Consider the following 144179-nt stretch of genomic DNA (forward strand, 5'->3'; position numbering starts at 1 on the left):
ACATATCGATTCTACATTTCGATTTATTGCCATTGCTTAGTTTCGATAGCAGTTGGTATATTAAACACGTTCTCGCTGTACTGTACTGAATTTACGCTTCAAAATTCCACTGCATTATGAATGATTACAACAAGTACAGTGCAAAATATTGACATTTATTTTCTGGAACTCTATAGTTTTTATCAATCTTATGAGAAGGAGGCAATATACACTGGCCTTTCACCACATTTAATTTGAACTAAGTTTCCAAAAGCACATCAAGCCGTTAATCAAAACTGGATATCACAGAACTTGCTTCGTACAGGATATCTGTCATTGACGTTGGCAACTATTCTTTTTATCTTCAGTGATTGTTTTGAAAACTGTAGCTTTCTTATTATGATACTCGAATTCATGTTTTTATAGAAAAATAATTTACTAGTTTAAAATGATCATTGTCTTTCTTCAATCAACAAGAATGCGAGACTTTCCGCACATAGTTGTCCTTTTACCAGTGATTTATGGGAGCGAATGCGTATGGAACATGTTTGGCTCTTCATATCATTAGGAAGTGCCAGGTACGTGCTTGTGATTTTCATGTTTTAATGTTCATGAACTTGTAAATTATTATGAACTTCGGAAGATATTGGTTAGATCCAAAATACTGTCTTCAGGAAACTGTTCTCCTGTCATTATAAACTAAAATGATGATAAGAAATTAAGAAATAATCAATATGCTGGTGTATTGTACCGTTTCTTGACGTATGAGGACTTATGCATTTACATGAACATTGGAAGTATCTCTTAGATGAGTGAAATTAGCGTTCCCTATAAAGAAAACAGCCTATAAAATTTCACTGTTCAGTCTGAATGGCTGTGATTGGATACATTTATTTAAATAATGTAATTCCCCTTTGTGCAAAAAAAGAAATTAAATTAAGTTAACTTATTAATGACAGAATTAATGTATAAGAAATCGAAATCTTCACTGGGAAGTGGCTGGCTCTTGTAAGCTCTCCTGTTCGAATATGAAAGTGGATATCAGGAGTTCTCTCGTTATTAACAAAGAAACAAGCTATGTGCAGCACGATAGCTGGCATGATCCATCAGGATATATACATCCTCTGCAAAGATACAGTATATCGTCGTTGCCGGGACAAAACCTCCTATGTGATAATATTTTTGTAGATATACTGACCCGCAGCACATAAATTATGAAGAGCGAGAATGCCTTGACAATATTCACACAATATTGCACCTTAGATGACAGAATCTTACCGGCCAAAGTTCTAAGCTAAAATATTTCACATAGGAGGTTTTGTCCCGGCAACGACGATATGCTGAAAGCAATTTGGATTTGTCACATCTGTTTCATAATGAAGTTTGAACATTATATATTATCTCCCCGAACTCTGGATTTTTAAAATTAAAGCTTGCTATATGAATGACTAAAATTTCAAAACAAAGCGTAATTTTGCTTAATTTTTTGATCACCACATATGCATAGAAATTATTTTTACTTTACAGGAATGTATCATTGATTTAATATACTCATTGGAATGCAAACTTTAACTCAAGCAGCTAATAATAATAATAATAATAATAATAATAATAATAATAATAATAATAATAATAATAATAATAATAATAATAATAATAGTTAAAGTTGTTGTCGTTGTCTTCTTGATGAATATAGGACTATTATATTCATCCATCTTATGAAATGACTGAATATATTCAGTTGTTGTAATGCATGTTGGTATGATGCCTGTGGGACACAATTCTATTGGATACGCACTGTTGCATTGAAAAATATATGAAACATATCTTATAGCAGTGGTACAACACCATGAAATAATTCGTATCTAATACGCTTTATCACATAAGACATACATTTTACCCTGCATTGCAAAGGAACTGTCGATCCACATCCCCAAGTAAGGCACTGTTCGGCTGTAATTTACTCAAATATTTATATAGAATGCTCTGCATAAATGCCGGCTAATTTTTTCGCTGGATACGAGATCACGAATATCATATGCATCTTTCTCAGTTTACGCCATAAGGAGGTCATATTTCTCTATGCCCTGAATTGCAAGTTACTTTAATCAGGGTTTCAAAAAATCTGTCAGTTGAGGGATTTTTAAAACATTACATTATTATGTTAGAGAAGAGTCCGATGAAGTTCATGGACAATTGGACTCTCTCAGCTGAAGACGCGCCACAAGAAAATATGGGTATTCCACTCCAAAAGTTTATTTCAGTGAACGATATTTGAAGATATATTTTGTTGAATTTATGTTAGATTAGACTGTAAATGGATCTTTCTTTTCATTTTGTTATATTTCGCAAGTGGATACAGACGATGATGTAAGGAGTTATTGTGAATGAACAGCGCTGAAACTCCTCTACCTTCCTCATTCATAGCACGAAGTTGGATTTCCTCCATGTAGTACTATCCTAACGGGTACTGACAATCAATAGTGAATGTTTCTCACTTCATTTGTTAAAATGCTTGTCTTCTAAAATAGAATTGAGGAATAAATTTTAAGAGTGACACAACACCATGACTTTCTCTTTCAAGACGAAAATTTTACCTGGGAATTTGAAATTTCTTTAACAAAATGTATCTCCTTTACTCTTAAATGTGAGTTGAAATACGAAGGAAATGCCCATGGACCTGAGAAAAGTATATTCCACCAGCATCGAACTTGATGAGTTTTCTGCACTTGATATAGAAGTGCATTTCTCACGTTGATGTTCTGAAGAAACTAGAGTTACATAGGCGATTCGAGGTCATACCATGACATTTTGTACGCCCAACTATATATACACAGGATTCTTGACAGTCATCTCAACTACATACAGTATTTGAAGCGAAATGTCAAAACGTATATTGTCGTCTTAGATATATACACTGGATAGAATTATTGAACTTTGCAGTTCCGCGTAATTTCTACAGTCTGGGAAAAATGTTTTCATATACAGTACTTACAAGCATTCAAGCACGTAGTGACGTCGATTTGCAGGAGAAGAGACAGGGTTCAATATGCAAACATCTTTAACACATTGCTTAACGGATTGAAAGTGTGATATCATCATTGCGCCTCGAAAAACCACTATGTGATAATATTTCAGCTTAGAACTCTGACCAGAAACTTATGTCATGTCGCTACATCAACTAATTTTCGTTCTTAGTGATATATGTGTTGCGGGTCAGTATTACTCCCCTTAACGTTGTCACATATCGGTATTTAGAGGCCCAGCGACGGTATAATATCAAAGATTTTTGATGCTCCAGTGCAAAAAAATTTAATTCATCTGATTATAACCATTGTGCTTGTGTACGTGAAACCAGTCCGAAATATTATTTCCATCTTGTGAAAGTAGTACTTCTAGTGAGGCAGTATGCGAGATACAAAAAATATTCTCAATAAGTAGAAATTATATTTCATCTTTTATTATTATTATTATTATTATTATTATTATTATTATTATTATTATTATTATTATTATTATTATTATTATTGTTATTATTACCCATAATCCATAAGTCATTATGAAGAGGACAATATTAGAAAGAAATTGAGATTTCTGGTAATATCCCTGAATGAATTAAAATTTTGTAATGAAACACAACGGTTAAAGATTTAAAAATTTGCAACACTTTTTCTGTAACTGAATGACAATCATTTTCCTATGTAATTGAATCCTTTTCAATTTGATCTTCATATTACCGTTAACTTCATTTCTGATTTAGATTAATAAATTGTGAATATTTGCGTATTTAAATTATTACTTGCAAAAGCAAGCAATATTACGTAATTTGCATATCCTCTTAAATGGTTTAAGGTCATAATTACATGGATTTTAATAATATGGCTGTGCTGATGAAATTTATTATGGAACGAACCTAAATGACACTGGTGGTGCCGGAGATAATTCGTCGCTGTTCGGGCAGAAGGTCATATCTCCCAATGTTCTTTCTATACATTAGTTTCCTCGAGGCTGGTCACGCCTCCCAGCAACATATGGATATTTATTCCATCAGAACAATATTCGTTGTGTTAATTTTCCTATGATTACGTGTAAAGCAAAATGAACCTTACCGTACTGCACTCCAGGAATGTATGTTTTCATGAGTATAACATACTTAAGGTTCATTTTCCCCTAATCGCTAGCATATGAAAATGAACCCAACGAAAATTGTTCTGATGGATTGCATACCCATATTTGGCTGCGAAGCGTGACCAGTCTTAAGGACTGGAAGAGCATTGTGTGTTATGACATTACAGCTACGAATTTACCACAGTTAATCACTTTTACAATAAGAGATATAGCACACGTTCCACTGTGGTTCGTCAATTTTCCTAAAACAGTGCTAAGTAGTTTTCGACTCAGCCATTTAACAAACTATCCAAAGACGAAAATGTAGATTATAAGATTTTTCTACATTTCATTCTTACAATTTCATCTGCCTCCAAATTTTAACTAAAACAGTAATATCCACATATTTCAAAACTTATTCAATGACTTTAATTATATTTTTCCCGGTATACGTGGTCTGTATTCTTTCGTAAAATCTGTTCAATTTTGTTAATTATTTCCCTGTACGTAGTCAGTTCTTTGTTCCGTACTTATTGTGGTATTTTGGTATCACAATAGAAACCCGCTTATGCTGCTCTGTTACCGACGTAACTCGGTTTATATACGTTTAAAATTCTATTCATAGTACAAATAAAAAGCTGTGACTAAATATAGCAGTACATTCAAACTGAGTATCAACTGCATAAACTGTGTAGTTCTTACATCATTTCGAAATAAAACAGTGAGGAAGAGGATATCTTACGTACGATAATATAACAAACACTCTGCTAGGAATTTCTTTTATTCAGAAGGGTTTATTCGGAAAAGAAACTACTTTTCATTTTCAAAGTAAATTACTGTTCATGTACCGACGACTGTTTCTTCAAAGTAAATTCGTGGTCATGTATCGACGACTATTTCTTCAAAGTAAATTCGTGGTCATGTATCGACGACTGTTTCTTCAAAGTAAATTCGTGGTAATGTATCGACGACTATTTCTTCAAAGTAAATTCGTGATCATGTATCGACGACTGTTTCTTCAAAGTAAATTCGTGGTAATGTATCGGCGACTATTTCTTCAAAGTAAATTCGTGGTCATGTATCGACGACTGTTTCTTCGAAGTAAATTTGTGGTCATGTATCGACGACTGTTTCTTCAAAGTAAATTCGTGATCATGTATCGGCGACTATTTCTTCAAAGTAAATTCGTGATCATTTATCGACGACTGTTTCTTCAAATTAAATTCGTGGTAATGTATCGGCGACTATTTCTTCAAAGTAAATTCGTGGTCATGTATCGACGACTGTTTCTTCAAAGTAAATTCGTGGTCATGTATCGACGACTGTTTCTTCAAAGTAAATTCGTGGTAATGTATCGGCGACTATTTCTTCAAAGTAAATTCGTGATCATGTATCGACGACTGTTTCTTCAAAGTAAATTCGTGATCATGTATCGGCGACTATTTCTTCAAAGTAAATTCGTGATCATGTATCGGCGACTATTTCTTCAAAGTAAATTCATGATCATGTATCGACGACTGTTTCATCAAAGTAAATTCGTGGTCATGTATCGACGACTGTTTCTTCAAAGTAAATTCGTGGTCATGTATCGACGACTATTTCTTCAAAGTAAATTCGTGGTCATGTATCGACGACTGTTTCTTCAAAGAAAATTCGTGGTCATGTATCGACGACTATTTCTCATAGACACGCATAACAAAGTAACACTCTTAAAACTATTGTTAAATATCAAGAGGATTTCATCGACTAAAGTGATTCATTTCAGGTACTCAAATTATAACACCATTTCAGAACATTTCAGAGTATTTTAGAGCAATCATTTTGGAACCAACCACCAAGCGAGCGGGCTGTGCTGGTAGGATCGCGTAGCTTCTTAAAACACTAAAGAAAAGGAAATTTGCATTAACATTTTCCTTTTTTAAAATGAAATCCTCTTTAATTGGAAACATTATTCGTCTTATACTTAAAGCATTTTTAAAGAGTGAGTGTAATGTACGAACGATATCTACAAAACCAGTTCAGATAAACATGACATCCAAAATAACGGAATCCTCGTAAGCGGGTTTCAACATTTCTGTTCATATTCTTTGAATAAAATAATATCAGTATTGAAGAATATGTTATAAACTAACTGAAATATTCATCATTATGGGAAGGAACATATTTCTACACAACATAGCTGAAATGGATATAAATTTAGAGCATCTCATGTAGGTGCTGAAGTGAGGAAGACTCCCCGATGGATGGACTCTTACGATGGTTAAAGTACTACCTATCGCCCTCATTGAGTGTTTCGTTCATGAAAACTCATGAGTGCCCTTTTGAACATCGTTCTTATTTCGTATATAGCGAATGACATTCCAGAGAACCTTGCGGCCCGTGTTCTCTGTGTCTTTTAACAAAGCTAGAAAGCTTTGTTGAATAATACTTTTCTGCCAGTTTATGGCTAAATACCTTATCAATGTCGGTGATGGAGAGTATATTATTCTAGAGCCGTAACAGTATAAGCAAACCACGCAACTGCCACTCAAACGAGGACATAAAATTATGTATTCGTCCAAATATTTTTCTTTTGGTTATTAACTCGATTAGCGCTTTCAATTCCAAGTGAAATACACGTTGCATAACGTCATGACGATCATTAGGTTACTAAACACTTTAAATGGCATTTACTTCCACTTTCAGTGATTGTATTTGTAATCGAAATACCTCAATAGGAATATTTACACATGCAACATATTGCGGTGTTCATTCATGTATTCATGTATAGGTCATCGGGAGCTCTTAGCTCTTTTGTTGAGTTCTTATGTAGACTCACCATTTAGTCTCTATATTTGCAAATATGAAATAATTAGGGTACAAACCAAATTATCACATATTAACATATTTCCAAAGTAAGAACCATGTAACGAAAATTTAAACTTATTTAAGTGTTATATACATCTGTATTTTACTGTGTATTGCATTGTAAATTTGGCGTACACCGGTACACAACAAAAGATTAGTCTGTTAAATATAAATGTTCCACTTTTCAACGAACATGATAACCTTAGTTCTATTTAATATATCAGTTAATGTGTTCTTAGAGGCAGTGTTTTTGTACATATGAAACGTTAGACTATATAATGTTTGAATTGTTTTGGATATAATGTCTCTATTCAGTAAGTGATTCTGTTTGTTATCGAGGATTATAATTGTATACTAACTGCCCCTATAACCTTTCCTGCACTGCATTTTATGACAGTAATCGAGATTTATTGTTAAATGTGACTTCTATCGACAATAATGAATTCCTGCGGATTACCTCAGTTATATTCGCCTTCAGATACGTTATTTTTAATTTCAGAAATAGTTCTGCTGTAGTAGATTATTATAAGATCCGTGGAAATTATCTTAGTCATTCCTAAACCAACTAATTACAATGACACATGATAGTCCAAACGTCTCTTACGCACGTGCCAGAGGTATATAACACAAAAATATTTGGGGGTGGTTATGTGTTAAATCTACCATCCATTAAATTCACCACAAGTAAATTTCGTCATTACTGTCGAGACACTAATTAGTAACTGATCATATATCGTCGCTTCTATGGTAAAACTACGAACGTGACAATGCTCTTCCTATCCAACGTTTCCGTTAAGACTGATCACGCCTACCAACCACATATTCATATGCAGTCCATCAGAACAAATTTCTTTGAGTATATCTTCTTATGCTGACGTATAAATGAAAATGAACCTCAGTATACCGTACTGTAGGAATGCATGTTTAATGACATATTTACCCGCTCCTAGAGTATGATGTGTGATGTACGATGAACTTAACGAAAATTGTTCTGATGGACAATATATCAATATGTGGCTGGGAGGCGTGACCAGTCTTAAGGGAAATACTGGATAAGAAGAGCATTGTCACATTCGAGGTTTTTGCAATGGAGTGACGACATATTCCATCCGACAAGTTGCCATTGCACCTATAGTCTAATATTTCTTTCAGAGGAAGACATTTATATTTTTAGTATATTTTGAAATGAGAAGTATATCACATTTATGAAAAGTAACGTGTGACTGTGGAGAGAAGAGAAACGAACTTTGTTGATAACGTATTTGACATGAATTGTTAATTGTAGAATATACGGTATTATTCGTTATGTACAGAATGGTGCAACATTTACTTACAATTTGTTTAGATACAGAACCCCTCCAATACTTTTAGTCCTTAAGGTCGACATCGATCTTCTCGCTACCTTCGTACGAGCAACGTAAAACAAGCTGACCTTGTAAAGGACGAACAACTACACGCAATTTTTGTGCGAAGTTGAAAGGGATATTCTACGCACATACTGTTTATTGTGGCTTTTAAAATACAGTTATCGTTACTACAATGAAGTAGGTAGATTGTATAAAGTGATCAGTTTTGACATAATCTACATGAACGCTACAAAACATGTAAAAGGTTATTTTAATTCTACATGTACAAACAGGTGGGAACAATGGCAGGATGGTACTCGGAATGAGGAGATAAAGGCTAATTTAGGAATGAACTCGATGGATGAAGCTGTACGCATAAACCGGCTTCGGTGGCGGAGTCATGTGAGGCGAATGGAGGAGGATAGATTACCTAGGAGAATAATGGACTCTGCTATGGAGGGTAAGAGAAGTGGAGGTAGACCAAGACGACGATGGTTAGACTCGGTTTCTAACGATTTAAAGATAAGAGGTATAGAACTAAATGAAGCCACAACACTAGTTGAAAATCGAGGATTGTGGCGACGTTTAGTAAATTCACAGAGGCTTGCAGACTGAACGCTGAAAGGCATAACAGTCTATAATGATAATGTATGTATGTAATGTATGTAAATTTTAAATATAAATATAGAGGAGAAAGGGTCATCCACAAATAGCGCGCTTTCTGCAGGCAATAAATATGACGCCATTGTAGATGATTCGGTTAGATATCGGTAAGGTCCTTGAGATCTGATTTTTGATCCACGGTTCAAATACTACCATATGCATATTTTGTTTGAATCCCTTACTGTTTTGTATCTATGCACGGCAGAATGTTTCCTTTGAGACTATAACACAGTGTTAAATGTGTTAAGCAAGTTGCTGCTTGAAGTTCACAACCATTAAAAATATTCTTAACACAAAGCTTATTCACTGAGTCGTGTAGCTGAATTTCCATTGAAAGAGGAAACGATAGTTTTTGGTTGTTTGTAAACTGTGGGTTGCATAAAATTAAATTTATGGAACTGGTTCATAACTCTGTATATCAGTTATAGCTAACGAACCCTCATTTTGTACCATTCTTTTAGATTGTGCAACTCATTTAACATTACTGATATTGTTTTCTTTATTTCAGAAAGACGACGGAGGACTGATCAGTTTATGAAGAAAAAACGTACATCATTATTCCGGTAAAGCTGTATTAAAATCAAGAACAGGGTTAGTACATGCATAAGTTATTTAATGAAAAGGGAAAACCGTAATTGTATGAGGTCTGCTTACTTAAACATTATCATTATAAATCGCTGTAGAATAATCTTGATTGATATTCTCAATCCATACAATTATTTTATGCAGTTCCTCATGCTACCCTATTCCGTGCTAACATCTCATACAATCTATACCGCAATCTGCTTGTAATATTTATATCATATTGTTCTTCCTTCCTTCATTCTTATGGCGTAGGACAAATGACCAAGATGTTAGGTGCCGTATGAAAACGTGCATTCTTCTTCTTCTTCTCTTTATTTTCCTTTTTTCTTTGCTATATTTCCGTGTTGCAGCAAGCTGGATCAATGAGCAGTTATACTAACAAGGTGAGCCTCCGGACCTTCCGAGAAAAACTAAATTCCATCGATTGACAGCTGAGTTTCTTTGAAATTTGTGATATTCTTTTACCGGAGTTTCATCATTAGTACTAAATCAATATCGCATCACACCAAGTTCCATTTAAGTATTATCCTTAATATCTCGAACATTTCCCTGTACATTTTCTTGGGTTTTCGTTTTAAAACTTAATTTGAACTTCAGGAAACTTTCATGTCCATGAAAACTACATATATCGCTTCGGATAAATATATATAACTGGGTGAAACAAACGCTTACACTTGCTGTCTTCTGCTGAGCTCCAGTTTTGAAATCCCCCTTACCCATACTGGCCCTCACGGAGAATGGTGGTAATTTTAGAATTTTCTAGGGATCCTGAGGTTTTTAGCTTCTCTGGTACCAATTTGTAAGATTCTAAAGTCTCTGGAGGTGTCTTGTTAATTCATGTCTATGTTCATTTGTATACTTCTCTACAGAAAGCTTCACATAGGTTTGAATTTATTATTATCCTTAAATTGTGACTAGCAGTAGCCAAGGGGCCCTATAATTATAATGAGAACTCCCCAGCAGGCTTGTGATTGGCAGTAGGCAAGAAGGTCTGCAATTATAATGAAAGCACCCCAATTCGATAATGACTGGGAGCAGAAATGGTGCCCTGCCAATATAATGAAAACTTCCCAACTACATTGTGACGTTATAATCAATACACCCTAACTCGACTTTGACAGGTAGTATTCAATGGAGCCTGTCATTATAAAGAAAATTCCCCTACTCGCTTGTGACTGGCAATAGGCAAGGGCGCTTGCGATTATAACCAAAACTCCTCAACTCGAATTGGGCTGGCATTAGGTAAGGACGCCTTGCGTTATAAAGAAAACAGCACAGCTCGATTTTGGGTAGCATTGGGGAAAGTGGCCAATCATTATAACGAAAAATCCCCAACTGGAACGTGAATGGAAGGAGGAAAGGGGGCTGTAATTGTAATGAACACTCCCCAAATTGATGGTGAGTAGACAAGGGGGCCTGCCATGATAATAAAGTATAAGCATTAGTCGATTTTGAATGGCAATAGGGAAGGGGCCTTTTACTTTAACGGAAATTCCCCAACTGGAATGTGACTGGAGGTAATAAAGAGGGCCTGCCATTGTAATAAAACTTCCTAAATAGATTGTTATTGGCAGTAGGCACTGTCATATGCCATTGTATTGAATGCTCTCCAACTCGATTGTGAATGGCAGCAGGCAAGGTGGCTTACCATTATACTCTACTGTGAATGTCAGTAGGCAAGGGGCCTGGGGCAATGACCTAAACTCCCAAACTCGACTGCTACTGGCAGTAGGAATGGTAGTCTGTTACTCATATTTCGAGCAATGTTTCCGGAAATTGGCAATGTTTTCAGTGTTTCTGATCCCATCTCACTAACATCCATTACTGCATGATGCAACTATTTGACGGCCTTGCTTGTGTTTTCTCCAGTTATAGTCCTTAAAGGATAATTTATCCGTATAAAACAAAACAGCTGTAGTTTTATCATACCTATAATCACAAGAAAAATGTTGAATGAGAACGTATTATTCATCGAGAATGTTTGAAATATGAATAAAATAGAGGTTCATTATATGAAGCGTATTACAACATATGTTTAGGTTAGCATTAAAAAAAATCAAAATTTTAAATAATAATAATAATAATAATAATAATAATAATAATAATAATAATAATAATAATAATAATAATAATAATAATAATAATAATAATAATAATAATAATGATGTTAATAATAATAATAATAATAATAGCAGCACAAATAATATTGGTTTCAAGCGGAATAACTCGGTATAGAAGCAGAAATGCAGTGGAATTTGTCACTTGTTTTCAAAGTCATATAGCTTCAATGTACTCCTTTCTTTACTTCTTAATCATTCAATAATTGTATCCTCGGTACCATAGAACCAACGTCTGCCCTTAGCACTATGACAAACGCAGATGCCTCCAACACAAAACGTTAAAGAATCTTTGTCGCTGCTGCATCTTAATCTTGTGACCTGTAACCTTATCGTGCGACGAAGATCTTCAATATTTCGACTTCTTTCATTAAACATTGGGCCGATGACCTTCGATGTTAGTCCCCTTAAAACAACAAGCATCATCATCATCATCATCATCATCATCATCATCATCATCATCATCATCATCATTAAACATTTGGCACATCTCCACACACTGAAGTCCTTGTTGTGGTGATTTACAATTTAGTAGTTGTCCAAAGTATCTCGCTAAGATCTCACAGTTTTCTTGATCAGTTATACCTTTTCTACCTTCCGGGTCTTTGAAGCTAGGCGACGGCGACTCATATTTATGTGTGCATCTTTTGAATGTTTTGTGGAAATTTCTTGTATTGTTCTTCTTGAAGACATTTTCGGTGGATTCAAGGGTACCTTTATCCTTTTCGTATTTTGGATGACTTTGATAGTTTGCTTTCTTATTTTAAGGAAGTAGTGCCAATATCATTGACGTTTGGTTTTGTTCCACCTTTCCCACGCTTCTTGTCTCCACTTTTAGCGTCCTCAGATTCTTGGTTCCACCATGTATGATTATATTTCTCCTTAAGAGAGATTGTTTCCTGTGCGGTTGAGATTACTGCTTCTTTCAGCTGTTCCCAGGTTTCAGGAGGTAAATTTTCGGTGCCTTGGCTTAAGTGTTCTTTGAAAGTTGTGTGGTCTTTGACTTTTACTGTATCATATTTTGGGATGGATTTCTGTGATTTGCTCTGGTTTAATTTGATGGTTTCTGGGGTTAAAGTTTAGTTTCACTTTGGAGATGTAGTGATCAGAGTCTACTGTCGCGTTTCTGAGTGCCTTTACGTTCAAAATCTCTTTATCAGATTTGTATGAAATGGCTATGTCATCAATTTGGTATTCTTCTTAACGTGAAACTTGTGTCTTCCATGGCTTCAGTTTCCTTGGAAGGTATTTGAACCATGTGGATTTCATTCTCAACAAAATTCTGCAAGTATATATCAGACGCTTACCATTGACTTTAGTTCTCTTATGGAATGGGTACTGGCTAAATATATCAGAATACTTTTTCTCTGCCTATTTGTGCGTTAAAGTCGCCCATTAAAATGAGAACATGGTGATAGGGAATTCTATTTTTGATTGAAGGTCTTCCCAAAATTGTTCCACATCCTCAGGATTTCTGTAATTATCTTGATTTACTGGGACATGGGCACTGGTGATAGTGTATCCTTTGTTGGTACTTCGGAAGGACAGAGATGAGATTCTGCTTGAGGTCGAGGATAATCCTGTGATTGAGTTGATTATCTTCCTTGATACAATAAATCCTGTTCCTAGCATCTTGGTGCCTTTGATAAGTTTCTTCCGTGGTTTGCCTTATAATATTCGGTATCCCTCTGACTCAAAGGAATCCTCGTCTCCAAACCAAGTCTCTTGAACCTCCAATCTTAATATCTGCAGTTGTGTCATCAGGTCGGTGATCTCCTTCAACTTCCCTATACTTCTGAGTGAATTGGTGTTGAAAGTCGCTATGTAACTTATTTTCTTTAGTCTTAATTGAGATACTGAGCATGACTGTGGGGAATCCCCAGACTCCGATGGCCCTCTTATACCACCTTGGTTGGTGGCAGTGGATTGAAGGCTATCCTTAATACCACCCGGGGTTATTCTCCTTTGATTTGTTTCCTCCACGCTCTACCATTTTGATTAAAATGGGTTTGATGTGCCTGTATTTCCTCAGGACTTCTGATACTGCTTAGGTTTCTAGCCTAAGAGATAAAAACTGTCGCCCCTAATATGGGGAACACACACCGACCAGTTCACTGCCCGATACGGTACGGACACGAACGGATTTGTTGACTGAAGACAGTTCCTCCGCTTTATCAGCCGTTTGGACAGTTTATCCTCCTACGCCTTCAAACCCGTTGGCCATCTTCATTGTCTCAGTTAATCCACGGGTGTATTATTTGGCAATGACTTATTCACACCTGTCCTCTATATCTACAGGAACATCCCCTATCAGCCATATGGGACGCGCCGTGTCGAGGTTGAAGCCCCGCGCCCAGTGTCTCACACGGGGTTATGTCCAGCTCCTACTCAGTTCAGAACCAGACTCCCGTGTGAGCTGACTGGCCACGGTATTATTATTATTATTATTATTATTATTATTATTATTATTATTATTATTATTATTATTATTATTATTATTATTTCTAAAAAACTGCCAGATCAAATGGTGAATAGACCTGCCACTTGGATGCTAATACAGAAATAATTTATTGGTCTAAATTCTAACATTGTAGGTTCATGTGTTACGTTTCTCTTATCATCAACTTTGATGATTGATTGATTGATTGATTGATTGATTGATTGATTGATTGATTGATTGATTGATTTCAGACAAGCGAGTACTGTTATGAAAATGTTAGGGCAGGGAAGATTTGAGAGTAAGGAGATGAGCTGTTCTATTAAACGGTATGTTGTCAGTAGATAGATTGCGTGGAATGATATAAGTAGACGAATAAGCTTGAGTGTTGTTTTTTAAAAGCAGGAAACATCATTATATGAATTTAATTTTGAAAATATTGAGGACTAATTGGGGCAAGTGTTCGTCAATGGGAAGAGGAAATAGTGATTGAAATGATTCACCAAGGGTGCCGTTTAATAAATTTAATAAATTATAGACCGATATGCCTATCAGCGTTCATCTGCAAGTATCTGTGCATTTACTATACGTCGCCACAATCCTCCACTTGCAACTAGTGCTGAATCGTTAGAAACTGAGTCTAACCATCGTCGTCTTGCTCTCCCTCTACTTCTCTTACCCTCCATAACAGAGTCCATTGTTCTCCTGGGTAACCTATCCTCCTCCACTCGTCTCATATTATCCCACCACAGAAGCCGGTTTATGCGTACAGCTTCATCCATCGAGTTCATTCCTAACATAGCCTGTCTCTCATCATTCCGAGTACCCTCCTGTCATTGTTCCCACTTATTTGTACCAGCAATCATTCTCGCTGCTTTCATGGCTCATACTTCTAACTTATGAATAAGATATCCTGAGTACACCCATAATTCGCTCCCGTAAAGCCAAGTTGGTCTGAAAACAGACCGATTTAAAGATAGCTGACTTCCTTTTTTACAGGAACTGCAACTGCGAGCTCACTGCATTAGCACTTTGATTGAATCTCACTATATTACCATCCTGGGAGAACACACATCCTAAACACTTGTAATTACTGTATCTACTAAATTTCCATCTTCGATTAATTTACTAAAGCCAAACTATTGATACGGCATCTGCCCTAAGGGTGACAGCCCTAAATGCAGATCAGATGCAATAAATAAATAAATAAATAAATAAATAAATAAATAAATAAATAAATAAATAAATAAATAAATAAATAAATAAATAAATAAATAAATCTTTACTATAGACTGTTATGCCTTTCAGCGTTCAGTCTGCAGGCCTCTGTGAATTTACCAACCGACGCCATAATCCTCTATTTGTAACTACAATAGCTCTGTGTCCTCGTTATGTTCCATACCTCTTATCTTTAAATCAATAGAAACTGATTCTAACCACTGTCGTCTTTTTCATCCCGTTATTCTCTTACACTCCATGACTAAGTAACCTGTTCTTCTCCACTCGCCTCACATGACACCACCATCGAAGCCGGTTTATGCGCAAAGTTTCATCAATCGCATAAAATTTTAATTTAGCTTTTTATCGCCTCATTCCATGTACAATCTTGCCACCGTTTCCATCTCTTTTTATCAGCTATCATTCTCACTGGTTCCATGTCTGTTACTTCTAACTTACAGATAAGATATCCTTATTCCAACCAGATTTCACTCCCGTAAAACAAGGTTGGCCTGAAAACATACCTATGTACGGTTAGTTCCGTAAGGGACTAACTTCCTTCTTACAGAATACTGTTGATCGTAACTGCCAGCCCACTGTACAGTATTAGATTTGCTGCACCTTGATTCAATATCACTTACTATACTACGATCCTGGGAGTATACACACCCAAACTACATCAAATGCTTTACCTCTTCGAGCTCTGTATTCCAAACCTGACATTCAATTCTCTTAGATTTCTTACTTGTTGACATCACTTTAGTCTTGGAAACCCTAATTTTCATATCATACTCATTGCACCTATTTTACCCGCCTGTTGGCCATGATCGTTAAGGCTGAAACCTATATGTTCTGACACCATGGTTTGCCTATTCAAGTCCCGTTGGTCTAGAGAATGTTCACCATCAGAATGTTGGCTGACAGGATATGAACGTTGGTGATATAACATTCCTAATCGAGGGATTACGTGCCAAAGGCCTGAATTAAATTCTAAATTTCTCCTCAGTACTCACATGGAGCCAATGCCGCTGTTGACGACGACACATCCATCGAATGAAGACATAAAGCCAATAGCAGACTGCAGTCTTTCTACACAATCTGCCATTAAGACTAAATCTTTGGCATAGTTCAAACTGTTTGAGTATATTTTCAACTAACTGTATCCCTCCCTGTCAATTTATACACCTCATTAGATGATTCATCTGAATTATAAACAACAAATATGATAGGTTAGAGGCTAGTTTAAGTCCTGTACTTACCTTGAACCAAGAACGTATTCTATCATAAGTTCTCACTGCAGCCCAATTTTCATCATAAATGTATTTGATTGATTGTATTTATCTACCCTTAGTAGCACAATCCCCGAAAGAAGCGAGCATATATTCCCTTTCTACTGTGTCATATGCCTTCTCAAGGACTACGAAATTAAACATAATTTTCTATACCTCACGTAAGACTTTTCAGTTACTGAAACAATGGTCCGAAACCACACTGATTTTTATCCGACTTAATCCCAACTACTTTTCAAACCCTTCCTTCCAAAATGCCAGTGAACCCCTTGTCAGGTATAGAGCGATATGTATAGAGATACCTCCATAGTTGTTGGAATCTTTCCTGCTCCTCTGCTTGTAGATATGTGCATTTACTGCAATCGTCCAATCAGAATTCTACGGATTCTATGAAATCAAATTATATGAAATTCCATGAAACCACTTAATCCATACCTTCCCATTACTTTTCACTATTTCTGGTCCCACATCACCTATTCCTTCTCTTTTACGAGAATGGAGTTTATCTACCACCTTTTACACTTTTTCAAGCGTAATTTCAGCAACATCATTGCCGTCCTCCCACTTTGCTTGATTATTCGTAATGTCATCAGAAAAATTCACTTTTACCCTGAGAATATTTTTAAAACATTCCTTCCATCTGTCCAGTGATTCCCTGGGATCTATTATTAGTTTACCTGTTTTAACAAAGCATTCATCGTTTCCTTTTACTCTCTCGTTCTATTTATTACTGTCCATAAACTTTTTACTGCCACTTAAGCTAGCATTCCAGTCCATTACCTAAATCGTCCCACGACTTGTTCAGTTCAACAATTATTTATTAGGACCTGATTCCTTCATCTACGTACAGTTCCCTGTCTGCATCAGTCCGTGTTTGGAGCCATTTCTGAGATTCCTACTGTTTACGTTTACAAGCTGCTCTCAGTTCATCATTTCACTAAGATGTTCACGGTGTCCTATCTTTACAAACAGTTCTTCCTATGCAACCTCTTCCACTGCAGCATCGCGGTATGCCACCCATTCTCTTTCTATACCATGAACCTGCTTACTGACTACTGATTGGAACTTTTCAGTAATCATGTCCACGTTCTTCTGTCTAATTTGCTCGTCCTGGAAATTGTCTATCCTTATTCACATGCAGACACATTTCACTTTTTCTATCCTAGGACTAGAGGTACTTAGTTCACTAGAGATGAGATATTGGTCTGTATCATAACAAACTTCCCTGAATATCAGCATATTCCGAACAGATTTCTTAAACTCAAAGTCGGTTTTAATATAATCTCTAATGGATCTTGTGCACTGCCCTCCAAGATTTATCGGCAAAGCGCATTATGCTTGAAGGATATATTAGTAACTGCTGATCCAATACTGACAGAGAAGCCTAGTAAAATAGCTTCCATATTTTCTCCACGTTTACCGATCACTATTTCGAATCCTTCCGTTCTATTTCCTACTCTCGCATTGAAATCGCGCATTAGTCATATGGTATCCTTGCTGTTGACTCTGACTAAGACAGTTCTTCATAAATCTTACCAACTTCATCCTCATTTGCACGCTCACATGCTGAGTAGGCTGAGATAATTCTCGTCCTAATTCCTCGAACAGCTTAATCTGCCTACATCATTAACACATTTACGTGGGTAACAGACACTGAAATAGTGTTGCTGATGAACAGTCCTACCCCACACTATGCCCTTGCCTCCTTACGTCCCTTACTGATAAGTTACTTTTCCATCTGCTCAGTCTTCATCGCCAACTCCCTTTACTCGAATATCATTAACTCGTCACACATACAGAAGCTCCTCATTGCCGACTATGCCAGTTCTATATTCTTTCTTCCATGAGACACATTCACATTCATTCCAACTCCATCCTGTTTACCCAAGTTGTTTCCAAGGAATCTTTTCCCTGTCAAATGGAAGTGGGACTCCGTTACTCCCATTGTTCCGAAGCTTTCTTAAAATGTTCTGAGCTCCGTTGGAAGGTATAAAATACTAGACATTCGTTACAGGTATTAGGCATGATAATTTATTCTGCATCAATTGCAGTGATTAGTTTTATAAATTATGGGAGGCAAAGTGCAACGAATGTAATAAGAAATATCTTTCATATAGTGATAGTGAACACATTTCAAGCGGATTTAACCCTCTGAAGGCCTAGAGGTGCATAGTTCACTAGATATCATATAGTGGTCTGTATCATCAAAGTCCCCGCTGTAAACCCGCAGAGATTCACATAAATTTACAGTGTTTTACTTTTCGAAGGAATTTCGTGGGTTACAATGAACTAGATCGACATTGCGGTTTTTAATGTGTTGAAATTACACAATACTCAAGTTTCATGCTATAAATACTGACCGCTGAACGCTGGCTTTAGCATGTTTTAACTCGAAGCAGCAACTTCACGCACGCAGAACTTTGCGGCTTAAGTGTTTGCTGCATCAGTATTTCGGTTTCTTGATCACTTCCAGTGCTGCTAAAGCTACACGTATCAAAATCATTGGAATGAAGTTCTTGCAGATCAGTTCACTGAGTGAAGAAGATTGTATTTCGTTTTCGGTAGACACAAGAAAATTACCAACTTTCAAAGCAGATAGTAAATATTTCTCCAAGTTGTATCTCGTATATGTCTTTTGTAACCTAGAAGCAGCACTTTTCTATTCACTTCTGTATTACACACAAAGGTGCTATGTAATGTGGAGTTCTTGTCGCACTCAAAAATTAGATCCATGACGGCAGAATTGCAGTTTGTAATGATCAGCTGGCTGTCGCGCAAAAATATTAGATCCTCGGGGATGAAATGGCAGTTTGTAGTGATCAGCTTGTCTTTGCAAGCATCACAGGTTACCTCGCCAGGATCATCTTCACCAAGAAACCTCCTTCGTATGCTAGAGAAGACAATTTTAAGGCAGTCTGCGTAGGAACTGAAACAAGTGGAATATTTCTACTAAATTTTCGAGCTAAACCTAAAGTAATGAAATGAAATTATAGCTATTATTTATTTATCTTGCAGGCAAGCCGAGATACATAGAGTGGAATTTGGTAAAGATGCTTCAGGAATCTCGGAAGCACTACCTTATGTCACTTGTTGGGTTCATATTGGTACTGCCTTTTCTGTGATTTCGACGCTTTTGGCAGAAGTCAGAGAAAAATACCTGTTTCTATAATTTTATTCATATTGAAAGGAGCAGTTCTGCTGTTCACCATGTCGTTTGCTCCTGAAATTTGTCTTAATCCATTGAGGAACAGTTCAATGGAATTAGAATGAAATTTCCTTGTTAAAACATAGTGAAAGCCGTTGAACAGATACCTTACAACGCTTACCTTTGATGACATCGTAACCATGACTGCTTCATATATTTCGGTACTTACCAATCGTATCTTTATATTGTTAAGGTATTCTATTAACTGGTTTCATAGCCATTGAAGCTTCTCGTCTCTAATGGAAGACAACGGCATAAGGCCTTCATTCCCCGCCCAACATGATGAGTATGACTACTTACATCATGAAGAGTGAACATTTATATTCCATTTATGTTGCGTTAGTCCCTCGTGTGGGAAATGAATTCGAGGACGAAGGCTGCCTGTCGTGTGAAAGCTTCAGAGCAGCTACATTTTTAGGGGAAAATGTTTCCTTAGCCCGAGTTCTTTTACTTGGCAGTTTAATGACATGGTCTGTTGCGAATTTATATCCTATCGGCGAGCAATAATGCCATAGCGCACATTGATTTTATGGAAGTTTATGACCATTTGGGGGTTAACTTTCTCAAATTCACTATCTCACCCAACAAAAATAAATATTTGAAACTTTTTCATAGTCTTCCAAGAGAAAGAACTCGACAGTTTTTTTTACTCATCTCTTCGAAATACATGATGTTCTTAGTTGATTTTTCATGCTTTCTTAAAACGTCTCTGAGCTTGTGGTTGGCCCGCCACAGCTTACATCTTTGAATACAGGTTTCCCTTTCTGATTTATACAATCTCGAAATAAAAGTTCCCTCTATTCGTACAGCAACTGAATTGAAGTTAGTTTGGACATTCCCTTATAGGAATACGACATACGCGTATTTTAGTGAAAGAGAGGCAGACCTATAATTATGTTATTCTTGGACAGGACTGAGCTTTAGTTCTTTAATTGCATCTTTTGTTTAATTATTTCCCGTCATGGTGTTACTACTGTAGTCGTTGTACGGGTTGGGAAGGTTGGGAAAATACTTGCCACACCACATGGTTTTAAAACTCGAATGTTAAGGTTTGGCTTGTTATCGTGTTCCGAAAAATGTTCTTCACAAACTGCAGATAAGTTAGACTTCCTGTTTGGCTCGAATGTATATCGTAAAATAATTTCTAGCAATTCACTTTCCAGTTCCGGATCCACAGAAAATTCTTGGTAGCTTATACCGGTATCGTTTGTTTTCGCCTTTTTATTTTCACTCAGTGGAATTCCAAAGTACACCGTCTGAAAAGAATGAGACTGTATGTCTTCAGTATGGCGTTTATAATGTACGGTAATCATCATGAGTACTGATAACTGTCTGAAAAATTCAATACGAATGATATAGAACATATCTGTTGAAAATTTATTAACTTACCTTCAAAAATACAGGGAAGCACAGATTTTAAAACAAAGGAACTCTCCAGTATAGATAATTCTGCTTCATGAACTCATGCATATCGCAGTAAATAGCGTACTACATTGGCCTGTGCTTCCACAAATGTACGGCTATCAGAGCTCCTAGCGACAAGAAGCAGAATAACTCTCATTCGCTACCTATCGTAAGTTCTGGAGAATTGCCGAGGCTTAAAGGACATCGCAGAGGGCTATGCTGCAACAAATAAAGCGAAAATTAACATAGTTGACTGGTGTGTATATAAATATATTCCACATTCAATATTACACAGTTTTCAGAACATAATGTCATAGATTCGGGAAGAAATTTTGATTTTATAATTTATCTCTTGGTGTTTGTGTTGGATTTTTAACAAACTCTAAATCTAACTCTGTGGCGGGAGTGATTACCGAGTGACTATCTCACGAAGGTGGCCGCGACGCGAATAAATGCAAGTGAAAATTATTCAAATTCCGCTTGAAACGGGAGCTCTGTAGTTATGATCACATCACCTGTATCATAAAATACAAATTTTGTTTGCTTTTTGATTCTATAGGTGTGAAATATACACAGAAATAGGATAATCCTCGTTGCTACCATTCGGTTGTTGATGATGATGATGATGTAAATGATGATTATGATGACAATACTGATGGTGGCTGTTGTTTTCTGTGGTATAACTTCTGAATAATTCGTTCTTTCTATTCGTATGGATGGGGCACGTGCTACATACGGTAACATTATTTACGGAATAGGGATAGCGTGATTAATAACATCAGATTTAAAGAAAAAATCTGAGAAACGTTCCTCCTAAAGGTAGGAAACACTTCAAAGTTGAAATACTTTTGTTCTCCTCCTGTATTTGAACTTTAGTCTCGTTAGATACGGAGTCTTTCTTCCTGTCACTTAACATCAATCGGCTGTGACTTTTGAATAAGCTATTTTGTAAAGTTTGTTATGTCACTTTGAGATGACGACTCTAACCTCATATTCAATACCTGTTCAGTGATCTAATAATTTCTTAGAATGTGTGCTTATGAATGTCTTAACTGGCTTATTCAGGTGCATGGTCTATTGAAACTGGTTTCTTTGCGGAATTCAGAATAAGCGTCAATCCTTTCTCGTAAATGGTTGAGCAGGTCATGCTGGGTCTTCAAAGGTTTCCTCAGACAGGTTTCATTATGCGCTCGAACAAGAAAATCAAGTCCACAAGGGAAATTCACAACCAAATATCAGTATAACACGTTGCAAGAGAGAAGTGACCTCAGAAGCGGTCAGTGTAAAGGTCGAATACAAACCGGAATTTTGGCCTTGTGACCTTCAGACTCATTTTTGATTCACTTGGAGGTTTGAGCGTCTGTTGTAGGTTTGTGTACAGATTCAGTGCCAGTGTTCACGAAGGGACTCGATATAAGAAATTTTTAAACCAGAGCTTACTTACATTACTCTTTTATACAGTGTTGTGTTTCGGTGACTTTATAAACTCTCTGGTGAAATGCTTCTAATTTCTCAGACGATCAGTGATATTAATTAATAATATTGAAGCGAATTCTTTTGTGAAAAATCAAGATGCAATTATCATTGCCTAAATTGTCACATAGCATTATATATAGATTTATCTTAAAATTCCGAATGACTAGAGGCGTCAATATGGTACTGTATTCAACAATAGTCTAAAAACATATTATCATAATACAGTTTATTTTTATATTTTTAACACTGCTTGGATTGATATTGATTATGAGCGAACCTTTTTGTGTGGAGATTACATTGGAATTACTTGAATTATGTGGAATATATGAAACGTTTGTAAAATATTAGCGTTGATAGTATTGGTTCACAAATCAAGCGATATGTACATTTCTTGCATTTCTTGACCTCAGACTTCGTCTCCTTTCAGATAAAATTCCGGTATAATTTGTGAAACTATAAAATGTCTATATATGTTCTTCCAGAGGTACATACTTAGTGTATTTTGTACAAATAGAGACTAATTGTGTTATGATTATTAGCATCTCTGGTGTGTGTGTGTGTGTGTGTGTGTGTGTGTGTGTGTGTGTGTGTGCATGTGTGTGTGAAAATGTTCATACTTGTGCTTCGATTAGTATTTTTAATACGATTATCTGTAATCATTTAGACCTTTGAGAGTCAAAGACTCCTGGTATATTGAGTATGTGAATGCGAAACATATTTTTAACATTGGTGGGACTGATTTATGAATGAAATGGTCTTGTGTGGAGATTACTTTGGAATATGTGAGATATCAAAAAAATAACCACGTATAAAATTGCTGCTTTTAACAATGGGATTAGAAATGCATATGGCCCAAAGTACTAATCTAAGTGATAAAATAGTGTAAAGAATACTGGTAGTTTTGGCAGGTTTGCAAGTCACTCTCAAACCTGATAAATATTGGTCTGTAAATAAATATATTATTATTTGACTTCAGTAATTTACGTGATTGTAATCCTAAAGAAGATTTATTTTAAAACCTAGGTATAAGCATTAGATTATTTCCAAATGACGAATTGTTTTACACATTACCCGATAAGTTAAATGTTTTTTGAGTATTAAAAATGATACTTTTGTTTTATAAATTCATTTATAGAACAACATTTTTAAAGAATATTTTAAAAAAGTAAGTTTTTATGAATATTGATGATATTATTATTCTCCTGAATACTCTTTTTGTGACATCTGAATTTGTCAAATAATGTTCATGGAATGAAGAATTCTAAGCTTGCGCCAGTTCATCAAATGAACATATCGAATTAGTATTGCATTTTAACGGAAATATCGATATTTATCGCTGTCTCCATACGAATTTGAAACTGGGAACTCGCTACATGTATTTCTCTGTCATGTGAGTTAATTTTATACCACTTCCGAGTTCTAGCTGTTATGAATATTTAAACGTTAATCAGACAAAAATTATCCTATTTATCAATCTAGTAAATGGCAATAAACTGCTCATGGAATATTAGGCGATAAGCATTTGAAATATCAACTGACTACGAAATTTAAGTAGAAAAGTTACAAATATTACAATTTCACTTGAGCTAGAGCTTTAACTTCAATCTTCATTATCGTTTAACCAAGGAGAAAATGGAGACAGCATTCGGGAGATAGTAGGTTCGAATCCCACTATCGGCAGCCCTGAAAATGGTTTTCCGTGGTTTCCCATTTTCACACCAGGCAAATTCTGGGCCTGTACCTTAATTAAGTCCACGGCCGCTTCCTTCCAACTCCTAGGTCTTTCCTATCCCATCGTCGCCATAAGACCTATCTGTGTCGGTGCGACGTAAAGCCCCTAGCAAAAAAATGGAGACAATATATTTTTTAGAATGGTAATAATTCTACCTTATCATGAATATTGAGATTACTGACATCTGTACAATTGATTGTAATATTTCATATAGAGTGTAGACATTTTCTTCTTTTTTAATATCTGAAGACACAGAAATGTTTTGTGTTAAAGTCACACATGCAAGAGCCCATTCTCGGAACGTATTGTGAATGCGAATTTCATACCGAGATGATGATGATGCTTGATGTTTTAAGGGGCCTAACATCGAAGGTCATCGGCCCCTGAATTTCATACCTCCAGTTGGAAATTTTAACTGTCTCTTCTTCATAAAGCGCTTATTGGAGGTAATATATTATGGTAGGTATACCTAAAGATTAAATCACAACGTAAATTATTATGATTAACCGTAGTTGACAAACATTTCTATTGAAATTGAAGTCATTCCGAAATATTAACTTGTATGTATATCATTTATCTCCAACTTCATTTAGAGTTATTTAAACTGATTTACATAATATAAGTAGTATCATCGAAGAAACACTTAAGATTGCTGCAATAAGCATATCGGGTCCACTTGTGTACAGGAAGTATTCAGATTGTTTTCAACGTTAGATAGACAGATCCAAAGACGTCCTCGTATGCATCAATGCAAATCGACTGTTCGCAAAACTACAATGTAGAAGAAGTCATTTGATTTTATAATATCAATGAAAATTATTCCACATTCAGAAAATCACACGATTCACAAGTGTAAGTTCTCTATTTTAAACATAAACGTCCAATGATACATTTAATAATTCCAGCAGATGTATTTTTAATCATAAGACCACGTTTCACCGAAAAAGTCCACAAATTTCATGGCATACATGTTAGAATCTGTGTTTTTGGATAAAAATGTATTTGAAAGTATTGGGTCCATATTGACTTAATCTAGGTTGATAGAGAGATGGATTGTCAATATCTCTATCTGCAGTGGACGAGAACGCAGACTCACGCACTCATGAATAACTTCGTTAACCTAGGTTTTCGATGTTTATAATCAGAAATTTTAGCTATAAACGCATTCTTTGTTTAAGAGTAACTTCCTTTCCATTTTAAATTGTCATTACATTTATCCATTTGGTTAAACTGGAATAAATCAATGACATGGAGGAATACTCTTACATATTGTTTTATGAAAAAAAATATTTTAACATAAATAGATATAATCATGGAATGCTGCAAGTTTTTAATTGAATGCTACATTGTATAGATGTGAAGATTAAAATAAAATAAGTTAAAATGGTTGTTAATATGTTATTGATTCCACGGTAATTGGACGTAAGGATAAGGTCTACATTAGCATTAACGGTATATTTTTATTATAACGAGTGTTACTTTCAAACATAATCTCTCGGTTATTATATATATATATAAATACATAATCATGCACACCGAGTGAGTTGGCCGCACGGTTAGAGTCACGTAGCTGTAAGCTTGCATTCGGGTGGTGGTGAGTTCGAATCCCTCCGTCGGCAGCCATGAAGATGATTTTCCATGGTTACCCATTCTCAAACCATGCAAATGCTGGGGACGTATGCTTATCTTAATTAGAGCCACAACTGCTACCTTCACAATCCTAGTATTTCACATGCTTGCGTTGCCAGACCTTTCAATTTGTTAGGGCGACGTGAAGAACTAGCAAAAGAAAAAAAAAACTAAGGGAACCTCAGATGTCAATAAAAATTTGACATTTTTCTTATAACGGCAAGTAAAGAGTCTTCATTCACCACTGGTATGTAGGGAAGGTAGAGTGTTTGTAACGATGTAATTTATGACTTTAGGGCGTGCAGCTGTGAGCTTGCATTCGGGAGATAGTCGGTTCGAACCCCGTTGTCGGCCACACTGAAGATGCGGCTTAAGGCCAATCGTAATTCCATGTGTACAGAAAACGGAATTTCCTGTGAGTTTTAACATTTAATGATATTCTCATAAATTCATAATCGAATACGAAAATAATGGAACTATTTCAATATCGTCGTTATGTTTAATATTACAAAAATTCGTTGTAAAAGAATACTGATGTCTTTAGAAAATTAATCAGAATGAAAGAGGTAAATTATGTGTAACCTTACCGAAACAAAATAATCAAGAGGCTGTATTGACTTTTAGCAGGTTGTTAACGCTTTATAGGGTACGTTGTTTTCACAAACTAACTGAATGAATTGAAATTAGTGTCAAATCTCATCCTAGAGATTTGGTTCCCTCGACACATATATTCGCTCCATAGTGTGAGAAAGTATTATACATTTGAGCGCCGAAATAACTCTATTTTTATAATGTTTACTTAAAAGTTCATTAACAATGAATGAAGTTTTTGCAAGAGTGAAAAATTACCAGGAAACTATGCATAAAAGCCATTCGTACAATTGTATTAACAGTTCATTTCCTGTGATTACTTGAGGTGCTGGATGTGGTTTCAGACTTGAGAAAAAGTAGTGCAAATATTCTACACCCATACGCGATAATCGGACAAAGGAAAATAGTGGACCATTTTCTCTTTTAGCGTCGAAAAACTGAGAGCGTGTTTAATGTTGTGGTCTATTGGGAGTTCAAGTAATGCAAGGAGTCCAAAGTGATGTATTTTAGAATGGAATCACTTAAACGTATGTTAAAAGTGTTCACAAAATTAACTGAGATATACTTCTGAAGCATTACTGTAATATTTGTTTCATTATTTTGGGCGAGAAAAACCAGCACCAGGATAACATTTGCACATGCCGACCTACCGCATCGAAACCCCCAATTTCATTACAATATTTTTTGCATATGTATAAATATGCTTGATGTAAAGGGACAGGTTTTGACACTGAATCTAAGAGAATTAAAATGGGTTATAATATTTTAACCTCTAAAATTTTACAGCGTACTTTGAGGCATGATGGCCGCTCAAACAAACATAAAGAGTGCGCTCACTTACACACACAGGAGTACACATAAATGTGTCCGGTGTTTTAAAACACTTACTAAAATAATCTACACCTCTTACGAGTACAGTGTACTGAATACATTAATAATAAAATATTGTATCTCCTTATTACTGCTGGTATTTATTATATCGCCGTCAGCATGAAGTCGAACAGAATAAGCATACAGTTTATGATATGTTCAGTTTATGTGAAGGTACTATTTTTGAGTATATTATTCTTATAATCTATGTGGTAGTTCACGCATTTTGTAAATATTCCAAGTAGAAGTTATTTTCAATTGTGGACCCATTTCGGAGTTTGCATCACAGATATTTAGTCATATAACCGTGTATACATATTTTCTGGCTATCATAAATGCCGGGACTCGAATAATGTGCCCTAATGGAGAGCCAAGAGTGATTCCACTCTGTTACTGCACCCTTACCTAAAATTACATAATAAATGAAAACCTACAACCTGGGTCAGGGATGAAATGAATGACGCCTCAATCTTGCGGCGAGGATTGGAACTTTGCCGACTGCCGGGGCCTGTCGCACTCCTCTGGGGCAATGATTAATGACTGAATGACGAAACGAAATGATATTGGAGAGTGTTGCTGGAATGAAAGATGACAGAGAAAACCGGAGTACCCGGAGAAAAACCTGTCCCGCCACCACTTTGTCCAGCACATATCTCACATGGAGTGACCGGGATTTGAACCACGGAACCCAGCGGTGAGAGGCCGATGCGCTGCCGCCTGAGCCACGGAAGCACTACTTAAAATTAGAGATTGATCAATACTGTAATAACATTTTATTAATTTTTTTAAAATTTATGTTCGTACTCAATTTGAAAGAGGACCCATGTTTCTTACTTTGGACAACTTGCAAAATTAATTAAAATACAGCCGCAGTATTTTCCTGGTGTGAAAATGGGAAACCATCTTCCGGGCTGCTCAGCATGGGATTCATTAAATCCTAGATTGGACATCCGTGTCAACTTATCTATGAAGTTCATCTTCAAACATGTGACAGTTTAAACACAAAGTATTGTTAAAATAATATAGTTGCATTTTTTACTGTATTACTGACAGACCGAACATTTCAGCTGAATAAGGAAATCGCTATTTGAACTAGTCTTTTTAAAAATATATATTATGTACACTTAATTTGCTATTTATTACAGCCCTCTTTGTTATTGTTCGCTTCATACAAAGTGAGGTCTGTATATTCAACAATATTATGAGTTATCAGTAAACTGATGTCTGTATACTACTTCTCTGTAGAGAAGCGGAAACAACCGGCCATAGTTATGGAATTATAATTGAGCTCATAAGACCCTTATATTTTGTCTTTTCCACTGTTGAGGTTTAGTTGCATTGTAATCTTAGATACTGGTCTGCTTCAATAATTTCATTATGAGTTGAACATACACTAATATTAAGAATTCGGTGAATTCGTCAAGATATCAAAGGTACACTTCCAAACACAAGCAGTGATTTGATGAAAATTTCAAGTCCCCGAATTCAATCATGACCGTAATGAAGGACCATATCGTCGCTTCACCGGTAAAACGTTGTATCCCAGAAGACTCTTCCTATCCATTATTCTCCTTAAGACTGGTCACGCCTCCCAGCCACATATGGATACTCAGTCCATCAGAACAATGTCCGTTGTGTTCGTTTTCCTATCTCGACGATTAAACGAAAATGAACCTTACATGCATTGTACACTAGGAGTGCGTAAATACGTAATGCAAACGTACATTCCTACAGTACGGTACTGTAAGGATCATTTTCCTTTACACATGGGCATAGGAAAATGAACACAACAAAATTTGTTCTGATGGACTGCATATCCATACGTGGCTGGGAGGCGTGACCAGTCTTAAGGAGAATAATGGATAGGAAGAGTCTTGTGGGATACAACGTTTTACCGGTGAAGCGACGATATGGTCCTTCATTACGGTCATGATTGAATTCGGGGACTTGCAATTTTCATCAAACCTTACCATACCGCACTCTAGTAATGAATGTTTGTATGACTTATTTACGCCCTCCTACAGTATAATGTACTTAAGGTTCGTTTTCCCATATACGTACGCATAGGAAACTAAACACAACTAACATTTTCCTGATCGACTAAATATTCATACGCGACTGGGATGCGTGACCAGTCTTAAGAAAAATAAAGGATAGGAAGAGCATTGTGAGATATGACCTTTTGCCCGAACAGCGACGATATTTCCGCAGAACACTCCACTTCTGCATTTACGAGCTTATAGATATCGTGATTATATACAAAGAAATTTTAGTTTTGTCAACTTGGTAGAAGTCAGTGAACAGCAATCAGGCTGGAAGTACAGCAGGTAGCCTTCTGTGCTGTCACATTCTTCACTCTCCCGTGTTGTATGCTTTTAAATAAACTGACAAAGGTGCGGTAATATTTTTCAAAGTTCGTGGATATCCGGATATAGTGCATTCTATCATTATATATGAAATCGAAATGAGTACACATTTTTAATATTGAGAAATATTTATTAAAATGGAGTTGATTACAATAAGAAGAGAATAATAGAATGCTGCATCATTTGAAGGTATTACACCTGAGCTGAAATGCGATTCGTTTCTTTGGCATTCTGGAACATGGAGCGGAATAACCTGGCAGGGAGGATTTACTTTATCGATCTGTGTATAGGCTGCATACCTTGCTATGTTCACCGTAGCTGAGATAATGAAGCATGTTAGTACATGCCATAGGGATCGTCTAAACCTACGGTCTTAGCCTTTCACTTCCTCCAATCACAGCAATTTGAAGAGAGAATTGTTTTCAATGTTATTCAGAAGTTTCATTTGCCGGGTCTGATGGAAGTCGTACAGGGCTTTTGTTAGCTAGATTAGTCTAATCCCGTAACGATGTAAATCTATTGATAGCTTTGTATCCTCTACAGCCAATAATACGACCAAGAACGAAGAAACGCGGGGGAGATACACCGTAAATAAATGTTTTCTAAACTGGCAGAAAAAAATACGAGTTACCAGCAATTTATTTTACAAACGGTGCTGTGTAACACGTGCAAAAATGATAGCGCATGGAATACTATTGTTTATTTCTATTAGGATATGAGATATGATATACCTTAATGATAACTCATATATTTGGAATTTGTATCCAAAGGGCCGAGAACGAAATGCACTGAGAGATTTCTAGGGAAATATTTACCAGTCCCTTTTTTTCATATCGTAGTGAACAGTGGAAATCTTTCTTATTATTTTACCTACTCAAGAATTCCGTGTACCTCACTAGACACTTCATACATGTTGGTATTAAGGGGACAGTATGGAGATAAACAGTTCTTTCCTAATGTATGCATTTTCATGGTTTCGGGGAATATCGTCTGATAATTTAAAAAAAAACCTACGTCAGTCTCGTGTCCATAGATTTACTGGCACGTACAATAACTCCTGAGGGAGCAAATTCCAGCACCTCGGCGTCTCCAAAAAACCGTAAGTGGGATGTGAAGCAAATAACATTAAAATATATTATTATTAGGGTAGATAAGAAAACATTTCGTCAGGAGGTAACAGAAGACAGGATCCTGGGACTATAAATCAGAAAGCTATTCGTATGTAATTATATTTGAGTCATTGCTGGAAAGTTTAATTATAATACCAGGAGAGGCGTATAGATAGTTGATTTATTCCAAGAGAATATCAAACCAACAATTTTTAACAAATATTTATAGGACACTGAAGAATAGAACGACAAAAATTACCCGAATATAATTATGCAGAACAATGACAAAGCCACAGTACTACATAGTTATGAATATTTGTTTCCATTTCTCAAAAAAGTCCAGAATACAGTATTCCGAAAGGAATCATTGACGCAAAATTAATGCTTGCACAAAACTAAGCAAATGTGACACGAGGCGGGTGACTTAGGCAGTTGAGGCGCTGGCCTTTTGACTCCATCTTGAGAGATATTTGAAGGTGTTCCAATACGTCAGCCTCCTGTCGATAGATTTACTTTCATGTAAAATAACTCTTGCGGGGTGACATTCTGGCACCTCAGCGTCTCCTAAAACCTCAGAAAGGTAGTTAGTGGGACGTTAAGTAATAACTTTAAGTAAATATGAAAATGTGAATACTAGGCCTGGATATAAATAATTATATGAACTGAATGGCAAGATCCAAAACTACAAACAACAATAAATCAGCTGGAAAGAACAGATATTGAAACACTGAAGAAACATGTTATACATTGTAACCCAGAAGGCTGAATGAACGTAAGAAAACACGAAGAATTTGGAAAGGAGTATTTAGAAAAAATGTTGTGAAGAATAATACATTCATATATGTAAGTATGTACAGTATGTATGGGTACTGTATAATTTAGCGTGTGAGAAATTAATATCTCAGATAATGGGGAAAATGTCTGAATAGCTGGATAGCATCGCAGTTATACAAGTTGATATCATGAAACACACACTGCATTTTGAAAGGGTCTTTTTTTTATATACAAGAGACATTCCTTAATTTTACCATGGAGTTCTAATAACTAACTCACATTACTACTGAAGTTGTCATAAAATCTAAATTCTTAATCACAATCACTAAATAAAATGCGAGGTTACTGAGATGTCCCAATAAAAGTTAAATGACGTGATATCGTATATATAATTATCCCTAAAAGCAAGCTTTTAAATGGATATATGATCGTATTGCAGTCCATAAGTGTCTGTAAGAGATACGTGTGTTACTGTGTAATATAATTACAGGGAACAAATACATCCGGTATTGATGTAACATAATTAGTATACACATAAGATAATGAATTTTCCATACGTAAAGGATAGCCTGACGGGGAATAGAATTACCGGAACAGGAATATCTGGAAAGGAAATTTTGAAAAACAAGAACGTGTTTAATTGATTGCCTCACCTTCTATGAAGTAAAACAGAAAAAATTGTTTCAGCGTCGGAGTATGGTGAAATTCGATTCAGATATCTCAACTGCGAGTGTACTGCCTAATGGAATTCCGTCACAGGGCCTGCCTGCTTCTAATTCGCCAAAAGAATCCCTCTGTTGATGTAATGCAAGTGCTGTTGTTGAAGCCATAACAAAGAGGACATGCTTGTACATCAACTAACAGATTAAAGGTTCTTCACATCACATTGTAGGACATATACTTAGAGCGATACAATGTTAAGCCGGGTAAGAGACTGAATGCCTCATTCGTTTATATAGGTCAGTTCACATGAACTATTATTTAAAATTTCCAATGTGAAGGGACACAATTCAAAATTTAAATTAATATATTTCTCTTACTGGAATTTATCATTCTCGAGAAAAATAATTTCCCGATTTTTGCCATTTTGTCCAATATTTTTTTAATTATAACTTGGTTACATTTGTTCTTATTTGTTGTATACTGTTCAGATAATGTGAACATAAATATTAACAACTCACAAACATTCCTTTATTATAAATGGTTGGATAATTAATTGCTTATTATCAGAGTGCTTGATTTTTAGCCTTCCTTGCTGAGGAGACTCGCTCATATAATAACTTTCCAAAAATGTGAGCCAGTAATGTACACAAATGTTAGTTTTCTCAAAAATAATTCTATTTCCAGTCAAACTTCTCACGTAGAAATCCCTTCACGAAAGCTAACATTACGGCTAAAGATGTTGCCCTGATCACCTGGCACACCAATTTTCTGTCGACGATTTGGACGAAGAACAAACGTATCCCAATTAAAATGATGGATGTCTCACGGATTTGTTTGTTTGTTTGTTTGTTTGTTTGTTTGTTTGTTTGTTTGTTTGTTTGTGTCCTCCGTACGAAATATGTTTTTGACCATTCGCTTGATGACATTTATTCTTTACGTTCTACTAAAGTAGTTTATTATCATTCTAAATAGCTTTCAAATTATAACATAAAATCAACAAGCATTTGAATGTTGTAGGGACATCTTTAGCTGAAAATCCAAATATAACTTGTTAATGCTTTACCTTTCCTCAATGAAGGCTCACGTAGTGGAAAAAAAGTAAGTATCAAGTATTCTTAAAACTGTACAATTCTATAACTTTCATTACACCTACAATTTTAAAAGTACAGTATTTAAATTCGTTATTTCAATTCACGTAAAAGGACACTCTTTAAAGTTGCGTTTTCAAATGTAGATAACTTTTCAGGCCGATTCTTCTGTACGGGAGTGGAAGTTGGGTGAATTAACAATATCCTATTCATTATACGGAGACAATGGGCATGGGAGTAGCGAGGATCATTGCTGGCAAAAGCAAGTGGAAACAGGACGAGTAAGGATGCACTTAGTTCATCACGGATGATTGCAGACTGGTTGTTGAAAAACACAACATTCTAAAATGAAGTATGTATTATGTGTGTATGTATGTATGTATATTGGTTTCTGATAATCTAAGTGGCTTCCGACCGTATACTATTGTTAGAAGCGAAGTTCATATCGAAATGCTATGAACTTCATTGGCAATATTGGTCGGAATATGGCACTTTTTCCGTACTTATATATTTGAGCATCGATTTTACAGTGATTTTTTGGTTTAAATTCATAATACACAAATAATAAATGAAACGCATTTATTTAACGCATTATTTTGTCAACCTTAATTTCGCCGTAGACTTATGTTAGCATACCGGTGCAGCACTATTACAGGTGATTAATCTAACGTTCTTTGTTGTTACTAATATTATGAACAATGAACATGAATCTGTGTCGAACTTGCGAGGTAAGAAGAATTGAAGTGCCCATTGTCGTAATTCTGGGGAACATATATGGAAGGCTATGCATACCATCAGAAGAAGGAGCACCGTGTATTCGTATATGGTAGGCCTATATACATCGATAGAAAAGTGTGGTTGTTAATTTAATTCTTTAACATACGTATCTACTGATACTACCGTGCATTCAAAGGACTGTACACAGGTATATTTTCCTTGTAACAATGACATTTTTTTGCTAGGGGCTTTACGTCGCACCGACACAGATAGGTCTTATGGCGACGATGGGATAGGTAGGGACTGGGAGTGGGAAGGAAGCGGCTGAGGCCTTAATTAAAGTACAGCCACACCATTTAACTAGTGTGAAAATGGGAAACCACGGAAAACCATCTTCAGTGCTGCCGACAGTGGGATTCGAACCCACTATCTTCCGGATGAAAGCTCACAGCCGTGCGCCTCTAACCGCACGGCCAACTCGCCCGGTAACAAAGAAATTAATCAATAACATTATTTGTTTTACGTCCCACTAATTAGGGCCTAGTTTTATAGATTTCGGAGACGCCGAGGTGCAGGAAGTTCTTTTACGCGCCGGTAAATCAACCAACACGAGGTTGGCATAGTTGAACACCTCCTAACCATTGAACACATTGGGGATCGAACCCGCCATCCTGAGTTGAGAAAGATCAGCGCCCTACCGCCTAAGCAACTCAGCCTGCCAGAACAATTAAATTAAATTATCTTGAATGATTACACGTGAGAAAAATGATAATATTCTATAGTCGCCAAATAAAAGTGGAAATAAATTTATCCTTTGTCATTTATTTACACTATATCTTATCACTGGTACAAGTGGCACTATCGTGCCTTCAAGAAACTGTACTCAGATACATTTTATCATAAGTAGAGAAGTAAATAAGTCATATTTCGGTGATTATATATGCGAGGAACTGATATTCCACATTCGCCAAATAGAACTGAACAAACATACGTATATAGTTACAATGGTTTGAGGAAAGACAGTGGTCAAGGTAGATGTAAGGAAACTTATGTCAAGGTCAGTGAGAAAGTCGCCAAACTTGTTCAGGTAACTGAAAGGGATTGACACTTCCCGTATTTGATGTGTGTAACACCGTATGATGAATAGTTAGGGGCGGAGTTTAGCTTTGCTCGCATTGGCTAAGAATGTATAATAGAAGAGTGACGAGTGCTTTTTGCGACTGAGAATAAGGTTGTCTAGTTGTATTTCCCCTTGCTTACTGCAAGTGTATCAATGATTGAGTGGACGTAACATATTCAATCTACGATTCAAATTATTGTTCTCAAACGCTACGGGTACCGAAGTCATATAATAGTTCACGGTGTATGAATGGAACAGGTAATCACCAGAAATAATTAGTCACTAAAACTACATAATAATGCGTAATCATTACTTTTTATTAATTAACTAACAATAAATTTTGAACAACTAAGGTACATTTCATAGATTTGACAGAAACAAAGAAATGATATTATGAGAATGCACAATTTTATTTGTAGAATCTTCAGATGAATTAAACCTCTAAATTAGCCCAAGGAGAACTAAAATATGAAAAGGTGGAAGGTTATAAGGTTCATTCACAGAGATTTGTAGCTTGGATTCGGAAGATGGTGAGTGCGAACTCCACCGTCGACATTTCTGAATATTGTTTTCCGTGGTATTTAATTTTCGCACCAGGATAACGCCACAATTATATCTTTAAGTACTGTAAGGCCACTACCACTATCTTCTCATTCCTAGCCTTATCTTATCGCAGTGTCTTTGAAAATATGCGTATTAGAGTGAAGTTAAACCGCTTGCCAATAATTGTCATCCTGCTGCTCAGTATTTCAAGCCGAGCTGTGAGCCATCATGTCTGCTGTGGAGTGGTGTGAACACAACAACAGTAGCGATCGAACAGCTTCACTGATATACATAACTGTGGTTGACTGATGACAACCGCACGAGTGTCGCAATGGTAAAGAAAGTTTGAGGAACGATTTGTTGAACTTTGTTAAAATATTTTAAATAGTGCGGGAAAACACAGTTTGAAGATTTTTATTTCGCATTTAATAAATCTTATTTCTATGAACTCTTATTTTGTGGTACTACATACAATAATGTAACTAAATCAGGAATTCATTTTTAATGTGTTTTGTAATGTCCAACGGATTCAGTGCACTGTTCTACACCTTGATTAACATTTCATGTGTTACTACCAATATATTTGAATCTATGCATTTTCGGCTTTCACTAAATTGGGATAGAGATCTTTTCAGAAATCTCTAATCTCTCTCAGGCTCTTCGTCATCGTTCATAATAAGCACAGTATTTTCTACTTTTGGAAGGTCTGTATCCATCACCATCTTCGTCGTTTCTTTCTTTTTTTCCTTCTTCTTGAAGTGCTGCACACGGTTCTCCGGACATAGGTGATAATCGTAGGAACAAACCTCCTGTTCAAGCCGATCTAAACATTTTTCGCTTCTAGGGATACCGGTTGAGAGCTTAGAGCCACCACGTCTGTAACCTACCAGTTCATCGTTTGTCCTCTACTTTGTCCTCTGTTATCAGTTATCGCAGCCTGTCATCATCATCATCGTCGTCATCATCATCAACAACAACATCATCCTCATTATAGACATTCACTCGCTGGCGAACATCAAGATTTTCTTCCAATATTGCATCAATATTGTCTACATTGGGTACTTAGATGGCCACTAATAACATGAGATGAAAAACCACAGCCTGTTTCCAGTTATTCGACCGGGTCAGGAGTGGAATGAATGAAGCCCTATCAAGAAGCGAGGATAGGAATTTTGCCAGCTGCTGAAGCCTGTCACACCTCTGGGACGATTATTAAAGACTAGCAAATGTACCCGTGCTTCGCTACGGTACTCTACATTGTATACGGATTCCTCCGTAAATTACTGTAAAGGCAGTGAGTAGGCCCGTAACTTGGCAGGGTGGGCTCGCGACCACGGACCCTTAGGTGAGTCTCCAAAGCGACTTCAATTTATTAATATATATATTATATTTCACCCCCCTACCGAGGGGTTCTAGGGGCGTCTTGCTCCCACAGTACTTTTTCCACATAGTAGGTTATATTTGTACGCCCCCACCGCAAAGGGGGCTGAAGTTGAACTTTAAAAAATCCGAAGTGTCAGTATTCATGTCAGCGACCCCGAAATCTATGGATTCGACACTATTTTCGATTATTTGTATATATCACTCCCCCCCTCGCCACAAAGGGCGTGAAAATGAAAGGCCTCCACACGTAATACCGTGCGAGTTGAAATAGAACGAAAGTTGACCAAGGGAGGTCGAAAAGGATAGATGAAAGTGAGAAGCCTAGCACAAGGAAACAGAAGCAATGTCAGGACTCAGCTAAGGCCCCGCGATCGCCAACCCATACTCCCTACTTAACAGCCCCTGAGGTTGCGTGTAGTCGCCTCTTACGACACGGCATCATGATAGCACTCGAATTCGACTGCGACTGACAGTAGTAAAGGGAACGTGCCATTATAATGAAAATACCTTCCCTATTTCCAGTCATAGTGTAGTTGGGGAAGTATCATGAAATCGCAGGTGGCCTTGGGTGTTAGCAATCAAAAACGTGATGGAGTTTTTCCGTTTTAATGCCAGGCCACCGTGTGTACTTCCAGTCGCTGTCGAGTTGGAGAGTTCCCATTACAATGCGATATCTTGTTTCCTTTTTCCAATGATAATCAATTGGGGAGTTTTAACTATAATGGCAAGCGGACTTGTCTACCGACAGTATTAGTCCAATTGGGGAGTTCGAGTAGAAGTCAGAGTCGAGTTGGGAGTTTTAATTATAATGACAGTTCTGCTTACTTATTTTTTTGCTATTTGCTTTAGGTCGCACCGACACAGATATGTCTTATGGCGATGAAGGGATAGGAAAGGCCTAGGAAGTGAAAGGAAGCGGCCGTGGCCTTAATTAAGGTACAGCCCCGGCTTTTGCCTGGTGTGAAAATGGGAAACCACGGAAAACCATCTTCAGGGCTGCCGACAGTGAGGCTCGAACCCACTATCCCCCGATTACTGGATACTGGCCGCACCTAAGCGACTGCAGCTATCGAGCTCGGTTGCTTACTTAGTGCCGGTCACAGTCGAGGTGGAGGGTTTCCGTTATTACGGTAGATCATTTTTGCTATTCCCAGTCAGATGAGTTGGAAAGTTTCGGTTAGAAAAGAAGGCCCATTTGTCTACTGTTAGCGAAATGTATTTAGGGTTCTTCAATATAATGGCAGGCCCACTGGTGGGCAGGCGGTCACAATCGAATTTCAAGGTTCCCATTATCATTATAGGTCGTCTTTGCTATCCCCAGTCACTGTTGATTTGCGAAGTTTTCATTGAAATGGCATTTCCGCTTGCCTATGGCCAGTTAGTATCAAGTTGGCGACTTTTCATGACAATGTCAAGCCTTCTTGCCTATTACCAATCAAAAATGTGTTCGGGCGTGTGGGTTATAAAAGTAGGTCCCCTTGCTACTGCCAAACCCAGTCAATTTGGGGGTTCCCATGATAACGGCAGATCTTCTTTCCTATTTCCGGTTATCGTGTTTTGATTATATTGCCAGGCCCCCTTGCGTATTGGCAGTCACAACGAAGTTGGACAGTTTTCATTGTAATATTATTCCAGTTTGTCTACTGCGAAAAACATTGAGTTGAGGAGTTAAAATTATATTGGCAGGCCCCCTTACCTTCTGCCAGTCACAACCGACGTGGGGTATTTTCATTACAGTGGCAGATCCTCTTGCCTATTGCCAGTCACAGTCGAGGTGGAAGGTTCCCTACCGCTACAGACAGTAGATTTGAGCAGCTTTGGTTATGATGACAGCCAACGGCCGTAGCCGTGTTGAAGCACCGGATCCTGTGAGATCTCCGAAGTTAAGCAACACTGGACGTGGTCAAGATTTGGATGGGTTGCCACGCGCTGTTGGGTGGGGTTAAGGGAATGGAGGAGCGGAAAGGGACTGGCCACCCTACCGTACGTAAACTCCGGCTCAGGCACACCTCTACGGAGGTTCGGACCTGCCTTCGGGCAGAATACACCCTTTAGTTATGATGTCAGGCATACTTTCTCTTATTGCCTGTCACAATGGACTTGCGCAGGTTTCATTATAATGGCCGGCCCACTTGCCTATCGATAGCCACAGCCCTCTTTCCTATATTCAGTCATAGTGTAATTGGCGAGGTTTGGTTATAATGGTAGTCCCGCTTGCCTACTGCGAGTCAGAATCGAGTTGAGGAGTTTTAATTATAGTAGCAGTTCCCCTTGCCTACTACCAGTCACATTCAAAATGGGGAGTTTTCATCATCAATGCTGGTAGAGTTTACCAGTGCTAGTCACAGTCGAGTTTGAAGTTGCTATTATAACGGCCGATCTCCTTTCCTATTTCCAGTCATAGTCGAATTGGGAAGGATTTTTATAATAGCAAGCCCCTTACCTACTGCAATTCACAATCGAGTTGAGGAGTTTTAATTATAATAGCACTCCCCCTTGCCTACCACCAGTGTCAATCAAGCTCGAGAGTTTTCATTTTAAGGGCAGACCCCCTTACCTAGGGCCAATCGCAGTCAATTCGGAGAATTCCCATTTTAACGTAGGTCTTCTTCCCTATTCCCAGTCAGTGTCGATTTGGCCAGTTTTCATTATGTTGGCATGCCCCCATTTCTACTTCCAGATAATCAACAGTGTGCTTGGAAAAATTAAGTAACACTGATGATCTTCCCATAATTAGGAGTCTATTCGTTTATGGGATCAATTTCATTTAATTTGTCACCAGTACACGTACTGAAGCGAAGGAAGAACAGAGTCATTGAAGAACCTCTTGATAAACAATGTTTCGTGTTTTATTTTCTGGTGCACATATAAACAGGGACTTGCTGCTGCTGACTCGGGAACATGCGACGTACAGTTGCCCGTGGGAAAAGCAGGGTGATCTGAGGTCAAGTCCAGCAATACTCAACGTCTGGCCCTGGGATTTATTAATAGTCATCGCAAAGCAGAGGCTGACTGGAAACTGCAGACGCTTGAACTCAAACGGGTAGTTGGTTGGGATTAGTGGTATCCGCGGGATAAGAACTGACTCTCCTTCACCGCATCCAGTCATGATAGTTGCCTCTATCACATGTTTGTGGAGGGCGTTTACCTGAAGTCTTGTCCCATTGCACAAATTAGGTGGGCTGAGATTGCGCATGAGTATGATTGGTGCGCCGATCTTTAAGGTAATTTTGTGCGATGGAAGCCCCGGAGCCGTTATAGAATTCAGGAACTCAGGAGGATAGTGAACTGCGTCGTCAGAGTTGATTACTTCATTGACAGACGTATAAACTGTCTCCTCGCCGTGGAACATTGTGAGGATAGTCGAATTAATGTACGCCGCTTGTTCATTAGTTGGAGTTAAGATCGCTCTGCAGCAGAGCCATGAGATGGGTTTGCTCCTAATATTTTCTACGTCCGGGTACACCGATGAAATGAGAGCTTCAAGGTTAGAAAGCGACAAACAAAATTCATCAGAAAGAGTAATGATCCCGTTACTGTCTCCCAGTGAGCCGTTCCCAATCGACAACAATATTTCAGTGAATGTATGTATGTTTTCATCACCACCTAGATGTACCCTCATATTCTGTGTCAGAGACAGTTTTTTGATATTTGGCCAAAGTGATGATCTCCTTAATGAAGCGTTCACTTCATCTGCTCTGCTCCCTCTTGGAACAACCGGTAACGTTTGACGAAAATCACCAGAAAAGAGGATAGGGACACCTCCAAAGAAGTTATCACTGTTTCGGATGTCCCGCAGCGTTCGGTCAACTGCTTCAATCGCCTTTCTGTGAGCCATAGTGCATTCATCCCAAATTATAAGACTGCAGTCTTGCAGAACCTTGGATATGTTACTTTGTTTTGTGATGTTACATATTGGTGACTCTGTGCAGTCAAGATCTATAGGCACTTTAAACATCGAGTGAGCAGTTTTGCCACCGGGTAAAAGAGTGGCTGCGATCCCCGAAGAGGCTACTGCTACAGCAATCTTACTATCCTGTCTGATCTTAGACAACAGTAAGTTAATCAGGAATGTTTTTCCAGTTCCGCCCGGAGCGTCTAAGAAAAACATTCTACTTTCCTTATTTCTAACACAGTTTAATATTTCCCGATATACTACAGTCTGTTCATCTGTAAGTTTTGGTCCATTTAATAGAACAAAAGACCTTAACGCTTCTTTATTGTAATTTGTTTCCCTGAGATAGTCAGCATTTAACGTTTGTAAGATCTGAGGGGAAGGAAGGCCGTAAATGTTCAAAGGCTGACCGCCAATCGATAGAACGTATTCTTCGAGGTCTTGAAGACATCTGTCTTCCACATGGGCGATCATTTCATGAGCAGTACCGTCGTTACAGGGGGAAAGTTGTCGTAAGAAATCTTCTGCTAGGCTCTCCTTATATTTGTTCCACAGATCCAACGGATCAGAGAGACTGCAAAAGACTAACAATATGCCAAAAAGCCGGCGAAGTTTTGCTGGGCTTTGTGAAACTATCGCCTCCTTCAGTGTCTCTTCCCATTGAGAGTCATCCAGGAGTAATCCATGGGCTTTGCATGCACTCCGATATGTAGGGTGAAGTATGCCATTGACGGTGCGAAGGTCAGTGAAGGATGTTGGTCCCCTGACAGTGAACAGAAGCATGCGTAAATAGAAGCACTCGGAATTATTAGGATGGACTGCATACACTCGGCTAATTACGTGCTGCTTTCTAACGCCCGAAAATGCTACCACAGGTACTCCTTTCTTTCTTCTTACAAATGTACCTTGCTGTTTGTTATACGTATAGTAAGAGGGAATGTCTTCATACAACAGTGTCTTAGCAAAATCATCTGTCTGACATAAGTTAAAGAATGCCATTAAGGTGGTGTTACGTGGATTTTCTACTATGTCATGAGCCGTTTCTGCAGTAAAGACAATTCTTTGAAAATTTTGTAGATGAACATCTAAATGCATTACTGGAGGATACCTTTCATGGATAGGAAATGAAAGAATTCGCCAAACTGCTTCTGAGCTGGATATGTACCTTCCGCTCTGATACTGGCACACTTCATCATTTTTGTCTTGCAAACCTAAGACTGCCTGATCGCTTCCTTTGTTGATGTACTTACAGATGTATTTGATGGACTTAACACTGCTACAGTATTCAACATTGATGTGTGTTTTGAATACCCTAGACAAAACAGGACAGTATGGCACTATCCATCTATTATCCACTTCCATATCCTGTCCATTTATCATAAGGCGTGCAGTGAAGCCACCCATAGAAGGAATCCTGCGCTTGTAGGATGGGTACCCATCGTTCCCTGTGACAGTTTCATTGACGAATGCTCGTGGGTATCGTTTTGAGCATCGTCCACCTTTCATACATGGTGAGCCTACGTTGAAAGATCCGCATGGTCCATGGACCATGTGACATTTAACTATGTTAAAAAGCTGTGGATCTTTATCAGGATCTGGAAATTCAGCACTAATAACCTTATCAATATCGACGGGTCGTATCTTGTCCTCAAGCCATAATAATATGTGGGCGTGAGGCAAGCCACGCTTTTGCCATTCAACAGAGTACATAAAACAAAGAGTTGGCCCAAATATTTGTTCTCTGGTTAGTAAGTCCATGAGAGATTTTAATTTCATGTGAAATACACGTGTAATAATGTCGTGACGATCATTCGCTGACTGACCATTATATACGGCATTACCAATTTCTTCCCATTTTGGATTAGTTGTAGCTGTAATAAAAAGATCTGGACATGAGTATTTTCGCACATAACAGAGTGCATCTTGAGATCGCTCGTGCATATATCGGGGTCCTCCAGTGAAAGTGGACGGTAAAATGACTAACCGTCCCAAATCTGCCATGTTACCCTCGTCCTTCCTCAGGGCGTCTTTAAGGTGAATGTAGCTCTCAGCCCTTAATTCCCTTTGGTGTGTTCTGATATAGACTAACCTTTCAGTCTCTATTTTAGCATACATGTCTACCCAGAACTGATTGGACAGTTGACGGTAACAATGTAAGTAGTTTACCTCGCCTTGTCTTATCATTATACGATAAGAATAAAACTGAAGAGAAGATGTTTTCTTGAGAGGGGTCTTTAGTTCTCCGGTTCGTGGGTCTACGTGGTACAGTAGGAAGTGGTAGCCATCATCTCCACGAGGGAACATCAGGGGATATTGAAGAGCGTCGTATGATCGGTGGGTTTCAGATATTCGTCTCAGGCCCTGGTCTCTTGTCCGAAGCACGATGTCTCGCTTATCACATTCGTGTCCAACCAATATGACAGCTATCTCGTTTGTTGTCGGCTGATTATAACAGCCTCTGTGCTCACCAGCAGGAACTCGGTCGGCGTGGATCACAATCTTGTGGGTGTCACCGTCCGGCATTGTCTCTAGAGTTGTCTTCAGTTCCTTGACATATGGGTTCACATCATGTAACATGCCCTGCAAATCATTAACTAAATGGGTTTTTAAATTTGGTATTATTGCTGTTCTTTGATCTACCTGTGCTTTGTGGTCTGAAATGAAATATATTTGAAGATATTTAGAATTTTCATTGTTTGCAGGGAGAAGTGAACCTATTAAGTGGTATACTTGTCCTTGAATTTTGAATGTTGGCATAAAATTTCCTTCCACTACTTTAGTAGCTCCGAAGCTTGTCATTTGGAATGCGCTGTTGTAGGCTCGCACAAATTGAAGAAAATGGCGAGAGTCAGTATGCGTCCCATTTAACAGAGAAATAAGAAGTTCCGGTAGAGGAGTTAGATGATTTAATTTAATTTTTCCGGAAGAGCAGCACATTCCCTCTGGCTCTTGCTTCCATTTGAGAGCCCTACAGAAAGGGCACACTTTACTCAAAGACCCTATATGGGCTCTTGGATGGTAGTCGATAAGAGGGTTATAAGCAAATGCACTTCGCTGCTTTTCATGCCATGGAATCATATTAGGACACCTAGATTCAATTGACGTTGAATGTAATTCTCTAACATTGGCATGTCTCACTCTATCTTCATCTAACCGTCTGAGATATTCATCAGTGGTCTCTGATGAACGTCTTTCTGCTGCACGTTGTCTTTTCTCTTCCTGCTGGACATTTTGCATTTCGTTTAACGATGCGTAGGTACTTCGTCGTTGTGTTAACGCCTGAGAATATTCCTCCGCAGCTAGGTTTTCGCGTGTGAGGGAATGGTGCTCTCTGTCATGCTCCATTCGAGCCATCCGCTGATCCTCTGATTCTGTTTCTCTTAAACGCATCTGTCTAAATCTTTGCGATCTGAGTATTGCCTCGCGGTCTGAAGCAGTCTCAGAAGCCCTAGATGTGGACTGGCGTGCTCTCTGTGAGCGAAGCCTGGCCTCGCGCTCAGAAGCAGTCTCCGAATCACGGTCAGTGCTCTTCCTCAGTCTGTCTGCATTGAGTCTGGCTTCGCGGTCTGAAGCAGTCTCAGACGCCCTAGATGTGGATTGGCGTGTTCTCTGTGAGCTAAGCCTGGCCTCGCGCTCAGAAGCACTCTCCGAATCACGGTGAGTGCTCTTCCTCAGTCTGTCTGCACTGAGTCTGGCCTCGCGGTCTGAAGCACTCTCAGACGCCCTAGATGTGGACTGGCGTGTTCTCTGTGAGCTAAGCCTGGCCTCGCGCTCAGAAGCACTCTCCGAATCACGGTGAGTGCTCTTCCTCAGTCTGTCTGCACTGAGTCTGGCCTCGCGGTCTGAAGCACTCTCAGACGCCCTAGATGTGGACTGGCGTGTTCTCTGTGAGCTAAGCCTGGCCTCGCGCTCAGAAGCAGTCTCCGAATCACGGTGAGTGATCTTCCTCAGTCTGTCTGCATTGAGTCTGGCCTCGCGCTCAGAAGCACTCTCCGAATCACGGTGAGTGCTCTTCCTCAGTCTGTCTGCACTGAGTCTGGCCTCGCGGTCTGAAGCAGTCTCAGACGCCCTAGATGTGGACTGGCGTGCTCTCTGTGAGCTAAGCCTGGCCTCGCGCTCAGAAGCACTCTCCGAATCACGGTGAGTGCTCTTCCTCAGTCTGTCTGCATTGAGTCTGGCCTCGCGGTCTGAAGCAGTCTCGGAAGCCCTCAATATCTTAACTTTTTTAGCTTTTGATATGGACCGTCCAATGTTAATTCGCTTCCTAGCAGGCATGGTCAAAGGAACAGTCACAAAAGTGTCGAAACCCAATCAGTAACTCTGTAATGGGCAGCAAAGTGCATGTGGTGGTGATTATTTTCTGTTGGTGACGGTGGTGTTGGTGATTATTGTTTTAACAGGACGTACAACGGGGCAACTATCCTCTATTAACACTAATCAGAAGAAAACTGAAAGAGATCCGATACTTCGAAGAATGAAGTTATCGGCAAAATAAAGGGAAGGGCCGCAATGAGCTCGAAAATATCAAAAACAGAAACCCCTCCCAGAGCAGAAACTGGGAAGGCAGGAAGTACTAAGGGGTAATAGTCAACAAAATAGAGGTAGTTGTGATTATTGTTTCGAGAGGTAGTACAAATGCGCAACAATCTTCTGTTAACACTAATCAGAACGAAATATGAAGAGATGCGATACTTCGAAGAATGAAGATATCGGAAAAGGAAGATAAAGTCCACAAAGGGGTTAAAAATCGCAATCAGCAACAGAATTGAAATGGCCGTATTGGTGATTGTTTCAAAAGGAAGGACAACTCCTCAACAATCCTGCCTTATCACTAATCAGAACGAAATTGAAAGAGATCCGATACTTCGAAGAATGAAGATATCGGCAAAAGAAAGGGAAAGGCCGCAAAATGCTTCCAAATAACAACCACAAACCCCGCCCAGAAAAGAATTTCAGATGCAGTGGTTCCCAATGAAATTAGAGTATCCGAAAATTTCTAAAGTGGAAATAAATTAACGTACCGTCGCAACACTTCTGAAACAGGAAACAATATTTCAGATATTTTTAAACGCAATAACTGACATGAACACTCACATAGATATGTTAACAATCTCAGTTAGAAAGTAACAATGTAATACAGAGAAGAACTAAGCGCCACCAGTGTGAATACCATTAAGCAGTCAAGTTCCTTTTGCTCAGAGCAATATTGATTTCGGTTACGCTTATCGACATGGATGATATAGACTGCTGAAGCTGACCGAAGTAGCTGTTGCCTGTGACTCACGGGTGGCCCAGATTGGTTGCGCAGTAGTGTCGTAGGACAGGTATCCTAATTAGGATAAAACCTTCAATACTGGTATTTTGAAGGTTTATGATGAGCCGAAATTATTATGTTATTATATTTATGTTTCGTGTCCATGGACGTATAACGTGCGGACGTACGGCACACAGATTTCCAATATGGCGTCAAGGAACAGCACCATTAGATCTCTGATGTAAAACATGTATAAATTCTATGTAGATTGTTTTAGAGAGCGATTGTTTTCTTTTTTGTATTCCGAGAGAGGCACTGAATGTTTTCTTCTATCTGACAGGATAAGTTCGTAGCGATAATAAAGTTGCTTTTAGAATACGTAAAAGTGTTCTCGTGTGATATTTTTATTGCGTAAAATAGAAAATCGCATATAGAGAACGACAGTAGATGTTGGTTTTCCCCACAGGAGCACCGTGACTGTGTAGCACACAACCGCACGTGTATCTTATTTCTTTGTTTATAGCTTTTTCTCTTATAAAGGAAAGATTTCCATGTAACATCTGTACGTAATTTCTTTCCTTATATTGCTGTTGGTGTATATAGTGACCTACTGTATTTTGCGTAGCGTGTGCATCGTAGTTCGTTTCTGTGAACCGCCTGTTGCTTGTGAAGGTGGGAGGGGGGGGGAGGAATACATCCGGGTTATTCCCTGCCTGTCGTAACAGGTGACTGAAATCGCCCCAGGGGTCCTTAACTTGGCAGGGTGGGCTCGCGACCACGGACCCTTTTAGGTGCACTTACTTATGCCACGCTCCTCACTTTAGCTATATTATCCGAACTTCCGTGGTCTATTCTTGTTCTTTGCAGACTCCGACGGCATAAGAACATTCGAGGCCTCATTTCCACGCCCTTCGCGGATAACTTAATTTCGGAAGAGTCGGATTCCTCCATTTTTGTCACTGATTACTGTTAATATAGGATGGTTGCCCCGTTGTAGTTCCTCTTGAAACAAAAATCAGCACCATCACCACTCTCTTCTCTCATCCGACTTGTGTTCTTATGTTTGAGAGATCTCGGGAGTTGGCCCAATTTTAAGATCGTATGCCGTTCCTGAGGCCAACCGAATGTGGAGGATTGTATTGAACAATTACGCCTTTCTGCTGGGATTCAATCGATCAATCAATCAATCAATCAATCAATCAATCAACATACATACGGAGTAATTAAGGAAGAAAATAATAGTTAAGAAATCTGACATTAATGGAAAATAGATTATAATAACTGAGGAGAGCCGGATGACGACAAATATGTAAATACCAAGTGAATGTATTGCTCTTACTTATGCCCCTCAATAAATTATGCTGGTGTGAGTTATGGATATAAGAAAGCCGTAACAGAGGAGCAAATTAGGCGCAGGGATTCTTAGGTAAACATATAAGATGACTAATGGTGTTATTACTGAAGCTGTTCGAGAACGGTTATAGGCCTAACCTCCAACGATATTCCGCCATTATCCCGCAGAATGGCCGATTGACACCTCTCTTGTTATTCTACCGCCCCCACCCACAGGGGGACGTTGTCGGTCTGTCGGTCACTCAATGCAGAGCATGGTACCAGCAGAAAATTGTAAATTTCTCCGTCATGTGAAGAGTAAGGTAAATTATGAACATAACGAAAGTTGTTTATAATGAAGAGACGTTTCACGTACGGTAAACGAAGTTTACAGAAAATCAATAGTATAAGAGAAAAAGGAGGAAAACCATTCTGGTTTTCCTATAAACCCCCCATCTATTGTAATATTTTAAAATGATATGCACATAGAAACCTTCCCCGGGATGAGCATACTCTAAATATGAAGTTTGGTTGAGATCTATTTAGCCGTTTCGACGTGATGGCTTTCGTATAAACACCCCGTGTATTGAAAGATTTTAAAATGATATGCATATCGAAACCTTCCCCGGGATAAGTATACTGTAAATATGAAGTTTGGTTGAACAGACAAACAGACAGACAAACAGACAAACAGACAAACAGACAAACAGACAAACAGACAAACAAACAAACAGACACGAAACGTAAAAACCACCGATTCGGTCTTGAGTTGACCTAAAACGGATAAATATCTGAAAAATTGGCAAAACAAAAGAAATTACAGACAGCGGAACCCCTACAATTTTATTTATATAGATAATTTCGCTGCTGTAGAATCCTGGAGCTGACGTTGCCATGGTACGGTATTCTACATTGTATTCGAATATCGAAGTAAATAGTGTACATGCAGTAAATAAGATAGTTTTAAAATTGCATGTCTCTTAGCGTTATCCGAGAAAGAGCATGGGGAGGTCCCCGTACGTTTCCAATGTAAAGTGTTTGTTACGGATTTGTGATATAACGGCAGGCTCACTTGCCTACTGGCATTCACAATCAGGTTGGGAAGTTTACATTATAATTGCAGGCCCCATTGCCTACTATGCGGACAGAATCGATTTGGGGAGTTTTCGTTAAAATGGCAGCCCCCCTTTCCTACCTCCAGACAGATTACAGTTTTTATTATAATGGCAGGCAATTACCCTACTATCACTCGAAATTGAGTTGTGCAGTTATCATTATAATGACAGGCCCCTTTTCCTACTGCCAGCCAGCGTACTGCCAGTCACACCAAGTTGGTGAGTTTCCATCAAAATAGCAGGCCACTATGCCTAATGCCAGTCACATTTTAGATGAGTACATTTCTTTATAATGGCGGGCACCCTTGCCTACTGCCAAACACAATCGGGTAGGGGAGTTTTAAACAAAACTGCATGCTCACTTACCTTCTGCAAGTCAAATCGAGAAGGGAACTATTCATTACAATTGTAGGCCTTCCTTACTAATGACAGTTACACAGGAGTTGGAGAAGGAACCCTTTCCTACTGCCAGTCAAAGTCGGTGTGGGGAGTACTGATTACAATAGCAGACCGACCCTTTCTCGATCGCTAAATCGACATCAGTGAATATATATAGATCGACATACGAAAGTATATGCGTGTTTACAATATTGAAGACCTTCATTTACAGATTAACTGCTACTAAACGTACGTCATATCGACAAAGGATTATACCATAAGACACGCCGGATTTAGTGGCCTAAATGGCTGGTCCAATGATATGTCATCTATTCTTGGGTCAGATTTAGAAACGTGGAACAGGGTAAAGGTTTTGTAAGATCATCTCACATTACATTACTTTTCGGATAATAATGTGACAGCTACATACGTAGCATTTGGCTCACATATGGCTACTGAGTGGGCCAATTTTCGTGAAGAGTTTGATGATTCTGTATTTCATATAAGTAATTGAAAGTATGAATAATGCATGTGAAAATTCCAAATTGACTTAACATCGATTAATAGAGAAAAATCAAACGTAAAAGGGATACAGATACGGCATAAAGTCATAAGACCAAGGTTGTAGATCATTCCAAATTGAACGGAGATTGTGCAATCCGTTACGTGATAGGAATTTCCGAAGGTCTGCACCATCATTAAAATTGCCTGCATATTTCGATATTCTTCGGGGATAAAAAATGAAAAATTTAATGATATAGGATTTTTCATTCGTTACAGGCTAAAACGTATAATTTTGTCAAATTTCAATTATCTTCTTATTCTTCTGGCAGATTATGCCACAATGTGGATTTTGGGCGAGGCGGGTAAAAATTAGGACTTTCAGGAAATCAAAAATTATGGAGATTGTTATTATTACCCCTTAAACGGAAAGCTGTACGAAAATTTCGCCAAAATAGTCAGTGTAGAGGTACACAGTCGTTACGAATTGATTTATATAGATAAGGAATCTGCTCCATGTAAAACACCTTTTGGGCTATGTCCGCTGGACTTAACCTGCAAAAGTGACCATTCATGATATCTCCCTTATTAATCCTCCTGACGAAAAAATGCACATGAAAAGAAAGGTTTAGAGGTGGAATTCCATCAGGTTTGGTCGATTTCCAGTCAGGTTGGTCTTGTTCTGTATATATTGTGGAAGAGTAAAATCACCATTTCGGTTCCTTATAAACCGCCAGTCCATTCCGGAACATGAAATGTTATTTACGTTTAAAACCTACCTTTGGACAGGTGGATGCTAAATATAAATTTTGTTTCGAATGTCTTCAGTAGTTTTCAAGTTGTAAGGAATACGCTTTACACGCACCCGCTCGTGAGTTAAGTCCGATGGGACTTGTACAGAAAAACGGTCCTTTAATGATATCTCCCTTATTGATCCTCGTATCGAAATGATGCACATGAGAAAAAAAGGTTTAGACATTAATTTCTACCAAGGTAGGTAGACTTCCATAAACTTTTGTTGTGTATATTTTTTGGAAGTGCAAAATCACTGTTTCGGTTTCGTATAAACCCCCAGTTAGTTCAGGGATTTAGAAACAATATTTGCCCTGAAACCTATCAAGGACAGGTGTATTCTAAATACGAATCTTGGTGGAAATGCATCCAGTAGTTTCTAGCATTCACGTACATACGGCGTAATTAAGGAAGAAAATAATACAGTTAAGAATGTTGAAACTAATAGAAAATGGATTATAACTGAGGACAGCCGGATAACGACAAATAAATAAATGCCGTGAGTTATGGATATAATAAAGCGCTAACAGAGGAGAAATTTAGGTTCAGTGATTCTTAGGTAAACAAATATGAAGATGACTAATGGTGTTATTACTTAATCTATTCGAGGGCGGTTATAACCTCCAACGATATTCCGCCAATATCCCGCAGATGAGCCGATTGATGCCTCTCTTGCCATCTACCCAAGGAACAACCACGAATTTAAAAGCATGATGAGGAAAATGGCAATACGTTACTTCCCTACTGGCATGCAGTCAGAGACGTTGCCATGGTAACCTGTAGGTTCGTTGTCGGTCTGTCGGTCACTAAATGCAGAGCATGATACCAGCAGAAAATTGTAAATTTCTCCGTCATGTGAAGAGTAAGGTAAATTATGAACATAACGAAAGTTGTTTATAATGAAGAGACGTTTCACGTACGGTAAACGAAGTTTACAGAAAATCAATAGTATAAGAGAAAATAGAGGAAAACCACTGTGGTTTTCCTATAAACACCCCGTCTATTCAAAGATTTTAAAATTATATGCATATCGGAACCTTTCCTGGGATGAGTATACTCTAAATATGAAGTTTGGCTGAGATCTATCCAGCCGTTTCGACGTGATGGTGGGAAAACCACTCTGGTTTTCCTATAAACCCCCCGTCTATTCAAGGATTTTAAAATGATATGCATATCTAAACCTTCCCCGGGATTAGTATACTCTAAATACAATGTTTGGTTGAGATCCATCCAGCCGTTTCGACGTGATGGTGGAAAAACCATTCTGATTTTCCTATAAACCCCCATATATTCAAATATTTTAAAATGATATGCATATGGAAAACTTCCCCGCGATGAGTATCCTCTAAATATGAAGTTTGGTTGAGATCTATCCAGCCGTTTCGACGTGATGGTGGAAAAACCATTCTGGTTTTCCTATAAACCCCCTGTCTATTCAAGGATTTTAAAATGATATGCATATCAAAACCTTCTCCGGGATGAGTATACCCTAAATATGAAGTTTGGTTGAGATCTATCCAGCCGTTTCGACGTGATGGTGGAACAGACAAACAGACAGACAAACAGAAACAATTTTATTTATATAGATTTTTACACTCGTTCTTCACCCCCTTTCCATCCCCGCCCAAAGGAGTCCTATGAGTGCCTTACACAACAGTATATTTTTTTCCCAGATATTAAGTCTTATTTGTACCTATTTTGGTTGACAGCTATGCCCAAACGTACATGCATAATCTCACTGCTCTAGAATCCTGGAGCTGACGTTGCCATGGTTACGGCAGTTCATTTCTTTATCCGATTCCTAGAGCAGGGGTAGTGTGGTGCCAATATCTCCGTAACGGTTGGTTTTAGGGCCTTAAAACATGGTTTTCGGGCCCGTAGGGCTTACCGAGTTTTGTTCTTTGCGTCAAGAGGATTAAATTGAGCTTTGTCTCGTCCTTATACGACAAATTCGATATTTTGCCTATAATAGTATAAGAGAAAATGGAGGAAAACCGTTTTTCCTATAAAACCCCCGTCTTTTCAAAGATTTTAAAATGATATGCATATCGAAACCTTCCCCGGGGTCAGTATACTCTAAATATGAAGTTTGGTTGAGATCTATCCAGCCGTTTCGACGTGATGGTGGAACAGACAAACAGACAGACAAACAGACAAACAGAAACAATTTTATTTATATAGATTGACAGATGAAATGAAGTGATATTGGAGAGTATTTCTGAGTGAGTGAATGATGACAGGGAAAACCGGAGTCCCGAAGAAAAATCTGTCCCACTTTCCCTTCTTACAGCACAAATCTCATGTGGAGTGACCGAGATTCGATCCACGAAGGCCGGGTCTAAAATTACAAGCTATACCAGTATGAAGTCGCATCCAATCAACCAATCGAAAATAAAACCGAGCATGCAGTTCTAAGAATATTTTATCGTGATTGCAGCCACTGGGCCTCCAGTTTTAAGTGGAATATGATCCCCGGCGTCATGGTTTTTCTTTTCAGAATTATTTCATATAGTAGTGTCTACTAAAACTCCTTGCAGTTGTACAAAGTGGTTTTCATATTTTCAATGATTTTGTAGGTATTTACTACGATCTCTCTCCTAGGATTCATATCTTTGTCGTTGTTCTTCAAAATGTTAAGGGCCTCCGTGGAAAATACGTCACCACACCAGGCGACCAGACGCTACATCTTCCCAGTCGTGAAAGTCACTATGGCACTCCTCCATATACGGTTTATTTTAGTAGCGGAGACTATTTCGTAGATACATACATGTTTCTAGGTTTCAGAGGCTTTCGATATAGCCGCCAGTTTTGGGTAAAACCAGTGATGCGGAAGTCTTTGGTTACCATCGGCACAGCCTAATGTCTGGATGATTGACTACCGAACGTCTTCAGCTGTTGGTTGGTGGATGTGACAGAGACTTAGAAAAGCACTTCCCAGCCCCAGCGATCGAAGAAATCAGATCCCGCTTCTGTTGCATGCGCCTTTGCATGAAGAATGATGGGTCGGTTATGCACAAAGTGTCGTCATTTTCTTTTCAGCACTGCTCACAGATCGTTTTGCAGAAACGAACAGTATTACTCCCCTTTAAGAGTGTGCTTTATGAGGATTTATAATAACACGCATATTGGGCCTATATTTATATTCAGATGTCGACAGGAAGCAAATTAGGAAATTGTACTCTATGACCCCGCGTGTTTTTTTCCCTATTACTGTATTAGTAGGGTAACAGTTATGAAACAACATCTCAATATAAAAGAGGGCTGTCAAAAGGTATGAAACATGCGCGGTTTGAATTTGTTAATTTGACGATTGCCAATTAAAAACATAAAATGTTTGGGTCATTCCTTGCTATGTGTTTCTTTTAGTATTCAGAATTCTTCCACTGTAATCTTTCGGTCTTGGGTTCGTTGAGACGATCGCGTAATGTAGCTGTTCGATGAATACGTTAAGAAGAATGTCGTTGGTTTTATTTTAAAACCTCGTATGTCCAAATGTTCTTCCTACCCATTATATTCCTTAAGACTGGTCACGCCTCCCGGACATATATTTATATGCAGTCCATCAGAATAATTTTCGCTGTGTTCATTTTCCTTTGCTAACGTGTAAAGGAAAATGGACTTTACGGTACCGTATTGTAGGGATGTTGTTTGCATGGCAAATTTACACACTCCTACAGTATAATGAGAGTGAAAAATTGAACTGTAAGGAAAATAATATTTAACGATATTATTCCTATGGTGATTGTAATGGGAGGCGTGACCAGTCTTAAGGAATATAATGGATAGGAAGAGTATTAGGACTTACGAGGTTTTTAAAGAAAGCCATCGATGTGTAACTTAAACGAGAGTGAACCGAATCACAGACAGTTCTAATGAGTAATTACAATCACCATAGGACTAATATCGTTAAATATTATTTTCCTTACAGTTCAATTTTTTCACTCTCATTTCTCCAGTATGTTACAAACCATACAATACAAACGAATTCGGAATTTTAAACAAGTCGAGCACATTGAGTATGTAGGTACTTCCATTATGATCGTAATGACAGTTCTTACGGCCCTTCAATTGCAGTAAATTTTAAGTGACGACTGGGTTTCAAAATATTGTCCATGGCTGTAATTAAAGCGATTCAAAAATCTCAGACTGAAATAATCGGACATTCAAAACATGGGCATTTACTCCAGTTTATTATCTATGAAGAATTGCCACCAGTGACAAGGTAATTATCTACGAGGTAAAGAAGCGAATATCTGTGGCTAAGAAAACCTCCCAGAAAGAACATAAAGCATCTGCTAACTAGTAAGTAAATTAATATCACTACCAGGAAGGGATTTATGAAGAGCTATGTCTGGAGTGTACTTGAGTATGGATGATAAAGTTAAAAATGTGAAAGGCAAAGGTTGGATGTGGATAACAGTGATCCAAACAAGCTAGACACAAAAGAAGACAACCATTAGGTTTTTAAGGAAGTTCGTGAAAAATGAACCTGTCTTACAAGATCGAAACCCGGACGCAAAAGCAGTGGGGCACTTTTTTGAACATCTTCTTTGCAACATCTTTGAAGGAAAATATGAGGGAAATAAAGGAAGAGGACAACCAAGAGAGTCCTATTTTAAAAATTTGGGTACCGAAATGATTTGCAGTTCTTGTGCAGGGTTAAGATGGACTGCTCATGACAGAACTCTGCGGTTTCAAGGACAAAGCGTCAGTTAACTAGTTTTGTGTAACGTGATAGGAGATAAGGAAAAAGAGTTGTCACATTTCATTACCTTCAAATCCTTCAAATACCATCCACTACATATGGGAACTATCACACTATCTTGAGATCTAGAGAACAAAGACTGACCGACTGTGCCACTGAAGTTGGTTTGTATTATCTTAATTTTGTTCATTCGGATTAAACCTTAAAATATTAGTTAAAAAAGCTTATTTTAGAGATATGAAGGAAATGCCTCATTCAATCACTCACTAATAAATAAAATCATGATACAGAATCCGTACTTCTGCATATAAAGCATATTATAATTATAATATTCAGCTGTTCTACACAACGGAATTAGAAGAAAACATATATTCCTGAGTCGTGTTTTTATGCAGCTATTGATTAATTATCATCAAAATATGTAATATGAAATACTTCTTAGTGATAATGCAAAATATTGGATTTTCACCCATTCTCTTATATATCAGTCTAATATGAAAGTAATGTGCATGAATACAAATCCGGTAGAGAGAATAATAACTATGAATATGAGACTCCTCCACATTATCAAAGATCTTCCCTTGAAAGCTTAGATTCATACTTGGTGTACATTCAGGTAGTCGCAATTAATACTCCGTGGAGCTTTAGAAAGAGAAGAGTGGACTAGTTCATACTGCACGACGGAGTTCTTTCACATGAAGGAAATTTACTTCCTGCAAAAAATGAGGTTTCTAGCAAAAAATGTTCAAACAGACCCTTTTCTTTTTGGTTGGCAAGGAAGGACTTTGAGGTCTCATATTTGCCCAAGCCACAAGCGTATAGAAGGAGCTTAGGGAGTCTGGGGTCAGCAGATTGAGTACAAGACCGTCCCTCCTTCTTGTCAAATATCCTCTTCACTTTGCTGCTTTACTTTAACTCTGGACATCATCTCTTCAAATACCGGGATCATGGAAGATGTAGCTCCCTTAACGTTCCGGGAAATGTGATGCTTGTAGTTGATGTGTTGGGAAAACTAACAGACATTATTCCCATAAGATAACAAAGTTGAAACATATGACCAAAAGTTCATTCTTGTATCCTTGATTTCATTGCTAAACTAATAGTCTTTTCACATGAAAGAATATCATAAATTACCTTACAGTATTTCGTAATGTTAAATATTTAGTCATATTAAATTAAAAATCGATCAGTTTCTAGAACCGTGCAACGTCAGAGTCCGCTTAAAATTTAAAGAAAGAAAAGGAGTGAATGTCGTGTCGTTGAATCTCAATTCCTTCCCATATTTTTATCCTACGTCCATTCTATTGACTTACGATGCCTGGGTCTGTAGTGTAGAGAGGCTACCTTCATTACTACTGGATAAGCATCGCAACTTAACGGCAACAGCCTCAAGTTCTTAAACGTGAGCAGAATTCTGACAGCGTGACCCCGAAGGAAACTTTGATTCGCTTATGACTCCTAATATTATATCGATGTTTAGAGTTCAGTAATAGATTTTATGGAATGCTTGTTTATTCAGTTATGATTATAGGGAAAAAATAAGATCATGTTCGTCTGAAAATTTACTCCTTTTTGGAGATAAATATTAGTACTTATGGCATTCAAGCACAGGTAATTTATAGAATGTAGTAAGACAAGCAAGGTGCTAAAAAACAGTATTGAAAAATCATCATCTTTGATTAGTTTTATCCTCAACAAACACTCCATATGGAGATACAAAGAAACCTCCAATTCTTGGGGTACCACTACAAAGAAGCACGCTAGGTACGATAATTAGGAGAGAGTAGCTTGGCCATAGTTTTCTTCACTTTGCTGGGAATGTCAAGCTCTTTATCACTGATCCTATGTGAAACACCTCACATACTCTAGTATGGCTGTCCTAAATATCGTGAATCAGCACTATCCACACCAAAATATTTATGGAAGCTTCTAGATTATTTCTACTATAAATGAGATTAAAGGATTAGTGAATGTTTCAAATAATGTTTATGTACCAAAACACAAGTTCAAAATCCACTAAGGAATTCATCAAGCTAAAATTATTAAAAGCGCCTAGTTCCCTTTTATTTATATTTTGATGCAACGGTATTCATGTAATCATGAATGAGAAAATGTCTATTAAGAAATTCACAATCTCAAGAACTATTGGGGCCGATGACCTTCGAACAAGCATCATCATCATTAAGAACTATTACGAGTGCTACCGGATAGTACAACATCTGGTATACCTTTTCAAGTTTCATACTTTGAAAAGGAATTATCCGCACTTGGTATGGCAATTAAATATTCATATCGATGGCTTTCTTTAAAAACCTCGTAAGTCCTAATACTCTTCCTATCCATTAAATTCCTTAAGACTGGTCACGCCTCCCAGTCACATATTTATATGCAGTCCAAAAGAATAATTTTCGTTATGGTCATTTTCCTCTGCCAGTTTGTAAAGGAAAATGAACCTTAAGTACATTATACTGTAGGAGTGTGTAAATTTGCCATGCAATCAACATCCCTACAATACGGTACCGTAAGGTCCATTTTCTTTTACACGTTAGCAAAGGAAAATGAACACAGCGAAAATTATTCTGATGGACTGCATATAAATATATGTCCGGGAGGCGTGACCAGTCTTAAGGAATATAATGGGTAGGAAGAACATTCGGACATACGAGGTTTTAAAAGAAAGCCATCGATATGATCATCCGATTTTATTGTCATTTGTTGTATTCATACAGTTACATGACGATAATTCGTTGACTTTCTCTGCGATTCCAGATTATATTGAGTATTTATGTTCCCTTAAATGGAATAATACTGTGTTCTGACATCTTATTTTGAAGATTCTTGTCAAATAAAATTTAGACTCCCCGGCATCGTTGAAGGCGCCCGCTAGAACGGATGTCATTATTATTATTATTATTATTATTATTATTATTATTATTATTATTATTATTATTATTATATTGACTTACACTTCACCGAGCGAGTTGTCCATGCGGTTACAATCGCGGTGCCATGAAATTGCGTTCGGGAGATAGTGGGTTCGAACCATACTGTTGGCAGCCCTGAACATGATTTTCCGTAGTTTCCCATTTTCACACCAGGCAAATGCTAAGAATTTACCTTAATTATTTTTTTGCTAGTGACTTTACATCGCACCGACACAGATAGGTCTGATGGCGATGATGGGATAGGAACGACCTAGGAGTAGGAAGGAAGCGGCCGTGTATATTTGCTTTTTCTTCGCCTTGCACGTGTTATGGGAGTAGAATAGAATAGAGACAAAAATGGCTTACAATAACATATAGTTACGGGTGAGAAACGAATATAAATATCCGACATAACGAACGAACACAATAAGCACTTAACATTCATACCCTATGATTTCAATAATCAGGTAGCCTATGTTGTAAATAACGGTGCAAATTTTGCAAAATTATTTCATCCTCCTCTACGTTTTGAATTTACAATCGAAGCCAATAAGGGGTAGAAAATCCGGATGCTGATTTACGTAAACATGAGAAATCAGTTCTCATTAGCCTTGTGAGTTCAAAATTCACACAGGGACTCATAGACTTCCAGCGCGGTAAGTTTTATTCAGAGTAAATAGATATAAACAGTATAAAATTGTCATTTAAGATACTGAAACTGGAATGCGTTTATAAAGTGGTACCCCCTTCTCAGTTACAGCTCAAACATATCGGCTACGATAATACTGGTTGATAAGGTAACTCTTTTCATTTTCTTCCACTGATTATGTCTGGCGTGTCTGATTGACAAAACTCAGCAGAAGTGTGTTTCTAACAATTATTTGTACAATGGCAGCACAAGACGTCCAGGAAGAACGTTGCCTTAAAGTATGTAACTATGTCAGTGATTCATAGCGTGAACACAATAACAATAGCGTAATGGTCTATGAACCAGGAATCACTTTAAACATATGCCATAAGGTATCATATACCTAAATATTTGGGTGCTTAATTGGAAAAGTTCTTAGACGCTAAAGTTTCTGAAATCGATTCATCTACGCAAGGACGAATGGCATTTGTAATACTTGTAGGCGTTTAAAACCGAGTTTTCCTTCATTATCTAAACGAGTGGGATCTCACTGAAAATAAATGAATTCCGATAAATTTCCATGAGATTTCATGTATGATATTAGCATCCAGTGTCTTCCTTTTGATACCCAAATTATATTTTATCATACATACTGTATAACAATTCGGTGGAATAATATCGCAACGACTGAAAAATGATGCCGATTTAGCTACCAGTATTATTAAATTATTCCTACTTTGACTGAATATAACTTTGTTTGAAAGAAACGTATGTCATTTGTTATCATTTTACTTGAGTTACCTTAGTCAGGATCGTTAGGACCTAAACTAAATATCCCTACCACCACTAATACCAGACTAGTGCTAGAGTACAAATTTTGCATACCCTATAGAGTAACTATCCAAAGCACATGGTACAACGACCGCTGCTCAACCCGAAGGCCTGCAGATTACGAGTTGTCGTGTGGTCAGCACAACGTATCCTCTCGGGCGTTATTCTTAGCTCTCGAGACCATGTATTCTCATTTTTAACGTACTCTGATGCAACTGTAATGCAATTAAATTAAATGAGTACTTTCGAGTTCACATGGTGTTTTCTTTTTAGTGCAACACTTTCCCGGACAACTAAGAAAGGGGGTACCATCTGAACGACTTGGATTTTAAAAATACCTTCCTTCACGCTTTTTTAAATGGTATTTTCCCTACCGTGCGTAGTATCGATGCTGTTTCGCTTCCAGAAGACAAGAAGTCGATGTAAAGGATACTGCAGACAGATTGCTCCCAATAGACCTATCAGATAACTACCATCCCAATACTTGCTTATCCGGGGAACTGAAGCACAACTTACCATTCCACAGGGTATCACTTTCATACACGGAATCCATTTTCCTTGCAGCTTTACTCAGTGTCCTAAATTACCTCACTTGAAAGCGAATTAGAGGGAGACGCGTTGGAAGCATTGAAGTAAAATTATCGTCTGCAGTATTGTTAGGAATGAACCTGTGATACGAGTCTTTAAATGTTAATCGACTCTAAGTTAAGAGAATTGGAAGAGACTCCACACGTCTTTGGATCCTGTATCACCATTCACAAAGGGCACGAGGTCAGCGCGACGAATTCCCTAGGCAGATATACTTGATTTCCTAGACAGGGGACATCATCTCACTCTCAGAGAGCTCCTCACGATTGTAATCTCCTAGGCTGAGGAAACCTTGAATCAGCTATGAGATCCAGATAAAAATCCTTGTCCTGGCCGAGAATTGAAACCGGGTTCACTTGATAAGAAGCAGCCACACTATCCGCAAACCGCGGGGCCCGCCACAACTGATGTGTGCACCAGTACTTTTATTCTCGCTAACTATGTAAGAGAAATGGAGGCACGTGTTACTAATGTTGGCTCAGTCAGGTGTTTAATGTAGATAAACCGAAGCATTCGCATACAAAAGATGAGTCTGCACGGCAACCCGCTTAACGTACAGTATTGCCCCTTACTCTCTGTGATAGGCAAACCACATTGCAGAATAACTTAATTTCTTTGTCTAAGCGAATATGAGATGGAGAGGACAAATTACTTTCCATTAATGAAAATATTGAGTCAGAAAACCGTGCAAGTTAAAGTTTAGAAGATATTTCAATGTGCATCCACACTGGAAAGAATGGAGGATAGGTAAACTGATTCGTGATTCATTTAAAGAGAAAATGATTGAGGTCATTAGCTTTTGTTATAAACTGGACAAATTACAGTAAAAGACTGTTCTTCAGGCATGTTTTAGGAAACTAAATATCATATGTATATTAAGAATTTCTGACTGAGGTAATTGCTGTCATATAATTATATAAATATTGCCTTCCTTGTCTAATATATGTCTAAAATTTATAAAAGAAAAGATTTGAATGAAGATCAATTTCTTTCTCTTTCAAATTAGTGGTATCCTATTGCAACTGCATATTTGGTGAGCAACGGGCATTTTTCCTCTCAGTCGTGTTGTGATTTTACGTCCGACTAAATTGTACGGATTTCGGAGACATGGGGGTGGCATAATATTGTATTGTAGAGCCAGTGTATCTATCGGCACAAAGCAGGCATGACTGAGTGCCTTCAAATACCATAGGACTGAGCTGGGATCAAAGCCAGAAACTTGGGCTCAGATTGCCAGGTTTCTACCGTCTGAGCCACTCAGCCCGGCTTTCGTCGAACTCTTTCACGGCTGGAGTTGTTGCTCGTGTATGTATTTATTCTGGCCGTTATGCTATGTTCTACGTTAACTATCAGGCTAACAGGAAGGATGGTGAAGGGACGGCCACTCATTAACCAAGAATACGGTACAATAGCAAAATTATTAAGAACAACAATTTCCTTTATAATTTTTCATTTTAGGAAATCCATTCAGACTTTGTTTCAGGACGATTGATGTGAACACTTAATCAGTATTCCCAAATATAGGAATTCTGTCCTTACTCATACTCTCTGCTGTGATTTGAGGAATAGATTCCACGTTTATCCTGCTGTCAAAATGAAGAAGGGTAGTTCTGGTAATTGCTTTCTTCACGAATGGAAGAAGTAACATGACTAGTACGCGTCTCTTCTCATTTAATCTAATTGTAACTACCTGAATATATAGTCTGTTATAATACAAGTATTCTGTATATGTCATTTCTTACCTGATTGTCACTTGATTGCCCAGATGACGAACCCGTACTGTACGTAGTTTAAGTATACACTGTTGGATTGTTATAAGAGATTAGTTTCATGGCGTTGTGTACAGAAAGCGGTATTTGAGATATTTTTTCTGGGTCTTGTCGCTACTTATTTGTACTTAATATAATTGAATGTCATTATCACAATCGGGAGGGAGCACTAATGGCGACTTACTGCAATTTACTCTGAAATTCTGAAGAATAAATGGCTTTATCTGTTATTCTATTGTCCCGATGAAGCACTTTACAAATGCGAACAATGGGCATGGTCAAATATAAGAGAATATTAGATTTTAACATTACTAGCAGTAAGCAAAATCTGAGTATGATCGTCTATACCTGAGATTCAAACAACTTGCCGACATGTTACATGACAGTCTTTACGAATATTGAAGACGAAAAGTATACGGGCATTTTGAACTCGCTAAATTTTCGTATTATGTTTATATCTGATATCTCCTTAGATTACAGCACCGTAATCCAAAATATAAAATATCATCTTTCGGAACATGAAGACAGAGCGAATTTCTACGAGATTGAAGTAATATGCCAAAAGCTTCGCATGGAAGGACCAACAGAGCGTATTATCCATAGAAAGATAAAATCTACATGGGGTAGCTACCCTAGAATAAAAGGTACCGTACGGTAACAGGAATATAGTAGTAGTAATCTATTGTAACGCCATTCGCATTTTCAGATAGTATTTATAGGATAAAATTCTCATGATGTACAGCTAACATATAACAACAGATATGTTAACAATTAAAAAAACAATGTCCCTGTAAAAAGGCTTGCTTAACAGTTTCGATATCCGAGAAACATATGTAAGGTTTTGTTCATATTCAATAACAGATTATGACGTAGATTATATCGATGATTTATTTAAATATCTAGATTTATTTTACTAATACATCCAATAACATGATTCACAGGAAAGTAATAATAGATGTTAGATGTGTAAATTGGTGTGTATATCATGTCCCGTGTAGCGTATAAGAGAAATATACATTTTGTTTATAATATAGTCAAGAGAGTAATCTACACCAATGGAACGTTTATTTCTTCCAGATTATTATAGGCTATATAATAATATTGCCGCTGCCGAGACAAAACCTTCTATGTGAAATATTTTAGCTTAGAACTTTGGCCGGTTAGATTCTGTCAGCTAAGGTGCAATATTGTGTACATATGGTCAAGGCATTCTCGCTCTTCATAATGTATGTGCTGCTGGTTAGTATACCTCCAAAAATATTATCACATAGGAGGTTTTGTCCCGGCAACGACGACATGCTAGTTGGTCTGTGAACGAGGCAATTTAGAAAAAAATAGACTAAGTCGGAAAATTGTGCGCGCGACACCCTTAAAAGAGAATACGCTGCTAGAACTGTCTGTTCTCTTGAACAATGGAGCGCACCAAGCATACTTAGAATTTAGTTTTCTACAAACAAGTTAATGTACCTTCTCTTCGTAAACGCAAGTTTCGAGGAAAAACACATTTCTGTGTTTAGGTGCTTGCTTTATCCGGTAAAACCAAAATAAAGGGCAAACTGTTAGTCTAATCAAAAATGAAGCATAACATGCAGGATGTATTTGACTTACTGTAAAATATTCATATAAATGTTCTTCATAATTGTAGCTGTTTGAGAGATAATTGCTCCTTTTATTGCAGGTCAAGCATGTTGCGCAGGGCACATAAACGTCAAGCGTGGTACAGCAGGTTGCATTAAGGTGGAGTTCATGATTTCTGTCTATAAGTAGTGAAAGTCTAACAATAACAATACCGTATATTTACATCTTTGGGAGAAAATATCTCAAGGTGGAGGACAGGGAAATTAAAGAAAATCTGGAACAACCCGAAGCATATGTCATTCTGAGACCCTTAAAAGAGAATGCATTGCGTAACTTAAGCTAGTGGGGTGCAGGTTCTGGAACAAGTAGTATTTCATAGATATGGCCTTGGACACGCTAACTAATGCAGAGGCTAAGTAGAGAGATGGAATTTGACAGAGAGAATATTATCGGACTCTTCGTTATTGTTACTAACAGTGGTCAAATCTAATTAAGTCTGACTTCAACGTTGGTGGAGCCGTTGGAACTGCAGGTAATTTTATAAAATCAAAATGACTTCGGTCCTGTATAATTGGCTTGATTATAAGGAAATTGAATACTGATTGTCATTTGAAAGACATGTATTAAGTCAGGATAAGATAAGATTGTATCGAGAACTGCAATTCATATGCGCAAAGGAATATGCATTTACAGTTAAGGTGTTCACTACAAGATATTTAAAACCAAATTTAAAATCACATTTGGATATCGCACAATGGTAACTGTATATTACAATACAAAAATGATTTTAAGGAATACTTGTTTGACGATATTTTTCACTGTGAAAATTTTTAACGTCGTAGTTGTAGCATTTGAACGTCCCCAATTACCATCGACCTCTCTTATAGTCGGGAAGATATAATTAGAAACATATTTACGACCTTGTATTTGAGTAGGTTTGCTGCGAAATTTTCACGTGTATTCGTTTAACTAAATATATAAGGATATAACGGAGATTTCTTAGAAATTGTACTTGAATTCATGTTTCAGGTAATAGGAATACAGAGTTGTTTATTGAACTATGACGTTTAAGTGAAAGTTCTGTGGTTCTGATGTAGTTCATATTATGGGATTGTAATTCAATATGTAGTCTGGAGGACTGTATACCTTCTCTGCAGATTTGAAACAAATTAAGTCAAAATGTTCCCGTATAATTGGCAGCTTTTTCCGAAGTTTATTCAGTGCAATTGATGTTTAATTAAAAAATGGCAAATATAATTAGGAAAATATTCTCAAAATACCCTGCGATGTGTGACTTGGAACTGTTCTAATTTTGTGATAAGTAATATTCAGTAATAGTGTTTTTAATTACATTTAAGTTGTAAAGATCTTACAATTAGAAAATCGCTCGAGAGTAATTATCCTGTCGGACTTCCCATAAGCATTATTATTTTCTGTACATTTATTGTCATCCAATGTTAATTCATTTTTACATCTAAGACAACGGTGTAGGATTAACGCACCGCAACTGTTTTTCTCATATGTCCTAGTATGCTTGTTACTCAGTATACTTTTGTACGTTCATCTGAAATTGATACCGGATGTGACCTCGGTGGCATCCTACGAGCGAACTTCAAGAAAATTAAAAAGTTCCCTTGTAGCACGTACTTATTACCTTCGTATAATAAGGCAAGGCGGCTCCGTGGCTCGAAGAGTCGATATCCGTTCCCTTGTTGATGTCTGGCACGAGCGAAGCTCTCCAACTTGTGCTGGTTGAGGCGGAGGAGAGAGTAAGACAGTGGGGGTGGGGGGAAGGAGACAGGGGGTGGAAGGGAGGCTCCCGAGTAGGGAATTAGATCAGGGGTGCCAAGGCCTTTCTCTGTCTGCTTGTAAACAGCTCATTCTATATCAGCTTTAAGCTGCATTTGGCGATATTAGACTATCTGTTAAAGCGTGATGCATAATATTACAACCTAGTAGAGAATTCTCAAACCACGTTAGCTATTGCTTCATACAGATGTTCAAGAGAAACGTTTACAAAACTTATGATATTAACAACCGAAGTAAAAGTTTTTATTTTGTTGTTTTAATACAGAATTATATCTCGTAACAGATATCACTGTGTAAGTTTGTTAGAAAAATGTGATAGTAATTATAAATGGTTAGAACTAGTGCAGTTTCAAACCCCGAGGAATTACAGTCCAGTGCATTCTTGTTTTGTTTTGTTGGTAAATACAAAATTTATTTATGATATATTGTTTCGTACAAGAGAGATACTGTTTTCTACGATAATATATGAAATGTACTTATACTCAGTTCTTAATTTCATGCTATATTTTCATGATACTCATGCACATGAAATCGCAAGATTTCGACAGTAAATGTGAACACTCAGAAATTTCGACAGACAGTATTGGTATTCTATCTACGAATTTTAATATAGGGTACAATAGCATAGCTGTCTGGCATTTAAGACTGCTTCAACACTTGACTCTTATGCCAATTAACGAAACCCATTTACAAACAGGACTGAGTACGGTAATTACAATTACTAAACCTTGTCGGACTCCACAGTCACTTTCACGTTAAATTTGATATGTTTCTTTAGGTGCTATAGTTTCCTTTACACACTGAAAAATGAAAACCTACAACCTGTTTTCCAGTCAATGACCGGGTCAGGGATGTGATGATGAAGCAGATATAGGCTACTAGTACGATGGGGTTGCCACTCCCAATGTGATTTATTAATGACTGATAGATGCTAAGAAATGAGAATGGAGAGTGTTGCTGGAATGAAAGATGACAGGGAAAACCGGAGTACCCGGAGAAAAACCTGTCCCGCCTCCGCTATGTCCAGCACAAATCTCACATGGAGTAACCGGGATTTGAACCACGGTATCCAGCGGTGAGAGGCCGACGCGCTGCCGTCTGAGCAACGGAGGCAACTTCCTTTACACACTAATTAACTTAATTTTCAATCTCATGTATTACTTTGCCTGAGACATCTATGGTAAACTTAGTTAATTATTCTTGCATAGTAAAGCATGTAGCTTTACATACCGTGTCGCTAGAAATTATATTGAAAGACATTCTTGGCTCAAAATTGATTTCACTAAGTGGAGAATGGCCCAATAGAAACTGTTCTGACGAACGTTTTCGTCGTTCGGGAACGAAATATCTCTCTTCTGTCATTCAGTGCTCGGATCTACTATGATGATAGTTGCAATAAACGTTAGTGGATCTAAGTATGTCTACAATTTCATGAATCTGTTGTTAGCAATTCAAGAATAACATTATGATAAAGAGATAAAGTCATGGCAGATTCTGCAGTTAGAAGCTTAACAATATAATATACGGTACTTCAATGAGGAATGGTAAATAATCGGCTGATACTTCTGTGTTATGGTAAACTAAAGCAGTGCAGTTATATTAGTATAGAAATACAATCAATGATTCCCGTGAACTGAAAGACGAAAATACGTGTATTATTTTAATGATAGGTTACAGGCAACAGTAATTTGGGATATAACACGCAAGAGATAAGAGTACTAACCATATGCCTGATCTGAATTTTTTCAGCGAAGTATCTGGGAAAACCTTCCGTTTTTTACGACATATATTCGATTTATATTCTAGAATGATTGCACAGTGTAGCGTTGCAATTAATGATGAAGTAGTACATGAATTTTAAGCAGTATTATGCCAGTTAAGTGCTTGAAACAAGCTTTTAATCTGGTGGCATACTCGGAGTGATCATATGTTCTTAAATTATGTCGAGGAGATATACTATTAGATGTCGTTATTTTTTAAATTGTTGATTCAAGTGTTAAAGTTCCCGAAAGTATCAATAAAGGGTTTTAACAATGCATTTCCTTTTTTCGCTTTTAAAGTTGATTTTATACCTTCATTTCATTATTGTGTAGTAAATTACCGTATGTTTCTTCAATGACTTCAGTTCAATCAGCATATATCTTATATATATAAAACTGGAAGTTGGTATGTTTGAAGCTAATAGACTCAAAAACTACTGGACCGATTTCGCTGAAATTTTCACAGTTTGTTCTTATTACATCTGAGAGGGATTATGAAGTGGTTTGAACGAAATCTGATTGGTAGTTCGGCACTAAGGAGTAAAAAATAAAATAGGGGAAGATAAGCAAACCGCAAGATAGTCCGAACAGCGGGTTGCCTACCCAACCGTATGTGAAGATTATGATGTGTTCCTTAAAACTTACCTCTGCTTTTATCAAATAGTGTGGGGGCAGGACACCCCTCCCAGCCCAAGGGGAGAGGATGAAATATAAAAGTAACCGAAAACGACCGATATTAGTGTTGTATATGCTGAGGTAAATAAATGTACACAGGCAGGACAACGTCTGTCGGGTTTTGCTAGTCCAATATAATACACTAACATTACAATTATTCAAATACGTAGATATTTCATTGAACAAATTTTAAATTTAACTTCAGAAACAAACCTTGTTTGAAATTTTACCGTCTATTGTAGCCAAACCAAATCCCATGGTACAACAGCCCCGAAGAATTATAGCCTAAAAAGCGACCACTGCTCATCCCGAAGGCCCGCAGATTAAGGGGTGTCGAGTGGTCGGCACTACGAATCCTCAAGGAAATTATTCTGCGCTTTCTAGACCGAGGGCCGCTATCTCACCGACAGAAGTAGATCACGTAGGTTGAGTTAAATTCGAACTAGCCCTCATATCCAAGTAAAAATCCATGACCTGGCGGGAAATCAAACATGGGGACTCCGGGTAAGAGACAGACGCGCTACCAATACACCACGGGATCGATGTCTTTGTAGCACATTTGTTATATTTGGTGCAATAAATTCAGCCTTGATCGAATTTGTAGATCAGTGGTCAAGTTCACTACATGATACAACCAGAGCTCTTCAATGTTCATATATGCAAGGTTTGAGACCTGTCAAATGCCGTTGCCTCAATCGTACTTCATTTACACCAGTAAAAGAAGTGATTTCTGTTAATTGCTATCATTCAACTATTTAGTCTGCCCAAGTAGGTGTTGTTACATTGATCTAGACCTATCTCAGCACGGAGTGACAGACGACTTTTAAAATGTAAGAGCCGGGCTGAGTGACTCAGACAGACGCTTGAGGCGCTGGCCTTCTGACCCCAACTTGGCAGGTTCGATCAGTGGATCAGTCCGGTGGTGTTTGAAGGTGCTCAAATAGGTGAGCCTAGTGTCGGAAGATTTACTGGCAAGTAAAAGAACTACTGTGGGCCTAAGTCCGGCACCTCGGCGTCTCCAAAACCCGTAAAAGTAATTAGTGGGACATATAATAAAATTCTTCCGGGCTGTTATGCCGTGGTCCACGGCATAACAGCCCGGAAGAATTTTATTATATTGACACCGGCCGTGAAAGCCTTCATACATTAATTAGTGGGACGTAAAGCAACTAACATTATTATTTAAAATGTAATGTGAGCAAAGATGACGATGGAAGTTGTTTCAACCGTTGAACTAAAAATCAGAAATCAAAAATGAAATACATATCTGATTTCCTTGTTCACATATGTGTGTTCAAGAGCCAGGGTCAGAAAGATTTGCGTACCATTTGGTATATGCTAGCATGTGTGTAAACTATACCACTAAGATGTCCAAGGACTGGGAAATCTTCATTTTTCACAAATAAATGAACAAGCGGGTCTAAATCGGCACAACATAAAATCGTACAATCATTTTGAATTTTTCTTCTGTTAGTCAGTGGTGGTGGTCCGCTTGTGGCTATAACAATTCAATTTTAGGCGGAAAATAAAAAATCTGAAATAAAGCATCTTTCATTGCTTTGACTGATTTGTACTCAGTCATATCTAGTTCAGATTCTTCAGGCATGCGTCTTATATCGGTGATTTAATCTTTGTGCTCTGAAGCGGTTTCAGACATCAAAAGCCAAGAGAGGAGCATACAATTCTACGTTTGAAGTAGTTGACATTTTTCAGGCGGCAGCGTGACGGCCTCTCAACTTTGAGGTCCGTGGTTCAAATCCCGGTTATTCCATGTGAGATTTTTGCTGGACAAAGCGGAGGCGTTATGGAAATTTTCTCTCGTTTCTATTACCGAAACAGAAATGTCCATTCCTGATCACAAGTCCAATGCGACGAAAAATGGGTATTATACAATAAGCGTCATGAACCTGTGCAATGGCTAGATGAAATGAAATGGCGTATGGCTTTTAGCGCCGGGAATGTCCGTGGACAAGTTAAGCTCGTCTGATGCAGGTTTTTCGATTTGACTCCCGTAGGCGACCTGCGTGCCGTGATGAGGATGCAATGATGATGAAGACGACACGTACACCCAGTCCCCGTGCCAGCGAAATTAACCGAATATGGTTGAAATTCCGACCGTTTCTGTAATCGAACCCAGGATCCCTGTGACGAAAGGCTAGGACGTTAACCATTTAGCCATGAGGACGGTCAATATCTAGATTCTGATGCCACACCAAAATGCATACCGAAACTGTCCCCACCGGAGAAAATTATGACGACTGATGGTTGTTCACTATTCTGTCTTGAAGTGTAATGAAATTGTTCCAAATCGATGGGTAAAATATATAGCAAATAACACGCAAGGAGGCCTAAACTATCAGGTTGGATTATAATGTTTCAAGAGAACTTGTAGGAACAACGTCCAGATAGTGGGACTATTACAAAATAGACGTAGATGTGCTGGTATATAAGGTGTGTTGGATGTGTTGCATCTAGCGGCATCCATTTTTATTAATAAATGTTCATTGTTACAGTGTTTCCTCTTCTTGAAGTTTTAATATCATATTTGAATATAAAAAACCTGATACCATAATTTTTCTGTTCTTGTCTACTGTATTTTTGTTTAGTTCGTTATTTAATAATTCATACTTATATTTATTAAATAGTTTTGATACCAATTATACAAATTCAGACTAGTTATAGCAGTAAATGAATAACGCTGTTGGACATATATCAACTTGTTTTTAAATGGCCGTCTTCAGTAACTGATTCCGGGAAAAAGCACTTGCTGCTCTTTCAAAAAGGACCGCAATGTGGAACGTACATGATTTGATATGGATAGGTAAGGAAATTGAAACTCTGCTATTCAGTACGCTGGTACCATATGGTGGTGTTTTATAATTTAGAAATATTTTCATCCTGAATTCTTCATTTCATGGGCAATAAAATTGTACACATAATTTTTATGGAATGAGGAAAATTTGATTCCGAAAATAAGAGATTTAAATTTACGATTCACCAACCTGAAAAGAAAATTTTAAATGAAAACTCACGTACTGATCTTACATTTATTTATTTATTTCTTTATTTATTTATTTATTTATTTATTTATTTATTTATTTATTTATTTATTTATTTATTTATTCATCCGTGAACTCATTCAAGATGCAAGATGTACATAACTAAATCGTTAATTAAAAGTTATTTTGTATATATTACACAATACTAATCCTTGGATTACTGGATGTATCCAGCTGAATTCTAAGGTTAAATATTTCATATAGCAGTTCTTCTAGCAGCTACGATGATATCAACATATTATTCTCAGTTTCAAGTAGTATATATCTTGTTTTAGAATCACACACGCATTCGCTGGTATGTGTCCATACATGACGTTTAGTGGCCTCTTAAGAGCTTGTGTATTTGTTTCGCTGCAGTGCCATGCATCAGTCACGAAAAACTGAATAAATTTTACTTTCATACGCTTTTCGTTGTACGAAATGTACTACTCTTTCCATAGTTCAATGTCTGTTGTGGGATGTACGTGTACATTTCTGTAACGTATATACAGTTGATATGTTGGTTGGCTATAATAAGATTTACTACAAGAGAATTGGCAGTAATTTTTTTAAGTTATGGTCACTCGAGCTATGCAAATTTAAAATGATAACGATGGTTGTAAACATGAACAAATTTACTGGAGTTAATGTTAGTTTTTAGAAATGTTAGACATTAAAGGAGGGGCCAAAATCAGTAAAAATCAGAAAGGGATCAATCTGTTATATACAGCGCTGGTAACTAGTTGAAATCTGCCAGAAGTATAGAATTGAATATTTCGTGATTTGAGATGCATGGATCACCATCACAGTTATTTTACTAATTATAATTAAATATAGTAGGCTAACAGCATCAGAAAATAAAGACTGAAATAATTAGATTTTTTCAAAATATGTGAGAATATTTTTGTTGTCGAACACTATTGTGGGATTGAAGTATTTGGTCTATGAGTTCCATGTTCTCCAAACTATACAGAAAAACGTTTATGAGAGAGTCGGTGATAGTGTGTACATAAGTAATATTTTTGTCATTTTGTCAGATATTATAGGAATTAAAATAGGTGCTTTCAAAGTATCTCCCGGTATACTGAGATATTGTAACCCATTGCGTGTAATTTATCATGGGAAGTTTTCACCCCGTCGAACATCTGAACACTGATAAGGCGATTATATATATTTTAAGAAAATACAGTGGTCAGCGTTTCAAAAACTCTCTATAACCCAGGCATGTAAATATAAGCATCACAGTTTCATACATGAACAGTACACTACTACAAACAAAGTACGCTTCAGAGAAATCATGATGCTCATGAGAACTAACGTGAGAGGATTCTTGAATTATAATGAAAAGTTACTTCTTTGACGGTGATGTGATGTGTTCTAACACCAATATTCTTTTACAGAGAATTTTGAAACGAAAAACAACGACGCTCGGTGTGTTAGAACATTAATTGAAATTACTCCTGGGGAAGACTGGTAAATATATTTTGGGGATAGAGAAAGTGATCAGTGATGAAGCTTTGGGGTCGGACCATATCAGGGATAACAGATAACACAACACCGAATGTGTTCAAAAACTTCAGGTAACAGTCTCTCTTCCTGGGATTATTGCGTTTTTTCAGTTGCTTTTCAAGACAGCAGGAAACCTAATTTTGGTCAAAAGCAAATCCTGCAGAATGGAAAACGTTTAAAAACACTTACACCTGAAGCTAATAAAACTCATATAATTTCTTCCAGAACCACCTACAGCAACTGTCCTCAAATAACAATAGAAATTGGGAGGGACATGTTCTATTTGTACTCCCATTACCTTTGTGAGACCTCAGTCCTTTTACAGTTCATTATGAAATCATTCTTGGAGGAGGCCCTACACATAAGTAACGATGTGTAATTCCTGCATAAGTGTGCTTGTTTGATCGCAGCCCATCTTACCCCGAATCAGTGTTTCCCATAAATTAGTTCGGTGTAGCAATCAACTAGACTTTATATCGGAAATATTACAAATAATCAACAAATACGCTCATTTAGTACCATAGGAGCCATTTTATACGAGGCTAGACATCCAAGAGATCGATTCATGTTTTTCTTTCATTTGGACGACAATTTACTTTCTTTTACAAGTTTTAATTTAATAGTACACGCGAATTCTGTTATTTGAATTCATATTTCTTATACAAAGAATCATTTAAGCAATTGAAAGAAATACCTCCATTATAAAATATGTATAATTTTCGTGAAAGAAGTATACATCTACTTAAATCTTGAAATTTTCGTAACCTATAACCTAATTCCTAACACTTCTAGGCAAGCTTTACTATTAAATTATATTCATTTCACCTTCTCGTATGATTCATTAATTACACGAATACTTCTAATGACTTGTATAGTGATACGGATTATGAAACATTGTGTACACAAAAGTATACATGACTGATTATTAAAATGTTCCCCAATGTTGAACAGCCCACCTCCGTACGCTAAAGTGACTGAATGCACCAACAATGGATATCGTCCCTGTTTTGCCAAAACGGCGAATGTGACAATGCTCTCCCCATCCATTATTTCCCATAAGAATGGTCACGCCTTCCAGCCACATGTTGATATGCGGTGCATCAGAACAATTTCTGTTGAGTTCATTTTCCTATGTGCGTGTGTAAAGGAAAATGAACCTTACTGTACCATGCTGAAGGAATGTATGTTTGAATGACATTGACCCACTCCTTGAGAGTGATGTATTTAAGGTTCATTTGCCTTTACACACGCGCATAGGAAACTGACCTCAACGAAAATTGTTCTGATGGCTGAAAGTCGTCTCCAGTCTTAAGGAAAATAATGGACAGGAAGAGCATTGTCACATTCGCAGTTTTGGCAGAACAGGGACGATACGTTAATTTCAACTTTGGTTGAGGTAGAAAAACTTATTATTCCTCTTGATTATGAGCTTCATAACTTACTCTAGACAGTTGCAAAACTCTGCGAGTATGAATACCTACACTATAGAAAGAACCTTCATCTACTGAACCTCCCTCTTCTTTTCCTACCAACCACTACCGGATCTATTACTCTCCTTTAAGACTTGTCGATTGCCATTGAATCTGGATGACACCAACAGGAAAATTACTTCGAATGCTGAGAATCGTTGAGTCTGTTCCTTACTAAATTACCCTTTATCTTTTCAATTCAAAAACTTCTTGACACTACTTTTCACTGTTTCTTCTTGAATAATTAGTTCCAATTACGTGTGCTGTATGTTAACTTCATTTTATGCATGCATCTTGACTTTGCCTATATTTCACTACTGTTCTGCGAAGTCAACATAAATTTTGAGTGATGTACCATTACTGTATTCTACTAGACTATAAATTCATTTTATCTTACGAAGTGCCGTTGATCTTAGCGTAACCACAAACTCATCGCATTAGCTTTGATGGCTAAACTACCACCATACAAGAATGCATATTCTAATCCAAAAATCTCTTCTTATCTCAGAAAACTGTGAAAATCATTTCAATTAAATCCTGTAAAATCGGTTATACGGAAATTTATGCTCTAGGAATTATCAATTGATCACACCTTAAGGATGCTCGACTCGTTGGCTGAACGGTCAGCGTACTGGCCTTCAGTTCAGAGGGCCCCGGGTTCGATTACCGGCCGGTCGGGGATTTTAACCTTAATTGGTTAATTCCTACGGCACGGGGGCTGGGTATGTGTATTGTTTCCATCATCATTTCATCCTCATCACGACGCGCAGGTCGCCTACTGGTGTCAAATAGAAAGATCTGCAACTGGCGAGCCGAACCCGTCCTGGGATATCCCGGCACTAAAAGCCATACGACATTTCATTTCATTTCATTACCTTAAAGATTTTCAAGAAAGAAATGTAAGATAAAAATTTAGGTAATTGGTCTGTCTACCCTTACGCAACGTTTCTAAGAATGATAATTTTCGTAAGAGCACAGAAAATATATGTTGTGCTCAGTACTTAAGTACGATAGCAATTATTAAATTTCCTGAGTACGCATTTCCTTCAGAGCTTTTCCATACATACTTCAACAAAATGTAGTCTAGTTCATTTCTGGTAATATCCTATAATCTTACATGGTTCAGAGCTCGCTCTGCACATGTGAATCCTACGACAATTTTTGTACACTCACTAATAGACATATACGGGCCCGGACTGTGAAGGACCTATTCTCTTAATTAAGCAACAAAAACAACATCAAAACAACAACAGCAACGTATAATTTCATAAAAGCCAGAACAATGCACTGCATCCGTTTGAAGGATCATGTGAAGGATGAGGAAATTATGAACGGAAAAGTGGTGTAAATATATGGGTAGAAGCGTAGTCCGCATCACGAGTTCCATCATGTCCTCAAAAAGAAGCATAACAGAGTAGGAAATAGACATTATTCACTCGTCAGTGAGAGAAGGTCGTCGTTCCTGTACACAAACGGCTTCGCACACCTCGTCGAAGAATGTGGCAGCCTGATCATCGAATTGCCGATTCCCTTCACCGTTTTCCTTTAGGATGTACTTAAGGTCGCACTAACACAGGTTTCGATTATTATTTTACGGTGTGAATTGTATCCATTGTGAATCTGCAGTTCGTTTTACTCAGTTTGCATGTCATAGACAATTTTAGATTTTGCTTTTTTACTGCTTTAATTTTCCTAGATATTATTATATCAAACTTCTAAGTACATTTATTTCATAGTAACATTTAATTCAAAGATACAAATTATGACGTAAATAGCTTATGTGCTAAAATTATTTTATTCTTAGGTCATGTTAAAAAGTTCTCTGGATTTAAATTTAGTTCTCAGTGACTTTACATAACTTATCAGGCACACTACTTCCTCATGTCTGTATAGACCAAAGATAAAATCCCTACAAACTTTATAAAATATACACTATCTTTGTTTATTAATCTAATTTTTTTCAGTCATTTATTTTTATTGTCAGAAAGTTAAAAATAAAAATTGGTTTCAGAAGACACGTTACTGAGAGGTAAATTAATTTAGAAATATGATATTCTTATTTGAATTCACAAAATTTTATATTCATAATGATCGATCGCTCTTATTAATATTCTCTTCACACTGTCTCAAACATAAGATGGCAAGGTATATTATGTAATTGCGTAATTTATTACAAGTAACTTGAAATGTCAGAGCCTCCTTATTTAATGTTATGAAATCGACCTTGTTCAATAATTAGAAACAAACGAAATAGGGTGTAACCTTTATTTCATTCATCTTTGAAAGTATCTGGAACGCATGTTGTACAAATGTAACAAAGAGTATGGTTCTTGAGCCAGGATTTGTGGGCTGTAATAGGTTAGAATACAATCTTGCTGAGGCTAGTAACAAGTGTACTTCAATCGCACAATGATCCTGCTATTAGGTTTGCATATACGGTAGGGGTACGGCCTGTTACAGCGTCTAGAATTTATGTTACTCTAGGTGTGTTTCGGAACAATGGCCTAGCCGATGCTTTACACTAGCTAAATTATTTTTCATCCTACCCTAGAAATACGAACCCAAAAATGTGATGTATACTGTATTATTTTTACTTCTGCTTCACGTCAGTGATCATTCCCCCTTCAGGATAGGCAGCCCGTTGTGCACAGATACTAACGTTACCTTACATCTAGGGGAAACGAGTTATCTCTTACATGCATATTCTGCCATTGTCGCAGTTCAGTAATTTACTCTATTGTCTTATAACTCTTAATGACTTAAAACTGATGAGCTCACACGAACATGGACATTAAGTATTGCGTAATACTGGATGTTGTGACAGGTATTTATTTACATCTTCAATAGGCCCGCCAAGTGAAATTTACAAGGTAATTTTATGGCCTGAACTCAGTCATGTGCATATTTAGGAACTGTGATGAAAATACTTTAGATTTCATGCTTTCGCTAAAATGAGTGCATTTCAACTGTGAATAATGCAAACTTAGGGAAAATATCTGAAACAGTGCCGTATCGAGATAGGTGTAGGCCACATGCCCTCGGTTACCTTCTCACTACTTTTAAGGCGAACCGGTAAAATTCCAGGAATATCTCGCTGACATTCATAATTATGGCGTACGATATTATTTTACTATAAAAAGCAAAGTAAAAAATGACCAATATATAAAATTATCCTTGTTATATACGCATTAAAATATGAGCAGTAAAAGTCTTACTAGAACGTACCAGAAATGGCCTAACGATAAACACTAACTGAACAGTTTCAGAACTAAGAAATTTTTTTTAAAGTAACCTCAAACTTTCGCATTACTTCGTGTTAGTAATGGCTTTTTCTTTTAACAGTGTCCTGTCAGCATTGTTTCTGATTCTTTTATTCGATGATTACGTTCCAAAATATATTGCTGTTCTTGCTGGCTAAAGTATCGTATGCGCAGATTATATTATGGGTAATTCCTTTCTCCTCCCAAAATAGTCTGCATTCTAGGTTTTTCCTTAGTATTCCCGGTGTTTCTTAACAGGCCCAGCTCGATTGTGTTAGGCAATAGGCAAGGGAACTACCATTACCACGAAAACTCCCTAACCCTGTATTCACACTAGAAACGACGTATGACGACGTTCTCACCTTGTTTCTGAGGAAACGCTAGGAGGTACGCAATTTAATCTAATCTAATTTTCAACACTACTTACACTACTTTACCTGGAATTATGTATATAGAATTCCGCAGCGATGTACAGCTATACTGTATAAACATAGTTTGAATTAATTACCCATCCAAAGAGAAGGATTTCGGGTTGTATGAAGTGCATTACCCGTTTTCTATGTATCCGTACTCAGTAAGTTTCAACGATTGGGTAACTTCCTTGAGGAATGAAATCCGCAAACTTAAGACAAATTTTGTTTTGTGATATACACTTCATCATTTGTAATATTGCAGGAAACCAACAGTCTGAACAAATTCGTATTATCTTACATAAAAGTATTTTGATTGAAGATATGGTATGTTGAAACGTACCGCAGGTCTATACAGTATCACAAGGGTGTTAATGTGAAGTATTTTTTCTCGTTACAGGTCGATGCCGAAATTCTATTATGTATCTACGACATTCAAGTTTGAGAACTATGATGCGGAAGATGAACAACCATATTACGGACAGATGATTAATGGTAATATTTATAGTATAAATATAATATTATTTATTCAGTTTATAAACCAAAAACGTTACTTATAATTGCCAAATAAGGAGTTAGTCTAGTTTTTCTCGTCACTTTGCAATCTAGAAAATGATTAGAATAGATATATGAATTGGTCCAAAGTGTATAGACAGGTTCTCTCTCTCGCCAACTGGGGAAATCATTAGATGGAGATACATTATTGCCTATCAGCTAGATTCTCCTTATGGATATTTCAAACATCCCCCCATTAGGTTCTATCCCAATTAAAACGATGCAGAAATCAAGAACATACATGAAATAACTCTCAGTTACTTTCTAATCAAATCGATGACCAAGACTGACTGCCAAGAGATCACTCTTAGCTTTTATGAGAAATTTGCAAACATTTTTCAATCATTCAAGGCTTCATATTAACAACTCATAAATGTGCTAAACGGTGTCACTGCTTCATAAATCATTTTTAAGGGTCAAAAACTCGTTGCTTGTTTTCCACATGTTCTGTAATCGATTTTCAAAATCAGTTAGACAGGGCGAGTTGGCTTTGCGGTCAGGGGTGCCCAGCTGTGAGCTTGCGTCCGGGGGAGAGTGGGTTCAAAATCCACCGTCCGTAGCTCTGAAGATGGTTTTCCGTGTTTTCCTCATTATTATAGCAGGAAAATGCTGCGGCTGTACCATAATTAAGGCCACGGCCTTTTCCTTCCCACTCCAGGCCTTTCCTATCCCATCGTCGCCATAAGACTAACCTGTGGCGGTGTGTAAAGCGAATTGTACAAAACGATGAACATTTGTTTCGTCAACATACACAATTTTTATATTCCTGCATGGTCTTTTCATTTATTTATTAGTAGTATATTCATTTATTTGTTTATTTGCCCTCCACACCATATCACTAAGTTCTAATTTTACAAGGTTTAGAAGTATAAAATTTTTAGGTATTAAGTTATGCCATTCCCAAGTCGGAATCATCAGGAATAAGCAAGGTTGCGTTAAGGGTAATTTATTTTTGAGTCTCAGTTAAAATTTCTAGCAGGTTTTATTGTGATTCTGCTCCTTATTTAGACGCTATGTTTTCTGTATCCGGATCGTATAAGTATTATATTCCTGGTGTGAGAGTTGAAAAGGAGTATTGAGTCTCACGAGGCCAACTGAGGGGTTGTCTAATTTCCGTTAGAATGCCTGCGTTCTCGGTCATTGAACCCAAGCAATAGGATGAGAATTATAATATTGGTTGGGTGGCAGTCGTCTTAGTACACTCGAGGTCCTTAGTGAGCTTTATGGGGAACATGTTGATTCATGTATTTTTTTCTTCTTTCAGTCAATTATTTATTTTTATTGATCCCTGTTATCTCATAATTTTCCCTTTCAATCAACTATTTTCGGTACATAATACCCACTAACCTTAAGAGTGTTATTACATTCTCAACTCTGTATTTCTTTCCAGTAGTTCCTTGATTGCATTGTACGTAATTGTTCCACCATTCCAAAATATTTCTCTATGTTTCGATAGACATTATGCTAGCGAAATGTGTAAGTTAATACCACACTCGCGAAGTAGAAATGTTATAATAATAATAATAATAATAATAATAATAATAATAATAATAATAATAATAATAATAATAATAATAATAATAATACTTTCATTTATTATAAGTCCCACTAACTACTTTTACGGTGTTAGAGACGCCGAGGTACCCGAATTTTGTCCCGTATATGATCCTAAACTCTCCATTGCATAGAAGTGTTAATTACTTTTCGGTGAGTGGATACGATTTGTCTTGAATTGCATTCCCTGAACAGGAACAGGTTTCATCAACAACTTGAATTACATAGTTACAACTAACAGTGTACTATAACTCTACTATAACGACGTAGTGGCCCACAAAAAGGTACTTCAAGGAACGGGACGTTCAAGAATAGAAAATGATATTCTTAAACTAAAAGAATACAAGAAAATGATTTTACCTGCATGAACGTGTTTGCTATATTTCAAATGGTTGCTTAGCGTTTTTTTATATTAGGGAACATTGTTCATCAGTTTTCAGTCCAATCGTTCATACAAAACTAATACCTGAAAGTTTGTAAGATTCTTTGCCAAATCTAAGTGATAAACCTACGTTAATGTTATGCGCTGACATTTAACAGACGCATAAGTAACGAACTTTGAAATTTATTATCACAGCGATTCTTTCTTCTTCTCCTTCTAATACTTCTTCTTCTTATTATTATGGAACTGTACTTCAATTGTTGTATCTCATTCTATGTTGTGGTAGATAATTCTTATGCAATTGGTATAAACATATCGTCGCTTCACCGGTAAAAGGTTGTGATCCACAAAGTTCTTCCTATCGATTATTCTCCTTAAGACTGGTCACGCCTCCCAGCCACATATGGTTATGCAGCCCATCAGAACAAATTTTGTTGTGTTCGTTTTCCTATGCCCAAGTGTAAAGGAAAATTAACCTTACTGTACCGTGCTATACGAATGTATGCTTGCATTACGTATTTACGCATTCCTATTGTATATTGCATGTTAGGTTCATTTTCGGTTACTCGTCGGCGTAGGAAAACGGACATTGTTCTGATGGGGTGCATATCCATATGTGGCTGGGAGTCGTGACCAGTCTTAAGGAGGATAATCGATAGGAAGAGCTTTGTGGATTGCAACCTTTTACCAGTGAAGCGACGATATACCACTTAGAAATCACTGTCTCATCGTAACAATCACTTGTCTATCAAAGCTTTCATTTTAGGTGCAATGTTTAGAGAGATTTTTATATTTCTTACTTTTAGGTACATTTCATCTCCGTATTTTGTGATATCACTTCCATACCACGCTGCAGATTTAGCTGTACAAGTTTCCAGTTTCAAGAAGTTCGTACATTTTATTTAATGATATAATTTTATTACAACGCACTAAGTCATACAGGTCATTGGTCTGTTACGGATGATGCATGTTAAGTTACAAGTTAATGGTTTTTATTATCGTTAGTATCACCATTATTACCCCACTTACATACTGACGAGCAGATGTATGTTTTAGTCTCTACGTTACCATATTTCCTATTTTGCACTGCAGATCAAATTTCACAACCTCTTCTCCGTTATTACCATAATAATATTAATTTTATTTGTATAAAATAACCTGTAATCAATCATGTAGTAAGTGTAAAAGAGACCGTGTAAGTTGGTGAACGCGAAGTGGATGCCAGCTACGAGCTTGCATTCTGAAGATAGTGGGCTCGAATCTCACTGTCGGGAGCCCTGAATAAGGTTTTCAGTCTTTTCCCGATTTCATCCTAATTAAGGCCACTGCCGCTTCCTTCCCAATCCTACACTTTTCCTATTACGTAATTGCCAGAAGACATATCTGCGTCGGTGCGACGTAGAAGCAACTTGTAAAAATGTGTAAAAGAGGGCCGAGAGCATTAATTTCACTACCTGTAAAGATATAAATAATACGTTATTAAAATAGTATATATATTTCTGTAGGGATACTTAATTTTATCATTTTTATATACTGTATTAGAAAGAATAGGGCTACATGCATGCAGAAGAAGAAAGAATAAAATGGCAGGACCATCGACAGATAATTAGTGTCTTGTAGCAGTCAAGTTCTACTAGCATTGAGACAATTATTATTTATGAGATATCAACTTTGAAGGGCTAGCTAACACACGTAATCGACTTATTTTAAGCTGAAAGATACCGAACATAAACAGCAAGGAAATATTTTTTTTCCTATTTGCTTTACGTCGCACTGACACAGATAGGTCTTATGGCGACTATGTGACAGGAAAGGCCTAGGAAGGAAATCCGATACTATACAATTCATATTATGTGGCGACGTATAGCCCACAACAGTCACTAGATTTTGAACAGTGGTGAAGAAAGAAGTGGGATAACAGAGTTCGGGGAAAGTTACTAGTATATCAGAGAATAAATAACCACCAGACCTTGCAACAACAACAAAAAAATCTTTGATTTCCGGTTCAGAAATTATCTCTACTGCCACCACGGCCTATAGTTGGCAATATTGTTTCACTCGAAAACAATCATTAAAGCTAGTTAAAAGAGAACGCGGGCTATTGAGGAAGATCTCGAGGAACAGAGGGGTTGGCGAGCAGGTTCGACCGAAAGACAGTAAAGAAGTGTACAGCAAAATGGAACCAAAAACAACAACAATTAGGAAGAGAAAATTGCTGTTTTATGAGCACATGATCCGTGTGAATAATGGCTGGATCACAGAGAATATCTGGAAATGTCTAAAACCAAAGGCATCTATGTTGAGATGGTTCCAAGAATGTGAGAAAGATCTGAGAGAGGTGGGCATTACGAAGGATAAAATCAGTGACAGGGTTAGTTTCAGAAGGATGGTGAAAAGCTATCCGGATTTTATTGTGGATACATAACCCAGAAGAGTCCCTTTACCAGAGGAGCGGAAGGAAGGGCTGATGGATGGGCTCAAGAGATACTGGCAGGATGTCAAAGCCGGCAGACGAACAGGACACAGCCACTGAAAATGAGGTATGGTTGTTAACACGTAGTCGGTTGAGGCTACGTTCGTAAATAATAATAATAATAATAATAATAATAATAATAATAATAATAATAATAATAATAATAATAATAATAATAATAATATTGACTTTACGTCCCACTAACTGCTTTGGTGCTTTTTGGAAACGCCGAGGTGCCGGAATTTAATCCCGCAGGAATTCTTTAAGGTGCCAGTAAATCTACTGACAAGAGGCTGACGTATTTTATCACCTTCCAGTACCACCGGACTGAGCCAGGAACGAACCTGGGGTCGGAAGGCGAGCGTCTCAACCGTCTGGGCCACTCAGCCCCGCCATAATTAAAGCCTCTAGCGAGTTAATCTCTATTATGAAGAGGAGGACATGGTTCCTGGTTAGTGAAATCACTTGAACAACTTTTGTGTTCGCCAGTTTCAGCGGTAAACGTGTTTAAATGTTGTAATGATTTCTTAAAATTAAGTTGTATATGTACTCTTGAATAATAGAGAGTTCGCCAAAATCTTCTGTCTCTTAGCAGAAGTTATTAGGTTCAATTGCGGCTAGGAGGATGGAAAAGGTATTCAGACAAAGCATTGCCCGAGAGGAAGGAATGTTTCCTCGTATCTTGCTACTACAAATACAGGAATGTCTTTCAGTAATGCTGGACGGAATTAGAAATCGAATTTCTGAAAATAGCGATGAGAAAAAAGAGTTAAAAATGTATAAGGCATACACTTCGATTTAAAATACAAAAAAACCACGTACGAACACATACAATTCTTGTGTGGCCGTAGCCAATGAAGAGGGAGGAAAAGGGGCAATGAGCGAAAGGGAGGTGGGGTGGGTGGGAGTATAAGTTCGAATGCGTGGCATCTACCTCAAATAACAGACATTTCAGAATCCGTCTATACCAAACACACAGCTATGATTTCCCTTTGCAACCCCCATCCCTTCCTACCCCTTTCAACCTTCCACATAGTACCCAGTCAATCAGTGATCAATAAAATCTGTAGCGCGCTCTACCATACACCCCTCTCCCTCTCGTTTTACCCTGCTCTCTCGCACACTCTTCCCCGTACGTCTGTCTGTCTATTCGTCCCAGCCATCGTTCGCGTCCAAATACACGCATGCAACATAAACATTTCAAGGCATACCCGTCAACTGTGGGGCCGACATTTTGGCTATCTCGAATTTCCCTCCTGTCCCCTTCCCTACCACAACTGCACCCCCTCCTCACTACCTACACCCCCCTCCTAGCCCTCTTTTCCCTTTTTCCTTTCTGCATCAAAACAACAAGTCATAATGCTGATGTGTGTGGAGCCATTTCAACTGGCTTCAAACTTTTCTTTTTTCGGTGCGCAGACTTACTTTAAAAAAACAAATCTAAGAGGCTGGCTAGTTCGGTCACAGGTAGACAACGTAAAAATTCACATAGGTTTCTATGGTACCTGTTCAGGGATAGCATTCTAAAGTTATTTTGAAAAATAATAATTTACTAAAACCACCAAATCTGCAATTTAAGAAAACATTCACTGAAAAATTATAAAGAAAATATTTAGTTCAAAATATTATCAATTTTTTCTGAGAAGGTACAACAGGGTTTCAAAAGTATAATTTAAAAAATATACTAACAGGAATTTCGATATTTATATATATCAAAATTAAGAAAAGGTATACAATGTTCTTATCACAGAATGTGGCTGCCATGAAATTCAACATCATTTTCTCTCAACAAGGCTAATATTTCCCATAAATTCAATCAAACCCTCTGTGCGTGCAATTTTTACGAGCATAGGCTTGTCAAGGCGACCATTTCCCAGTCAGAGGGCCTGAAGTGTGTCGGAGTGACAACATCCTTTGGCAAAATGGTTACTTTAATTTTTTTATTTTTATTTTTTTGCTAGGGGCTTTACGTCGCGCCGACACAGATAGGTCTTATGGCGTCGATGGGATAGGAAAGGCCTAGGATTTGGAAGGAAGCGGCCGTGGCCTTAATTAGGGTATAGCCCCAGCATTTGCCTGGTGTGAAAATGGGAAAGCACTGAAAACCATTTTCAGGGCTGCCGGTAGTGGGATTCGAACCTACTATCTCCCGGATGCAATCTCACAGCCGCGCGCCTCTACGCGCACGGCCAACTCGCCCGGTGGTTAGTTTTATTGATCGGGAATAGTTGCACTCTCACGTATATTAATTTCTGTTATTTATAGCAGCTACGACTAAGATTTTGTTCCAAACTTTTTCACGTTTCAAAATAAAGGAAGTTAATGTGTACTTTTCTGCTTACTTTTCAATACTCAATATTCAAAATTTCTTCCGAGGTTCGTTTAACATTTTGAAGTAATTTCTTCTCTTTTCTAAAGACAATAGTCATATTAAAATCTTTCAATGGTTAAGAATAACACTAATAAAATGCACTTAGTTGACAGATATTTCGCTTTAGATTTGGACCGTGAAATATACTGGGTATGCTAGTAAACCTTACTAGTTGCTCATCACGTGGCATTGTGGGAGGCGTTATAGGTTATTGTTTATTTTATTTATTTACATCTTATTTACAAGACACCGACAAATACCGATGCTGCCTTATTGGACAGAGTATACTAAAACACTGCAAGAGGAAGAAATCGAGTTTGTTTAGATTTTTTTACTTCCGGTATATTTTCATCAGAAAATATTTTACAATATACTTTCTGTTACAGATGTGCTAATGATTGAGGTTCAGAATATAGATAGTGCTAAGAATGACTGTCATGGAAAATTTCGCGAAATTTTCTTAAAATATGTAGAATGAATGAAATAAATGTTTAAATGAAATACCATTTTGAGAAAACAAGCGATAAATGTAGGGGTAAGCTGGAATTGGGTTAGATGTTCAATAACTGTGTTCACATGGTAGTAAATTTTTTTATAACTCGGACAATCTTATAAATATACGAAAAATATCTTCACATACAGTATATGAAAGTTGGGGTTCGTTCTGTTTAATTGCATAGAATGTAAATGTAATACTTGTTTTACTCTGGAAGATGTTGGTTCATACTTTATGTTCAGTATTTGATTATGTCGTGGAAAAATATTTGAATGTAACATTATTGTGATGTTTTGTTGAGGTATACACAGTGAGGAATAGAGGCACATGTGTTAGGTATTTAATGGTTTGAATTTTTTACTTCTTTAGTATAGTCTACAAATACATTCCGTTAATCAAACATGATAGTAAATGCAAATAGAGGAATACGAATTTTTCACATTATATAAAATGATGGTTTACTAAAGGCTAAAAACCTTTTAATTGCAAATCATTCATATTCAGGTTATTTAGGTTAGTAATTTGTGGGTATAGGTGTATAGGTAACAAAGAGATTTATTCCTAAAATGAATGAAATTATTTTTCATACAATATGAATTTATCTAATTACGACTCGTATCATACGAGAAAAAAGAAAAATATACGAGATTAGTTTAAGAGTAATCCAAGATGTACGGAATATTTATGTATTATTATGAATACACTTCTCCACAGGAAATATGGGTAGGAACTGGGCACGGGATGCACCAAGTGCCTTACAATAATTAAAGTATTTACACTTTATACCACAAATATTGATGTACAGGTATATACAAAATTGTAGATCACGATGTCTTCATTCTTGCGAGAGGAACGATCGAACAATGTTGCATGTTGACAGGAGGACAGATGTTGCATAATTTTGTACATGTTCGGTGGAAGGCCAAGTTCTTGCAGACTCTTGTGAAGTGTGTGTGGAATGAGGCCGTTGACTGATAGAATCACAGAGACTACCCGTACCAGTTTCATATTCCAGATCCTCTTGATCTCTTCTTCAAGTTCTTTGTAGATTTTTTCATGGTACTTCCTGTCAATGTTGTGTCATTGGGGATAGCGATGTCAATAATGGACGTTGTCCCAGTTTTCTTGTTTACCAGTATGATGTCTGGTCTGTTATGGTTGAGTGTTTTGTCTGTCACTACAGCAGTGTCCCAATAAAGTTCAATCGACTCGTTCTCCAGGAGTAGTGTTGGATGGTACTTGTAATAAGGAATACAATCCTGAATTAATCGGTTTTCCTGAGCAAGTGCCCGGTGTATAATTACCGACACATGATTGTGTCGTCTAGTGTATTCTACGGGGGCAAGTACTGGGCAGCTCGCTTGATATGGTCGATGGTCTCTAGATGAACGGAGCAACGTCTGCATTTGTCGGAGAGTACGCTGGTGTCTTTGAAGATGTACTTTTTGTAATTGTTTGTAGCTATTACTTGGTCTTGTATAGCAAGTGAAAATCTCTCTGTATCCCCAAATAACCACCCATTTTGTAACCACAAGCACAGCGCATCCTTGTCTATGCCCAGTTGGTTTAGATTGCTGTAGTATTTTCTGTTGAGAGTCTTCTCTCGCCAGGTCCTTTCTTTCTCCTGCAGGAATGCTTAGTGATGTGTATGAGGGTCAGAGGCATTGTATGGATACAGAAAAGTGTACATGTCAGCAAGTACTATAGCTTTATGGAGAAGGCTGTTTTCTTGCTTTTTATGGAAGTATCTCCTTAGGTTCCTTATCAGATTCAGGAGCATGACTTGAAGATCCAGTAATCCTCGGCCTTTCCATGCATGAATTTGGATGATGTAATGTATAGGTTGTGAGCAAAGTTCTCGTTTTTCTTTGTATGCTATCTATTTCTGTAGCAGACCATTTCAGAATTCCGAATTAATAAAGAAGATTTGGAATGGAGTCCGTGTTTATTGCTTTAATTTTTTTCTTGGCATTTAGGTAGCTGCGCAAAATCTGATGCAACATCAATGTATATTTCTCACTGAGTTCCAGTTCTTGTGCTCCAGAGTTATATTCCGAGCAAATCCAAGGTACTTGCATGTCTCTGTTTGTGCCATTCATTCAATTAAATATCCGGTATGAAGCTCATATGGTTTGGAGTTTGTGTACCGACAACGTTCAATTGTTATCAGCTTACATTCCTTTACTCCCAACGTCATTCCCACATCAGATGAGTAAGAGTCTATTATATTCAGCAGGGCATTCATTTGTGTTTCGTTGTAGGCATACACTTTCAGATCATCCATATAAAACAAATGAGATATTCTGCGCTTTCTATTGTAATATTTAATATCAAATCCAAAAAGTAACTTTTAGAAGATTGGATAGGGGTTCATTGCAAGGCAAAACCACAGAAGACTTAATGAATCTCCTTGAAATATACCACGTTAAATTTTAATTGTGTCGGACATTATACATTTATTTTCTGTCTTAGTGCAGAGCACTGTCCTCCAATTGTTCATAGTAACCTGAAGAAAATGAATTATGGCAGGATTGATCTTGTACAAATGAAGTAATTCTTTTAACCATGAGTGGGGAACTGAGTCAAATGCTTTCTGATAATCTATATACGCTGTGTGCAGGTTCCCTTGTGAGTGAATTGCATGTTGTATTACAACGGAGTCTACGATTATCTGTTCTTTGCACCCTAGTGATGACTTTTTGCATCCTTTCTGATCCTCAGTCAGAATGGTATGGTTGCTGATATATTTATACATCTCTTCTCTGAGTATAGATGTAAAAAGTTTGTAGATTGTTTGTAGACAAATGATTGGCCTGTAAGCTGATGGATCTTTAACATTTCCACCTTCCTTAGGTAGGAAATATGTAATTCCTGATGTAAGAATTTCAGGACACTCTTGAGGATGACGCACGAGATAAGTTAATTGTTGGCCATTTTCTTGTGGACGCAAGTGAAATGTTTATACCAAAAATTTCGTATTTTGTTTTTTATTATTTATTATTATTATTATTATTTTATTATTATGATTATTTATTATTATTTTTATTATATTATTATGATTATTATTATTATTATTAACTTCACGTCGAGCAAGGAAAATAATAATAATAATAATAATAATAATAATAATAATAATAATAATAATAATAATAATAATAATAATAGCAATCTATATAAATAAAACAGTAACGACCGAGTACCTGTACATTAACTATATTGGGGAAATTTCCTTACAGTTATCAGTTTCAGGTGGAGTAATCACCATCCGCACATTTTTTAGCTTTAGTGTCTGTTTGTTTGTTTGTATGCTTGTCCATAACTTAAAAACAACTGGATATAGTTCTACCAAACCTCATATTTAGAATCCAACTGTCCTTGGTAGGTTTTAGTGCCAATAATGTTTCTAAATCCCTGAATTGACTGGGGGTCTTATACGAAACCGAAACCGTGACTTTGCAGTCCCACAAAATATACACAATCATACTGAATGGAAATCCACCTGTTTAAATGTAAATCAATTTCTTAAACTTTTTCCTCATATGCATCATTTCGATATGAGGATTAATAAGGGAGATATCATTAACGGACCGTTTTTCGGTACAAGTCCCACCGGACAAAACGCAAGAGCGGGTGCGCGTAATGCCTATTACTTATAAGTAGAAAACTACTGGAGATATTTCAACCAATCCTCATATTTAGCATCCACCTGTCGAAAGGTCATTTTTAGGTTCATACCATGTCAATTTTTCGGAAGTGACTGGGGGTCTACAGAGAAACGAAACTGATTTTTCCCTCCCACAATATATACAAGACCAGGCTGACTGGAAATCGATCAATCTTGATGAAATTCCATTCCTAAAACCTTTTTCTAATGCGCATTTGTTCGACAGGAGTGTTAATAAGTGATATATCATGAACGGTCGTTTTTGCAGGCTAAGTCCAGCGGACATAGCCCAAAAGGTGTTGTACGCGGAGCAGATTCCTTAAATTTTGCCCCCTCGCTCAAAATCAAGATTGCGGTACAATCTTCCAGACAAGCTAGAAAATTATAGTTAGGCAAAATTATACGTTTTAGCCTGTAACTGACGGAAAAATTCCAAGATCTTTAAATTTTTCATTTTCCCCCCCTAAGAATATCGAAATAAGGAGGCAATTTTAATGGCGGTGCAGACCTTCGTTTCGAGGTAATTTCGCGTCTAAACGGTATGTCCTGTAACAAAACGGATGACACAACCTCAATTCAATTTGGAATGATCTACAGTTTTGGTCCTATGACTTTTTGTCGCCCCTCTCTCTCTCTCTTATATGTTAGATTTGGGCGTATTTCTCGATTGTTCGTAAATTTTGTGCTTCTCACACTTATATTACATAGTTTGGCATGCGTATAGGAAAGATAGAGTCATGGAATTTGGCATGCACATTGACAAGACCATCGGCTAAACGCGAACCAAATTTTATGATTCTAGCTTTTATATATGTTAAGAATTGCATAAAATATTAAAAATGTACCCAAATTTCACCCCATCCGAACATCGTAACTCATTCGAACCCATAAATATGGGAGGTACAATAAAATGTTTTAAGACCTAACATTTAGAGCAATTAAAGGGGCCTCTGGTGGTGCAAACAGTTTGCTGATATGATGTACCGTTTAGGAGCATTCAAACTCAAAATGAAGGTTTGCACTTACAAATTGCCTTCACCTGTCATCTATCCCTATTATATAAAGCCACAAGGCTAACTGACTGACTGACTGACTGACTGACTGACTGACTGACTGACTGACTCATTCACTCATTCACTCACTCACTCACTGACATTAATGTTTGCCCACTTCCAAGTGATCTAGAGACTTGAAATGCTGCAATCTAAGGAAACATTCAAAAAAGTTCAAATTTTTCATATTTAGCCCCCCACCCACCCAGTCAAAATATCGAATTAAAATTTCATGTTGGATGCTTCCAGATGAACTAGGAACTTGAAATTCGGCAATCTGATAGCCACTAGGCTGCAACCCAAGGAAAAATTCCAAACAAGTTCAATTTTTATATATTTAGCCCCCACCACCAACACCACCAAATCAAAATATCGGACTCAAGTTTCAGGTTAGACCATTCCATATGAGCTAGGAACTTGAAATTTGGCAATATTATAGCTATTAGCCTGCAACCTACGTAAAAAATCCAAAAAAATCAAAATTTTAATTTCTGCCTCCCTCCCCCAAACAAAATGGCGGACGCCATAATGCAGTGCCCTACTGAATTAAAATTTGGCATTGTTCTAGCTCCTAGCGTGTAAGTGACGTAAAAATTGCAAGAAGTTCAAATATTTAATAGTTTACCCATTAACAAAAATCGAAATGTTAAGCCAAATTTAATGACGGTGCAGACTTTCGTTTCAAGTTATCTTGTGGCTGAACGGTTATTGCTATCACTAAACGGATTTCATTTTCAGGTGCTAAACTGAAGAGATCTACAACTTTGGTCCTATGACACTTTGTCGTATCTCGACCCCTTCTACCAAAGATTGACCTTCATTTTCCCGGTAATGGTAAATTTGGTTCACTTTCCACCCTCATAACACAGATAGATGCACGAAATTCAACAGGCTCCTTGGAACAGTCATTGTCCATATGTGGACGGACTTTCATTATTCTACCTGCCTTGAATGTATGGGAAAACGGAAGGAATATGTAAAACACTACTCAATTTTCAGCCGAATTTATGTTTATTAAGCAATCTGTGGTGAAGCCGATAGAGGTAGGGCAAAATCTCAAATAACCACAATTGTAGGTCGTGTCATCTTCGATATGCCTGCCAAGTTTCAAGGATGTAGCAGTCTGCTAAGTTGGCAAAACCATTTTTCAACTTGTGAAAAGCGGACGAAATTTGATATGGTTCGAAACGTTCACCTCTTTCTATGGTATAAATAGCCAAGATACGACAAAATACCTTTCAATAAAAGTGTAGGTGACTAAAAGGGACGTCTAATGGCGCAATCCGTATCTTGATACGACGTACTGTTTGGCCGCAATAAATTTCCAAATGAAAAATCTGTACTATTTAGCGTGCACACTGCCTGGCTCTATCGTTTGTATATATATATATATATATTATAAAACCCTTTGGCTCGCTGACTGACGTAAATGTTTACCCACTTCGGCATGAAGTTGGAATATGAAATTTGGCAGTTTGATAGCTCTTAGCCTGGAACCTGCTGAAAAATTCCAAAAGATACCCTGTAGCCGACGGAGTAATAAATTATAAAAGTTCAAATGTTTAACATTTTACCCCCACCCCCACCCCACCCCCACCCCACTCCCACCCCCCACCCCACCCCATCCCCACCCATAATATCGAAATAATGACGCAATTTTCATGCTGGTGTAGACCTTCTTTTCGAGGTATTTTGTGCCTAAACTGTCATTCCTATCAGAAAGTGGTTACCACGTTTGGTCCCTGGAATGAAGAGATCTACAGCTTTTGTCCTATGACTTCTTGTCGTGTCACATCCTCTTCGTCTACCTTATATGGAACTTAATTTTCCGATATTGAGTCAATTTTGTTTTATTTCCCATACATCATTTCACTGCTTGAAACGCTTATAAGACATATTGGATCACGAAATTCAACACGCCCTTTGCCACGTCCATTGGTCATACATTATTGGCTTTCATTATTCCTGCCGGCATGTAGCTATGGGAAGACGGAAGGGATATGTTGAAACACTACTAAAATTTCAGCCTTATCTGTGCTTCTAAAGCAATCTAAGGTGAAGCACACGGTGATAAGACAAAACGTCAAAAACAAAAATTACAGATTATTTTGTGGTCGATACTCCTGCCATGTTTCAAGACTGTAGCTGTCTGGTAATCTGGCGAAATAATTTCTCAACTTGTTAAAAACGCACAGAATTTGACATAGATCGAAACATTTACCTTCATCTATGCCATAAATAGCCGAGATAACTGAAAATGTCTTAGGACCAAAAATGTAGGCTGATGAAGGGGCCGTCTGATGCCGCAATCTGTGTATCGATACGACCAACCGTTCCGCCACAGTAAATTTCCAAATATGTTTCTGCACTTAAAACTTGCACATCTTGAACGTTTATCTATTATGTTTTATAAATCTGTACGGCTGACTGACCTATATTCAAGATTGACCACTTCCAGATGGGGTAGAAAGTTTAAATTTGCCAATGTGTGAGCTACTAGGCTGTAGCGTATGGAAAATTTCCAATTGTTCAATTATTAAGGTTTCGTTTACTTCCATTCCCCTAGACTAAATGGAGGACGATATGTTGCAGTGCGCCAGAAAATCAAAATTTGGTGCAGTTATAGCTCTTGACCTGCAACCGACGGAGATGTTAAAACAGTTCCAATTTTTAACATTTTACCTCCAAAAATTATCGAAAAGTGGAGACAGTTTTCATGACGATGTAGACCACCGTTTCGAGATTTTTTGTGGCTAAACGGTAAGTCATATCGCCAAATAGAGAGCACATTCGGACTCCATCGTGAATTTCGGTTCCGGGACTTTCAGTCGTATCTTGATCTCTTATGCCTTAGATAGAGTTGCATTTTCAGATTTTACGTCAATAGTGTACATTTTCTAAAATTCATTTTACTGTTTTAACACTCATAAGACCGATAGAATCAAGAAATTCGGCACTCTCACTGAAACGTCCGTGGGTCACATGTGAGCATAATGCATGATTCTAGCACCGGGTATAAATGGAGAAATGAAAAGAATATGTGGACATTGTATTCCTAATTTAAGGTTGTAAACCAATCTACGGTTTACACGATGCAGATAGGACAAAACATCAAGAAACGAAAATGTAGAACGTTTCAACCACGATACACCTACCATGTTACAAGACTAAAGCTGCCCATTACGTTAGGAAAATTATTTCTCATCTTGTAAGGAACGTACGTAATTTGCATCGGGTCGAAACGTTTACATCTATCTTTATTGTAAATCATGAATATACTGTGCGAGAAAATATAGGACCAAATATGTACTCGAATATATGGGCCATCTGGTCGCGCAATCCGTTTTTCGCAACGACGTACCGTTTCGTCATAGTAATTTTCCAAGTGACCACTTTTAATGTAGAGGAGTTGGGGGTTTGGGGGTGGAGTCCCCAAAGAGCGAAAGAGAGTCTATATATCTAAAATTGGATGTTGGTATATTTGGGATTAATAGACTCAAAACTACTGGACCGATTTCGCTGAAAATTTCTCAGTTTTTTTTTTCGTATTATTTCTGAGATGGATTACGAAGTGGTTTGAATGAAATCGAATGGATACTTTTATTATTATGAGTAATTCAATGTAATTTTATTAAACTGCAAAACCGCAGCAAGATTGGATCAACTTGATGGACAGATTATCGCTAGGGGACAGCAGCTTACGCTATATCATGGTAGTCCGGTAATAAATATTGTATTTAGGAGAATGGGAACACGCCGCTGTGTTTTATAAAGCACCTTTCTTAATAGGAGGTTCATTCTTATGCCTGTTATTTGGAAATAGCAATCCAACATGCCGTGTTCGAGATGTACTTTCATGTCATAGGACCAACATTGTTAGAACTGCCCAGTTTGAAGAATATAGCTTTGTATTAACTAACCCCAGGGCACTGCAGTCCTTGAAGGGCCTTGGCCAACCAAGAGACGGCTGCTCAGCCCGAAGACCTGCAGATTACTAGGTGTCGTATGGTCAGCACGACGAATCCTGTTGGCCATTATTCTTGGTTTTCTAGACCGGGGCCGCTATCTCACCGCCAGATAGATCCTCAATTCTAATCAGTTAGGCTGAGTGGACTTCCAACCAGACCTCAGATCCGAGTAAAAATGCCTGACCTGGCCGGGAATCGAACCCTGGACCTATGGGTAACAGGCAAGCAGGCTACCCTACACCACGCGCCCGGCAGCTGTGTATTAGATGTGTAAAATATTGAAGAAACTGTGAAAAATATCAAATATTAACAATGGAATGACACGAGTTATCACCCACTCCTAACGAAGTGCAACTGGGGGTTCTCAGCGTGCAAAGGCGAGTCTTTGTCATCTATCTATAGGTCTATATATCATTGAATGTCAATATGTATGTATTACATCTCCGAAATCAATGGAGTGATTTCAACGAAACTTGGTTCACTTGTGACTTACTGTAGTAACAAGGGACAAACTTCGTGGGGTAAAGACACTCAAGCACCCTTAAAGTTGGGGGGCGAGGGAGCTGAGTTGTAAAAATAGTAGTGTCAAATCCATATTTGGGGTCGCTGAGATAAATAGTGACAATGAGGATTTTTTTCAAGTCCAAGATCAGCCCTTTTGGCGGGGGAGGGGGCGAGGAGGGAGTTAGATATAAAAATAATCGAAAATAATGTGGAATCATTAGTTTTAGGGGTCGCTGAGATGAATAGTGACACTACGGATTTTTTTTAAAGTCAGATTTCAGCCCTGTTTTGGGTGGGGGAAAAGGGTGAGTGAGATATTTGAAGTAATCTAAGATAGTGTTGAATCCATAGTTTTCGGGGACGCTGAGATGAATAGTGACACTGAAGATTTTTATAAGACAATTTCAGCCCTGTTTGGTGTGGGCTCGTGGGGGTAGTGAGATAAAAATAAACGAAAATAGAGTCGAATCCATAGTTTTTGGGGTCGCTGAGGTGAATAGTGACATTCCGGATTTTGTATCACTTAAGAGTGGGGGTCGTGCGAGGATGGAAATATAAAAATAGTCGAAAATAGTGAATACATAGTTTTCGAGATCGCTGAAATGAATAGTGACACTCCGGATTTTTTATAAGTTCTGCCCCCTTTGACATAAGGGCGAGAAAAAGTGAAAAATAAAATGACCGTAATTTTGGATGTATGTTTGTATATTCCAGCACAGCTGACGACTAAATTTTTTACACATATTTCTTACTATTTGTGAAAATGCTGTTGGGGAAAGACACACCTATATCTCCCAGCCGAGGGGGTGAAATATACTTATAAATAATAAAGACCGATATTAGTCTGGAACCATAGCTTCCAGGACTACTGGAGCGATTTATACCAAACTTGGTACACATATGACTTACTATCAGGAGACAACCGCTTGGGGATAAGACACCCGTAGCACCCTTAGTAGGGGAGCCATAAGGAATAAAATTCGGAAATAGTGTCGATCCGCAGCTTTACGGGTCGCTGAGATGAATAGAGACACTCCGTATGTCGTTTAAGTCCAAGTTGAGCCCCAATCGGCAGGAGCATGAGTAGGGATGTAGAAATGAAAATGTCCAAATGACCGAGGTTGTGGAAGTTTGTACGTATGTTCCAGCATAGGTGTGAACTAAACATGGTAAACATATTACATGATACCTGCAAAAATTACTGTGGGGGCAAGACACCCACAGAAGTACTAGAGAAGTGGGCGAAATATAGTTATAACTAAAATATCTATATTAGTGTTGAATCAATACTACTCTGCACTACGGGATAGATTTCAACCGAACTTGGCACACTTATGACTTACTGTCTAGATAGAAACTGCGAGGAGGTATGGTAACTCTAGCACCCCTACGGGTGAGGTGAGAGGGGCTGAGATGTAAAAAAACTGAAAATAGTTTCGAATCCACAGTTTTCGTGGTCGCTGAGACGAAAAGTGACATTCCGGATGTCGTTGAAGTCCATCTTCAGTCTCCATCGTCATGGAGGTGAGAAGGGGTGAAAAAGAAATTGTCCAAAATGACCGAAATTACGGATGTATGAGTGTTTCTCCCAACATAGCCCTCATAGAAAATTGGTACACATATTACTTACTATCTAAAACAAATACTGTTGGGTAAAACACCGCAAGCACTCCTAGCGGAGTCGGTGAAATATAAAAATAAACCAAAATGACTGATGTTAATGTCGAATACCATCGTTTACGAGGTCGCTGAGTTGAACTGTGACATTCTGGATGGTTAAGTCATACATATGAGTGTATGTGGGTATGTTCCAGAGTAGCTCTCAACGAAACTTAGTACGCATATGACTTACCATCTGGATCATGGATATTAAACATACCAACCCCCGTTGGGGATGGGGAATGGGAGGGGATAACATTTACAAATAACGGAAAATAACCCATATTAATGTCCAATCCATTGTTCATGTGTCGCTGAGACGAATTGTGACGCTCCGAATACCGTTTAAGTCCACGTTCATCCTCCACTGAGATGGGAGGCTGGATGGGGTTTAATAGTACATAGTCTAAAATAACTGAGATTTGTGTTGAATCTACTGCTTTTAGGGTCTCAAGGCTGACTGGTGACAGCATCAAAGACAGTTGAAATCGTGTAGATCATAGGCCTATCTATAGTGCGAAGGATGAATACATGTGGTAGAGTGTCGGCCTCCGGATCCCAAGATAGCGGGTTCAAAACCGGCAGAGGTAGTCGGATTTTTGCAGGGCGGAAAAACGTCCATTCGACACTCCATGTCGTACGATGTCGGCATGTAAAAGATCTCTGGTGATACATTTGGTATTTACCCGACAAAATTAATTAAATCTCAGCCATAGACGCCCAAGAGAGATCCGGTTTACTCTGTCTGCGGACCTAGAGTAAAAACGGAACGTCGAAATTGACGAGCAGACAGCCAGATGGCGTCAAATCGAAATGTCTGCACACGGTAGCTGAGGCCATACGATTATTATTATTATTTATTATTATTACTAAATTAAATTAGAGCTTCCACAAGGATAAAGTTTTACTCGATATTTAAATAATCTAAAACTTGAAATCAAACACATCTAATTCAACCTAGAACTACATAATAGATGGTGATAATCATGTCCCAAAAAGGAATTCTATAAATATTCACTTCACACATAACTAACTGGTAATACTAATCATAAACGTAAACATTCAATGACCAACCGGGCAACGCCGGGTACTATAGCTAGTCTTCTGTATAAATAAAACCGTAACGACCGTGTCTCTGTACACTGCATATTTTGGTGAAATTTCCGTACAGTTATTCATTTTAGGTGTAATAATGACCATCTGCATATTTTCTAGCTTTGTTGTCTCTTAGTCTGTTTGTCTATAACTTGATAACTGCTCGATAAATTTCTAACAAAATTCATATTCAGAATCCACCTATCCAAAAGTAAGTTTTTAGGTCCATATCATGTCAATCTCCCGGAATGGACCCTTGGATTTATAGGAAAGCGAAACAGTGGTTTTACCCTCCCACAAAATATACAAGACCAACCTGACTGAAATTCAAGCAACCTTGATGGAAAGCCATTTCTAAAACATTTTTCCCATGTGCATTTTCTCGACGGGAGGATTAATAAGGGAGATATCATGAGCGGTCGGTACGTGGAATAGGTTCTTTACCTATCGATATAAATAAAATAGTAACGACCGTGAGTCTGCGTATTGACTATCTTGGCTTAATTTTCGTATAGCTACCCGTTTAATGGGTAATAATTATCATCTGCATATTTTTAGCTATAGTATACTGAAAGTCCTGAATTTTATCCCAGTCGCCATAAATCAAGATTACGGTACAATATGCCAGACAAGGTAGAAAACTGAAATTAGGAAAAAAATATATGTTTTAGGCTGTAACTGACGGAAAAATTCCAAGATCTTGAAATTTTTCACTTTTTATCCCCGAAGAGTATCGAAATATGGAGTCAGTTTTAATTACGGTGCAGAACTTCTGTTTGAGGTACTTCGCGGCTAAACGGTTAGTCGTATCACAAAAGGGATGGCACAATCTCAGTTCAATTTGGAGTGATTGCTAACGTTGGTCCTATGACTTTTTGTCATCTCTCTCTCTCCCTTATACGTCAGATTTGTCTGTATTTCTCGATTGTTCTAAAATTGTGTGTTTTCTCACGAATATTACATTGTCTCACACACTTATAGGAAGGATAGAGTCATCTAATTTGGCTCGCAAATTGACACGACCAATTGCTACATGCGGACCAAATTTCATGTTTTAGCTTATACATAGGTATGTAAAAAAGAATGTAAAATGTAAAAAATGTACCCAAATTTCACCCAATTCAAATATCGTAGCTCAATAGAACCCATAAATGTGGTAGATACGAAGAAACGTTTGAAGAGTAAACATGTAGAGCGGTAAAACGGGCGTCTGATAGTACAAACCGTTTGTTGATATGATGTAACGTATAGGAGCAGTAAATGTCGAAATGAAGTTCTGAACATATAAACGTGCCTTTGTCTGCCTGTCATCTTCTATGTGAATGAAATCGTAACGACTGTGTGTCTGTACATTGACTATTTTTGGCGAAATTTCGGTTCACTTATCCGTTTTATGTATAATAATGACGATCTGCATACAGTTTAGTTTTGGTCTCTGTCTGTTTGTCTCTTTATCTGTTTGTCTATAACTTGGAAACTACTGGATGTATTTCTACTAAACTTCATATTTTGAATCAACCTGTCCTTGGGTAGATTATAGGGCCAATATTGTTTCTAAATCACTGAACTGACTGGGGGTTCACACGAAAACGAGACCGTGATTTTGCACTCCCACAAAATATACACAACCAAACTTAATGGAAACCCCCCTTCCTTAATGGAAATCAATTTATAAACCTTTTCTCTCACGTGAATCATTTCGATACGAGGGTTAATAAGGGACATATCATTAGCGGACCGGTTTTCGGTACGAGTCCCACCATACTTAACTCAAGAGCGTGTGCGTACAAAGCGTATTTCTTATAAATTGAAAACTACTGGAGTTATTTCAGCCAAAGTTCATATTTATCATGGACCTGTCTAAAGGTAGTTTTTAGGTCCATACCATGTCAATTTCCCGGAATGGACTGGGGATTTATAGGGAACCGAAAATTGATGGAAATGTATTTATAAAACTTCTTTCTCATGTCCTTTTTTCCGATAGGAGGATATCAAGGAGAAAAAATACTGTAGTAAATTTTAGTTTTCAAAGCAATTCATCTTACTTATTTAGTCCCAAAACATGATATTTCATGTACGGGATATTGATGTAGGATAGATAATGCATACACATTTTGTAGTATTTAGGTGTTGATTTATGTTAGTCATTTCTTCATGATGATGATTATGACGCTTGTTGTTTTAAGGGGCCTAACATCTAGATCATCGGCCCCTAAGTCATTTCTTGTTAGCATCTAAGTAATAATTAAAAGTAAATGCAAACATCTGCACGTTTATTTATGCGTATATATAACAACCAAATAAATTTTTGTTAATGCAAACTGATTTCAGATTTTTAAAAAAGCAATATTTATTAGCTCATAGTTTTGTTTTTAATGTGTTGGTCTATGACGTGCCAGAATAAATTATGATGAAAGAAGCAACTGCTCTATCTGTGTGATATGTAACGAACTACGGTAAGTAAAAATAAATTGAATTATAATATGAGTAATATTAAAAATTGCCTTGTTCTTGTACTGAAAATATACGAAAATAACAATAACACTCGATATTCATACAAATGGCGCTCTTTAGAACCATTGTACGTGATTTTGAAAGTGTGACGATTGGAAAGGAGTGTATCATTTAACGGATGAACAGATGGAATTAATTCTCGAATGTAGTACTAAATTTAAATGTCAGTTTTGTATACAACTCAAAATGTTTTGTGTACTGAATTACTTTTTCTTAGACATGGTTCCTGGTTCAAACTCTTGAATCCCAGTGAATTTGTCTTAGAAATATGATTAACTAATGACTGAGCAACGTCGATTCATATACCAGGTGGTATATGGTGCTCCTATTTTTTCCTGAAAATATGCAACCCGCTAGGAATTAAATGTCTCTTAGTCCTATCTTACGCAACATCTTACAGCAAGTTTATATGGAGTCAGCCCGATATAGACTTCCTCGCACAACGCAAAAACGGTACAAGAGGCAGTAAGTGAGGCCCATCTCATGAACACTGTACCGTTTTATGTAGAGCCGATTCCAATACTCCAGTCATTTTCACGAAAAGTTACTGTACTGAACAAACCATAGCCACTCCTACAGCTATCGGTAGAGAATTGCGCACCTGATTGGTCCAAGAGGCCATTTTGGTTTGATAGAAAAGGGCGGTCATGGTATCATAGAAAACGTGATAGGTTAGGATAAAATACAGACTTGGTCATTCACCGCCACTTTGTATTGTCTCATCACATTGAAATTTGTAGAAACGTGTTTTTCACAGTATTTTATAATCTAGTGCACGCAAATGTTGTACAGCAGGTGTGATAGCTTACACCATGCAATCAAACCCGTTAGAGCGTGCAATTAAGGGATAAAACCGGGCCATAACGCTGTAAAACATCAGTAACTTTTCGAAGCGAGAATTTTCGCTCTAATCGTGAATATAGAGTTATAAGAATTGAACTTTCACGCTGCAAGTAGCTGGGCGAAATAAAGCTTGGTAGATTTGCCCGGGTATAATACTTGCTCCAGGGAGGGTTCAAATCATTCTTGAGCCATGCCATTTTTTATTTTTATTTCATACTCGCCTAGGCATACTTTACGAAAACTTTATTTTTCTGAAGTCTCAGATATTCTTCTAAGGAAGTTATAATAAATATTGCCATGTAGGCACCGACTATGAAGAAATGCATTGTGAACATCACCTGAAACATTATGCTGGACTTATTCAACGAAGTAATAGGTACATACTCTTTGCGTACGGAATGGTTGCGACTATTTGGGCTTAAGCTGGACATGATTATTTATCACACTGTGGTGTTTTCAGCAAGGTAAACCTGTTTCAGACCTTGCAACGTACAAGAGTAGTTTCGAAGCGATAGATTATTCCATTAGCACAGAATTACGAGACATATTGCTTGTCTCCAGGAGTGGCTATATAGTGATAATCGCAGCTTGCATGTGATGTGTGCCAGGGACTCATAGCTCGAATTTGTTCACGAGATTTACAATTGTTTTTATATATTATGCTCGCAAAGGCATTCGTAACTAAGGTTTAACCACCTTAATTCTCGAAAGGATACTGCTCTTTGTGTAGTGGTTAGTGCGATTACAGTGTAACGGGGTCATTTCATACAATCTCCCCCGCATTTCGGGATGCTCCAGTGACATCTAGAAATAACGAAGAAGCTGTTCAAAATGCCAATGCGTACAATCCGATCATTTGACCATATTCCTTCGAAGGAAGCCACACGGATCGACGCCATCTACAGTTTCGTCGTGAATACCTCCAACTCTTATTGGAGGATGTGCCCCTTATTACACGGTTAAGGACGTGGTTCAAACAGGATAGAGCTCCACACACGGGTAGTTGGCAGTACGGAACCACTTGCATAGGACATTTCCTAGGCGATGGATTGGACGACGGGGTTCCTGTCACATTGCCGGCTAGATCACCTAGATCCACCAGATTCTTTCCTCTGTGGTTATTGAAAGAAATATTCTATGAACAGGATCCATAGAATCCGAATCATTTACGGCGGCTCATCACTGAGGCCTGCAGGCAGGTTACACCACTCCTGTTTCAGCAAGCAAGAACGTCTCTCCTCCAGATTTACGTTAACGAAGGAGATGGTCATTTTAAACATTTGGTTAATTAATCTAATGACCATACACAGGCTCGTTGCACCTCTGTCGGTAGTAGGTCATTTTACTGCAATAGCTATTTTAATAGCTACTTAAAAAACATAGCAGAGTACCTGCAATATGATGATTTAGATTTGTCTTCAACAACAGGACCCACAGAAACGTTAAACAGCGAAACAAAAACATTCCTCCTACATCGGACTCGAATCTCCTCAAACTTTCAGTACGCTCGGTTATCTCGCGTTGTCGATGACCGCTGTTATGTCTGCATTATATCTAATCATTCAGCGATCCTATTCTCTGTACATGGCATTGCTGTGATACAGACATTTTACGATACTTTGCCACAGACTTTTTACGATCCTTTGCCATCATTCGGTATTTTATCGTTAATGTTGATTTGGTTGATACGAATGAACGAATTATAGAAAGCGTTGTAAAACCAGACAATGGTGTGAGGCCAAGGTCTATATTTTTAGGTTAGATTATAATCTGCCGGTTGCATAAAACTGAGTGAATAGGGACAGCTGTACCACGCGGTATTTACAGCACATATTGTGAATTCTCTCTCTTCTCTTGGAAATTTACCGAAACTATCAATGTTCATATCCAAAACTATCCTGTAAGTAAAAATGTCCAATTCCTTGGCTGAATGGTCAGCGTTGATAATAATAATAATAATAATTTCAGGTTCGATTCCTGGCAAGGTCGGTATTTTATTCGCGTCTGATTAATTCTTCTTGCTGTTTATGCTTGTCTCAACACTCTCCTCTTCATAGTCAGACAACACGCCACACTACCAACCACGAAAGAAACACGCGATAGTGATTACATGCATCCAAATAAGGTTGCCGTCAGAAAGGGTATAAAACTGGGCCAAGCCCACATGTGCGAAACAGTTCGCACCCGAGAACACACAAGTGTGAGAAAAGCGGTAGAAAAAGATTTAGAAAAAAACTGTAGGCCAAAAATACAGACGGTCTCTGCAAATATCTCACTTCAGTCGAAAATAAAGAAAAATAGTACTTTAGCACATGTATTCATTACCGAAGGGATGATATTTGTTTTCAGGTTATAAACAAATTGATTATTTTAATTTAGAGGTCAGTTTCACCAGGTTATTTGTATGAAGTCATATCTCGTGCTGATTAGCCATGTCCATTCTGAGGTGCCAATTGCTGGCTGCATTGTGATTTTCTATTCATCTATTTCCTAGACTTAAGTGTTTCTGTGAAAGATGCCTAAACAAATGGTCAGGTAATCCGTGAATATTCATGAAATGTGTAATTATTGTGTAATTTCATAAAAAATATGATTCAAATTAATATCATTATGTTACATTTATTAGAAAAAAATATGGAATCTCAGACAATTTTTAAAATTTTCAAATTGTGGAACTGTAATCCAGAACAACGCAGTGACGTCACAAATTCGTCTTATTTATCTGTTTACCCTCCAGGATCGGTTTTTCCCTCGTATTCAGCGAGGGATCCCACCTCTACCGCCTCAAGGGCAGTGTACTGAAGCTTCATACTCTGGGTCGGGGGATACAACTGGGCAGGATGATCAGTACCTCGCCCAGGCGGCCTCACCTGCTATGCTGAACAGGGGCCTTGCGGCGGGGGGTGGGGTAGGGAGATTGGAAGTGATAAACAAGGAAAAGGGAAAGAAGCGGTCGTCGCCTTAAGTTAGGTACTATCCTGGCATTTGCGTGGAGAAGTGGGAAACCACGGAAAACCACTTCCATGATGGCTGAGGTGAGAATCGAACCCACCTCTACTCAGTTGACCTCCCGAGGCTGAGTGAACCCGGTTCCAGCCCTCGTACAACTTTTCAAATTTCGTGGCAGAGCTGGGAATCGAACCCGGGCCTCCGGGGGTGGCAGGTAATCACACTAACCAGTACACCACACAGGCGGACTACGTCACAAATTACTAGGATTATTTGTGGCCGTTATTTCTTGAGGAAGGACTCTTGTAATGTTAGGCTACTGGTATTGTTTTAAGTGGAATATGAACCATAGGGAGGAGATGTTTCATCTAAAATATGCAGCTTCACTTTATCGGAATTCGAACAGCGGCCGTCTTGATGTGATGCCAGTGATAACTCCCACTTCCTCTGACAGTAATTTTTTTCTGAAGAAAAAAATATACTCTTTCAATTAAAGCACTATACTTCTTTCTTCCTAGGGTTTAATTTTGTACTAACACGTGCAGGTTTTCGGTAAAAGTGGGACTGGAAAATGTTGAGACTGCGTATAAAGCAGTGCCAGTAGTTTCCGTGTATTAAAATGAGGGAAGTATTGATAAACCATTTTCAGGACTTCTGGCGGTGTAAATTGAACCCATCGCTTGAGGAATACAAGACTGTAGGTGCACAGTCCGTACTAAGCTCCAAGTTGTTCTTTTAAATCATTCTGTTAGAACTAAAATGTACTCATAAATCTCCAGGCAAATTTTAGATTATAACTGATACTAAATGATTAATCTTACGTGATAGATGAAGGGAAATTGGAGAGTTTATTTGTAATGAAAACCATCTGATGTAGTTCTGAGATCCACTACAGGCAAAAATTATTGGAGGAATTCACAAATATAAGAATATGTCATTGCATTGTTGTATTATTTTAAATTTTATGTGAATTATGCACGAAAATGAAAACGTCTTTAGAGAAAGCTTAATTTGCTCTTCTCCATTTCCTCAATATTAATCTGGAAATAACAGAGAAGATATTATTAGTTCAATGAAGTTGAGCTCCAAGAGCTCCATTCTGTTTTACAAACACGTTCCACCTGTTTACGTCTTCCTCCCTCAGGCAATTTACGCGAGCAGCGAAGACATCCTAGTGCACCTGTTTTGGAGGCTCAACCACCTGTTATTGGCGTCTCTGCGTCATGTTTGAGCTACTTAACGCTTCTACATTGAAGATAAACCTGTTTCTAGTTAATTCAACAATCAAGTGTACTGTAAAACAGCTATGAGGGACTCAAAGGCGGTTTCAGTACACTTAAGAAACTAATTTCATCCAATATTTCTTAATACATAGTCACAAATAGTACAAGCTGAATGATGCTATTAGAAATTTCTGTATTTTCGATGTTCTTTTGGTCATGTTGTTGCTGGTTACTTCTGCTTTCGATGATTAGTTATAGATAGTTTTATTATTGTAGATAGTTTTATTATTGTTATGTCTGTATTTCTTATAGTAGTAATAGTTAACAATTTTAGTATTTGGAAGGAGAGTGGTAGGCGGTACGTTTAATACACCCGGAATCAGAACAGAGCAGCCTACTGAGGAAGCATGCGCCGGAAGGCTGAAGAGATGGTCGAGATTCGATTCTCGTACCAGCCATCAGTGCAAATCTATTAACGCGAGAACGGAATACTTGAAGAAAATCTGTAATATACTTACAGCGTTCAATATATAAAATAGCTCTATATTTTAGAAACACTCTGAAGTGTGCATTGATCATAGATATCTCTATGCTAAATGGCCAGACCATGAGACAGCACCAAATTTGTCCTAAAATATTTGTAACACTGTGTAAATTTCTGGAAAATTAGTAAACACAATACATTCCAGAACATTATTACAGATGATTCTATTGCATTTATAGACATAATTAAAGATGGATATAACAACTATAACGTTAATACAGTGTATACTTGATTGGTATAAAATAATATTCAGCCTATCCCAGTAATTTATGGGTTCACTGACATTTTCCTAGCCGGCCCGGTGGTGTAGGGGTAGCGTGCCTGCCTCTTACCCGGAGGCCCCGGGTTCGATTCCCGGCCGGGTCAGGGATTTTTACCTTGACCTGAGGGCTGGTTCGAGGTCCACTCAGCCTACGTGATTAGAATTGAAAATCTATCTGACGGTGAGATAGCGGCCCCGGTCTAGAAAGCCAAGAATAACGGCCGAGAGGATCCGTCGTGCTGACCACACGACACCTCGTAATCTGCAGGCCTTCGGGCTGAGCAGCAGTCGCTTGGTAGGCCAAGGCCCCTCAAGGGATGTAGTGCCATGGGGTTTGGTTTGGTTTTGGCTTTGACATTTTCCTAGCTCATTTTAGGTTTAGGTCAGGCCCTTAAGAACAGGTGCATTCAGAATGTTGCCCACTCTCTTAAGTTTGGTACATTGTTTAATTAAAGCACCGCGACATATAGTACAAAGTAATTACTCTTACAAGTTGCTTTACGTCGCTCCGACACAGATAGGTCTTATAGCGACGATGGGATAGGAAAGGGATAGGAGTGGGAAGGAACCTCCCGTGGCCTTAGTGAAGGTACATCTCCAGCATTTGCCTGGTGTGAAAATGGGAAACCACGAAAAACCATCTTCAGGGCTGCCGACAGTGTGGTACGAAACCACTATCTACCGAAAACCGGATACTGGCTGCACTTAAGTGACTGCAGATATCATTCTCGGTGCAACATAAAATACAGGACAATCAGAAACAATACCAATCTATATAAATAAAATGTAACGACCATGTGTCTGTACATTGGCTATTTTGGCGTAATTTTCGTACTGTAGTCTGCAACGAAATTCACAAGTACCAATGTTCAATGGTTTAATATACCCCAACTTGCATGGTTCCTACTTTCTTTATCCTAGTACTAAATGAGACATTTTAGTACCAGTGATACATTATTTATTGATTGATTAATTATTTTCGAAAATCCTATTTCTTTCAAGTTTTAATTATGTGCAATTTTGAGATGTAAGACCGGACGTCGTTCCAGACGTAGAGCATCGTAGGGCCAAATCAAATAATTAAGATGATAGTACAGTATAACTGTAAGTTCTATATTTTTGTTAAAATGTATAGAAAACTAAAATGTTTTGTTTCCCTGCGATTACTGTACAATTTAAGAAAATGTATTAAAAAATATCGTCGCTCGACCGGTAAAAGGTTGTATTCCACAAAGCTCTTCCTATCGATTATTCTCCTTAAGACTGGTCACGCCTCCCAGCCACGTATGGATATGCAGTCCATCAGAACAAATGTTGTGTGTTTATTTTCCTATGTCCATGTGTAAAGGAAAATGCATGTAAGGTTCATTTTCGTTTACTCATCGGCATAGGAAAACGAACACAACGGGCATTGTTCTGATGGACTGCGTATCAGTATGTGGCTGGGAGCCGTGACCAGTCTTAAGGTGAATAATGGATAGGAAGAGTATTGTGGGATACAACGTTTTACCCGTGAAGCGACGATATAATAACCAAAATAAATGTGTTATTACTTGAACAATAATGAAGCTCGCATTGCTTTATCCTACTCTCCAGTAAATGCATCTGTGACTTACAACAGTTCACATCTGACCGAAAAAAGTTGGAAGTGTGGTTAGGGGCGTACAGCTGTGAGCTTGAATTCCGGAGATAGTAGATTTTAACCCCACAGTCGGCAGCCCTAAAGATGGCTTTGAATGGTTTCCTATATTCATACTAGGCAAATGCTGGGCCTGTGCCTTAATCAAAGTCACAGCCTCTTCCTTCCTATTCCTAACCTTTTTCCTATCCCATCGTCGCCATTGAAGCCTATCCGTATCGGTACGACGTAAAAAACGAAAAAACAACAGACGGATGTCCGAAGCGAAGTCTATCAATATACAGCTGTCTGATAAAATTATCTAGGGAAAAAATAACCTAAGGGGATTGTAATCAACTATTTAAAGAGGTACGTGCCATGCTACTATATGAAATAAATGACATTCCATTGAAGGCTTGCCAACGGCCGTAGCCGTGTTGAAACACCGGATCCCGTGAGATCTCCGAAGTTAAGCAACGTTGGGCGTGGTCAGGAGTTGGATGGGTTGCCACGCGCTATTGGTGGGGGGTAAGGGAATGGAGGAGCGGAAAGGAACTGGCCACCCTACCGCACGTAAACTCCGGCTCAGGAACACCTCTGCGGAGGTTCGGACCTGTCTTCGGGCAGAATAACCCTTACCTACTATTGAAGGCTGATACTCAGGTGAATGATCTTGGAATAATTCGTGACAGAAAACTACAAGTACAATCCCATGCCATGAGGTCTCTTGGACTTTTGCTCAGATTTACTGAAATTCGTGACCTAAACTCTCTTAAATTAGAGACTAATTCTGCATTTATGTTATTCCTATCATTAATTTCTGCTTCCCCATCTGGTCATCATCCGCCCTCACAAATGTCAATAAAAGCAACCTCGTATTCGCATTCTATGTGTACATTGTGAAAGCCAGTTTAAAAAGTTTAGTACCAAACAAATTCTGTCATATTTCAACATCTAAGTCCGGAGTAAAAATCTACAATGCACAGATCTCTGTTTACTTCACAGAATTCAAATCGATGTAGGGTCCAAAATAGAACACTATTCCCTGTTACTCGCGTGCGTCTAACACTCCAGCAACGCTCCATATTACGCCGACTTCCCACAACAACAAATTCCTTGCAAATTACAAGTTCATTATTCCTTATAATTACTACTACTACTATTAATAATAATAATGATGATAATAATAATAATAATAATAATAATAATAATAATAATAATAATAATAATAATAATTGTTCCGGGGTATCCGTGGAACGCAGAGGTGATGCAAGAAGATGCGGGCTTGAATGAGTCTAACTACAATATCAAAATAATTTAAAACTTAAACTGAAGGTTATACTTTCAGAACTTCAAACTTAACAATTTGTCATAATAATGAAGCGTCAGGTACAAGAAGTCAAGGTAAAATACAAGATTAATGAACGTGACAGATTTTGGGCTTCAAGCCCCTCGTTTTCCAATTCTTGAGCTCCCAGCTGAAATTTACAATCCAAAAACGAACAACTTTAGTAAAGGGCAGAAATCCCTTAATTCAAAGAGCACTTGCTCCTAAAATTTACTATATCTAGCCTACCATGAGCACACCTTACAATATCAAAATTTGGGAAAGAGCTAACCAGCTCTCCGTTTCTTTCAGCTTCCTGGAGGCAACCTCAAAAATCTTACATTCTCTGGCCTTCCATGGCCAACTTACAATTTGAAACAGGGCTATCTCGCATCCAACCTATAGGGCCTATGTGGAATGGAACAGGTTAATTAAATGGCCCAACACACAACCTGAATGTTGGCTTAAACTGCGCTCCAAGATAGCGAGAACTTTAAATCCTAAGGGGCTCTAGGACGACGAAACAGGGGCTATTCCCAAACTACTGAGGTGACTCGTATAAAATTTACTTTAATACATTACAGGCAGAAAACCGTTACAACACGTAGTCACATCAAACCAAGATGAAGGGGAGCTCGAGAGGGTACATCACTCCCTATCCCCGATATACAGTTAAAGATTTTATGAAATTTTTACATCAGCCGGAAGAAAGTTACATTTATGAAAAGGTTGTTACATACTAAAGAGTCGGACCTTTCCCTCGGGTTAAACTGCGGAGGTAGCAAGAAAGAATAAAGTTATGTGGCCATTACCTTATAGAAGTTCTAGGTGCTGACGAAAGATGCCACCCGCCTCCTGCTTAACACACACACTCCGAACGGTGACGATGAATTGGCCCAGAAACGTGAAAAGCCGCAGTTTATAAACCCTCAGGGAAGATTCGAGATCATTCAAGACTAAACTAGCCACACCCTCTCAATTTTATTGGTAGATATCAAAAGTAACACTCAGAATCGAACAAGAAGCCTCTGATAGGTGGAAAATTAATTACAGAAGTTTGGGATTGGCTAGTTTCAAAACTGGCGGAAAGAAAAAGGAAATATTGCCAACCCAAATATAAATGAACATCATACAGTTACAAAAACCTAGAAATACAAAACTTCCTTAAATTATAACTTCTTACACCTCACACCAGGGTGCATGATCATAGTTTTTTGTGGTGTCCTCTGTGGAAAAATGTCCAAACTTCTTGATGAATGTCAAACAAAACAAGTAGAGATTCACTCAGGTGAGGAAACTGCACAATAACAAAATTACTCAATATTTTAGTTGTGACATTTTCTGATTAAAGTTCCAAGATCCAGGATTTGTACAGTTGGTTTTGAGGAAAGTGTAGGCGGTAAGAACGGTATGAGTAGTCGTAGGTATGTATATGTCAAGCAGATTAGTGCAGATGTAGGATGCAGCAGTTACGTAGACATGAAAATGTTAGCACAGGATAGGGTGGCATGGAGTTCTGCATCAAAGCAGTCTATGGGCTGATGACTGAAACAACACTCGTTAATGACATGTGCATTTGATGCAATATAATTGTACACCGGTAATTATTTTGCTTCTAATATTAATATCTTAATTTTTGTCTGATATATCTTAAAAATGTTTATCATTCTACTTTTTCAGGAAGACGGAGGAACTTCGTAACCCAGATTATTACCATTCAGCTTAGGAAAATACGTCCTCTCATGGTACCTGGTATCGTCCTTAATGAGGCTAGATAATTTTACGCGAAGATGTGGAAACGGGTAAGTAGTGGAAAATAATTAAATAATATTAATACCTTGTTTATCGGAGTAATACTGAACGACGAAGTTGACTACAAAGTTATGTTACAAACGAATTCCACTCACCGATGAAATTATTATTATTATTATTATTATTATTATTATTATTATTATTATTATTATTATTATTATTATTATTATTATTATTATTATTTGCCCCGCTTCATTCCACGTTCCGCGGCTTTGCACTTCCATCTCCACATTGCCCGATCTATGGCGTTGTTTGTAGTTACGCTCACTAAGAGCGTGTCCTCCTGCAGATCAGGGAACCATCGTTTCTTTGTCCACCCAGGTGGTCGATGTCCCGCAGGATTCACTTATACTGCTGTCGTCACATGTGGAGTGCCACATAGCTTCGCAGTACCTGACCATACCAGATCATACCAGTCTGTAGCATTTTCTTGGGTATTGGCGCGACACCAAATACTGTACTCATATCCTGATTTCTGACGAGGTCCAGTTTAGTGAATCACATTAGTTATCAATGCATCCTCATTTCCACAACAGTGAGGTGTAGTTCATGTTCCTTTGTGACAAGTTAACACTCCGTTCTGTACAAAGCTATTGGACGTACAATCGTTCCGCAAATCTGTGATTTTATAGTGTCGTCTTCCGGTCGAAAATACCTTTCGTAACCTGGCGCCACTTCATCCAGACCAAGTGAGTTGCCCATGCGTTTAGGGTCGCACAGTTGTAAGATTTCATTCGGCAGATAGTGGATTCGAACCTCACTATCGGAGCCCTGAGTGGGGTTTTCCGTGGTTTCCCTTTTCACTACAGGCAAATGCTGAGACTGTACATAAAGTAAGGCCACAGACACTTCCATCTCACTTCTAGTCGTTTCTATGTGCCGTTGGGACGTAAGAAAAGCAAAAAAAAATCTTCATCCTGGCAGCCTTGACTCTGTTCAGTACGTAATGAATGTTAACTGCTCCATCATTCTGCTCTCAAAATTCCAAATACACAACCTTCTTCAGATTAAGTCTCAGGCCGTGTTCATCGGGGCGAGCTTTCCCCCGTTAAATTTACTGTTGTAAGTCTTGCCGAGTTTCTTTGGCAACCGTGATATCATGGGCATAAACCAGTGTCGATCGGTGTATAGCCTGAAGTTCTTCAGCTACGGTCAGGCACAGGATAATTAGAAGCGGAGATAAAGCCGATAAACAACAGCTTGGGTGTTGAAACTTAACGATGAAGGATCTGGGTCTTACGAACATAATCGTCTGGTGTTCCCCGCATAATAAGGGCATGCAAGGTAAAGTTGTGTGGCACTCCATCAAATGCTTTCTGAATATACAAGAATCCCAAATGTTTTCTGATTTACATAGCATCGTTTCCATCAGAAGGCGTAGGACATGTACTATAAAGATAGTGCCTTTGCATTCTACAAAACCACATTGGTTAGGGGTGACGTCAACTAGGTTTAGACTACGAGAATTCAGAACACGTTCGAAGATCTTTTCGTGTGACATAGTAGTCGAACTGGGCGGTACCTGCAACAGTCCATAACATCACTTCTACTTTTCCATATTGAAACTGCAGATGGGTTGAGCTTCGTTTTCTTCAATGATTATGTTGGAAAAATCTGCAAGAAACTGGGTCGCTTCATGCCCAAACATCTTCTGCACATCAGCTGGAAAATCACCGATCCAGTCGTATTTCTATTAATTTTCTTTTATTTATTTTATGTATTTTTATTTTTATTTTGTCTACGTCAGCAGTGATGACTGAGACAGGTCCAAACAGAGGTCCTTCGTTTGGTATTGTATGGTGAAGAAATTTTCTCAAAATGCCTCTTTCAACGTCTGAGAGTATCATCCGGTCTTCGCTGTACTGTAGTTACTAGTTTTTTTTTTTTTTTGGGTACTTGTTTAACGTAGCACTAACACAATGAAGGTTTTCGACGACGGAGTGATGGGGAAGGGCTGGGATTGGGAAGGGATGGGCCGTGGTCTTAATTAAGGTACAGGCTCAAGAACAGGTACATTTGTCTGTTATGAAAATGGGAAATTTCGATAAACCATTTTCAGGGCTGCCGGCGGTGGGATACGAGCACAATATCTCCCGAATGCAAGATTACAGCTGCATGACCCTAACCGCATGGCCAACTCGCTTGGTCCAGTAGAACAGATACCCGGCCTAGGACGTATAATATCCGAGATATATTGTAGTACACAAATTTGCAATTATTGGTCTCCAAAGGGTTAACAAAAGTACGTATGTTACGGTTTTCACGGAAATGAAAACTTGCAATTTTGTCTTGTTTCACGTTTCCATGACTAGTTCAGATGACCAGTTGTTCTCCTGCAGGTGAAATATTGATCAGAACTCCCACTTTATAGGAAATAAGAAAATAAAGATGGAAATTATACTTGAAGACTGTTGTCTATAACAACTCTGTATTTTAATCTCCAGCAATATTTCTTTTCGTAATGACACAGAATGTAACTGTCTCATCAAACAGATAACACCTTACATTTGGAGTAAGACGTAATAATAATAATAATAATAATAATAATAATAATAATAATAATAATAATAATAATAATAATAATAATTGTACCGGGCGGTACACCTCTACACCGTTTATTTAAAAGTTGCGCCAGTTGAAACTCCTCTTCTGGAGGAAGGTTGAACTTTATCTACTCTATTAATTCTCTACTTTCTCAGAAGATGTCACCACGTGGAAAATTTTGAGTTTTTGAACTGTGTCACTTTTGATGTGTTTTTGTTTCGCTTGAAGTAAGAAGTGTGAACTTTCTCTTCTAGAGGACACTACTGAAGATCAACAATAGCGCACCCTAGTGCGGAGTCAAAGAACTATTTTGTTGGAGAAATTTTTATTTCAAAAGTTTGTTTCTTGTTAAATTTCTTTCTGTTATTGTTTAAGTTGGCTGTATACCCCTCTTTTTCCCCTTGTTTTAGATTTATCCAATCCCTAATTTCTTTTAGTAATTTCTGACCAATCTGGTGTATCTTCCCCCAACTTGTATCTGTTGCGGGGTCCTATCCAATAAAAACATTGTGGGCGGGTGTTTTCATTCCCCTAACGCCTAGAAACTTCCGCGAGAGTATATAAACTGCTGATTTTAGGGTCTCCGGGCCACTTCTGTTCCATCTTTCAGTGTATGAAGTACATAGCAGGAGGAGGGAAGCGCCTCTTTCCTCGGCGGCGGTCAACAATAAGGTAATGGCCGATTAATAAATTCTTTCTTTTCTTGCTCAGCAGTTTAACTTTCGGGGCGGGTTCTAAGCGTTCAACCATGTAACCTTTTCCTAAAATGTAAAAACAACTGGTATCTATTCTATTTTAAAACGACATATCGGGATAGAGAGTGCTTAACCCTCTCGAGCTCCCACTCACATCGTCTTGAGGTGAACTTTTTCTCTCAACCAATTCTTCCGTAATGTAATGTAAATTGCTATTAAGTCACCTCTGTAGTATGGGATTAGCCCTTGTAATAACGGCCTAGTGCCAAAGTAGGTTTTAAAATCAAAGTGTATTAGGAGTGCAAGTTCGCCTCCTCTCAAATTGTTTTAGAGGTCATTCAATTAACCTGCTTTTCATTTAATAGACCTCAGTAGATTGGGTATTTTACCCCTGTGTTTATGTCCGTTGAGGACAACTTGAAGGTGGAGTTTGGTGTGGCCTAGGAGAGGCTTAAATTAAAGAGCGTGTGGCTCTTTTGGAAACGGAGTGTTGTATGCCTCGAGGAGACTTTACTGTGTAATTTGGAGCAAGTGCTCCAGGGTTTGATTGGGGTCTTCTGCCCCTTTGTTAAAATTTGTATATCGGAAAGTTGGGCTAGTTGCTCAAAAATTGTGAACTCAGGGCTCGAAGCCCAAACTCTGTAATCCCTGTAATTGTACATTTCAAATTGTGTTTCGGCTACTAAGTACCTGTTCTTTGTTATTACTTAATATTGAAAAGGAAATATAACCTTGTTAACTTTTACATTAACTTTGATTCCGTAGTTTGAGACCCATTCACGCCCGCACCTTCTTACACCTCTACCTACCACCAAAACTCGGTAACAAGTGGTAGCAGAGCGTGGTTGAATGGGTCTCAATTTAGCCCCTTTTGACGGCTAAACATTGTTTGTTCCGAACTCTAACCATTTTCTCAGTTGCTGGAATTTTTTGATTTTTTCCAAGTTGTTCTGTCATCATGCCCGGCCCTCGCGATGTTCTCCTTCTTAACTATTTGCGCAAGGAGGAGTTGATCTATGAATTGACTATTAGAAATGTACAATCTGGAGGCACGGTTGCAGTAGACACTAACAAGCTTAGAGAGTCCCTTGATTTGCCCATTTCCATCCCCAATTTGGGAGAGAAAGAAATTGACGACTCTCTTTCCACGATCACGGAGAATATTACTGGGCTAGCTTCTGTAGTTAGTTTTTTTGATGAAAATGATCCGTCTCCAAATCAAATTAAGCGTGTGCAAGGCAGGCTATATCATTTTTCGAATAGGGTTAACGATCTGTTGTCTCTAAAACTGAATGACGTTCAGAGGAAGGAAGCTAGTACTCTCCTGGAAAATATTTCCGAGTTATCTAGTAAGGTCACTCAATTGTTAACTGGGGAAGTTCCTCCCAAATCTGATCAACCCACCATAGTGAATCCAGGTAGTGAGGAAGCGCCTCCCAAGGGAGAAGTTAATAGGATAACCGTTGCTGCTCAAACTATCCCTGCCCCATTGGACAACGAATCTGAACGTCGTGCATCATTGAGTAACATCCGTTCTGAATTGACTTCCTTGCCATTGAAACCTTTACCTACTATGTCACCCGGATTTAGTAGCTTGCCTCATCCATTGGCAATGTTGCTCAGAGGTATATCCAAGTTTTCTGTTAATACCACCAGTGACGTAATTTCATTTTTAAGATTTCTAGTGGAATTTCAGGATCATGCCCTTGTTTTTTCTCTGTCTCCATGTCAAATCTTGCAAATTATCTATCCGTATGCTATTGGTATTCTCTCCGACAAAATAGTAAGAGCCATAGCTGAACAGTCATCTATTGAAGATTTTCATGCACACTTACTTGCAAACTTTATTCCCGCCCGCGCGAGGTCATCTCTGATTCAAAAGTACTATTATCGAGTACAGAGGTTGGATGAAAGCTTGGCTGATTTCATACAAGACATTAAGTTTTATACCAGGGTGTTTGCTCTTCACTTCCCTGAGGATCAAATTGTACAAGCTATTGTGGAAGGCATTTCACCATCTTATAGGTCATACTTGTGTTTTGCGGCGTGCCCGCAAACTTTCTCTGAACTTGAAGCGTTGGCCGTCTCAGCGGAAGGAGTTAGATACGCCGATTCTTTGCGTGTAGCGAAAGAACCCCCGCCTTCCTTTAGTAACACTCGGCCTCCACCTCGCCGACCAGTCACGCCCCGTAAATGTTATGCTTGCGGGTCGCCTGACCATCTTCGCAATAAATGTCCATTAGTCAAAAGTAGTAGGGCAAATAATGGAGCTGGTTCAGCACAAGGCTGTTTTAAATGTGGGGCCTTCTCACATATCGCCAAGAATTGCCCAAACTCAAATAGCACCCCCTCCTGCTCAACTTCTGGTGCAAATTCCACCTATGCCAATAATAAAAAGTGACTAGTGGCTTCGGCTGAGTCGACTAATCCATCTTCCCGAAACTCAGCCCCTAGTAAACAGATTGTAAATGCAGAGAACGATCAGCCTTCAAGTTCATCTTTTGAATGCCCTAAAGAATGTCTTAGGATTGCGGCGGATACCCCCGCACCTGTTCCTTTTCTTAAGATTGAGGTAAATAACGAGCCTATAACAGCTCTCTTAGATTCAGGTAGTGTTTGTTCGATTATTGCGGCTGAATGGTATTCTAAATTGAAAACGGTTTGTAAACTTCCTGACTATGTCTCTTCTCCTGTTCAATACGTTTCGGCTAATTCATCTCCATTAGAAATTCTAGGTTCCTTACTGGTCAAAATTCGTGTTTTTAAGTTTACATGGAAAGTTAAATTGTTTGTGGCCAAGCAATTGTCTTGCCCCATTATATTGGGAGCTGACTTTATTTCTCACACTGGTCTTGTGCTCGATCTGCAGTCTAGGTCGTGCACATTCAAATTTGCTTCTAGTTGTAAAATCCCACTATTAAAGTGTAATTCTGTGTCATGTTCTTCTATTTCGCCTATCCAGGATGAGATGTTGTTAGACCTTAGACATCTACCTGAGAAGCAGGCTGATAGTATTCGCAAACTGTGTCAGTCGTTTCCCGAGGTGTTCTCTGATACTCTTGGTGTCACTGACCTTATTGAATACAAAATTGAGGTTACGGATTCGATTCCTGTCCGTTTTCCACCGTATAGGCTATCTCTACCTAAAATGAAGGCTCTGAAGGAAATCATCGATCAGATGTTGAAGGACGGTATTATTAGGCCCTCTAAGTCAGCGTATTCTTCGCCTATTTTTCTAGTACCGAAACCCCAAGGAGGTTTCAGGCCTGTCATTGATTACAGGGCTCTCAATCGGAAGGTGGTGTTACAATCTGTGCCCCTTCCCGACCTTCATTCTTGTTTTTCATGGTTTCGTAAGGCCAAGTTCTTCACCATCTTGGACTTAAATCAGGCCTATAATCAAATTCCCCTTGCCGAAGAGTCTAAACACCTTACAGCGTTTGCCACGGACTGGAATTTATACGAATACAACCGCGTGCCTTTCGGGCTCCCCACGGGGGCAGCTGTGCTCACTAGGCTACTAGATAGGGTCTTCTCCGACATCAAATTCGAGTACTTATATCACTACTTAGATGATGTCGTAGTATTTTCAGAGACTTTTGAAGAACACCTAGATCATCTGCGAGAAGTTCTCGATCGCCTTCGTAAGGCTGGGTTAACTGTTAAGTTGTCCAAGGTTGCCTTCGCTAAGCCCTCTATGTCTTTCCTAGGGCATATTGTGTCACCCGATGGTGTAGCAGTTGATCATTCTAGAACACAGGCCATCCGTGATTTTAAACCTCCCAAGGACATTAAAGGTATCGCCAGGTTCATTGGTATGGTGAATTTCTTCAGAAAGTTCATTCCTAACTTTGCTAATAGAGCGGCGCCCTTAAACCTTCTTCGTAGGAAAGGCATCAAATTCGAGTGGGGACCTTCTCAACAAGCCGCTTTTGAAGACCTTAAATTAGCTCTTTGTAATGCCCCTGTACTTGCTATGCCTGATTTCTCGAAGAAATTCATCGTCCAAACCGACGCGTCGTCGTCAGCAGTAGCTGCAGTCCTTCTTCAAGAGACTGAACTAGGGAGGCGACCCATCGCCTATGCGTCTAGGACATTGTCGGCTCAAGAAGCCAAGTATTCCATCTATGAGCTCGAAGGTTTGGCAGTCTTATTTGCCTTAGAAAAGTTCCGTCTCTATCTGGAACACGTTAAATTCGACCTGGAGACAGATAATCAAGCCTTAAGCTGGGTCTTAGGTAGGCCGCGTCGAACTGGTCGTATAGCCCGCTGGGCTATTCGTATTTCCGCCTTCCAGTTTGATGTTAGACATATCAGAGGTACCGAAAATGTTGTTGCTGATGGACTCAGCCGTATGTTTCATAACGACGTAGAGACCCACGAACCGGTCGACAGTTCATCACCTTCCGAGTCCATACTATCTGGTGTTAATGCCATCTTAACAGATGCTCCCATGCTTTTTAGGGATATTGAGAAATACCAACGTGAAGATCCGACGCTGGCTCCGATAATGGAAACCCTTTCTTCTGGGGAACATGCTGTCCCTTATGTTCTGAGGAATGGTGTTCTATGTTGCCCTTCGAGGCATGATAAGTTGATGAAAGTTGTTGTTCCAGCGGTTCTTGTACCTATGATCTTCAAATACTATCATGAGACCCCATTGGGGGGGCATCTTGGAATCTTTAAAACTCGTGAAAAGATTCGTGAAATGTTCATATGGAAAGGTATGGACGGTGAAATTCGGGAACTTGTAAAAGCTTGTAAATCTTGTTTGATCAGTAAACCCACCATGTCCACTAAAGTAGGCCTTTTGTCTTCTCATCAAGCGTCGCGCCCCATGGAACGCCTGTATATTGATTATGTAGGACCCTTCCCCCAGTCGAAGGGAAATGCCAACAAATTCATCTTTGTATGTGTAGATGGTTTTACCAGATTTTCTTGGTTATTTCCGACTAAGCTGGCTACCGCTCAGTCCACCATTACCTGTCTAAATTCTATTTGTGCTTCTTTTGGTCCGTGCCAATATATTGTATCTGATAATGCTAAGGCGTTCACATCAAATCTTTTTCGTAAATTCTGTTTTGACTTGTCCATCTCTCATGTAACCACTTCTGCTTATTACCCTCAACCATCTCTGGCTGAACGGGTTAATCGTAATCTCAGGTCCGCACTTATCGCCTATCATCATGAAGATCCTTCCAGGTGGGACATGTCCCTGCATTGGTTAGCTTTTGCTTTGAATTCGGCGATTCATGAATCTCATAAGTTCACTCCAGCTTCATTGATGTTCAAGTTTGTTCCCAACACGCCGCTCTCTAACCTCTGGTCTCTGAGTGACATTCTACCCGAGACAATAGATCCGGACAATATTAAAGATCTTTGGAAGAAGGCTAAAGCCAATCTTAAAGTGTCTCATGAAAAGGTTAGGGAAAGGTATGATCGTGGACGGAGACCCACCCCTTTGAAGGTAGGTGACCAGGTTATGGTCAAGAATTTTGTTCCCGCGGGCAAGCTTGCCCCCAGATTCCATGGGCCATGCATCATTCTCGATTTTCTCACACCGGTTACATTGTTACTAAGCAATCCAGCCACCGAGAGGATATTTAGGGTTCACCTGTCACAGGTGAAACCGGTGTAAATTTAGTTTCAACTTGCTTCATATGATTTGAAAGGATATGAAGGTTATATTTTTTTTTTGAGTTCAACTCTTAAGGCATTCTGCTCCTTCTATTTTATTTTATATGCAAGCATTTCTTGTAAACCTCCCCCGATTGTTAAACTGCCATCCTGTCCTTGTCACGGCCATTACCACGCTCCCGTCTCCTGCTCCACCACACTCAGTGGCTGGCTTAGATGAAATGCCATGGATATCTGCACGCCGCTGGCCCCTCAATCTCTTTACATGCCTGTGCCCTTAAAAGAAACATGATGGTCCAACACCATTCTGCCGCCTAGCTTAATGTTTCAGTGCCCCCGCAGCCGCGCGGCGCCGTGCAGCAACTGGAGCCAAGGTCGGGCCCCCTCGGCCCCAGCGAGGACGACATGTGCACGGCGAACCGGAGCTCTCCTCCCGGCCAACGCTGACGTGCGGCGCACGACCTGCTACTTGCCCGCAGCCTGTATATGTTCACCGCGGGCGCGGCGTGCTTCAACACCTCTGCTCCCCTCATAGTGCGGGCGAGCGGTATCTCAGGGTACTTGAGGGGTCCGAGCGGCCTCCTTTTGGACGCAAGCTGCAACGGCCGGTCCGGCCATCCAACTTCATCAACATCAACTACATGGACAGTTACTATAAGAGATAACTACATTTGGGAATTCAACAGCAATATTTGGTGGACCGTGCAAAAAAAAAAAAATTTTCTTCACTTCTAAGTATTAAAAGTTTATCTTCAGAAATTCAAATTCTACAAACTTAAAGACTTTCATTCACCTGCAACAACAACATTTTGAAACTGAATTAAGAAATCTTGTAAATGCTTCTGCTATCTATCTTCGTATCAACATCATTACTTGGACTTTGTTTCAAACTGATTTCATGTGTCACCCCTGGAGGAACTTTTGGGGGGGGAGGTCTGTACCGGGCGGTACACCTCTACACCGTTTATTTAAAAGTTGCGCCAGTTGAAACTCCTCTTCTGGAGGAAGGTTGAACTTTATCTACTCTATTAATTCTCTACTTTCTCAGAAGATGTCACCACGTGGAAAATTTTGAGTTTTTGAACTGTGTCACTTTTGATGTGTTTTTGTTTCGCTTGAAGTAAGAAGTGTGAACTTTCTCTTCTAGAGGACACTACTGAAGATCAACAATAGCGCACCCTAGTGCGGAGTCAAAGAACTATTTTGTTGGAGAAATTTTTATTTCAAAAGTTTGTTTCTTGTTAAATTTCTTTCTGTTATTGTTTAAGTTGGCTGTATACCCCTCTTTTTCCCCTTGTTTTAGATTTATCCAATCCCGAATTTCTTTTAGTAATTTCTGACCAATCTGGTGTATCTTCCCCCAACTTGTATCTGTTGCGGGGTCCTATCCAATAAAAACATTGTGGGCGGGTGTTTTCATTCCCCTAACGCCTAGAAACTTCCGCGAGAGTATATAAACTGCTGATTTTAGGGTCTCCGGGCCACTTCTGTTCCATCTTTCAGTGTATTAAGTACATAGCAGGAGGCGGGAAGCGCCTCTTTCCTCGGCGGCGGTCAACAATAAGGTAATGGCCGATTAATAAATTCTTTCTTTTCTTGCTCAGCAGTTTAACTTTCGGGGCGGGTTCTAAGCGTTCAACCATGTAACCTTTTCCTAAAATGTAAAAACAACTGGTATCTATTCTATTTTAAAACGACATATCGGGATAGAGAGTGCTTAACCCTCTCGAGCTCCCACTCACATCGTCTTGAGGTGAACTTATTCTCTCAACCAATTCTTCCGTAATGTAATGTAAATTGCTATTAAGTCACCTCTGTAGTATGGGATTAGCCCTTGTAATAACGGCCTAGTGCCAAAGTAGGTTTTAAAATCAAAGTGTATTAGGAGTGCAAGTTTGCCTCCTCTCAAATTGTTTTAGAGGTCATTCAATTAACCTGCTTTTCATTTAATAGACCTCAGTAGATTGGGTATTTTACCCCTGTGTTTATGTCCGTTGAGGACAACTTGAAGGTGGAGTTTGGTGTGGCCTAGGAGAGGCTTAAATTAAAGAGCGTGTGGCTCTTTTGGAAACGGAGTGTTGTATGCCTCGAGGAGACTTTACTGTGTAATTTGGAGCAAGTGCTCCAGGGTTTGATTGGGGTCTTCTGCCCCTTTGTTAAAATTTGTATATCGGAAAGTTGGGCTAGTTGCTCAAAAATTGTGAACTCAGGGCTCGAAGCCCAAACTCTGTAATCCCTGTAATTGTACATTTCAAATTGTGTTTCGGCTACTAAGTACCTGTTCTTTGTTATTACTTAATATTGAAAAGGAAATATAACCTTGTTAACTTTTACATTAACTTTGATTCCGTAGTTTGAGACCCATTCACGCCGGCACCTTCTTACACCTCTACCTACCACCAAAACTCGGTAACAATAATAATAACAATAATAATAATAATAATAATAATAATAATAATAATAATAATGAAATGGTGTATGGCTTTTAGTGCCTGGAGTGTCCGAGGATAAGTTCGGCTTGCCAGATGTAGGTCTTTTTATTAGACTCCGTAGGCGACCTGCGGGTCTTGATGAGGATGAAATGATGATAAAGACGACAAATACACCCAGCCCCCGTGCCAGAGAAATTAACCAAATATGGTTAAAATTCCCGACCCAGCCAGGAATAGAACCCGACTCCCACGTTACCAAGGGCCAGCACGGTAACTATTTAGCCATGGAGCCGGACAATAATAATAATAATAATAATAATAATAATAATAATAATAATAATAATAATAATAATAATATACGAGTTGGCCATGCAGTTACGAGCGCGCAGCTGTGAGCTTGCATTCGGGAGATAGTGGGTTCGAACCCCACTGTAAGCAGCTCTAAAGAATGTTTTCCGTGGCTTCCCATTCTCGCACCAGGCAAATGCTGGGGCTGTAACTTAATAATTAAGGCCACGGCCACTCCCTTCTCACGCCTAGCATTTTCCTGTGCCGTCGTCGCCATAGGACTTGTCTGTGTCAGTGCGACGTAAAAGCAATTGTTAAAAATATTAAAATTAAATGGAACATAACAACAACAAAAACAATAATAATAATAATAATAATAATAATAATAATAATAATAATAATAATAATAATAATAATAATATACGAGTTGGCCATGCAGTTACGAGCGCGCAGCTGTGAACTTGCATTCGGGAGATAATAGGTTCTAACCCCACTGTCGGTAGCTCTGAATAATGTTTTCCGTGGCTTCCCATTTTCACACCAGGCAAATGCTGGGGCTGTAACTTAATAGTTAAGGCCACTGCCACTTCCTTCCCATGCCTAGCCTTTTCCTGCCCCGTCGTCGCCATAAGACTTGTCTATGTCAGTGCGACGTAAAACCAATTGTTATAAAAAATAAAATTAAATGAAATATAATAATAATAATAATAATAATAATAATTATAATAATAACACAAAATGTGATTTAGTAGTTCATATTGGAACTAAAATCAGCTTATTTCATGAAGGAACTCTTCCATGTATAAATGTGGGAAGCGATTAAATATATTATTAAATATCTGCCACATGAGTATTATACTCACACAGATACGCACATGAAACTCCACCCTCCGCTACTTTTCCAGATGTGTTCCAACAACGCACATAAATATTTCGTGTTTTCAAGTACTGTACTTCATACTATTGATCCTCACAGAGTTAAGTATGGCCACTTCATGCTGTTGTGACTTGTTGGCTTTTACAAAACTGCTTTTCAACTCATGAAATGTTAAACATGCTGATATTTATTCCAGCACCCTGTGTCGTCGCGCCATCTAGTGTAAGCGTGTGTGTGTTATTGGTATTTCTGCGGCCTACATGTCACCCTGTCAAGAAACATTTAAAAAATTGCATTTTTATGCCACGTTGTGACATTTATTAGAATAAAAAGCTACGACTGGCTAATCCTCGGGGCCAACATATTTAGCTAGGAAATTATGGGACGAACATCAGAATGAACTACCCAGATTTTGAATCATATATATGTTCCAAAGTTTAAGCTGATGTTCATAAAGATGAGTCATATCTAGCTGCAGTAGGTAGTATAATTAAAAGTGGAGGAGAACTGACTTGTCAAAGAGCAGTGACAGGTAGTTTCAAAAGTCTGAAGAGGCATAGGGAATAGTAACTGGTAATGTCGCTGCCTTTCTCATGAAACATTACTTATCACTGACGAGAATGTTACAGGAAATGGCACTTGAAACACATCCATTTGTGACGATAATTTTCAAATAAACATACATCTCTTCTTATGCAATTTAAAGCAATATATTTCAAAATACGATATACAAATTACTTGTGGAATTTTGAAATAGGTAGGTACCCGGACACAACTTTATGACATTGCTACCACCACAATACTAAACTCACTAGCAGTACAAATCCAAATTTACTCTTGAAGAACTTGTATCCACATCTGAATTTCATGCCTTCTTTCGTGACTATTACCATTCAAGGAATATTGAGACTTCGATTTGCTCATAATGGTAATATACTATTACATACTGAAATGAAAACATTAATCATAATTAGGACAGAGTTTGCATCTGAAACAATAAAGAACAACCGAGGGAGTAGGTCGTGCTGTTAGCATAGCGAGCTGTGAGCTTGTATTCAGGAGGTGGTGGGTTCGAATCTCACCGTCAGTAGCCTTCAAGATATTTTCTGTGCTATTCGATGTTCATACCGGGAAAATGGCGGGGCTGTACCTTAACTAAGGCAACGGCTACTTTCTTCCCAGTCCTATCCCTTTACCATTCTTGCATCGGTGTAAAACTCCAGCGTGTTCGTGAGACGTTAAACCGCCAGAAAAGTATATAAATAAATAAATAAATAAATAAATAAATAAATAAATAAATAAATAAATAAATAAATAAATAAATAAATAAATAAATAAATAAATTAATTAATTAATTAATTAAATTAATTTGAAAACATTCTTAAGATACTGAACACATGGCTTTGTTTAACGAAGTGTTGTAAATCAGAGGGGCGACTTGCCCTGTCTCTTTATGGAAACTGTTAAGTACGATGTATTGCGTCATTGGCATGAATCACAGACTTACAACGCCTTCTCATGCACCTGAATGGAAGCGGCAAATTCACTTGAAGCAGATTTGTCCACTAAAGCAAACTCTTTTCAGGCACATCCGCAATGGTGGTGACTTGCATGCACCATTCTAACCACATACCAGCACTCCTTCCGTTCTTAAATCTCTGGCATCACCGGGAATCGAACCCGGGGTCCGCGGATGGCAGTTGATAGTGCTAATAGTTGCACTACAGAGGCGGACATTTCTTCACTCTTCCGCAAGGGTTCATTAAGTACTGGTAACATTTGATAAAGTTCGTCCCAGACTTGCTCGATTGGATTCAGGTACGGGGTTTTGGATGGCCACTTCATTCTTGGCAAATTTTGCTCCTGTAGGAATTGACGAACGGTATTGGCTTCACGAGTTTTGGAACTGTCCGACATGAAATGCGTCTTATCTCAAATCTTTACAATATCCTTTACAAAATAACAGGAGGGGCTAAGATCTCCTGAATGTACCACCGAGCAGTTAAGGATCCATTCCGAGTGATAAAGAGACTTATTACTTCACAACCCATTACAGATCCACCAGTAAAAGCAACACGGAGTCGCTTTCAATGTCTTCTCCGAACCCGTAGGCCACAATCTAAACCATACAAACAGAATCGTGGGTCGTTAGTAGAAGCCACAGTTCGCTAGTGTCTTAGAAGCCAATTAAAATGATCCCTTGCGAACTGCAGTCTCACTCGACGACGTCTTCTTTCGAAATGAGGAGTCTTAGTAGGTCTCCGGGACCATAAACCAGCGTCTCGGAGTCTATTTCTGATAGTTTGGTCGCTAATATGTTCTCTGAAACCGTGCTGTCCGTTCTGTTCCAGCACCCACTTGGCGGTTTCGCATGGCTTGCAGCCGCACAGAACGGGTTTGGGCTGGTGTAGGATTCGAACCTGTCATCTCCCGAATACCAGCTCACAACTACCCGAATCGATTTGCACAGCCAACTTGTTGGGTAATTAGTAACAAAAATATCATCAGTCAAGTTTTCTGTAATCCAAAAGGCCACACTTCCTCACCGGTAGTGTCCGACAGGGTATATTATATGCCTAGGTAAAGTCTAATTCCTATTCACAGGGGGAACGTACATCGCTTGGTTTGAACAAAGTTAAAAGTACTGGGAATATGAGCATGAACAAATAGTTCGATAAGCATCTGGCTATATTTAGAACGCCAGTAATTCGTTTGCAGATAGTGAAAGTATTCATGCGGCCAACTAACTACAGTATACGCATTGGTCACTAGTCCGCACCGACACGTCTCGTCATGATGAAGCGCCTGAACGAGCATACCCTACACGAACTCACTGAGCATGTACAGTAGACGCGTCAGCGTTCAGTGCAACTTAGGATTTCATTATCTGCAATGGGAGAAATGTCGTAAGATAGAAGCTCTTCTTATACAAATATAGTATGCTTAGAGCTCGAAAGAAGTTCACTGAAGTTGGTATCTGAAAAGGTTTATTGCATAAGAATGTTACGGTTCTCTTCAACACTGAGGTTGGTTGGATCCTCAAATGTTATGCAGTTATTTTGAGAACTGGAAAAACTCAGTGGACCAGAGATTGCTATTGCAGCACGGCCAGCCTTATGAGTAACTTGTAAATGTACTAGTCGTGCTCCGAATGTCAATACTGACCACCACGGACACCTCAACAACTTCCACACTGCCACAGCTATAAGTGCGACTGGAATGACAGTCTTAAAATATCTGTCTTAGTTCGAGTAAAGTTATCTCTGTTCAGGGTGTACTGGCCTTTAAAGAAGTGGAAAGCCGGGCTGAGTAGCTCAGGCCATAAATTGCTGGCCTTCTAGGCACCAGTTTTGCAGGCTCGATCCTGGCTCAGTCCGGTGGTATTTGCCACTCTCCTGCCGGAAGATTTACCAGTACGTAAAGCAACTCCTGTGAGACTAAATTCCAGCACCTAGGCGTCTTCATAAACTATCAAACTGCCAGGTTGAGTGGCTCAGACGGTTAAGGCGCTGGCCTTCTAACCCCAACTTGGTAGGTTCGATCCTGGCTCAGTCCGGTGGTATTTGAAGGTGCTCAAATACGACAGCCTCGTGTCGGTAGATTTACTGGCACGTAAAAGAACTCCTGCGGGACTAAATTCCAGCACCTCGGCGTTTCCGAAGACCGTAAACGTAGTTAGTGGGACGTAAAGCAAATAACATTATTATTATTATTATTATTATTATTATTATTATTATTATTATTATTATTATTATTAAACTATCAAACTAGTTAGTGGGACGTAAATACAATACCATTTTAATTTACTAGCAGTGAAAAGTTAATTTGCAAAACTCTATATTGATTTAAAGCACGATATAATTCTTGGATGTATGAAGTCGTAAATTAACCTGATAATCATTTGTGTTGTAGGTTGACTGGACCTCCGGACCCGATACCTCTTTAGAATTTTCTGAAATTCTAGACTTTCTAACGAGGAATCAGAACCAGTCCCATTCCAGTGAGCGACTCTCATCTTTACTGCCTTGATCAGAAAGCAGTCCTTTTTTACTCTTGCGCAATATTGAATTGTATTTTCGTGTCCGGCACAGTTCTCAAAACTAGACAACAAACGAAGTCAAGTGTTTCAAAATTTCACAAAACTTGGTCTAGGACGCCAAGAATAACGGTGGAGAGGATTCGTCGTGCTGACCACTCGACCAATCTTAATCTGCAGGCCTTCGGGCTGAGCAGCAGTCTCCTGATAGGCCATGGCCCTTCGGAGCTGTTGCACGATGGTGTTTAATTTGTTTTTTTTTGATTCATACATTCTGAGAGAAAGTGGAAGTGAACAAACAGAAGGCGGATAGATACAAGCCAAGCATACCTTGTTATCTTAATTAATACCTCCACAAGAACATCTGAGTGATAAGAACTACGGCCGGTGCCTGTGGCACGATTGCGTGTTCATTTTTCAACTTCTGAAACAAGACTCAGACTCAACAAGAAAGTCATCCATGCCGTTACTTTCACAGCACTAAAGGAATCCATCAGGATTGTTTCTTTTGCAATTGATTTTCTTGGATCCTCTATTTTTAAAATTATTCTCTTCCAAAGGACACTGCTTAGGTCATACATTGCTGCGTTTGCCTTCTGAGACTCATTTACGAAAATTTTTAAAATGCTATAAATTAACTTATTTCACAAATTATCATGCGGATGCTGTCATAGCAACTTTTTAAATTAAAATGAGGAAAAGGAACGAGTCGGAATTGTGAACTTAGACTAAGTTAAATTTCGGGAAGAATGACAGTTCAACGCTAATTCGTTGAAAGTGGTGGCTTCATTGCGATGGAAGATTTTACTCCCGAGGAGAACTAGAATCAGTTGGCAAATGATGCTCTAGTTTTCTTTGTTATCTTTCCTTTGTAACTGGGTTCAGCCCATAGCCCATAGCCGGAAGAGTATCCCATTTTCACGCCACGCAAATTATGGTGCTATACCTTAATTAAGGCCACGGTTGCTTCCTACCCGATCCTAGCCGTTTTCTATCACATCTTCGCCATAAGTGTCGGTGCAACGTAAAGCAAACCGTACAACAAAAACAACACATTAGTTCGTCGCACTGCCTCAGATGTTCGCAGCGCCGTCCGGGCGGAACACGGCAACGTGTGCAGTGGTCAAGAATAAACGTTGGGTGGTTATAACGTTTAATAATAGGTAAGGATGGTCAATTGTTAATTATGAAAGTACTTATTTATTTTTAACATTGTTAATTAATTTAAATGTGATTGGTATATTTTAATAGCAGTAAACATCCACAGTAGGAGAAAACCAATGATGATTCAGAAAATGGCTCTCTTTTACTGAACAGATAACCTGAAGTCATTGCTCCGTCAAGTAAGAATGGCCGATAATAAGTATATCATCGTCTTTGTCGAGTTTAAGAAAGTCACACCAGGTCACGAGTGAAGTTCAGAAGAATGCTCTCAGAATGTTTTGAAATCAAGACCGGGATAATGAAATGGCGTATGGCTTTTAGTGTCGGGAGTGCCCGAGGACAAGTTGGGCTCGCTAGGTGCAGGTCTTTTGATTTGACTCCCGTAGGCGACCTGCTCGTCGTCATAAGGATGAAGTGACGATGAAGACGAAACACACACCCAGCCCCCGTGCCAGCGAAATTAACCAATTAAGGTTAAAATTTCGACCCTGCCGGGAATCAAACCCGGGCCCCCTGTGACCAAAGGCCAGCACGCTAACAATTTAGCCATGGAGCCCGACAAGACAGGGGTAACACAACGAGACGGCCTCTTCCCACTCCTCTTTAACTGTTCAGTGCTCTTGCACGGAAGTGACGGAAGGAGTTAACTAGACAGCGAATATCATGTGGTATCGTTCTGGGACAGAAACGCAATGAACTGAAAGTTCACTGTCTGGCATTCTCCGACGACCTGGTACGTCTATCTGATTCAATAGAAACAGCAATGGAACAACTCGATGTTTTCAGACAACAAATAGCAAAGGTAGGGTTACACATTTCACTTGAGAAAACACAATACATCACAGACATCAGCGAATCACATTATACACTGAATTTGGAGCAATAAATGATCAAGAAAACCAAAAGGTTTAAGTACCTGGGAGAATGGCTGGAACCCAATCTCTCCAAGGAGTAGCATTTTCAACTCAAGTTAATAAGCTAGAAATGGCATACCAGCTGGCCAAGAACACCTAAAATAAAATGTGTCTCTACCGTAACACTCCACCGTAAAGGCTCATATGCTTCATAATGCCCAATATTCAACAGGAAGGGACTCACGTACTAGTTCGTAATCAAGGAGAAAATATATTGAGGAAGATAATAAGACCTGTCAAGGAACGGAATGAATACAAAAGATGACCCAAACAAGAACTCCGCAAATACTGTGAAAAAATCAGGGACGTGGTCAGAAAGAGAGGCCTAGCATTTTATGGACACGTCTACAGGATGCATCATGCCAAATCGATCAACCTGCTTCTCGTTTACTGGTAAAAGAGAAAGACCAAGTCACCGTGTTTGATGGAAGTAAACAAAGATCTGCAAGAACTGGAAGGAATAGAAAGATACTTAAAGTCTGGACATCTTTCAGGAGGATGCCTAAACAAAAGATGTTCTAGGAAAAACCACCAAGAAGGAAGTGAAGTACCAGGTACTCTGGACAAAGTGGAGGAAAGAACGAAACAGTTAGAGGATGCGCAATTAACGGGCAAACATCAAAATCCACCCCAAACACAATTGTTGAACATCGTAATCCTTAGTGAGCCTATACGAAATAAGAAGATGGAGAAGCAGGGAAGAGCATGTACATTCAGTTTTCGAAGACAAAGCAAAGTCAACTCCGTACAGGCCATGAAGGCCCTTGGAGGGATGGAAGGTAAAGACTTCCACTATCCGTAACCTCGGCACTTTATGGGGTTGAGTGGTTAGCTCTACACCCGGCCGCCTTTTCCCCCAAGAATTAACCTGATACTCACTTTTTGTGTAGGCTGAGTGAACCTTAGGGCCATGTGCACCTCCAGAAGTGGAAATCTCGTTTCTTAAATTTTACGACTTCCTGACGAGGATTCAAACCCACGTCTTTCCGGGCGAACCGAGCACGCCTTTATCGCCTCAGCCAAGCAGCCCCTAGGTTTCGAAGGGGAAGTTCGAAACCACTGTTGATTGAATTTGTTGTACACTTCTAAATTGACGTAGACTTTTTTTTATAAGAACCAATAATTCAAAATGAGAGCCATTAAATTTATTAAACGTTGGTGTATTAATTATTAACATTATTGTAAGGTAAATTTGGTAAAAAAAAATGGACAACAGTCATTACAAATTCTACTGGCCGGCATTCCTAATGTTATCGTCAACACAGCGCTCGCTCCGGAATATCGGGTGGCAGGGCATTCTGCTCTGACATCACAGAGCAGTAAGTTGAGCTGCCTAATACATAATTCAGCTTACCGTAAATTGATTTTTCTTTTCGAAAACGCTTGTCTGGCTCCTCAGCGTAATCGGGTAGACTATTTCAGATTTGTTCTTCTTTAACATTTTGTAAATGCGTAACACGATTAAATGTCATAGATGCATTAGTGGAAGTTCCAACTTGATATCTAACGTCTGTTATAATCTGAGGTTTCCTATTCGTAACTCTTTCTGCCATTCCTTCTTCTGCTTCCTCCTCCTAACTATATGATCCAGAAATCTACTCATTATTTGAACCATGAGGGAGAAATATATTTTCAACAAAGTACATTTCATTATTTTTCTCTCAAGCATCTTCGGAATTAGGTGACTATATTAAGGTCAATCGTTCATAATTATTGTAATGTATGTTCATTTTTCTTAGGTGAACCATTTCAGGCATTCTTAACACAAATCTAACCAAATATTAAAAACCAAAGAAGCTACAATGAAATAAAGTTTTATTAATAGTTTACTATAGAACTGTATTCCCCAAACACACATTTTGAGATACAAGCAGATGTCACTCGAGAGTTTGCATGCTAACTTCAGAGTGTGAAGGTCAAGGAAAAGTCACGGGGTGGGAGATTGTAAACAATGAAAACAAATCCCCTGGGGCACTCAGTTTCAGGGTTATTTAAGGCACAGATTCACAGTTTGTTTGATGTGAAAATGAGAAACCATGTAAAACCATCCCCAGGTTTGCCGATAGTGCCCATCTCCCGAATGCAAACTTACAGCTACATAAACAAAACCGCATAGCCAGCTTACTCGGTCATCAGGATATTGAGACGCTGTTTACGTTCGATCTCACATTATCGCACCGAATGTGCTGCAAATCACACTTGAATTTCGAAACTATTCATCTGGTTTGGTTGAGCATTCATTCATTTATATAGCAAACCTCCTGGGGGTATTCGGGGTCGATGTGGTCACATGTAGTTTCAGGAAGATTTATAAAGCAATACAAAGATACTGAGAATCGGAAAAGAATTGGGTTACTTTGGTTATTAAAAAGCCTGTCTCAAGCTTAGGTGGCAAGCTGTAACTGCCACTATTCCTCGTCTATTCCTCCAGGACACTATAACAACGTTCATCAACTCTGACATAGCCTGGGTAATTCACGACTGATACACAAAGAGTACTTTTTTCAAAAACGTAAAAACCAATAAATAGAATTTAGAGACCCACTAAGCATTTTATTACCTACTTCTATTACTAAGTAGATGGCGGAGGACCGGTATTACAGAAGCCTATACTCCCTTTGCTTCTGTTTGGGGAACTGACAACTACTTAGTCGCTCTGAACGTTTAAATGCTTAAGTATAAAAGACGTACATCAATAGATTTACTGGTGGAGTAAAGAACACAGAACAACATTCTGGCACTCTGATGTCTCTTAAGACCGATAGTAAACCAACTTTCTCAACCTTATTTGAATTGTCTCCAGGGTGACACGTTTTGGGTTTGGACAGACTGTATTTTAAGGCTGAATTCCCTTCCTTATTTCAGGTATTTCAGGTATAAATTTCAACTGGAGATCCACCAGAATTGTAAAGCCATCAACGAAGCCGCTGCACCAGATACACTAGATACAGAAATATCTTATGGTAAAAAAATTAATAAATGGTGTATGGCTTTTAGTGCCAGGAGTGTCCGAGGAAAAGATCGGCTCGCCAGATGCAGGTATTATGAATTGACGCCCGTAGGCGACCCACGAGTCGTGATGAGGATGAAATGATGATGAAGACGACATATACAACCAGTCTCCGTGCCAGATAAATTAATCAATTATGGTTAAAATTCCCGACCCTGCCGGGAATCGACCCCTGTGACCAAAGGCCAGCACGCTAACCATTTAGCCATGGAGCTGGACATATCTTATGGTTTCAACTACCATGTAGAGATATTTTATTCTGACGTCATGTAAGCTGCCTGCGTATGGATTATTTAGACTTTCTGTTTTACACTACCGGGTGACAGAAAAGTCACGTATCATTTAGGTGACCTGCAGATGAGCTTTTAATTAATTTTGTCAGGTAAACAATGAATTTGTTACCAGAAATCCTTTACAAGACAACCGTGTAAGTATCCTGTAATATTCATCGTATTTAAACACGCATTATTGAGATCCGAAAACAATCTACCACTGACTACCAGAAGGTGTTACCGATAGTAACTGAAGGGACATAAGGACAATTATTTATCAATCTCTCAGTGTACAAACCAGAACGTTCCTATGGCCAAAATTAATGGGCTCACGTAAGATGATAGAATGCTGCTTGCAACGAAAATACGTTGTGTAATTGAAATAAATGTTGTAACACGACTGTAATTTGAAAGAATTTGAAAAACAATACTAAGATAATTTCTCACTTAGAAATCTCATTCTAGACAATGTCCATCTTGTTCATAAAGCATTTGAAGTACTGGCGTCCTATTTCCATACTTGTACTTAACCACTGATGTGTGTGTTTGTTATAACTTGTCTGTTACCATAACCAGTTGTTTTGCCATCTGCCAGATACCAACATCAATCGACTGTATTTATGTTATGGTAATGCCATCTGTAAGCAAAGTGTTGAACAAGTTTTAAAGAAGGCCAAATGTTGGAGCAGATGGTTTTGGTTAAAACGTGTAAGCAACTACAGAAAATGAACGGACATTAAGAAAATAAAGAATACAAGATAGCAACCTTCATGGAAACTCAGGCGACGTTTTCGAAACACAAAACCAAGCTAATCCATGAGCTTTCTGACATGTAGTACCTATCAGCAATCTGAATTCTATTAATAATAATGTTAAATAATGTCATTTGCTTTACGTTCCATTAACTAACTTTACGGTCTTCGGAGACGCCAAAGTGCCGGACTTTAGTCCCGCAGGAGTTCTTTTAAGTGCCGGTAAATCTACCGAAACGAGGCTGACGTATTTGAGCACCTTCAAATGCCACCGTACTGAGCCACGGTCGAATATGCCAAGTTGGGGTCAGAAGACCAGCGCCTCAATCGTCTGAGCAACTCAGCCCGGCAGAAGATTGTTGGAGTGCGATGAATAACAAGGCGGTGGTGATGTATATCACATTAAGAGGAAGTGGAATAGTGCAACCACACTCTCTAATCAAAAGAAAACTGAAGAGCTTAAACTCTTGGAAGAATGAAGGTATCGGCAAAAGAAAAGGAAGAGCACGAAGGACTCCGTACATCTTCACAAATTTAACCCCGTCTGGGTCAGAAGAGAACTACAGTCGACCAATGGAGGTAGGATAAGGAGATCGACCAATGAATGTAGTATAGGGAAAATTACAGAGAATAGATTCACCAGTAAGTGGTAGTAAAGCAGGACCCAGCTTGTGTTCATGTGGTCACCAAATGCCAACGTACTTAGCCAAGGTCGAATTTGCCAAGTTGGGGTCAGAAGTTGGATGCCGAGAATGTATTTTAATGCTCTGACCCAGAGGGCGTCATGTGTACGAAGTATGGAGTCAATGATAATAAGAAATCGCAGAACTGGGTACATTACATTTTTGTTCTTAATCTTTACGAATTAGTCACTCTCTTTTACGTGTTTTCCTTGATCCTGCTCTGGTTTTATACATCTTGAGACTTGCATTCTTCTTATAGTAATTTCATCCGATAATACCGTGGGACAGCGTTTAAAATTCGACGATGAACTGGGTATGGCGCTAAGTCAATTGACTAGGAAGTCGCATTTACAATACCGAACTGAGAGCCATTTCGACGTAGAATTAAGGATAAATCTGAATTAAAATTCAAAAAAAGAAGTCGAGAAAGATACGAGGAAACCATTTATATCAACTGAAAAGCGTTCAAACAGGATATGACTTAATAGTAATGCTAATACAGTTTTCAAAGGAATTTAGTATTCGCGTTTATCTAATCTGTGGTCTCTAACACTAAGAACCTGCTTGAAGAAGCCGAGATAATTGGCTGCGTGCAACTGAGAGATACTGGCCTCGAATCCCCTATTCAGCATCCCTGAATACGTTAATGCGCCGATTCTCATTTTTACACCAGGCAAATGCTTGGGCTGTACCCCTATTAAGACCACGACTGCTTCCTTTCCAGTCCTATCACTTTTATACCACAACATCGTCATCGTCATCGAAATCATTAATCAAAATTAATATGTCTTGACATGTTTCTCAAATAACCGTGGGCTGACTACCTCATAAGTTCATGTCTTGAAAGTCACATTTATTTATTTATTTATTTATTTATTTATTTATTTATTTATTTATTTATTTATTTATTTATTTATTTATTTATTTATGCCATCTAAAATGCCGAAGTTAATGCTCTTGGTCCTCTCTTAACTATATTATTTAGTAAATTTTAGAGCTGATTGTCTATTCCTAAACCTTAACATACAGTCTGTAGTTTAAAAGGTAAATTTATATAAATTATAAATGTAACTAGATGACTATGGGTAGCAATGCTGCTAATTATTTACAGGCTAACACGTATCTTATTTGATACGTTAATTGATATTTGTTATTTGATATAGTTATTAATTAAATTTACACAACCATTTGTGTAGATAGACAATGTAGTTAACAAACATTGTGGTACTTGCCACGCACTCGAGAAGCAAGCGGAGGAGGTAGAAGAACGCTTATCTTCTTAAAGAGATAGTAAAGAATATTCATTCGTGAGTCAAGTCTAGGGCCGATGATTTAGATGTTAGGTTTCTGAAAACAGCAAGCATCACCTTCATAATTCACATCATCGGTCTAGTCTAAGTTTCTACTTCTTATTCATGGGACGTTTACGTCAACTTAGTATGAGGAACCTTAACAATATTCCTTTACCCGTATCAAACGTTCAGTAAGATTTGTAGTTCATGAGCACCTATGTCTAAGCGATCTATATATAAAGAAGGCCTAGTGAAAGCTACAACAACGTAGCGTCGTACCTAACCTGTGATCTTGGATTTAGCTCCACCAAAACTAGATCTTGTGCTTTATTTTATTGGAATTTCATTAATGACGTCTCGACAAACTGCGAGAAAATCAAGTCGGTCTCGCAAGGATCAAAATGCTACAAGATGATGAAGTGACAGCTGCGACACGAAACCACTTAAGATGTGTTCCAGCACGTGTTAGAGATTAGTTAATGACAGCCGAAAGTCATTATTAATTGCTTGGTTCAGGGGATACGTACATGGAATACAAACTCCTACTTTACGCCTGTCAGTTACTGTTCTTAAAGGGAAGAAGGTATTTATATTTCTAAGCAATAATGTGTAATCTGGATGGCATTTTCAAAGTATCCGGGTTACCATGTTAATGATGTCACGTTACTATAGCATCGCAACATTTCAGTAATATCAGCCGTGTGAATACGTTTAATACATACATACATTCCTTTCTTTTCTTAAAACTATTTTGTTCTTACGTATAGCCACTGTGAAAGATTAACCACAGGTATTTTCAAGGTCCATCCAATGCAGATAATGTAATACATGAAAGAAAAAATATGCCAGTATATGAGGTTCGTGTCGGCCCCGTGATGTAGGGGCCGCGTGCCTGCCTCTTACCCGGAGGCCCCGGGTTCGATTCCCGGCCGAGAGGATTCGTCGTGCTGACCACACGACACCTCGTAATCTGCAAGCTTTGGGGCTGAGCAGCGGTCGCTTGGTAGGCCAAGGCTCTTCAAGGGCTGTAGTGCCATGGGGTTTGGTTTTGGTTTGGTTTTTATGAGGTTCGTAATAGAGAAAGTGATTTAGTGTCAAGTTATAACAGTAAGTAAACGGCCATCCTTCTGCATATAACAGTCCCGTGCAATATATTTTACAAATATCGTGGACTGTTAAGGTGGCTCCAATTGTGTCCTATCAGTGGCCAGTCATCTCGTTATAAAAGAACGGTTCCTTGAGCGGCTCATTTTCTCTTCAATGAACGGCTCTTTTATATTGAACGTAGGTTGGCCTTATCCCCTGTTTAAATTGGGAAACCGTGCCTAGTAGTTTGTATCTTCGTAATTATTGGGATCTTTTGTTTCTGTATCCCTAGAATCTTTCTCTTTCCGGCCTTTTGTAAAATGTATTTATTATTTCCGTCCTAATTTTCCCTTTGGACACTTATGTTATATTATATTAGCTCTTGTATCTCAGAGACGAATTACCAATCAGGATTTAATTGATAGAACTAGTGTCATAGTCCCCTGTTAGGAGTGACTGAGTGTTAATACTCGTATGTCCTTTTACAGTAAGCGAATTTACCAGACTGAAATATCTAACACGTAACACATGGGGCTAGAAAGACAACTCTGTGGGTAGGTGTTAATTTCCTCGAATATTTCATTGCCCTGTGAACATTAGGTTGACCTTGTTATTTAATTTATTGTGAGGCTGGTTCCCAAACGTTTCACTATTTGTTACAAACATAAAACTGAATTATATTATTGTTAGTTATTGAGCTAACATTTTTGTTATTTGGATTATTTATTTATGTGTTGTTTTGTTTTGTGAATAGAGAGAAATGTTTGAAAAATATACAGTGAACTTTCAGGGTTTACGTTCTTCTCTCAAAACCTCATTCAGACCTGAGGCTCTGCCGTTTACTTAAAACCTACCTTCTGCTGTTCCAATAATAATAAATATAATAATAATAATAATAATAATAATAATAATAATAATAATAATAATAATAATAATAATAATACTTTCTTCCATTTTTCACTAGCTTTTGCGTTCTATGCGTCCATTTAGTTGCTTTTAAATTTCTCCCCATATTGTGTTATGCTGGTGTCTTCCTCCGTCTACCTTCATAGCCAAGTGTGTCTAGCTGAATAATCGTTGACAGTGTTTATTCTATTTTACTTATCCCTTGGGATTTTTCTCATGTAGTGTACGCAGATACTGAGGAAGTATGTTACTTCAAGTTCGATGACACTCACTGTTCTAGACTCCATTATCTACTGTGCCACATTCTGTTTAACTGGCAAAAGCGCAACTATGTACGCAGAACTACTGACTAAAGTAGATGAACGGACCAGAACAATTATTATCAAAAACATAACCCGTCGAGTTCCTTTCTAACTATAGCTGACACATATACACATACTATTTTTATGGTAGCTTTTAGAATTAAATTCTCAAAAAATAAACATTCTCAAACGACTGGTCTTAACAGAACTGGTCAAGTAGTTGTAATCCGCATTCAGGAAATGGTGAATTCGTGCTTCCATCTCAAGAGCCTTTAATATGGTATTCCGTGGTTTCCAATTTCCACACCTGAAATATGCTGGGGATCTACCGTTATTAAGGCCACGGCAGTTGACTTCCTAGTTCTTGCTTTCCTTATCTCAGTATCGCCGAAAACCTGTGCAAGTTAACGCAACGTTAATGAATATCCAAAGAACGAATATTACCAGAATGCTTTCACAAAGAGGTACGCCTTCCAGAATGGTACAGGTTTTCATATCCGAAGTATTCCGAGTTTGATTCCCCTTAAGCATGTCGGGAGGTTTAGAAAGCAGACTTCTCTATCTGGAGTGGTAAGCGGGAAAATGTGACCGACGTAGCTTAGAACCTAGAGATTACCATTCCATTCCACTTAGTATCGGGGTGATGAATAATGGGAGCCTTAACAATTAACTCCACTGGAACCTCCATCCCCTGTAATGGGCATGGCAGGTATAACTTCTCACCGTAAAGAAGGGACTTAAGTTATTCATATAATTATCGTGTGTAGAAGTGATTATCCTTTCAGTCAATTTTGCGAAGATAATGAGGGTAGAGGGCGTGATTAACTCAGGGGATAAGCCGGTGACTTCCCACCACGAGGCTGAGGTTCAAATCTCGGTCAATCCTGTGTGGAGATTTTCCTCCCAAATAGCATGTGGTCTCAGGAAGGGCATCCGGTCTTATACCGCGGAGAAAATCAAATCAAAATCAAAATGAATCTGGATAGACTCGGCGACCTTGGCTGAATGGTCAACGTACTGGTCTTCGGTTCAGACGGCCTCGGGTTCGAATTTCGAACGGGTTGAGGATTTTAACTGCGTATGGTTAATTCCTCTGACTCGGAAACTGGGTGCTTTTTTTGTCTTAATACACTTCTCTTCATGTACGCACAGCACACCACAGAAACAACATCCACCGTCTTAGGTATTGTGTCTGGAAGGCAATACGGCCGTAAAAAAGGGACAAATCCATTTCAAGTGCTGACCCCAATAACCTGGGAAAGAACATCCAGACAGAAGATACCGTTCTAAATGATTACTGCAAGCGTAAGCGGCGAGTTACTAAGTGGCTTACCATGGATCTGTTCCAGGCGATTTACGATATATTCTTTAAATAAATGACCCTTCCTCTAACTCTGCTAATTTAAGTTGGAAAAGCATAATTAATGTATTTGCACGCAAGTTGAGGAATTGTTTTCTTTCTCTGACCAATTGGAGTTAAACAAAAGGCATTTAAGTGATGAGTTCTTTGTTAAAGATCATCGGAGCAATTCCTTATACCTTACGCAGTAACAAGAAACAATGCAGTTTTACAAGCGTAAACTCTATGCCGAAATTCCACAATGGACACGTTTCTTTTTAAATTCCTATTTAAAAACACTCTGAAACTTGCATATTGTAGGAAAATACATGCTTCACAGAGGCTTTGGTTCCTTAATTGGCTGCCTAGTGTACAACGTTTCTAAATATAACAAGTTTTAACTGAACATTCATACCTTGTAATTGAAGTAAATCTAGATTGGAATAAAGCAACAAATATAATTTCACCGGGCGAGTTGGCCGTGCGCGTAGAGGCGCGCGGATGTGAGCTTGCATCCGGGAGATAGTAGGTTCGAATCCCACTATCGGCAGCCCTGAAGATGGTTTTCCGTGGTTTCCCATTTTCACACCAGGCAAATGCTGGGGCTGTACCTTAATTAAGGCCACGGCCGCTTCCTTCCAACTCCTATGCCTTCCCTCTCCCATCGTCGCCATAAGACCTGTCTGCGTCGGTGCGACGTAAAGCCCATAGCAAAAAAAAACAAATATAATTTCAGATCAGATACGAGCCAGACTGACTAGGATCAGACAACAGAGCGCTGACTTGCTAAGCCCAAGATGGTGGATTCGATCCTAGTTCAGTCCGGTGGTATTTCAAGGTACGTATGTATCACACTTGTTTCACTATCACATAAAGGAAGTTCTATAGGCAGCGGAGGGAGAACCTAAAAGAAGATGAAGAAGAACGACAACTCAAGAAAGTAAAATTATAGAGCTAATTTTGTGGAACCATTACAACGAGGATTAGCTAAGTGCTTCAGAATACCATGTCCACCTTTGCGGGAACTTGGGCACCATCCCTTAAATGGCTTTGATTGATGTTTTTACTTTGACACAAGTAAAATGTTATAAACTGGTGAAATGATTTCTGTCTTCTTCCGCATCCTATCACCAGGGATTGAATAGTACGCGTGATACATATTTTGTACTAAACTTTTGTGATACATAGGGTTCATTAGAACCTTTGGCATGTCAAGGGGCTTGTGTTCAGCTGAATGGGATGTGGACAATTGAGCCCTTCGTGATAAACTTTACGATGTCCTCAGCTTATTTTCACCAGGGTTTGCCCACCTATCATATTAGACAAGTCCTCAGTTGGTCCAATACCGGGCGAGTTGGCCGTGCGCGTAGAGGCGCGCGGCTGTGAGCTTGCATCCGGGAGATCGTGGGTTCGAGCCCCACTGTCGGCAACCCTGAAAATGGTTTTCCGTGGTTTCCCATTTTCACACCAGGCAAATGCTGGGGCTGTACCTTAATTAAGGCCACGGCCGCTTCCTTCCAACTCCTGGGCCTTTCCCATCCCATCGTCGCCATAAGACCTATCTGTGTCGGTGCGACGTAAAGCAAGTACAAAAAAAAAAAAAAAAAAAAAAAAATGTTGGTCCAATATGGCTGAGTGAACCAACAATCTTCAGTCCTAAAATCCTTAGATTAGTCAGGAACCTAATCAGAGATCTCTGAATAATAGGCGTACACATGTAGGTACTGGCATAAACCTAGTTTCTTTACCAAAGCTGGCTTTGGCTACGTAATCAGTGCCCCCAGCTAGTCTATCCACACTGAATGTGGTGTTACAGAAGAATGCCGAAAGTGAGATGGGAAGATTGAAGAGATACTGAATCGAATTGGTGAGAGGAGAAAGATTTGGATAAATTTGACGAGAAGAAGAGAATGACAGGACACATCTTAAGACACCCAGGACTTGTTCAGTTGGTTTTGAGGGAAATATAAGTGGTAAGAACTGTAGGGGTAGACCAAGGTAAGAATATATGAAAAACAGATTACGGTAGATGTAGGATGTAGTCCTTGCGTAGAAATAAAAAGGTTACCATAATATAGGGTGGGTGGCATCAAGGGCTGCATCACACCAGTCTATTAACTGATGATCCGACAACAACAACAACAACAACAACAACAACAACAACAACAACAACAGGTATTCTCTCCCCGTCCGCTAGCCCAGAGGTCACAAACGTTTTATGTCACGCCCCCCTCCTGGATTATAACATTGCTAGCCCCCTCTTTATCCTTCCCTTGGGGCCTTTAACATTCGATGCTAGGCCCCTAAAACAACAAGCATCATCATCATCATCATCAGCAAGTACCCTTCCTTATCTTCCTTCCTTCCTTCCTTCCTTCTCTCCTCCCTTATTTCGGACTAATCTTACTTAGAACAAAAAGCGCGACTCACGGGATCTCCTATTTGAGCCTACGTATATTAGTAATATTAACAATCATAACAAAATAATAATTAAAATGAAGAAGCTTTGGTTAAGGAGTAAAAGTAAAGCCTCCTACAAATCACGACAGAGCGAAACAGAAAGTAGTTGACCAATTTGGCAATTGACGAACGTAAAAGGATGATATCGTTTGAAACTCGGTATCCGGAATATTTGCCTCAACCAAAAAGTACCACGGACTTTTTGCCGCAGACTTAATATCACAAGGGTGATAATTCCACGCCGCATATTTCGTCCGATGGGTGCTTTGTCAGTGCAGACTCGATGTCACAAGGCCGATAATATAAGATAACACGATGGTTTGTGTTGAGTACAGTATTTTATTATTGGTACAGGTGAGTGTGATACAGTTCACATGTGTACAGAACTGATGGAATCAGAATGGAGAATCACCACATATAGCTCGGAACATACCACTTAGTCGAGCAGCTCGTATCCTTTCTCCCAAGGCTTCCGAGCCCACACTTCGCTACATTTTTATAGGACGTGCTGTATCAGTTTCTTCTCAAATGTATCGTGTCTAGTGTGATATTACACTCCTGTATGATGTATGTTATAACGGGATTGACTGAGCTTAGAAGTGTTCCTTAATTGCCATCAAATAAACTAAGAGATGCCACCTTATTTTTGGTACCATAAATTTTATTTTAACTGGAGAGGGATATTGCTATTTCAGTGCGTTTCCTCATCACACCCGTAAACTTAGATGTTTGTAACCTGCCATCTCCTAGCCTGTGCTGTTGTGATGTCTGTAACAGAGTTTAATGTCCAGTACTATGCATCACACTGGGACTTTATTAACACACCATCATGACCATCGGAAGAGCCTCCGTGGCTCAGACGGCAGCGCGTTGGCCTCTCACCGCTGGATACCGTGGTTCAAATCCCGGTCACTCGATGTGAGATTTGTGCTGGACAAAGAGGAGGCGGCTCAGGTTTTTCTCCGGGTACTCCGGTTTTCCCTGTCATCTTTAATTCCAGCAACACTCTCCATTATAATTTCGTAGCATTTATCAGTCATTAATAACACATTGCGAGTGGCGACCCCATTGTAATAATAGCCTGTATGATTCATTCACTACATCCCTGACCCGGTCAAAGACTGGACAACGGGTTGTAGGTATTCGTTCATTTTTTTTTTCTATTTGCTTTACGTCGCACCGACACAGATAGATATTATAGCGACGATGGAATAGGAAAAGTCTACGAAATGGAAGGAAGCGGCCGTGGCCTTAATTAAGGTACAGCCCCGGCATTGGCCTGGTGTGAAGATGGGAAACCACGAAAAACCATCTTCAGGGCAGCTGACAGTGGGGCTCGAACCCACTACCTCCCGATTACTGGATACTGGCTGCACTTCATACATCTTTCATGACCATCAGTATTTACAGCATCGCAAGAAACACAATAGTTAGCCGATGGGACGCAGTAGTCCAGTAGCAACTCTGGGGAGTTCTGGACACATGTAAGCAGATGAATTTTGCCTTGATTCCCACAGGAGAGAATTTCATTATTAGATTGGTGACGACGACTTTGCTTTCTGTTGTTCGAATAGATGATACCAATAGTCAGGTAATGACTGACAGAGGGCCCTGTCTCACATATTCTGTTGGGTAGGATGATGGATAAGTGACTATCACCCGCGCCTGTTCTTAGACTATAATTCTCCTAACACTATCGGCCAGTTCACATCCCTACTCCCCGCTTGTTCCCTTTAGTCTAGTTATCTACCTCTTTCTTGGTTTTCTTGTAGGTTATTTGCCAGTAATCTTCCATTCCGTCACTCATCTGGGGTTTCTTTTTATCTTCATCCTGGTGAGTGGCCAGTCTTTGTCAGTTTACTGGTCCCTATTATATTTCGTAACGTCTCTAACCCCAGCCTTACTTGTGCCACCATATTTATAATGTATCTTATATGATCGTTCTTCGACTTTCCAAGCATGCTTCTGGGGTATTCCATTTCTACTACCTGATCCTGCTTTCCTCTCCGGATGTTGTAGTGCTCGCTTCTGCTCCATGTTTCAGAATAGGGACAAAATAGGTCTTGCATAACACTTCCCTACAACCTCATGAGTGGCTCATTGTTTAACTTTATGGTGCTTTTTCATCTTATTGTCATCAAAATTTTCTACCCTTATTTTTCCTATTTACATGCCCCCATTTTTCTACCGTATTACTTATGTCCCAAAATCAGTTACGCTGGACGGGGCACCTGATCAGGATGTAATCAGTTATCAAAGACCTTGTATGGTGAGTAACAAGATGAGAAAAGAAATGTTGAAGAACAGAAACTTAGGTTCAAAGATGTCCTGAAGTAGCATACAAAGTATAGGTCGCTACAAAATAGCGTTGTGTTGACCTTGAGCGTTTGGCTTGTAAACGTTTCAAATGATAATGAAGGAAACTGAAGCTCCCGGAAAGGAACACCTGTAGGTGCTCGATCACACACACACACACACACACATATATATATATATATATATATATGCACACACACGAGCGCGTGTATGCGTCCCTGTATCCCTGAAATCTCCTCAGCTGTAATTTTGAAATATTTTAAATTATCCACTCTCATTAATTGAAGGAAAGTTAATCATCAAGTATTTCTGCATTAAATAATGATTGGTATAATAGGTTATGCCGGCCCCGTGGTGTAGGGGTAGCGTGCTTGCCTCTTACCCGGAAGTCCGGGGTTCGATTCCCGGCCAGGTCAGGGATTTTTACCTGGACCTGAGGGCTGGTTCGAGGTCCAATCAGCCTACGTGATTAGAATTGAGGAGCTATCGGACGGTGAGATAGCGGCCCCAGTCTAGAAAGCCAAGAATAACGGCTGAGAGGATTCGTCGCGCTGACCACATGACACCTCGTAGTCTTCAATCCTTTGGACTGAGCAGCGGTCGCTTGGTAGGCCAAGGTCCTTCAAGGACTGTAGTGCAGTGGTGGTTTTATAATAAATTATAGCGATTTAATTGCTACGGTAAACTTCAGTGTTAAATTAACTAATTTAAGGACACGGCAGCCATTCTACTGCGGACGTCCCACGCCCATTAGTCGAAAAATAGTATTTTTTTGCTAGTTGTTTTACGTCGCACCGACACAGATAGGTCTTATATATAGGAAAGGTCTAG

The 144179-nt window shown here is 38.6% G+C and overlaps 1 long non-coding RNA gene across 2 annotated transcripts; it reads left to right on the top strand.

The window, feature by feature from the left end:
* The first annotated feature begins 9447 nt into the window (after positions 1-9447).
* Positions 9448-110281, top strand: LOC136867161 (uncharacterized). 2 transcript variants are annotated; one of them, XR_011017976.1, is made up of 3 exons: positions 9448-9533; positions 77879-77973; positions 110212-110281. It is a non-coding gene; the product is annotated as an uncharacterized lncRNA (long non-coding RNA). The 2 variants fall into 2 exon arrangements; XR_010859629.2 differs by lacking the exon at positions 9448-9533 and adding an exon at positions 35489-35590.
* Positions 110282-144179: the final 33898 nt, after the last annotated feature.

The sequence above is a fragment of the Anabrus simplex genome, chromosome 3 (assembly GCF_040414725.1).
Source record: "Anabrus simplex isolate iqAnaSimp1 chromosome 3, ASM4041472v1, whole genome shotgun sequence".
Classification (NCBI taxonomy): domain Eukaryota; kingdom Metazoa; phylum Arthropoda; class Insecta; order Orthoptera; family Tettigoniidae; genus Anabrus; species Anabrus simplex.